Below are 144179 nucleotides of genomic sequence, written 5' to 3'. Positions count from 1 at the left end.
CTTTATTGTATGGGATATTAAGGCAATAGTTCAATAATTACTGCATTCCCTGGGATCCCCTTTCTTTGGAATTGGGATGTATATGGAACGCTTCCAGTCTGTGGGCCATTGTTTTGTTTTCCATATTTATTGACAAATTTTTGTCAAAATTTGGGCAGATTCCACCTCGCACTCTAAGATTTCTGGTTCTTCATGTGAATGAATCTGTCATCCTTGCATCTCTTTTATATAGTCCTTCACTGTATTGCTTCCTTCTTCCTTTCATTTTATCTCAGTCAGTCAATGTATTCCCCTGTTGATTTTTCAATATCCCTACTCTTGGTTTAAATTTTCCTTTAATTTCTCCAATCTTCTGGAATAAAGCTCTTGTTCTACCTTTTTATTATCCTCTTCTATTTCTATCCAATAGTTGTAATAGTTCTCTTTCTCCCTACATACTAGTATTGCATTTAGGGTTCTAACCGTGTTTCTGTCTCCTTTTGCTTTTGCTGTCCTTCTAACTTTAACGATTTTAAGAGTTTCGTCCATCATCTATTGAGGTCTTTCTCTCCTTTTAGCTAGACGTATTGTTTTTTTACATTCTTGCCTGATAATGGCTCTTGCTTCAATCCATAGTTCTTCTGGTTCTCTATCAACTAAGTTTAAAGCCTCAGATTTGTTCCTTGTTTGCTCTTTATATTCTTCTGGGATGTTCTTTAAATTGTATCTTGGTGTTATGATTGTTTTGTTGTTGTTCTTTAGCTTTACTCTGATTTTCAATATTACCAGTTTGTGATCAGTAACGCAGTCTGCTCCTGGTCTTGTTTTTGCAGAAAGTAAGAAACCTCCATCTTCTACTTCCAATTATATAATCAATTTGATTCCTATATTAACAATTTGGTGATGTCCATGTGTACAGTCGTCTTTTCAGTTGTTCACAAAATGTGTTTGTGAGAAACAAATTATTGGCTTCACAGAATTCGATAAGTCTTTCTCCTGCTTCATTCTATCTCCTAAGCCCCATTTCCCTACAATTTCTAGTTCTTCTCTGTTCCCTACTCTTGCATTCCAGTCCCCCATAATTATTAGCACATCTTGTTTTGGTGTGTGATCAATTTCTTCCTGTACTTCTGCATAAAATCTCTCCAATTTCTCTTCTGTGTTTGCCATTGGAGCATAGACTTGGATGATGGTTATTTTAATAGGTTTCCCGTTTAATCTCATTGATATCACTTGCGCAGACCTTGCGTTATAGCTCTTAATTGCTTTTGCTACACTTCTCACTATTAAAGAAACCCCATTTCTTCTTAATTTCTCATTTCCTGCATAAAATATTTTGTAGTTGCCTGATTGAAAATGTCCCATTCCTGCCCATTTTAATTTACTCACACCAAGTTCTAATGTTGATACGTTCCATTTCTTGTTTGACGATTTCTACGTTTCCCAGGTTCATGGTTCAATTGCATAGAACCATGTATTTAAAGATACAAAATAACCTGTATTTAAACATACAAAATAAGTGACATGCTTGCAGCTGCTACTATTGCTACAACCATTGTGTCAAAGAAACCTGTTTTGGAATTAATTACTCCTCAAACAAAGCAGAGGATATCTGATTTGTTTGTTTGTTTGTTTTAAAAAAGAGGACAAACCACTTTCCTCACCCTCAACAAGAATTAAAATCCTAGCATGAGAAGTTAGATATACCAAAAAATGGCCAGTGATGCTGTATAAAAGAGGCAACCAATGAAAAGGAAGTCTGTTGTTATCGAAGTACAGTATAAGGCTTGATGTGAGTTTTTTTTAAAAAAAAATTAAAATCTTAATTCAATTCTAGAATTTTATTTTATTTTTATGTGAGACTGTTAAGAATTGGGGAGGGGGGCGGAATTGTCTATGTTGCCCATAAGCTGTGGTAAGAATACAGAAGAAGCAAAAAAAGGGGAGGGGACTCTTCCAGTTTCTAGAAGTGCAAGAGCTGAACAAACTGTTCAAAACAACTTAAAAATACAAATCATTGTTTAAAAGGGAAATTATATTCAAGATAATAAAATCAGCAGACAAGTAGCAACATCAGAATGAAAGACTGAAGGTTTTTTTTAAAAGCCTGGTAAATTAAAAGGTCTCCCTCCTGCATTATATTTGGTGCCAGGTCAGCCTCCCTGGGGGAACGAGTCAGTTTGGTGTGATTCTTAGAGTGCTGACTAGGGGGAGACCTGAGTTCAAATTCTCACTTAGTCACAAAAGTCACTTTGTGATATTAGATCGGTCACTGTTGCTAAGTGTAACCTGGGGGTGCCAACCCATTGTCTGTGGGCACCATGGCACCCATGAAGGAATTCATTGATGCCCCCAGAAGGTTGCCCAGAATCTGAGCTTTCATTTTTTTAAAAAAAGTAAGTCTCTAGCCTTCCTAGAAAGTTATGGAGCAAAATATGCAGGTACCTTCTAAATTATTTACATAAAATGAGTCAGCCTGGCTGCTCCTGTCCATCAGTCTTATCAGCCAGTGAGTGAAGTCAGAGCTGGAAGTTGTTTGGATGGTGGACAATAGGAATCCCTGGGGTCCTAAAGAGCTGCTGTTTTACCCTCCCTTTTAGTGCACTTTTCCTGCTTTGGTCTTTTTCTAGTCCTTGGCATCTCCATAGTTTGCCCTTACTTTTTCATAGCATCCAAGATGCATCTTTACTGTGCTGGGTTTACCTAAGATTAGGTACTGCCTAGAAATCATTTTCTGAAAATACTGCTACGCAGTAAGTATGGGTGAATGTTAAAGAATCCTCCTTGCTCCAAAAGGCAAATGTGAAAACTTTGCAAAGAGGCTTATGCATGTCTCATTAAGAACTCACTGTATAATTAATTTACATTACAATGGTATACATGTCTACTCAGAAGTAAGTCTCTGTTTAATAGGGCTTACTTCCAGGTAAAAGGGTACAAGAGTGCAGTTTAGGGTTGGCTTTGGGGAAAAACAGAGTTCTTGTGCCTTTAGTTGGTGTATGGCTGGCAGAAATTCAACAGGTCAAGCTTTTCTAGCATGGAAATACAATTATAGCAAAAGCTTCACTGTGACTACTATTGAATTTTGTGTTGTGTTGCAACCATTTTGTGGTACCCCCAGTGTTCTCTCAAAATTTGAAATGAGCCCTTTGGTCCAAAAAGGTTGTTGACCCTTGGTGTAACCTATTTTAGAGAGTTGTTATGAGGATAAAACATATACTGCCTTGAGCTCCTTGGAGAAAAGATGGGATATATATGTAATTTTTTTAATAGGATATCTCTGTTGCAGAAACAAAATTGTGTTGAGCTGCTTAGTTCTTGTTTTAAAATCCCTAAGGTAAACTTGTATCGCTGCTGTTCCACATAGGCCTTTCCCAGTGGTGCTAGCATCAACAAGTTATATAAGTCCCAGTCACCCAATTTTCATCAGCTTTGTTTTACAATTGGTGCTTTTAGGATCCACTTTTGATCTCAGCAGGTAGGGAGAGGGGCAAACAAGAAGAGATGAAGCAAACAGAACAACAATTGATTAGGAACAGCAAATAGCAAATTATGCTCCATTCCACATTGTTACATGTATTGTCAGAAAATTAAAATGAGTGGAGTTGCATCTGTTGGTAGCAATTTGCCATTACATATCACAGTCTTTCAGTTAGCATGAACAGCATGAACTGAGCATTTTGCCCCTGTGTACTGATTCTCCACATGGCTCTGCCACAGTCTGCACATGTCCATCTAGCAAATGGGTAAAGAACCTCTGACCTGCCAGACCCCATTTCACCTGACAGGCCATTTTTGGGAAGCCACATGCACCCATCCTACCCCTGACATCATACATGGCATCAGGTGTGGGGTGGGTAAGGGTGAGGTTTCAAAGAAACAATCAGGAGCTGAAAATAACATTCCCACCTGCCTGTGTGCGGGGAAGTGGTTTCCATTTAATGTAAGCCACTTCTCCCTCCTAGTGCTGCACTTTACACGTCTGATTTTTGAAAGCTCGAAGAGCAGCATGGGGCTTTCAAAAAGTCCTTTGTCAACAGCTCTCCCTGCTGCTCTTTAAGCCTCTGGTTTTTCAGGGCTCAAGAGCAGTGCAGGGATGTTTGAAAGCCCTTTCTAAACATCCCCATGCTGCTCTTTGAATTTCTAGAAATCCATGGCTTAAAGAGCAATGCAGGGATATTTACAAAGGGCTGCTTGAAATTCCTGTGCTGCACTTTCAAGTTCCAACAATTGGGGCTTCAAAGCTCAGCATCACCAGATGTCACAATGACATCAGGTGACTGTCACATTTGGCCTGCCAGAGCTCAGGGTAATTGAGATTTGGTCCACTGGCCAGAAAAGGTTCCCTCCCCATATCTAATATTAATCACCCCTGTGTGGTGGTGCCCACTGTCAGGAATGGTCCCCCCCCCCCGAAATAAGGCATGCACCATCTGCATCTGGCCTGACAGGCCATTTGGGGGAATTCTGGTGCATGTTGAAAACTTTTAAAATATATCATGAGATTTGCTGGCTACTGATACCAGCTACAATAGGATTTAAAGGACATTTTTACTGATTGCTTATTTTACTGTTTTTTAAATGTGTATTTCTGTTATATTTATAAGATTGTTGTACACCACCTTGAGATGACTGCATGTAAATATTTAAATAAATAAATAGAATGGTGGATTAATTGTTCTCCACTTTGGAGGAAAGCTCTTCCACACTGTCCCATTACTAAGGAGCCGACTGCCATATGAGTTTTCACAGAACACAGAAAATGGAAGAAAGGCGCGTTAACATAACATAAAATCCCATACCTCATTGGTCATCCAATCCATGGCCAGGTAGCCAGAAGTGCTTAACCTGGTGACACAGCAAGTCTCATGTGGCTCTCCTACAGTTATTTATCTCCTAAAGTACATGGCCTTTTCTTTTCAAATGTACAGTGCTCTCTGTATACATTTTCTTTTCTTCCCCCACTCACCTCACAAGCATGCCACTTCACATACTTCCCGAGCATACCATTGTACACGTCCTGTCCCCCGCCAGAGACAGCTAGTGATGCGGTTGCAAATGCACAGTGTTGTGATGTGAGGATATGGGTACATTTTACTTTCAAGTTGCAGAGGAGGGCTGTGGGGGAGGGTGGGATTAAACAAACATATGGCTGCTGGTTTTCTCTGCAGCCCCCATTTAGGCTGCAATGCTATAAGCACTTACCTGCTGGGAACAAACCCTACTAAATGCAGTGGAAATTAGTTTAGAATAAACATACATACAATTGTATAATTAATGTAACATCTAGTTCTGTCTTTCAGAGTGCTGAAAGCTTTGCAGAGTATTACCTGTATGTGTTCTAGAGAGGGGTACTATTCGTCAAAAGAATCTGATTTTTTATTTTCAACCAGGGGATTTTTTTTTAAGAAAAAGAGACTCTTACAGTAAATGAAATTGTTTTGAAAACCCTGTTATAGTTTCCTATCAAACTGTTCAAATAAAAAATAAGATTTTTTAAAACTTGCTTTTTATCCACCCTATTTCCTTATATGTCTCACACTAGTGTGCTCAGTTTCTCCAATTCTTTTCTTTGCAGTGAGTTGAAGAAGCGATACAACATCACAGCCATTCCGAAACTTGTGATTGTTAAACAAACTGGAGAAGTCATCACTGATAAAGGAAGGAAACAGATACGGGAAAGGGGACTCAACTGCTTCCGAAACTGGCTTGAAGGGGCAGATATCTTTCAGAATTTCTGCAGCTGAATCAGCAGCAGGACTTTGCTACATCTTTTGTATATCCAGAGTTTTCACTGTCACACAACTAGACCAAGAGGAGAAATTAAATTATCTTTGGATGGTATCCAATTTAAGTGCTACTCAGAGTAGACCTATTGAAATTAATGGGCATGACTAACTTAGGCCCAGTACTTTTAATGGGTATAATTCTTCATTTTAATGCTGTTTTGCTTTATTTCAAATTCTGTGTTACTGGAAAAGTTCAGCATAGCTAGTCTCGATGTACTTGTCCTTCTGTTCTGTATTATTATATTATTATTATTATTATTGTTGTTGTTGTTGTTGTTGTTTATGCTTTTATTACATAGAAGGTAACCAAATCAGTCCTAACTGAAGGATTTGATAAAGTTCCGCTTTGTATATTAGGGCTGTCGTTGGCACTGAGAAAGAGTGCCCTCTCAAATCTATGCAAGTACATTATTTTTGCAAAGATAAAAACTATACAGGGAACACTTTATATGTCTTCACAAGAAGACTTTTTTTTGGAGTATTGATCTATAATTTATATTACTAAACTGAGAGAATTTGCTTTAATAAATCTGTTTACAGCTTACCTGTCTTTCCATGACTCTATCATTGCATGTTAAATTGAAAAGGAAAAATTGATAGCTTATCTATTGCTTCTCTTGCTAGCAATGTTAACTGCTTCACTTGTACAGGCTTGGTGTATGCAAATGTGATCCACCAAGCCAATCTCAGTCCACCAGTCCTGTATGGCAGCTTCTCATGGACTTGAGAAGCTTCATGCAAAGTCTTGGCTAGAGCCATTAACTTAACAAATAGACTAGTTGGATCACTTCAGCAGGCTCTCTTCCCATTTGAGTTATTATTTTTATTGTATTTATATATTGTGCCTGCTTTTACCTTTTATGTACACCGCCCAGAGAGCCTTAGGGCAGTATATAAATAAAATAAAATAAATAAAATAAAATAAATAAACCCACAGGCTTGGAGAGGATCCAAAGATGACATCCAGACCAACCCCTGGTTCCTATAACAATAAATACATTTGCATCCCCTCTTTATTTATATAAGTTATTTCTAAACCATTCTTCATCCAATGGATCTCAGGGTGGTGTATAATTATTCAGAGTACAAATGCAATACAACAACATTTTCCATAGCAATGTGCAGAGTGAGAGACAGCAAAAGTCTGCAAAACTAAAAAGCAGACTAAACAACCCTTTAAAATACCAAGCGGCATAGTCGGGCATCTGCCAAAGTGCTACACCCCAGCAGGAGGCCCACTGACAAGAGTCCCTTGGACCTGCTCCTCTTCTTCACCATGGTATCCTGCTAGTTGACCCACAGTGGTGACTGTAAGAAGTGAGTGCAACAGATGCTCTGCCTACTTGCTCATTCGCTCTCTGCTGGCACGGAGCAGCTGGCAGCAATGATGAGGAAGAGGAGCAGCATGAGCAGCTGGTGATAATGACAGTGAGGGTTTCAGAAAGGGGACATTCCCAGCCCTACCTGGAGATGCCAGGGACTGAGCCTGGGACCTTCTGTATGCAAGGCAGATGCTCTACCACTGAGCTATGGCCCTTCCCCTAATTCCCTTAAAGTAGACTCACTGAGGGAGGGAGGGCATGAAGAGAGTCTTCCCCAAGGGTCTTCCAAAACCTGGAACCAGCACTGATGCTGGAACAATAAAAATGTCTTGTGCTGCATGTCAGGACCCCTCTCATGGTGACTACCCTGTCATGGTCCCACCTCAGGGTCCTGGTCTCAAAATGGTTCTCTCACCGGCCTTAGCCTCGATCTCTCAAGATCCCACTGCTAGTCACCACCACCTGACACTCTCTGTAAACAATATTGCCTTAGACTGTGCCTTAGTCTCCTCCTGGCCTATTGCTACGTTTTGTCTGGGTGCACTTACAGGCCTCTTTGTACCTATAAAGAATACAGCCCTGGGTTGTTTTGGATACCTGGTGATGTTACGCTATCTCTTCACTGCTGCCACCATTGATACTGTTTCCCAACCTTGGTATATGCCCTGCCCACCCTTCTGGTCTGTGAAACCCAGCCAAGGATCAGGTGTTTTAGTAAACCAAGAACTATTTATTTATTTACATAGGGAATAACAAGATTACTTAAAGGTTCAGTCAACATACATGTGGTTTCATAAGATGTGTTACTCTTTATATTTCTTAGTCATAAGTAACCTGCCTCACTACCCACCTAAATCCAACCCACCCCTCCAAAACTCAGAACCAACCACCACCCCATCCAAAAATTCCTCTCAGCACTTGAACCCTCTCACAACTGTCATCCTCTCATTTATACCTTCAGACACCCAGATGCTCAGCCAATCATATGACAACTCAACATTCCAACCCATGTACTCCCCCCTCTCACTCAGTCTACTTACCACATATACTCTAATAAACCCGCACTTACCATATTTACAATAATTACATTTACAGGGGCATCACACTGCACTACCTAGGAGTAAACATCACTGAATTCAGTGAAACCTAGGAGCAGGCATGGACAGGGTTGCACTGTTAAGCTGGCACCATTCTCCATCCTGTACATTTTTTTCCAGATCCCACACAAAAGATTTAAAAAAAGTAGAAGGCTACTATAAATCAACTGTGAAATTGTTTCCCTACATGTACACTTGGAGCTCCCTATTAGAACTGACTTATCTCACATGCAAACTTTATACCCTTATTTCACAAAATTTTTACGAGGCATTATAGCAAATCTTGCTGGAATAAAAATGCATGAAGAGCTGTCTCATATTTTAGGGCCTGCTTAACATAACATTACGCAGCTGAAAGGAAGGTGAACTAATATTTTATCACATTCAAGTCTAAGTTTGCTAGAATATCTCTTGGGATCTCTGACCATATCTTTTGAGAAGTCGTAAAACCCAGAAGACAAAAATGAAATAAAAATGGTAGGTTAAAAGAAACAGTATAAAAGCTAATAATTCTGGCATTGAAGACATATATTAAGTCATATTTTATTGAATGAATTTGATTGTTCCTTTTGCGTTTGCTCTTGCATCTGTTTTAACCCATTGAGCTTTACTTCAGTATGAGAACTTATTGTGAGAATGCTGTTATTAAAGTCACAATGCTGTTTTTACTCAGCCATGTTCACAGAGTATCTGTAATTCTATTACTGACCTTGCCCCCTACTCTGACTTTCATCTTCTGCAGTTTAAAAGTTAAAAAAATGCCTGGCTGTTTTTTAATTAATCTAAGAAATTTCACATGGCGCCAACACTGTTATCTTTTCGGCGCCAGGTCAAGACTTTCCTCTTCTCCCAGGCATTTTAGCATGTGTTTTATACTGTTTAAAATTTTAAATTGTGTTTTAAATTGTTTTTATAAGATCTGTTTTAAATTGTATTTATTTTAATGTTTTTAGTTACTGTAAACCACCCAGAGAGCTTCGGCTATGGGGCGGTATAAAAGTATAATAAAATAAATGAATAAATAATACATGGAACTCAATAATAATGTCAGACATGCCCAGTAAGAACCAACTGTCAGTGTTCTAAAAGCCAGACTCACAGCTGCTGGGCTTGCCTAATCGGGACCACACCCAGGGCAGACATTTATTCTGCTTTAGACAGTCATGGCTTCCCCCAAAGAATTCTGGCAAGTGCAGTTTGTGAAGGGTGCTAAGAAGAGACCTGTTCCCCTGACAGAGCTCCAGTAGCCAAAGTGGTTTAACAGTCAGCTGCTCTGATTGAAGCTCTGTGAGGGGAACAGGGGCTCTCCTAGCAATTTTCAACACCCTTCACTAACAACACTTCCCAGGATTCTTTGGGAGAAGCCATGACTGTCTAAAGTGAAATAAAGGCCTGATGTGGATGTGGCCAGGGCCAGCTTTGGATTAAATTTGAGTGGGAGGCTGCATGTGCCTCCTGTAGAACAAAAAGGTGAGGGAAACAATGAAAAGCAGTGATACTGTTCACAATGCTTTCCTTTTGGAAAGGAAAGGGGCTTTCCCTCTGCCCACCCACCCAATCTCCGCCCCCTCCTCCTCCTCCCTTGCTTGCCCAAGCATGATTGCAGAGAAATATATCCCATTGAACTCAAAAAGTATGCAAATGATCAAACCCACCCTCCCGTCTCCCTCCTTCCCCCTCCCTCTTGTCCCTTCCCTTCTCTTTCCCCCCCCCATGGTCAGTTTTACCTATCTTAAGCATTATTGCTACCCTCTTGGATGCACACCTTAACATGGTGAGGGGGTTTGAGAGTGTTGAAGAAACGGAGAGCAATGCCGTCAGGAGTCTAGACCAAGAGGCTAGACTCCAAGCAAGGGCACACAAGGCAAAAAGGTCAAAGCTGAGACACTATACTAAGATGCATCCAAACTCAGAGGAAGCCAATAGTAAACCACCTCAATACCTCTTACCATGAAAACTCTGTGAACAAAGTATCCAAAATGCAACATGAGATAGTGCTGGAAGATGAGAACCCGGGGTCAGAAGGCACTCAACGAGCTACTGAGGAAGAACAAAGGACAAGTAGCACTGTGACTAATGATGCAGCTGGGTCAAAACAGAAGGAAGCCCAGAGGCTGATGTGCACAGATGTGAAAGGAGAGTCCGGAGTTGTACAGCATGCACAATAGGAACATGGAATGTGAGAAGCATGAACCAGGGAAAGTTAGACATTATCAAGCAAGAAATGGAACGTATCAACATTACGATACTTGGCATGAATGAATTAAAATGGACGGGAATGGGACATTTTCAATCAAACTACAAAATATTTTATGCAGGAAATGAGAAATTAAGAAGAAATGGGGTTGCTTTAATAGCGAGAAGTGATGTAGCAAAAGCAATTAAGGGCTATAACGCAAGGTCTGAGCCAGTGATATCAATGAGATTAAATGGGAAACCTATTAACATAACCATCATCCAAGTGGGGTACAGCTGCAGCACTAGGGGACTAAAGAAGACCTGCCAGGGAAGTGAGTGTCTGAGCATCTGGGTGCTTGCTGCTCGCTCCTTTGGGTTGCTGTCTCTCAAGACAACTGAAGTCCCTGGTAAGTGCTGCAAGGACTGGGACCCCCTGCCTGACCCTTGCTCCAGAGAGAGGCTACAGTTAATCTTGCAGCCTCTTGCATCAGCTGCTGGCTGGGTCAGGAGGCATAAAAGCCCAGCTGCCCTTGGGCAGCAAGTCTTCCACCAGCGGGGTTGCTACCAAAGGGGATTGCCCCTTGGGGAGCCCCTTAGGGAGTCCCGAGGGCAAGGGCACTAAGCCCCCTTCTATTACCTTTTCTTTTTTTAATTTGTTTTCTGTTAAACCAATCTAGAGGAGATTGGTGGTGGGGAGGGCATGTGGTGCATGTGTAGTTCCTGCACAGGGTGGGAGCCTGTGCAGTGAACTGAATGAGAGGAGAAAGTCACCAGATGCCTTCAGAGTTAGAGTCTGTAACTGGCAGAAGGCTGGCCCTCCCTGGGTGTGAGACAGGAGGGGGGGTAGATGGGCCCTGTGTGAAAAAGTTTGAATGGGTATCTGTTCCCAATCCTCACAGAGGCCTACTAGGATAATTCGCTCCGGCAGGTTTTATTGGTGGGCTCGTGTTGGGTCCATATCAGATGTTTAGGAGGAGTCACTGTATGGAGGAACATGGGTGATGCCACCCCAATATCAGTGATTATGGGCGGAGGGAAATATAGCCTTGGCGATGTGGTGAATTACCATAGAAGACGAGGGCAAGGCTATCTGCGCCTTGTTCTTTGCTGCCACTCCTCTCATGGGTTCCTCATTGCTCATCAGCTGTGCCCACTGCCTGGTGGTGTTTAATGCCAGATTGGTACACAATAAGACCACTCTCATCCATGATTTGATTATGGATGAAACCGCCAATTTGGTGTGCATTACAGAGAGCTTGGTGGGTGAGCTTGGAGGAGTTGATGTGACCCAACTTTGCCCACCTGGATACTCAGTGCAACACCAGTACAGGCTGCAGGGATGGGGGGAAAGAGTTGCTTCCATATCTGTCACCAGTAAACCACTCTGTCTTGGAGCTGGCTGTGTGGGCCTGCACCTGGTGTCGGGCCAAGGAGACAATATACTAGGGTTGCTGCTGTTGTATTGTCCACCCTGCTGCGAAGCAGCTTCTCTGACCGTGTTGGCAAAGGCTGTCTCGGCTGTGGTGTTGGAGGAGCCCAGAAGGATAGTGCTGGGTGATTTCAATGTCCATGCTGAGGCTGCCTCTAGTGTTCCGGCTCGGGACTTCATGACCATGGGGCTGTCTCAAGTTGTTACTGGCCCAACACATAGGGCAGGGCACACCCTCGACTTGGTTTTGGCTCCAGATGGAGGAACGGGTGGTCTGGAGATAGCAGGGTGGATGTCACCCCATTGTCATGGTGAGATCACTTTCTGGTGAAGTTTAGACTTATGGCTTTGATCCTTCCCTGTAGGGTGGTGGACAGATTAAGATTCCTGAATGCCCTGGAGGAGTTCCCAGAAGATGGAGCAGGTGACCCTGTTGAAGCCCTTGTCATGCTGTGGAACAGCAAGGCGCGTTGGGCTCTTGACACAGTTGCCCCTGAGCAGCCTCTCCAGCATAGTGGAGCCTGGCTTGCACCTTGGTACACCAATGAGCTTCACTATAGCTGCCCATTCACTATAGCTACCCAATTTTCCTGCTTTTTAATGTTTGATAGGAATATCTGTGGGCTATAGGTACGTTCTTAAACCGCTAGGGTTTTGCCTATTAGTGAATCATTTAACTTAGTTTAAATGAACTTTGTAGATTTTCACTACCTTTACAACTTGCCTAGTAATCTTTGCTTCACAATTGGATTGTTGCCTGTGACAAGAATGAAAATTATTTTATTTACTCATATTAAGCTTAATGTAGTTGACCTCTTGTTTTTGCCTTTTATTTCCTGTCATTTTCATCTAGTTGTTTCCTCTTAGCTCAGTGTTTTCTTATCAGTATTTGTCAACATGATTAGATCTTTGTTCATTTGCATTTCACCTGTTGCACTCCTTTCCAGGGGCATCTGGCAAGTGGAAGTTCACTTGCGTGACCCGCTGTAAAAGAATTATACAGCCACAAGAGTGGCTGTATACTATAGCCAGTGTGGGTTTTTCACATTCCACAATGTTAAATTGAAAATACCACCATGCCATTCAGATGCTTCCCATAAGCTCATTTCAAAACAAAACCTTACAAAACTTATAGTTCTGAACTTAGAAACGCTTGCTTAACAACCCTCTCAGTTTTCATGGCGATACACAAAACAGTCAGAGAGAATAGAGAGTTCAAAGTCTAAAAAGAGAGAGAGAAAACCCAGAGCCCTTTTGGACTTTTTTCTGTCACAGTTCTCATAATCTGTTGAAATTCATTACAAATCAGCCATATTTACAGAGTACCTGTAATCCTAATACTGACCTTGCCCCATACTCAGACCTTCATCTTCTGCAGTTTAAAAGTTAAAAAAATGCCTGGCTGATTTTTAATTAATTTAATAGATTTTGGCTGGCAGCCTATGATAACGCGGGGCATGCTCAGTAAGAACAAACTGTCAGAATTCTAAAAGCCAGACTCACAGCTGCTGGGTTTGCCTAATCAGGGGGCCACACCCACACCAGACTTTGATTTCACTTGAGACAGTCATGGCTTCCCTTGGAGAATCCTGGGAAGTGTAGTTTGTGAAGAGTGCTGAGAGGAGACTCCTGTTCCACTGAGAGAGCTCCAGCGGCCAGACTGGTTTAACAGCCACTCTGATTGAAGGTCTGTGAGGGGAACAGGATGTCTCCTAGCAACTCTCAGCACCCTTCACTAACTACACTTCCTGGGATTCTTTGAGAGAAGCCATGACTGCCCAAAGTGAAATAAAGGCCTGGTGTGGATGTGGCCAGGGAAAGCTTTGGTTTAAATTTTGGTAGGAGACTACATGTACCTGCTGTAGAATAAAAAGATGGGGGAAAGGCTGAAAAAGAATGATACTGTTCACAATGTTTTCCTTTTGGAAAGGAAAGGGGCTTCCATTCTGCCCAGTGCCCACCCACCCAATCTCCTCCACCTCCCCTCCCTGCCCCTTCCCTGGGACAGTGTTGGACTATGACCTGGGAGACCAGGGTTCCAATCCACACACAGCCATGAAGCTCACTGGGTGACCTTGGGCCAGTCACTGCCTCTCAGCCTCAGAGGAAGACAATGGTGAAACCACCTCTGAATACCATTTACCATGAAAACCCTGTTCAAAGGGTTGCCATAGGTGGGGATCCACTTAAAGGCAGTCCATTTCCATTGTCAAACATGATTGCATAGAAATAAATCCCATTGAACTCAAAAAGTATGCAAATGATCAAACCCTCCCTCCCTTCTCCTCCCTCATATCCCCTCCCTCTTGTCCCTTCCCTCCCCCTTCCTTTTCCCCTCCCTCCCCATTCCCATCACCTTCCAATCCCCCCCTTCCCCCTCCTCTTCCTCCTCCCCATGGTCAGTTTTACCTATCTTAAGCATGATTGCACAGAAGTAAATACTATTGAACTCTATAAACATGCAAATAATCAAACCTGCCCTCCCCTCCCCCTTCCTTTGCCCCCCTCCAATACGCTTCCCCTTTCCACTCCTCCTCCCCCATGGTCAGTTTTTCCTATCCTAACCAAGATTGCATAGGAGTAAATCCCATTGAACTGAATAAGCATGCAAATGATCAGACCTGCTTTCCCCCTCCTTCCCCTCTCCTCTCCCTTCCTCCTCCTCTCCCCTCTTCCTTCTTCCTTCTCCCGTGCCCACTGCAGCCCTCCCTCCCTCCCCCCCTGGTCAATTTTACCTATCCTAAGCATGATCGCACGGAAGTAAATCGCACTGAATTCAATAAACATGCAAATGATCAAAGCTGTCCTCCCCCCCTCCCCTCCTGCCTGCTCCCCTCCCAGTACTCCCCTCTGCGGTTCCTCCCCTCCCTCCTCCCCTCCTCTCTTCCCCATCCTCTGTGGTCAGTTTCACCTATCCTAAGCATGATAGCAGGGGAGTAGATCCCATTGAACTCAATAAGCATGCAAATGATCAATCCATTCTCAGCAAACTTGCACAGGATCCCATTTCTTACCTCCCAGATTAAAAAGAAGGGAAATTCACTAATAAGCAAAAACCTTGCGGTTTAAGAACGTACCTATAGCCCACAGCTTCCTGTGTAGCTTGGAAGAATTTGGTAGAACGCATGCACGCGCGCCCATGCCCCCACCTACCTTTCTGCTGTCTTTTACCATTGCCCTTAACGAAGATGGCGGCCGCGGTTTCCCTAACGGGATGATGCCTCCACCGCCATCTTTGTTGATGGCACGCGTGTGTACTGCCCTACAAAGTTGTCAAAATGCAAACACCATTTGGGTTGGTCTTTCACAGTCCAATCCATTTCCTGTGTAGCTTGGAAGAATTTGGTAACATGTGTCTCTGAGCATATGGTGAGTGGTGGCAACACCTGCCATCTCCAAAGATAGAGAATTACATTTTTGTATGATTGTTGGTGTTCTTCCTTTGCTTCTTTCCTGTGTTACTAATGTTTCACTATAGCTGCCCAATTTCCCTGCTTTTTAAAGTTTGATAGAAATAGCTGTGGGCTACAGGTACGTTCTTAAACCGCAAGGTTTTTTTGCCTATTAGTGAATTTTATATATATTTTAAAGGAAACAACATTTTTATTATGACCTTTCTCTCAATAAATTTGTGTCATATTTAAGCATACAATACCTGTGAGGATCCACATGAAAAACAGTTGTTCGTTCTGTAATGGGGAATTTCATACATTCTGGTCACAGAAACAACTCAGAAGCTTAGCCATTAGGGTGTGAGAAGTTATTGCTGGGGTAATATGTGTCACAGAGCTGTAGAACCACTCCTACTGCTTCCGGGAGCCATTAACTTGATTGCATGTTAATGTCACTTTGTCACTTGCGGTCGATGGGTGAAATAATACGCAGACAGCAGCTATGGTTGAACAAAGGGCTACTTTATTAAATTTTAACCAAAATTTTTAAAGCGACCTGTAGAGGTAAAACCTAAGTGCGGGAACTAACTATAGGCAAGCAGCTTGCCCTACAGTATTGAGCTACCAGCTCCTGCTGGGGCAAAGGGTAAGCCCCTTTTGCTTACCCCCTGCCCTGGGCACACCTTGTAGGTGAGTAGGGAGGCCTTCCCACATCACCAACCCCCCGGGGCCATAGAACCCTTGGGTGGATGAGGTTAGTTGGCCCCAAAAGCAGCCCATATCTTGCCCTCGGGCTGTAAAACCCTGAGAGACAGGCCTCCGGAACCACCAATCACCTCCAAAGGTGCCTAAGGGGGCCACCTAGCTGTCCTTACCTATTTCCCTTCCCGCACTTTAAAATAAATAATAATAATAAATTTAATTTTTGTGTCGCCTATCTGGCCGAAACCACTCTAGGCGACGTACAACATTAAATTCAACAATACATAATAATACAATACATAATAAAATACAATGCAGTCAACAATAACCATTTTAAAAAGCGGCAGTACAGGGCCATCAATAGACAATTTTAAAACAATATAAAGAAATTAGCCCATCCCGGGGACCCCAAAGGCCTGTCCAAAGAGCCATGTTTTTAAGGCTCGGCGAAATGTATCTAGGGAAGGGGCATGGCGAAGATCGAACGGGAGGGAGTTCCAGAGAGTGGGGGCCGCCACTGAGAATGCACTCTCTCTAGTCCCCACCAACCTAGCTGTTTTCGTTGGTGGGACGGAGAGAAGGCCCTGTGTGGCTGATCTGGATACTTTACCATATCCGTGTCCCCAAACATGCCCACACTAGGAGTGATTTAAAACCAAATTAGCCAAATTAGCCAAAATAACCTACTAATCATGACACCCCGTAACCCAATTATCTCCATCCCCTAGAGTGTGGAGTAGGCAAAAAACCTGCCCGCTAACGAGGGTGGGCAGGATAAAAATTCCTACTCGGCAATAAAGTGACCCTGGACACACTATAAAAGAGGGAGGGTGGGACGGGCGTCACAAGCCGAGAGGAAGGTGGAGGGGCAGCACAGGTTTAAATAGCCCCTTGGCGCTCTACTCCCTCCATGCAGCATGTCGCGCATCAGAATGAGCGTGATGTGCGATGTTGCCCTTAACCTCGATGGCTTCTGCGGCTTCACCCCCGGCCGCAATTGCACTCCACTCGCCCAGGCTTTGCTCAGGTAAGCGGAGCGGGACTTCCTCTTCCTGCTCATTGGAATTGTCACATGAATGGCATCACCAAGAAGCAATTTGCAGCTCATATTAGACTTTATGTGCCACATTCTCTGCCATAAAGCAATGTCATCCAAAGTAGTGTCAAAAGAGTCCCCAAAATATCAACACATCATAACGATAATAGAATAGATTAAACATAAAATAGCCATATTTAAGTTCAAGCAACAGAATGAAATCACAGCTAGGTAAAATTCCACCCAAACTTATCCCTCAGGGAATGTGACCCTTGACAGAAAAAAGGTTGCCTGCCCCCAGGTGTACACAGAATGACATGCAATGTGAATGGAAGGAGCCCACTTGGAACCAAGGCCTATTTTAGAGCCCTGTGTGCTGGTGTTTCCAAAGCATAAGATTCGTCTATAGCAGTCTAGCAACATGGATTCAATACAGAGGAGTAAGGAATGGTCAGCCCATTTTCACATTCTTATTTTCTTTATTGCTGATTGTCCAACAAGCCATTTGCTTTTTACAACCTGCAAGCTGTGCATTTTACAAATAAACAACATGTAAGAGGCTCCCTCTTTCTCCCAGACACTAACCTCTGGAGGTTTAATTGATATGGATGTGGCTTCTGGTTAGCAACAGCCAACTGTGCTGTGGGAACAAAAAGCTCATATTTCTCTTGTAAAGTTCAAGTCTGATATTGTTGTTGATCAGAGGCATTACCAGATATTAAATGTAACCAAATAATTCTTCTGCATAGAAAGATGTGCCTAGTTATTTAGTGCCCCTCCAGAGTGGATGGATTTTTTGTGTGGGTTAGGGATGGGTGAGAATTTTGATTCAGTTCACATTTCAAGCAGAATTTATTAAATCTGCACTTTCCAAATCAATATGAGAACTGAAATACAGCCATCCTTAAATTTGCTGTTTATTAGAATTTTGTGATGCAATTCACCAACTAAACAACATTGACAAAAATGCATATATTAGAAACTGTGCATAAAAATGAATATATAAGAATAACATGCAAAAATGCTTTAGATAAATGTATGCCTTTTTAAAAAATTGCAGATTGCTGCAGAAATGGGGAGAACTGAATTTAAGACTGGAAAACTGAGAACTGAAACTGACAGATCTTTCCATCTCTAGTGTGGGTGTAGTCTGCACTAGATAACTGATGTAATAATAGTGCACCAGTGATATACTGAACTGTTCAGACATCATTTCACTTTATTAGTTGTTCTGCTGTGCTTCCCCAATGTTACTGCATTATTGCCATCTGAAGGGCCACTCTTGTGTTATAGTGCAACAAAAACAGGACAGACAGACGCACGCACACACACGCACACAGAACAATGACAACTCCAGGTTTGCATAAGGGGCCATCACTGGGCATTCACTCCTCTCCAAGTCACTGCTGCCCATTCGCTTGCTCTCTTTCTAAAGACCCAGTCCAAACAACTGGCCAAAGGGAGTTGCTGCTCCATCTCCTCCCTCTTCTTATTGCTTCCATAATTGGAGAGGGCAGGTGAACTGGCAGTGATAGCAAAGAGGAGGAAATAGAGGACCAGGAGACACCCAAGTAAATGGCAGTGGCAGAATAAATCAGGACATCAGAAGAGAATGCACTTGACTACACGTTATGGAGGGGCTCCTGCATACAGCACCTTCCCTGTGTTTACAACACTGTGCAGTTCTAACCCCCTCCCCCTGCTTTCTGAAGAACAGTTTTCTAAGTTTATATTAGTAGCGGTAGGAGTAATAGCAGTAGTGATGATGACTACAAAAAACATAAATAAGGTATGCTTTCTATATTTGACTCCTCTCAAGATACTCAAACTGAGAAGAAAACGCTGTTGGGTTTCTACTGCCTTTTACAGAAAAGAAAATCTACATTTTTGTTGTCAGTGTAGCTTCAAAGTGTACCTGTTGCTTTTATTATTTGCAGAATGGAATTAAATCCAGCTGGATATTTGTACCACGCATAGGTTCAAGTTGAGGCTTTCCCCTAGTATGTGCATATGTGGGTGGCTGCAGATTCTCTGCTGTCAACTGCTATGAAGACAAATATACAGATCACTGAATCCTAAGCACAGAAGGATATATTGTAGTCTTCTCCTATTTGTTTTACTATGCAGTATATTTAATATACATGCCTCAGAGATAAAACATGTTTATGATTGTTTTCTTTGGCTTTAGGAAATAGTGGGTAACTTTCTGATCAGAAGGTAAACACCAGAGTGGAGAGGTTGCTATGGTAAATGCCCGCCTCCCAGAAGCTGAAGCACAGCAGGCCGTTCCTATGTCATGGAAATGCGAAATTATTCCAGAGGGGTAGCCGTGCTAGTCTGTTGAAGTAAAGCCAAAAGAGAGTCCTAGAGCGCCTTAAGAGATGAATGTTTTAATTGTGGCTTATAAAAAAACCAAATTGCTAGTCTTGAAAGTGCCACTGGTCTCTTTATTTTTATTCTTACATTATGAAACTTGTGGATGCTTGTGGTGTCATGCAATAGAAATAATGTACAGTAGGGCCCCGCTCATACGGCGGGTTACATTCCGGACCCCCGCTGTAAAGCAAAAACCTGAGTAAAGCAGAACCCATTGAATAGAATGTCGTGCGATGCCCCAAAACCGCTGTAAAAGCGGAACAAGCGCCGTATGAGTGGGGCTTTAGTCTAATTGCAACCAATTGAGACCGCTGTATTAGCGAAGCGCTGTAAAGCGGGGCCCTACTGTATCTAGAAAGGCCTTATTATACCCTATTATCCAGTCTTTCCCTGGTCATTCTAGCGAATCTCTTATGATTATATTACTTCAAGGAACTAACAAGTCAATTACGGAGCAAGTTGCCAAATTCTTGAACTTGGCTATTTGTATTAGACCATTAATGATTCTTTGATAGTCTCCAAACCAACTGTGTGTTATTTGGTCCTTTGTAAATTTGTAAAAGTATTATTTAACTTATTTATATATATTCCATTTATATATATATATTTTTAATGAGGTTGTAATAATATCTGTTTTTAACTGATGATTCAATGGTCTATTGACTGTAATAAAATTTGATTTGATTTATGGATGCTTGTGGTGTCATGCAGTAGAAAGAATCCCGATGTGAACCCTTCAAGATGTCATAAACAAAGTTTGGTAAGTACAGCATAAGGTAGTATTATAGCTGTTGCCATTGAACCTTGCAAGGTAGTTGCAAATATTGTTTAAGTATTAGATGACCTATCAAGACAATAAGAGACTACCTTGATTGGTCAGTAAAAATGAACATCCAGAATCATGAACAAGACAGCCACAAATAGGGAGGACTAAGCAGCTAATTCCATTCCACTTTGATCTTGCTGGCACTCAGTTCTCGGTCTGTCCTCCTCTTTGGTCCCATTGTGTCTCGCTCCATACTGTTCCATCCCGTTGCATGCATTTTGTGTGCACTTTTAATGTAAAAACAACATTTTACATAACATACCCACTTTTCAATGCATTGACCAGTAAAATACACATTATTTATTTATTTATTTATTTATTATTAGATTTATATCCCACCCTTCCTCCCAGTAGGATTTTGTATGCATCTTTTATGTCAAACAGCATTTTTGTGAGAACTTTTTGCACATCATAAATGCACTGCAAGATACAGAGAAGCGCATAATCTGACTGGGAGTTACAGTCTGATCCTCAAGCAAGTTTGGGAGCATCAGATGTGAAAAGATGTCCAAATGAATTCCTTCCCCATCCCTAACTACGAGCATTTCTGTTGTCAGTTTATGGCTTTATGATTCATTATTATGAACGTCATACATTGCTGCAAATTGGTAGAGTGGAGTATGATAGCAACAAGAAGGACTAGAGATTACTGACTGCACCAGTGAACATTTTGGCCATCATGGGGACAGCTATGTCAGTACAAGCCTATAAGGCAGCAGTGATCTTAACTGATGAGATACAGGCAACCATAGGAACAGAATCCAGATCCTTTTAGTCTAGGGGTCAGCATAGAAGGGAAGCAGCAGATGAGTAGAGCCATACTTCATTTATCCAGGAATCTCTAGTAATGTGATTGGCTCCAGCTCAGTCTTCTGATTGGCTTCGGCATTATATAAACTTCCTGGGTCAGCTCCTCCCTTGACTTTGACCTGTTGCAGTGCAGAAGGTAAGGCTGGAGAAGATAAGAGAGATCAACAGTAGAGATGCATGAAAAATGGAAATGGACTGCCTTTAAGTCGATCTCATCTTATGGTGACCCTATGAATAGGGTTTTCATGGAAAGTGGTTTTCAGAGAGGGTTTACCATTGCCTCCCTCTGAGGCTATCTCTCCAGCCAGCTAGGACCTGCTCAGCTTGCCACAGCTGCACAAGTCAGCCCCTTCCTTGTCCGCAACTGCAAGCTGGGGGGCAGCTGGGCTCTTTGGGACTATGCAGCTTGCCCATGGCTGCACAGGTGGCAGAGCACGTAACCCCTACACCACTCACTGTGGGGTGATCTTTAGCTGGCCCTTGACACCCAGGAGACTCGAGCTGGAATTTGAACTCATGGACTCTGGACTCCCAGCCAGGCTCTCCTCCCCACTGTGCTATACTACCAATAATGTGTTCACAATAATGCTGCCTGTCTGATTTCTGCATTTCCTGTTCACCCTAGAACATTGTGTATGAATACTTCATGAACCTACACAGAGTAGTATTGGGGTCACTGCAGGTAATGAAGAGACTAGAAATCAGCATTTTTTAAAGAAGTGAGCTTTTTATGAATTGTAACAATAACATGCAAACTGTAAATTATCACAGAGAGAATTCAGGCTTGAGGACTATTCTCTCTTGTTGTGTGAGACCAATCTGACTGTTGAGGGATTACACAGGGCTCTGTTTGTTAGTTATTGAGGAGTATTCACCTGAGACACTGTTACTTCAAGGATCACAAAACAGATTATTTTAATCCCAGTAGGTATGATCTTTAAACAGCAAATGCTTGTTTTCAGCTAATGTAAAGATTTTCACTAGGACAGCAATCATCAACAAGTATTTATTTTTCTTGTTACTTCTAAGTATACGTTTTTTCCCATTTATCCTTGTCATGGTGCCATCCCCTTAGAGCTGTACCATCTTTGCCAACACAAAGGCTTCTTTTAGATTCCTAAACTAAGGGTTAGGGTGTTACCATGGTAGGCAGTTTTCTTCACAACTCTGTGCAAGTAGACCTGCAGGATTTAGCACCCTGAGAATCCCCACCACTGCACGTACCCTAACAGAGGGAGGGGTGGGGACCCCATTCTGCTGCAACTGCCCACAGAGCAAACAGTGGTGGCTGCTACTATGTGTGGGTGAGAGGTTAATGATAGGCCTGCCTATGGGTTTGGGACCTTGGTGTACAACAATGCCAGCCCTTGGTGCCAACTCTTCAAATCACAACTGTCTGCTAATCCTGAGATTACCTGTAGGATGGCATATTATTTTAAAATCCATCAAAAGACACTTCCCTCCCCCCCAGAAAAACCCAACTCTGCTTTCCAGATAGGACAAGCAAATGAGGGACAGCTGTCACAGCCAGGACTGTGAGTCCCAAGAGAGCCAATCAATGGGTACAACTGAAATAGTCCACATACTCTTTGAAGTTCAAAGTGGGCATTGTTTCATTCCTTCTTTGAAGATAAATGGTCTAGGGGTAATGGATTATTCTTTCCAGATGTCCTATTAATTAACCTGGTTAAAATTGTGGGGCTATATAATTTTAGCATGCAGAATTTTCCAGCTGGAGACTTTAATTGGATATGTATATTCGTTACCTAGAAACATAAATAATGAATTCATATACATCTGCATCTGTAGAAAAACATGCTCAGAAGCAAACAGGGAAAGAGATCTAATGTTGTTGACGATGCCTCTTAACAGCATACACTCTCATGCACACACAAACCCTCCTGTTTTCATTCAATGTTGAGCTGCTGGTTCACTGTTTTTAATCTGCTGTTTTAGTCTGTTGTTTCTATTGTTAGCGAGTTCTTTTGAGCAAGTGAGTTCTATTTAGGTCCTATCAGAATTAATGTGAAAAACTAAGCCTTCTCCAGGGCTTCCATGGGAATATTAAATAAACACATGGTGGGCGGGGGAAAGGGGGGAATGCGTGCGCTGCCTCCACCCTCTGTCACTGTTTCATTCACCTTCGAACTTGTGGAAGGCAACTTATAAGGCAAGTGCAACAAAAACTCTACTCTTCCAATTGCACATAAGGATGAGAGCAAAGGTAAGCAGACACAGTCCGTTCATAATCCCAAAGCTTTCCCCAGTTCTCAAGAATACTGTTGCGTGCCTCCCCCAATCTCCAAGCGGTGAGATTTCTGGGGTCCCTGCGCTCATCCAGGGTTTGGTTTCCTTTGGGAAGAAGGTCAGCAGAAACTGCGGTGTCTTTATGAAATATGGTTTATTTATTTACACACGTTCCAACCTGAGCTCAGGGATGGAGGGGGTTCAATGCATCAGCTGTCCAATATCCAGCTTTTCCATCTGGGTTGCAGGAGGCACCCCAAATGCCATGGTGCAGAGAGCCAGTCTCTCTGCCTGCCTTCAGTTTCCAGCAAATCTCTAGACACCCTAAAACTGTAAGCACAACTTCTGCTAGCTGCCAGGAGTGGGGGGCAGGCTCTCCTGCAGAGTTTAAATGACAAAAGGGGTCTTCCTGGCCCATTCTCTGTTGCTGGGCAACTGATAGAGCCCATTATCTTACCTAGCCACTCTATTTGATTAACAAAGGAGATTCATCTGGCTAGCACAGCCAGCCCCCAGGGCATAGGATTCCAAATCAGAGGCTGGAAAGGGGATCCACAGGAATCATCCATCCCAGCCCCCATGCTCATAACAATACATTTTTTACAGACTTTGATGGGGGAGACAAGACAGATCAGGTGGGCATTCAGCACCTAGGCCTGCCAACATGTCCTAATTCAGCATCCAAGTTCTCCAAAAGTGTCAAGAAACTTTCTTCTGCCTGGTGACTCTTTCTTGCTGTGTCAGGGCATGAGCTTCAGTTGGCATGTCAGGTTCTGGCCTCGCAGTCTGCATATCTTATGCTCCTGGCCCAATTGCAGGGGATGATGGTATCCTCCCAAGAAAGTGAGATGAATGGCCTGTACTTCTGTTTGGTTTCAAGTTATTTGTTCTTTACTTAACCATTTTCTTTTTATACTTCCTGTACGTGCAAATATGACTGATAATGTATAAGCTTTTTATTGTACAGTTTTTGTGATTTACATTACTCTTGTTGTTACCCAAAATTTCCTGAAAATAATTTTAAAAAAAAGTAAGGTAAAGGCAACAAAAAATCTGCTCTCCTGTCCATGTGAATTTCACCAAAATGTTGTCTCTCCTTTGATAGTTTTTAAATACACATTTTTCTCACGAAAGGATTCTAAATGGCAGAAAAAAACACAGGAGAAATTTTCTCAGCACAGCACTAGAAGCAACCTCAGTTTAGATTTCCTATATTGGCTTGAATGGAAATCAAGCAAGGAAAAAGCAAACTCCTTATACAGGAGGTCCCAAAGATTTAAATTGAGTTCTCCCATATTAGCTTCGTTAGCTGTCAGTAGCTCTTCTGTTGCTTCCAAGTACCACTTGCTGCATTATTTTAGCGCTTTGTTTGCCTCCCTGGGCTCCTGCTGAGAGGAAGGGTGGGATACAAGTTAAATAATAAATAAATAAATAAATAAATAAATAATATGCCTAGTCTTCTATAAATCCATTTTTTCACACAAGTAGAAATTGCCTTTCAACTCTCGCTTTTCTGTTACATTAAAAGAGAAATGTACTTTCAGTGAATGTGATTTCTTTGTGCAAAAGTGCCAAAGAGTCTGCATCATTCCCACTTTGTCATTTTCTGTCCAAACAGTGACATCTTCCAAACTTTATTATTTTAGGGGGATGCTGCAATAAAAAAAAAAGATGGTTTTGAAACACATCCATTTCCTCAATATTTCTCTTTTTGGAGCTGTTCTTCCTCAATTTAATATAACAGATACAAATATAAGGAAAGAAATGCTAGTGTTTGAATGGTTATTGTTCACCCATATATTTCAAAGATGTTTAGAAAATGCAGAGTCCATTCACTTTCTGAACTAAATCTTTAATATGTGTGACCAGAAAGCACTATTGTGCCACCTTTTTGTGTTCCCTATAGTGTGCATTGCCTTTCATTTTGTCTGGAAAGGAAGACTGGAGAAATCTAGAAAATTAGGACAAAATGCACATGAAAGTTCTTAGTAAAACTCTCTATTAAAATGTTAACAGAAATCATTCTATACCAGGGATGGAGAACCTATAGCCCTCCAGATGTTGCTGGACTGAAACTCCTCTTCTTTGGGCCATCGGTCATGCTAGATGGCACTGATGGAAGTTGGAGGTCATGCTGGATGGCACCGATGGAAGTTGGAGGTCTAACAACATCTGGAGGACCATAGGTTTCCCACTACTGCTCTCTACACTGGTGTGGACCTTAGTCTTTCTCTAGCTCCTAAGCAACACCATATCATCTTTCAATTGGCTGTGAAGAGCTCTGAGATTTTGAGCATCCTTTACAAGAACTTTAAACTTTACTTAAACCTAGACAAACACACTCTCAGTTGTGAAGCTGCTAAGTAAGAAAAAATCTTCTTTTTTTGGAAATTGCCATTCTTGGGCCACCCTACTCTCTGGTACTTTCTATGGCTATAACTTGCTTAGAAGCCTGAGACTCAGTTTTCCAAATGAGATTCCAAGGGCCATGGTGTTGGTAGACACAATGGTTCTAACTTTCTCGTATTCTCAGTCATGAGCCTGTTCTTGCATCTCTGAATTTCTGAATTCCAGGGGACTCCAAGAAACATCATCTCCATTCTCTTTGCTAGCATATTTAACCCAAAAGGTGAATGGTTGAATAAGGCTTAAATAACACATAAGAACTCTAGAAGCCACAGCATGTCTTCCTGTATAGTAGTGGCATAAAACTGATGACCCAGTTCATACTTCTGTATGAGCGTTCTCTCCATCCCAAGACAGGAAAGAAGTTTCTGTGTGACACAATTTAGTATTTTCTGACATCTCTTGATTATAGCTTTGTGCTAGCAGCTGGTAGCTGCATCTCATAGGTCTCCTCTCAATACAGTATTCATTTTATGTAGTCCTTATGATATATTTCCACATATTTTCAGTCAATGTGTGACACGCAGCAGTCAGACAAAACCCTCAAACTGGGGAAGAGATCCTCCTGATGGCAATTTGATATTCAGTCGTGACCAGGTTTTCCAATCCCAGACAATCCAGAGGGTTAACAATTTTTCAGTCCTTTTTCTCTGTCAAGACTGTCATGCAGCTGCTCAGAATCCAAATATCCAGCGTATGTGTTTATGAATTAGCATGTCTTGAACTTCAGCAAAGTTTAACTTTTTGGAGCTTCAGTTCAAATCTTATATTCCACATAATCATTGCCATAAGTTACAGATTGGTTCTGCTGTTCTGTTGTACCTTGTTCAGCGTTGTTGTTTAAATAGCTTTTCTTAAAAGCACACACAAGTTTAGGGAGGGGTCTGTTTGATCCTTTGTGGGAAGGGAAACTGGTTTGTGTCCTGGCTAAATAAATAAATAAATAAATAAATAAATAAATTCATATAGGCTGTACAAGGCCAAAAAGGAACTTGTGAATGTTTTTCTCTCCCCAGTTATTCCAGTATCCTCCTTACTTTTCTTTTGGATATCCTCTCATCAGTGAAAATATGTTTTCTTTTAGTAGAGTTTCAGCTTGTTCTCATAAGAATTATAGTTATTTGCTATTCAAATTTAATGTAAACATTAACAACAAAAGGCATTCAACAAGCCTTTTAAGTTGAGACCTTATCCCAGTCTGCTTTTATGTTGGAATTGCTTTTTAATATGTTTCTAACCCTTTTAATTAAAAAAAAAAACCAATATGTTTTTATCCTTTTTTAAAAAGATGTCTTCAAAGTTTTTAAAAAATGTTTTTAAAGTTATTTTGTTTTAATGTATTTTAAAGTCTATTTTTATGATATTTTAAAGTGTTTTTAGTGCTTTTGTTTGCCACCCTGGGCTCTTGCTGGGAGGAAGGGCAGGCTATAAATCAAATAATAAATAAATAAATAAACAAATGCAGGGAGAATGAACCTAGAAGATGCCAAGATGCCACATATTTTATAAGAATTGCAAAAGCCAAAACCATTCAGGCAGGTCTTTTGATGTCTTACAAGATTGGATTGAATTGTAATTGGCCACTCTTCAACAGTGAAGGAAAGGCTCATTGCAATGTTATACACTGCTTTAAAATTTCCACTTCACTGCTTATCCACAAGAGGGCAATGTTATTCTTAAATTTAGTATTTGTTGTGGCATGAAGCATGAAACACTCCACAAATCTCTAGTATCTTTCAAATTGCAACACTTTTACTTGTACTGTGACCAAAAGATAACAAATACTATATTTCAGTATTATTAGTGGTATTTTAATAAATGCCTGGGAGAACATTCAATTTTGCTTAGGAAGGACGAACAAAAATTCTTGAAGATCTATTACCAGAAGTTATTTGACTTGCTGAAAACCTGCTGTAATTCATTTAAATAATCTGAAAAGAAATGATGGTTTAAGTTGCCATGAAAAATAGCTTGCAGCTAAAATACCCCATAAGTTACAACTCACTTCTTTTGTGATTATCTTCCTTCAGCACATTTAGGAATTAGTGGAAAGGCTGAGAGATCTTTTTGATGTATGTACAGAAGTAGTAACTTCTAAGTAAGGCAAAGAATCCCTTCTATAATATGTGCACCCAGTTGTGAGTTTGGCTGTTTGGGAATTGCAGCATGTACTAAAAATGTTCATTTTACATCTCTTAGGCCTTTGTGAACCAGTTTTATTACAGTGAGCAATTTAGGGTAGAGACACACGGTTGTGCCAGTTCCAGTGGGCTTCATCCTCCACCTCTCTTTTCTGAAAATGGGGGCACATGATGCTAGTCAAACTCTACCCCTTTTTACTCTAAAACCTGGTCGGATCAGCTCAGGTGCATTTTTTTTAAAAAAAATCAGCTTCAGACAGATTTTGCAACTGATAGGTAAATCAATCCGTTGCCCCTCCAGGTGTGGCCAATGGAAACACTTTGCTGTAAGATCAGGCAGAGACAGCAATTGGCCGAAAGCTTTGCTGTGGGCATCCCTGAAAGATCTGAAGTCAGCAGTGGGAAAAGGAGGTATGTCCAGCCAAGGGCACAATCGCTTCAGAACGCAGCCAGAAAAACTATTCTCGCTGCTTTTGAAGCAACTAGTGTGCCCACAGCCTTAGTATTAACAGGAAAGGCTAAATTTAAAAACCATCTTTGTTTCCAGAGATGAGGGGAGTTACTTTGGGGCTATAATAAAATCAAATCACAATGTAAGAAAACCATGCCATGGCCTTTTATTCTTACCAACATGTTAACACCCATTTCTTTTATATACCTTTATAAGACCAATGAGCTCACCCTTTTGTGCTTGCTGCTCAGAGCACGGCCGAGCATGTGACACTCACAGCTGTTTCCTGCAAGAATCATTAGCATCCATTCATGAAAGAGCTACAACACTTTGAAATGTCATTGCTAAACTAGAGCACAGGTATGGCATAGCTAGGTGTGGGCCAGATGTGATGGCACAATGCTGGCTCAAACTGAACATCCTGAACAAAGGATGGAGTTGGCCTTTACTTGTTTCCTTTCACCCAAAAGCATTTGCTAGTGAAAACCATGAAGTAGTGGCTTAGCTGACACAAAGATATCACTTGAGGGAAAAATCAGAACAACTGTTCAGAACTGGGCTGGCTGTGAATACTTTTGTTTGTGAAGGGATGAGTACTTTCAGATGAAGGGTGTTGAGCATCTGCTGAGGACCCACACCCTAGCAGAACCTGACTGGATGACACAGGGCCAGTCACTATCTGTCATCCCAACCTAACTCACAGGGTAGTTGTGAAGAACAAAATGGCATAGCTCCCTGCAAGGCACCTTGAGCACTTTGGGTTTAAACAAATATCTTTAAACAAATAAACAAACATTAAAAGATATTTAACCCTTTTTATGTAGCTAATAAATAACATTTCTGAAGGAAGCAGCAGTGAACATATGGCTTCCTGGATGAGAACTTGTGAAAGTTAAGCAAACAGTCAACTAATTAGCTAAGTAATTCAACATTTTTAATATATATATATAACGGATATGATAGTTCATTATTTTTGTTATTAGTGCCTTTGATGCTTATAGTTAACTAGCAGAGAAGTGTATTAAAGCCATTCTGTGCAGACATGATAATTTCATAAAGAGACTACACAACTATCATATATTTAAGTCTTTCTATTGACTCTCACTTCCTATCTGTCTAAATAGGCCCATGATATTTTTCTTTCCTGTGCCCTCTCCTCCCTTGTCTCTTTAGTTTATTCTGCAAAGCCACAGAAGTGTTAGTATTTAATCAGATATCCTTTTACAAACAATCTGGCAACTGATGCCATATCAAAAGAAAACATACTCTTGGCTCATAATTGCTTCCCATGGGACGTCTGTATGTGCATAGATACTTGAGTACAAAATACAGGTGCTGTCCATCAAGGATGAAGAATGAATGCCTGCAATCTTTGCTGTGTTCCCCTTTAAAAAAATTGTCAACAGGAATTTGATCTGGGTCTGTGCAGATTTGTGTACTGTAAGGAATGACTGGACATGTTTGACTTGATCCAGTATTCTGACACGTTACACTGGAAGAACTGTAGGTGTAAAAGAATGGGTCAGTCTGTCATGTTTAGAATTGACCCATTTTAAATCAATGAGTTAAACTAACTTAATCATTACTATCTGGAAAACCCCATGAATGTTTACTGGAAAATAAGTCCCTTTTGTTTAATGGGGCTTACTCCCCATTAAGGGTGTTTTAGATTGTAGGCTAAGTCTGGATCCAACCCAATATGTTCAGCCTCAGATTTATAACTCATAGAAAGGAGAGCTGTTTCTATAAACCCATAGGTCACTAGTATATGGGAAATGTTATTTAGATTCCTCAAAGACAATAGCAAGGCATTTATTTTGTGAATGTAAATAACATGCACTTCAAGTCAAGGACATAAAAAACAGATTAGATAGAATTTGTCTGCATGTGTTTGAAAGAGAAGGAGAATAAGAAGGGCAGAGAAAAAGGTTCATAGTACACTACTTTGTAATCTCTTCCACTGAACTGAAATATAACCCTGCCAAATCTTTGCAGCCAGAGCAGTCTTGTACTAGAAAGGGTGTTCGATTTGGTTGCAACAAAAAGATCTGTGCCCATTCATCATTAGGTCATAACATTAAACACACTGAAGGCCTTGAGTAAACTCACTAGCTCTTAGTCCAAGGATACCTAAAGTGGAGCCCTCCAGATTTTGTTGGATTCAACTTCTGTGAGCCGTAGCCAACATGACCAATGGTCAGGGATGACAGGAGTTGTAGTATAGCAACTTCCAGAGGGCACCACGCTGGCTCCCCATGTCTATTCTACCTCACAGGGTTGCTGCAAGGATAAAATAGGAAGAAATCTCATATATACTGCCCTGGGCTCTTTGGAGGAAGAGGGGAGGGATACTACTAGTCATGATAGCTATGTGCTACCTCCAGCATCAGAGACAGCATGCTTCTGAACTACCAGTTCCTAGGGAACAACCGTGAGAAAGGGCTATTGCTCTCATGTCCTGCTTGTGGCTTCCCATAGGCATCTTACTGGTCAATGTGGGAAACAGGAGGATGGACTAGATGAGCCGTTGGTGTGAACCAGTATGGCTCTACTGATGTTCTTATGACTAACCAATAGTTGCCCCTCAGGATGTGAGAGAAATGTGATTCAGTTTGCATTTAAAGGAAAATACTTTCTGTGTGATTCCAACTTGTCATGGCTCAGTGGCAGAGCACCTGCTTTGCATACAGAAGGTCCCAGGTTCAATCCCCAGTATCTCCAGATAGACTTGGGAGAGACTCCTGTCTGAACCCCTAGAGAACTGCTGCTGGTCAGTGTAGACCGTACTGACCTGGATGGACCAATATTCTGACTCAGTATACGGCAGCTTCCTATGTTCCAATGAAACACACACAGGGCTCGTTCACATGGCGACTTACTGTGAGATTGGTGCTACTTGCATCCCTGTTTAATTCGCATGATTCACATGTCATTGCAAGCAAGGAGAATCTATAATGAAGTTTTCCCCTTTAAATCTCAACAGATTGTAGGCTTATACTGCAAACTGTGACATTCTGGGAAACTGTCCAAAGTGTGCAAATGGTGTGATGGTGTGTCCTCCCCCCAAACACTTTTACAGTTGAAAGCCAGATAGGATCCCAAAGAAAGAAAGAAATTTACTGTGAAGGCACAGTGTGGGAGACCTTCAGAATCAAACTAGGGGTCATGGAAATTAAGCACCCATATATTACTCACTGTGACACCAGAACAGTTGACCAGAAAGGGGGAACTGTTGACCCTTCAGACTAGCAGGCAGACATTTCTGCATTGAATCCTGCATGTGATCAGAAAGAACAAAGGCTGTTGCCAAACATCCACATTTTCTCAACCCATTCTAAGGCTGTCAAAATGGAAGGACCATTGCAGTGATTTTTCTGGAGGAGGTTTAGATTGGATTGGGGGATTATTATGGCTGGCATCCCCCTTCTCCTCCAAATGCCCCTGGAACGGTGCTATATCATTATATAATATCATTCAGAGATATTCTAAGGGGAAACAGTTGTGGCTAGCAGACCTGCCTCCATATAAAAAAAAGGCTGTGCTGTGTTACCACTGATAAGTATCTCCTTGTGTACTTTTAGTCTTCTCTTTCTCTCTCTCTGGGCCCATCCATAACCAACTGCAAAATTTGTGTTTTTCATATTCGGTTGGTGGCCTCGAGATCCATACATATCCTGTTTGTGGTCAGATTATTGTGAAAACTCGATTATCAAGCGTCTATATGTGTGGGCTTTTTTTTTTTTTTGCTTTACCATTGGCCGCTCCCTTAAGTCCACCCTTTTCAGTGATTGGTCCATAACAGTCATTGGCTTTTCGTGCGCTTTTTTTGATGAGTGCAGAAATGTATTTTTTTTTAATTCCCACGCATGTGAAGGTTTGTGAATGTGCTATTGGGTGGGAAGGAGACAAGGGCCTTGGCATACAATGGAGGAATGCCTATGGACCGCCTATGGCAGGAAAGTCTCCAGCATTGCATCTGAGGTCATGGATGTGAATGCCATTGATCATCAGTTTAGGAAAGCATATTGGTTTTTCGGTGGTATTTCTAATGCAGATTTGTGAATGCGAAAATCCATACTAGCTTGCAACGTCATATGGACGATGGTGAACATTGCAGATTATACAGTCGTATGGACAGGGGCCCCCCCAACATCCCTGGTCCTGTGAGGTGCCCATTTTTGCTTCCTGAATTTTAAGCTACATGTTCATGACTGTGAATTTTTGCCTCAGCACTAGGAAGACTGAATCACCCCGCTTCCTCCTTTATAAAGTCCAGGGGCCTGTTGTTGTTATTTAGACTGCCTTCTGATGGGTCTTTTAATGCCTATTCAATATCATTTGTGCTCTAGAAGGTATTGGGGATGTTATATGTGCTCCCGCATTCACAATGATTTGTACCATCAGAACGTTTAGGGTGGTTATATAGCAATGTTAGCAATCACATACCTTCCTGCTGAAATCCAATAACTTTTCATACCACAATGTTCCATTGTTTTTGGCCTCTTTTGTTGCATTTTAGCACGAGGGTGCCCTGGCAATGAGCAGAATTAAATTTGCTTCTTTGTGAGAGTAGCCACTTCTTGTTGACGCTGTTTTTGTGGAATGAGTGAAGGGTTATTACAGCAATCACAGCCTGAACACTAAATGGTTTCATACCACAAATAACTTATGCTTGGGGGGGGGAAAGGGGGAGAGGCTTGCACTAGGTCACCCTGGCAATTTGCAGGCTTAAAATCACTGCCCTGCTGCTAGGAGAGACGGCCCACTCACATTTGCTGTTGGATTGGCCAGCGCTGCAGAGCTGGCGAGAGGGAGGGAAGAGGATAAGGAAGGGTCCTGCTGCTTTTCAAGGATCTCTGAAGCTACTTGCTTCTTTGAATCTTACCTTTCAGTTTTATTTGTCTAAAGCCTCCCTAAGATTGCCCTTGACAAAGGGTTTTGTGATAACCTGAAATGCATTAGGCCGCAATAAATCCTCTACAAATATTCAACGACTCTGTTGTGTCATCTGGTCTTGGCACCTTGAGGACTCTCCTCTCCCTGGTTTGTGTCTTCGAGGAAGGTGCAAGGAGGGCTGTCTGCGTGTAGAGAAAGAGGGTTGGGGGCTGTCAGTGGAGTAAGGAGGTGAGTGTGTAGCAGGACCGGGTAGCTTTTCCCTCTCCCTCCTTTCCTCCTCCTGGGGATGGATCTGCATCTTTGCCTGGCTGTGGGGCACAGGGAGGAAGGGGGGAAGAGACTGGACTACCAGGGCCAAGTGCAACCATGCTGTTGCTACTGCTCCCAGTGCTGGCAAGAACATCATCATCACCTGGTGCAAGAGGTGGCTGCAAGGGCTGGAGTGGAGGGAAAGGGAAGGGCAGGGAGGGGCAGCAGGGCAGTTGTTTACCTGCCTAAGAGGCACAGCATGTTGTGTTGCATTATCTAGAGCGTGCTTCTGCTGTAAAAAAGGGGAGGTGATGCTAGTGTGAAGTCAATGATGTGGGAGCATAGCAGAATAATTTATGAAGCAGGAAGAGACAGAAATGGTCCACTTCAAAGCCACAGACAAACACACTTTATCATGTCAGTTGGTTGTTGCTGCATACACCTGCAGTGAAAGGCCCATTGGATGCTCTTTGCGTCTGAAGCCGCTTTCAGACTGTTGGGATACGGTCACACTTACTGTTCTGCCGGTTCCAGTGCTTCTCCACCTCTCTCTTCTGAAAACGGAGGCACACAATGCTGGTCAAACCCTGCCTCTTTTTATTGTGAATCCTGGTGGGAGCAGCTTGAGTTGGTGTTTTTTTTAAAAAAAAATAATGGTTTTAAAGAGATGTCACAACTCATTGGCAGATCAACCTATCCCCCCCTCCAGGTGTGGCCAATGGAAACACTTTGCTGTAGGTGACTAGTGTGCTGACAGCTTTGCTTTTTTGCCGATAGGATTCAATGGCATATCACCAAATTAAGGTTGCACAATTAAAATGGATTTTGTGCTCTTGCATGACAAACCCATTTCCTCCTGGGATAGTGAAATGCAGTGGAAAGTGTGGGATAACAATTGCACGGTGTGATTCCCCATAAACAAATCAGGATGCTCAGCAGCTAGGTGATGTTGAAGTGAATAGACTTCTAGAATGGTGGAAGGAAGCTATTTGGTTGCTGCTCAGTGCCTGTCATGCACTGCCAGCCTCCTTTCCACCCACTCGCCTGTGTTCATCTGAGCAATCTTTATTGCTCTGTCTGGCCCTGCCTTGCTACACTACCACAGTGAGCACCTGACAAGCAGAAATACTTAGGGAGCCAAACCAAATGCCTCATTGTGTTTGCTGCCTGTGGATCCAGAACTTAGCTATGCTGGGAGAAACCATGCAACTCAGTGTGGTGTAGTGGTTAGAGCAGTGGGCTAGGACTGGAGAGACCTAAGTTCAAATCCCCACTAAGCCATGAAGCTTACTGGGAGACCCTAGGTCAGCCACCTAGGTCAGCCTAACCTGCTTCACAGGATTGTTGTGCCTTAAGATCCTTGGAGGAGAGGTTCATAAGGGTAACAGATAAACGAATCTATCAGATTGGGAGGCATTGTGTTTACTAAATTTGTTAGTGTGGCAAACAATTGACAAGGAAAAGAACACATTGACACAGCACGCTGCCTATTATATTTACAGCAAACAAGCCATTCACACTGGCACAAATACATTTAGGAACACAGGAAGCTGCCTTACACTGAGTCCGATTGCGTGAAGCACTAGTTCCCCTCTATTCAGCACTGGTTAGGCCTCATCTTGAATACTGCGTCCAGTTCTGGTCTCTGCACTTCAAGAAGGATGCAGACAAACTGGAACAGGTTCAGAGGAGGGCAACAAAGATGATCAGGGGACTGGAAGCAAAGCCCTATGAAGAGAGACTGAAAGAACTGGGCATGTTGAGCCTGGAGAAGAGAAGACTGAGGGGAGATATGATAGCATTCTTCAAGTACATGGAAGGTTGCCACATAGAGGAGGGCCAGGATCTCTTCTCGTTCGTCCCAGAGTGCAGGACACGGAATAATGGACTCAAGTTGCAGGAAGCCAGATTTCGACTGGACATCAGGAAAAACTTCCTGTTAGAGCCATACGACAAGGGAACCAATTACCTAGAGAGGTAGTGGGCTCTCCAACACTGGAGGCATTCAAGAGGCAGCTGGACAGCCATCTGTTGGGAATGCTTTGATTTGGATTCCTGCATTGAGCAGGGGGTTGGACTCGATGGCCTTGTAGGCCCCTTCCAACTGTACTGTTCTATGATTCTATGACCCACTGGTCCATCTAGCTCAGTATTGTCTACACTGACTGGCAGCAGCTCTCCAGGATTTCAGGCTGGGGTCTCTCCCTGCTCTACCTAGAGATGCCAGGGATTCAACCCGAGACTTTCTGCATGCAGAGCACATGCTCTACCACTGAGCTATGGCCTCTTGGTTCCAAAATCACTAGATCAGGATGCTTGATGCCTACAATCCTTAACAGTGTATTAGCAAATGGGGTTAATTTAAAGCAAATGGCAGTAGATAGACATTATTAGAATTAAAAAAAACTATTGAATTGCTCAAAAGCCAATTCTAAGGAATGACAGAATTAAATTACATATTTTGAACCCAGCAGGATAAAAGATGACTGAATATTGGATAAACATCCAACATTAGTAGCTTAGCACAGGCAATGCATCTGTTTGCTATTAACTTTTCTTGAGATAAGTAAAGGTCAGGGGTTTTCCTGTGGTTTAATTTGAGAAGCAATTTGGATTTCCTGCCCTCAGCTGGAGACATTGTTGGTATGAGACCAAAAAAGGTCTCAACTGTCCAAAAAAGGCTTATATTTCACAAAGGAAAATACCTACACAAATTTCTGTGGGCTATCAAATGAATGACATAAGAAATGCTTTTAGGGGGGGAAGAAACGTTTGCCACTCCTTTTGATATATTTTTTTAAATGGGGTTCAAATACAACCAAGGACTTATACATTCTTTCCCTTCTCCATAAAAGACTCTTAACACTAGAGAGACAGTATTTTTACAATGTTTTCTAAAAGTTCAATTTACGTTATATGATCAGTGATGCTATTTGTACAGGTGTTAAATGTTTTTTCAGTCAGGCTCAGCTTTATTTTTTTAAGTATCTGCATTTTTGTTATCAAAATATGTAGTTAAGGTAGCCCCAGTAACTGAGGACTCACTTCCTAAGGCCTGGTCTCATTTAGTGAAAAAGCCAACAGGAGGTTCTTGTTGCCAATAATTAAAATACTGGTTGTTTGCCAGCAAATTCAGGACAGACAAAAGAAAATACTTATTCACACAATGCATAATTAATTGATGAAATTCAATGAGATGTGATTATGGCCACTGGTTAGGGCAAGAGTGGGGAACCTCTGGCCCACCCAGCCTCCCCGTTTAACCTGAATGGCAATTTTGACCAAACATACCCACTTGCTCTATACCAGGAATATGACATCAGGTGTGGGGCCAGTAGAGACCTGTCTTAGCCAAAAGGGCTCACAAGCACTGACAATCAGCTGATTGGTGGAACCTTCTAAACCCTGTGCAAGGGGTTTCACAAGACTTGATGATCAGCTGATTTTCAGGTCTCACAAAGCACCTTGCACGCAGCTCTGCAAGGGTTCCACATAAGACCCAACAATCAGCTAATGGTTGAGTCTTGCAGAACACTTTGAGAGGTCCCTTTGAGGCTGGGCATTTGCCTGCATGGTTTGACTTCAAACTGTCAGGGCAAAAAAGGGTCACCTGACAACACTATGACATCAGGTGATTGACAAGTGGGCACCCCCATCCACCTGCCAAACTTGGCCTGCAAATGGGGGGGCATGTTCTGGCCTAAAGGCCAAATCCAATTCCCCAGCCTTGGATTAGGGTCCAGGAGAGATGATCACATGGCAAACATACTGTCTAGACTCTAGACAGAGTATTCTGTAGTTTTAAAAAAGGAAAATCATGGCGGATGTATCCATCAGTGGCTATTAGCCATGATGGTAACATGTAGCCTGGTCTCAGGCTATGGTCTGAAGGTACATAAGGCCAGCTCCCAGCTGAAGCTAAGCAGGGTCAGGTCTGGTCTGTGCCTGGATGGGAGATCGCCTGGGAACCATGTGTAAGCCGCCTTGGGTTTCAATCATGAAAAGAAAGGCAGGGTATAAATGTAATAAATAAATAAATAAATAATGTAACTTCCAATTTAGAGGCACTAAATGCCAGTTTCTGGGGGACAGCAGGAGAGAGCTATTTTCAAACACTGCTTGTGGACCTCCTGGAGGCATCTACACGGCTACTGTGGGAAACTAGATGCTAAACTAGATAGTCCTTTGATATGGCCCAGCAGGGCTCATCTTCTGTGATATTAAATGGAAACAATTGGTTCTTTGATCTTCTTTCCAGAGACCTATGATCTTTACACACTGCTTATAAATAGCCACATACCTGGTCACCTGTAATGAATAAGAATAAGCTCCAGATAACTAGGCAAAGAATCTTATTTAAAGTGGAAGAAAGTGGATTCTCTTCTCCCTGACCCTTCTTGCCCCCAGGCTATTCATGTGTATCAAATGCCTGTACATGAAGGCAGAATTTCTTTAGATTAGAAATTTGCATGGATTTATTTACAAGGCTATCTCATACTACCAGATATGCATTACTGATTTCAAGGGAGGTGAGGTGATTTTTCTCCATAAGTTGTGTGTCCTTTTTTGACACAGGAAAGTAAGAACATAAGAACATAAGAAGAGCCTGCTGGATCAGGCCAGTGGCCCATCTAGTCCAGCATCCTGTTCTCACAGTGGCCAACCAGGTGCCTGGGGGAAGCCCGCAAGCAGGACCTGAGTGCAAGAACACTCTCCCCTCCTGAGGCTTCCGGCAACTGGTTTTCAGAAACATACTGCCTCTGACTAGGGTGGCAGAGCACAGCCGTCATGGCTAGTAGCCACTGATAGCCCTGTCCTCCATGAATTTGTCTAATCTTCTTTTCAAGCCATCCAAGCTGGTGGCCATTACTGCGTCTTGTGGGAGCAAATTCCATAGTTTAACTATGCGCTGAGTAAAGAAGTACTTCCTTTTGTCTGTCCTGAATCTTCCAACATTCAGCTTCTTTGAATGTCCACGAGTTCTAGTATTATGAGAGAGGGAGAAGAACTTTTCTCTATCCACTTTCTCAATGCCAATCAAAGTGTACTGATATTTCCTAGAATTAGACTTTGAATTTAGTGACCTGTCTAAGAAGCTCCAACATTCAAGTCTTTGACCACGGGTAGCCTTGACCTTGTGTATGCATCACTGATGTGTAAAAGTGACCAACACTAACAAATCTATCTATCTATCTATCATCTATCTATCTATCTGTCTGTCTGTCTGTCAAAAAATGTTTGAAATGGATCATAATATACTCGTTGTCCAAGCTTCTGCATTTAAAACAAACATATTCCATGGTGTGCAATATTATTTTATTTACTTTGCTAAATCTTAAGGCCAGCTGTGGCTTTAATAGGCCAACATGAATATCCAGTTTAAAAAAGGAGAATTTCTGTATTGCTCTTCACAGACGTTTCATAGCATCAAAATCCAGCAGTTGCTTAGTTCACGAATCAAATATGTCTTTGATGTCTGATTCTGTCCCTAAGACTTGAGACAGCAGCTATTGAGTTCTAGTACGGACACGCTGAAAAAGCAACTGGTTCCCTGTCACTGGGTGGGACCAGACTGGCCCCACTGCAATAAGTGATTTTCCAATCCCTATAAGCACTGCTGTGTGAAACCAGGATCATTGCACTCCACTGCTGGTGTTGGGAAAAGAGAAGCACAACACTCCGTAAGGCCTTTCCGGCCTTTATCATTATTTATTTCTGCTATTTATATACTCGGATAATCACCAAAGTTTTTAAGCAGTGTATAATAAGATTACAAAAAGCATACAGTGGATAAAATAAATTAAAATTGATCAATTAAAATTAGGAACTGTGGAGGACAATTAATGGGAGCACTGTGTTTTCTGGGGAAATTAGGCAAAGCCAGTTGTTGAAAGATTGTTCTGAATCATATAGCTACTGTTGAACGATTAATGATATATCATTCCTTCAGTTCCAGCTATTTTGAGAGTCATCATCCAGTACAACAGTGAGATGCAGGAGGCACAACCTTAAAAAAAAAGCCCTCTGAAGATGGATTCAGCAACTTAAGGAAGGAAGGAAGGAAGGAAGGAAGGATGCTAGCAAATGTGAAGAAAAAAGAAGATAAAACAGACCTTGTGCCAACAGAGCACTTTGAGCAATATGATGGAAGGCCATTAAGTCTGAATATCATCATGCAGAATAGACAAACATTATAAACAAATGATCTTCTAAAGAAGATCCACCACACCAACAAAAGATGCTGTTTTATCCTGTCCATCGTGTCAGTTCCACTTCACAGACTTAAGGGTAGGGATAGAAATTGGTTTCCGTTCATGTTTAAAGGCAAACCTACCTAATTGGCACTTTCTAAAACAATATTCGAACCAAAGCAAAGTCATCCTTCAAAATTCACACTTCTCCGAATTTTGCAGTGCAGTTCTCCAGTTACTAAAGTATGGATAAAAATGCATATATTAGTGAAAAGATACAAAAATATGCTATATTAAGAGAAATTGTTCTGCAAAAATGTGTATGTTAGGAGAAATTCACACAAAAATGCTGATGAATTTTCATGAAAGGGCGTATATTTAAACTGCAAACTTTAGTAGAAGTATGGAGAATGGAACTTACGACTAGAAAGACGTAAGAGTTATCAAACATTCTCATTTGCTGAGTAGTCCTGTAGATCCACATTCAAATGCAATAACACAATAGCCATATCCAGGTGTTGAAAATCAAAGGATTGCTGTTGAATGAAAGGGAGATTGGGGCCATGCTTACTTGTCCCACCCCCACGCTGACCATGTAGTGAGGAAATGGAAAGGTCTTCCAGAGACTTATGGGTGGCCCTCCCCATGATCTGGAACTCTGATTATGCGGAGTTCAACTTCTAGACCACAGTGAGAGCCTATACATGTTTGGCAGGCTTTCCCATTGCAGACATTTCCCCAATGCATGGTCAGCGTAGGAAGAAAGCCAGTAGGAAGAAAGAGATGTGGGTTTGGGGGGTCAGCAAGTGCAGCCCTGGTTTCCCACTCATTTGAAGAATATCATGTGCTTTTTAATGCCTGAATAGGGCTACTGTCTAGTACACAAGTAATGGAAGGGAGGGAAGCCTACCTGGGTGTAGTGGTAACAGAGCAGAGGTGCTGCCACTGCTTCCTTTAAAAACCAATTGGATGATGAGCTTCGCCTTCCAAGTGGGAACTGGCATGGGATCTGAAACTGACTGGTCTGAAGCAGCCACTTTCCCCATTGTTATCATTGGCCCACAGCATGTCTTCAGACTGTTTCTCCGTACTTTTCCCGAAAGGGATGCTGAGATGAAACTAAGATGGCACTTCTCCAGATTTTGCCTGGAGGCTATTCATTTTCAACACTGTGCAAGTTTCCTCTTCATAGGAACCACACTGTGGGCCAAATTGTGAGGCCAGGCAGGTCTAATTAGGCCTGTGGGCTGGAGGTTCCCCACAGTTGTTCAAAACAATAAAATCTGTTTTATTGGTTGTTTTGTTTGTATTGTATTATTATATTTTAACTTGGAATAATTTGTTTAGTTATGCCCTTTGTATACTGTACTGGTATCTGTAAGGATGAAGGGCATTTTAAAATAGTAGTAGTTCTAGTAGTAGTAATGAGGATATAAATAAATAGTATATGTTTGTTTGTTTGTTTACTTATTTATTTATTTATTAAATTTCTATCCTTCCCTTTCACCCAAAAGGAGCCCAGGGTGGCAAACAAGGGACAAAACACTAAGAAAAATCTTAAAACATCTCAAAAACAAAACATCTGAAAACATCTGAAAAATAAAACACATTTAAAATAAATAAAATTCTTAAAAACATCTTTAAAAACAATTCCAATACAGACGCAGGCTGGGATAAGGTCTCAAAAGGCTTGTTGAAAGAGGAAGGTCTTTAGTAGCCGTCGAAAAGATAACAGAGATGGTGCCTGTCTAATATATAGGGGGAGGGAATTCCAAAGGGTAGATGCCACTAAACTAAAGGTCCGCTTCCTATGTTGTGCAGAACAGACCTCATGATATGATTGTATCTGCAGGAAGCCCTCACCTGCAGAGTGTAGTGATCAACTGGACATATAAGGAGTAAGATGATCTTTCAGGTATGCTGGTCCCAAGCTTTATACACCAAAACCAGCAATAAAATATGATTTAATAAAATAATCATACTCTATCCCATCTGCCCGTTCGGACACATCTCTAAAAAAATCTGTTTATGCCAATAATTCATGAAGGGGTGAAAAAATAATGTTATTAAGATTGTTGACTGTCTTCTCTCCACAAGAATCTAATGGTGATGTTACTGAATTCCTCTGATGGCCAAACAATCCCATTTATCTGTTTCCCTTTTGTTACATTTTTAGATGCTAATGAATCTCAAACCGATAGGTCAACAAAATATTTTATATGCATTGATGTGACTGTATTTCATTTGCCTTTGCCATTATATCTCATTCTCCTCCAACAATGGATTCATCTGACTTGAATCCTTCATTAACTTCATTAACTTAATATGGTGCAGATGTTGCAAATGTAGGAAACCATTTTCTCTTTGTATAAGTTCCTTGTATAAGTTTCATGTTCATATTTCACCATTTATTGCATTACATAGCTTTAAAATGTTTTTTTGTAGAAAACTATTAAAATGTGAGTACATAAAAGTGAAGGCGATCTTGTTCTATAGCAAGCTGCTTGGAGAAAATTGGACTTCCATTTCAAACAAAGCATGGATTGGATATGTTATTGTTATTTGAGTTTTGCTTGTCTTGCCTGATTTATCCATCTCTTTTTCTCTCTCTAAAGATGTGTAAACCACACACTGGTGAAATTCATCACACTACCCCAGTGTTTACAATTGTTTATTTTATATGCAATTGTTTATTTTATAAGTCCAAACATCTTTGTCCTATTGGGACTGGGGGTGGTGGTAAAATATTCTCAAAATACAGAAAATAATCTGAAATGAAAATAAATATGAACAACCCTGAAGAGCACCAATGAGAAGAAAATTAGGCCATGTCTACCCTTAAAGAAAATATGCACACATTTATCAGCTGCTCTTACACACACACACACACACACACACAGAGGGAGGGAGGGAGGGAGGGAGAGAGAGAGAGAGAGAGGCTGAAGGAATGGGTCTAAAACAGGGACAAAACTGCAACAGTGATGTCAACCAAAGTGCATTATTTGTGCAAGGTTGCCCACTACCAAATCAAAAGGGTTTCCATCTTGAAGTCAATTTGTCCATTCATTGCATTTGAACCCTGCAGCCCCCATGATATCTATGCATAACTCCTCATTAATACACCACCAGTCTGCATTGTAAAAGAGGGGAAACCATCTACATTCACATTTATGGACAAATTCCAAGTAAGCACAGACTGCACAGGAGACGTTTTCAGATCTATAGCTTAGTTAGGAGATTCCTCAGCTATTACAGAACCATTGAGGTGACACAACCTTAGTAAGAGCTCCCATTGCATAGGAACCTCTGCTTACCAGCCCAAAAAGCATTCATTGCCATTGCTGGTAAACTGTGATTCTTGTGTCACACCATTCATTCATTCATCATTTTGCAGAGTTCACAGCCAAAAACTACTAAAGCAGTATACAATACGATAAGCATGATAAAATACAAACAATATAGACTCAATAACTACAAACAACAAAACAACTGCTACAACTGTACAATTCATATTCCGTAAAATGTCTGAGTCGCACTTCAGGAAAAGCCTTCTTAAATAAAAATGTATTTAGTAATATCTCAGCACTCAGCACCTGTCTAATTTCAGTTGGCAACTGATTCCAGAGGGCTGAAACTTCAATACTAAAAGCCCATTTTCTAGTATAAACTAAGCACACCTCTGTAGCACCCTCAGGGACAACCTTTCTGGTGTTGTGAGCATCAACTGGTGTCCAAGCAGACATGGGAAGCAAAATTGTATCCACTAAAATGGCGTTAGTATCAGTAAGGGAAATTCCTCAGTTTAAGCATATGATTTAAATGGGCTGCTTTTAAAGGCATTATATCTGCTGCTTTGGCATTTTCTTAGTTTCTCATGACTGTTGTCCAGTAATTTTATTGGTTGTTTGTTTTTATTCCTTTTAATTTTATGCACTACTTTCTATGATTTTCATCAAGAAAATTGGTATGTAAATAACATCATCATCATCATCAATCTGCAGGAACAATGATGCCCCTCTGAAATGTCACTTAAAATAAGCTACCTATGGTCACATATGGTAACTCCAGCTGTGCTTTAATTGTAAATTCCACAAGAGATGTGCAAGACGGTATTACTTATGTGGAATGCTTAAAGCCACAGAAGACATTCAGAGCATTGCATTTTAGTTGTGGGGATTCTCTTACACTTGTGAGCCCAAAGCTCAGCTAGTGCAGTCAAACAAAACATACTTAGTCTGGCCTTCTCATTTCATTTTACGTCATCTCATCACAACTTTGGCATCCATTAGAGTCTCTGATTCAGGTGAAAGAAGAGACGGATGAAGGTTCCACTAAAGTGGACAACATGAACCTATTCAACTTATTATCTCTTGGCCATGTTACATTGATCAAATGCTTCTGCCTCGCTGAATACCAAGACACCAAGGCCGGGACCAAGAAGCTATTATTCAGGCTGACATTTCAAACATTCTGTTGATCAGCAGGGGCCCCTGAAACGAACATGGTGACATTTTAATGTGTGCATAACAAAATTGAAGTCCTGGATTTATATAAACATACTGTAGTAATTTACTTGTGTGTTTTACAGGATGACAATATTTATATTGGATTTAGTGTTGTAGTAAAAAGACAGCTCAGAAATGAGTCTTCATAAATAAAGGGCTACTCAGCTATGTACTGCAGCACGTATATTTCTTAGATCAGAAATTGCACTCTCTTATAACCCTGTGTGAATGCTCCTTCAAGCCAGTATAAATTTCCCAAGTTAGACTTCTTTTTCAGAAACAACACCATGCACTTCAAGACAGATTTGGAAGTAGTCGCATTGGCATCAAGGTTGTAAGTTGACAGTAAGTGGGTGGAGCCTCACAGAATTAATGCAGTATACAAATGCAGTTGAGGTCATGTCCTCATTGGGGTTTCTTCCCTCTGGGTTAGTGTTGTTGTTTTAATTATTTTTTAATAGGAAATTTAACAAAGAAGAGAAGAAAAAAAGGAAAAGTGGAGGAAAGAAAAAAGTGAAGAACACCTCCCCACATTAAGTTTATAATAAACATCAAAACATTAATCTTGATTTAACCACATAGGTTGATATAAGTCATACAAATGTCTGGATAGGTATCCAAATGATATTGACATTTATAGGAAATATGTTCAAATGTAGCAGGTGAGGTCCTCTGACCATTGCTTAATAGATGGTGTTTATTTTTCCAGGCTCAAAGTATAAATCTTTGTGCTAGCATAATTTCACCCATCTTCTCCCTCCATGTGTACCCCACATCATCCCCAAATCTGATATGGAGGGTTGGAGGGAAACCTAGAACATATTTGGGGGGGGAGAGAAGAAGGAGAAATCCTTGCACTGATGGAACGTTCACCTTAGCACTATGTTGAATACTACCCTAAGACTCTTAGCAACCATAAGGGCTTGCAAAAGCCAGTGTTTCAGCAAAAAACTGGGCGTGTAGAAATCAATACCCCTCCCCAAAAGTTTCAGAACATTTGCAAGGCCAGTAAGTCTTTGTATGGTGGTGAGTCTGACCCTTCATCTCCAGTTACCATTGTTAGCTGAAAAAGTTTCTGTTTCGGTAGACATATCCAGCTATATGACTGAGTTAAATCCATTCTTAAATCTGTTTTAGATGTTTTATGGTGTTTTAATGTTTTTAGATATTTTAACAGTTTTTTAATTTTTTATTTTTTTAATTTTAATTGCATTTTTTATCACAGAAGTGTTTGCTATCCTGAGCTCCTTTGGGAGGAAGAGTGGAATATACCTCTAATTAAATAAACAAATAAATAAATTGTGTATGCTAGTGCTTCTCATGTACATTTAACCATGTAGCTGCTAATGTGGTGTGGTGAACAGAGTGTTGGACTTAGTTGGACTACAGATTAGAGAGATCTAGATTCAGATCCCAACTCAGCCATGAAGCTTGTTGGATGAGAAGCTTATTGCCACTGCCTGTCAGCCTTAGAGACAGTTGAGGGGCCCACCACTTATCCCAAAGCCCTGCCATCTTCTCTGTAGTGCAGATTTATTTGCTTGCAGTAAGAATTGTGGTGCAATCTACTCTCTTGATGCTGAAGTGCCCATGTTTGTCTTTTTGTGCAACTGGGATTTGCCCAGAACACTTTAATATTTGAACTGTGAGGTGTGGCGGTCACGTCTGCCAGGACTTTGCTCTCAAAACTTCCTCCTGCCATCACAGATATTTTCAGGTTGGCCTCATTTGTACAGTGGTAGGTAAGAGAAAACACTTCACACTTTCTCGAGGGCACTCTCTTCTTCCCTCACACGTTACAGAGGCAACATAGGCCTAAGCGATTAGCCCTTTGATAAGGCCCTTTGGTAGCCTCTTACCCACAGGTTCACCCAGATCCTGCAGCCAGCTCTGCAAGACTGAATGAATCTAGTCATTTGACTTTTCAAATCCTCTTTGATTTGAAAATTAAAGTAGAATGTAAAGATGGGGTGGACTAAGATTGGACTAATAATGAGCTTCACAAGGATCTGTGCAGCAAAACACAACCACCTTCCTTTGGTCATCTAAACTTCAAGGCATTTAATCCTTTTGCAGAAAATGTAGTTTTCCAGAGTAGTTTTTCTTCCATTTACAAATCTATGAAATGCCTGACATTTGATATAGTTTTGCATTATCTTCTGCCTTTCTCTGTCCATCCTTATCTTACCCCTCCTCCCCTCTCCCAAATAATTACTGCAGTGGCTCCATCCTCCTACAAGGAATCTTTTCTCTTTCTCTCCTTTTGTATGTTTTTTTTCTAAATATTGCATGGCCCCTTATACCATGGTGCCTAACAGAGCCTCTCTAAACATTTCTTTTCCCTCATTGTACAAATGAACAATTGCGTTCCAAATGAATTAGGGCAATGCTACTTCAGGATTCCTGAGGCATGGACAGCATGCTGTTTCATTCAGCATGATAACAGGAATGTGGCCCCTGGGGCAACTTATTTGCTTCACTCATTGTGTCCTCCCTAATGGATATGAAAGAGTTGTGGCAAGCCTTGACTTGGTTTGCCACTTCAGAGTATCACATCGGACATTTTTGCTAGAAAACAAAAAAGGGAAGGGGGGGAAATCAACTGTCCAAAAATTGCCATGTCACCATTCTCAGTATGAATAGATAAAGGACCAATTCTCTGTAGGCCAAAGAGCTGCCACTGGAGTGTGTTCTGAGTGAGAAATTGCTCTATGTATTCAGCCCAAATACAATCTCTTTCCTACCTTCAAACTAGGGTTGCCAGGTTCCTGGCCTGAGACTGATCCTGTATCTTTAGGAGAAGAGAAAGTCAGCCAAGTGCAGGTGTTCTTGCATCACTGTAATGAGAAAAACCACAAGGTGGGATTCTCCCTTCCCCCTGCACAACTTTTAAAGATATAGAAGACCTCTTGGAGGCCAGGCCTGGCAACCAAGAGGTCTTTTGTATCTTTAAAAGTTGTGCAGGGGGAAGAAAGAATTCCACCTTGTGGTTTTTCTCATTACAGTGTTGCAAGAACACCTGCACTTGGCTGACCTTCTCTTCTCCTAAAGATACAGGATCAGTCTCAGGCCAAGAACCTGGCAACCCTAGTTGGAAGACAAATTCTACCAAACATGGCCCCTTCAAGAAATTCCTGACTTGTGTTAGAGATAACTTTCTCCTGCAGAAAGAGAAGGAAGCAACTAGAAGATCACCTATCCTTGATTTGATTCTAACCAATAGAGATGACTTAGGTAGCAATCCAATACATGTTTACCTGGGGGTAAGTCCCATTGAACCCAATGGAGGTTACTTCTGAGCAGACAAGTATTTGATTGCAGCCTTAGTAGATGAAGTGGCAGTTACGGGAACTCTGGGGGAAAGTGACCATGTTATACTTGAGTTCTTTATTTTAAAGAAAACAAAAGCTGAGAATAGTCATATGCATACCTTGGACTTCCGGAAAGTCAATTTTAATAAACTCAGAACAATGGTAAGTAAGGTTCCATGGCAAGCAACACCAGTGAGAAAAGGGTCCAAGATGGGTGGGAGTTTCTAAAAAAGGAAATGCTAAAGACACAGTGGCAAACAATTTCAACAAGGATAAAAGATGGAAGATCAGGTATGAGGAATCTGTGGTCCTCCAGACATTGTTGGACTCCAAATCCAAGGATAGCCAGTGGTCTGGGATGATAGGACTTAAAGTCCAACAGTGTTTGGAGGGCCATAGAATCCCCATACCTGCATCAGAGTGTCCTCATTGGTCTTGTAGGATCAAGGCAGGGATTTTTCACTTTTCTGTCTGCTGCTGGATGTTGAGATTTGAGCCTGGCAAAGATGAAATGGTTTAGAAGAATGACTCTAGCCAACTTAATGGTCTTTGCACCATAAGATGCACTAAGGCCAAAGCCATTATGAATCTTATACCAGAGAGGTTGCAATTATTTATTTAGTTTCCAAACTATTTTCAAAGGCAGCTCCAGGTATAATCTAACCTAGAGGTAGACATTTGAAGCTATGTTATCCCTGTCCACATAGTGTCACAGCTGGGCCACCAGCTGAAGCTGTTGGAAACACTCCATATCACTGGGGCCACTTGTACCTTCAGCAACAACACTGGCTCTCATCCAGTCCATTACCGAAGGCTGACACTGATTCAGCACATCCACTGCCAACCTGCAGATGTAAAGGAGAATTTGAACTGTGTGTGACCAGTATATTGATGGCAACACATTCCATATCTCAGTGGTTTTATATAGATGTTGCAGCCCCTTGTGGGAACTTACATCAAAGGCTCCATGGGGCCAAGTAGCATCCCCCAAGTACCACTTTCTAGAGGCAGCTATCTAAATATGAATAAAAAGGAAATGTATGAATGTAAGGGGAAAGATCATGGTTAGCAAACAGAATGCTTAATCCAGATTTTGCTACAATCTCTTTAGCTAAGGTAGGTTTGGGCACATTTATACTCACTCCTGATGGAGCCAAATGTAGCAACAGTGTGAAAATTTCACACAAGTTGAAATCTCTTCTACATCGTGCTCTTGGAGTTGTATTCTTGTAAAACATATGCTGTCTTATTATACTATTTGTCTTTATGTTATCTCCAGTAGTGTAGTGGCAAATTCAGAAGTTCAGAGTCCATTCATGATGGTCACGCTATGCCCCCCCACAGCCATGCCCCGTTTTCCACTTTGCTTCATCTCCCCTTCTACAATGGATGTTCCTAGGAGCCAATCAGCATGAAAGGGAAGGCTTGTGTTAGCTACTGAGAAGAGTCTTCTCAGTGGCTGACTTACCTCCTTTCACTCTGGTTGGCTCCAATCAGCATGAAAGGACAAGGACTCTTCTCAGCGACTAACATGTTCCCCTTTAACACGGATTGACTTATACATAGGGACCTGGCTAGGACCCTACTCCCCAAAAAGTGAGGGTTCTACAACCCCCCTGCGACCTTGGATAACTAAACCCCTTGTTATCTGTGCCTACACATCTCCATATGGTGAAACACTCATGCTTAGGGTCCTAGGCCATTATCTAACGGCAAATGATGCAGTAACTTTGCCAAAGCTAAGCAGGTCTAGATCTGATCAGTGCCTGGATAGGAGATAGACCTCCTGGGAACCCCATACACACATTGCCTTGAAAGAAAGATGGGGTGTAAATGTAACTAATACATGAAATGGGGGATTTGTGAGTGTTTCACAGTGAGAACAAATTACAAAAAAGTACAGAGGACAGGAATTGCAAGTCACTTTCTGTTCCTTTCACATCTCCTTTTACAGAAGAGAAATTGAAATAATGTATAATCAGCAAAGGACAGTTGATGGGCCCATTCAAACCCTGTTGCTCACACTGTAAATCTTGCAATGTAATGGCAGATAGCTGGATTTTGCTTTTAATCACAGCTTGAATACATTTTTTTAAAAGTTTGAACTATCTGAACACAATGAAATCATAAACTAGAAGTGACTGGTAGTAGAAAGGAATGGCCAACTATAAAGCAGGCTCACTTGCACTGGCTGTCACTGTCTAAATACTTTTCCCATAGATACATGCCAGAGATATGAATGCACAAGTCTAGCTACAGCTCCTTTTGACTGGCAATGTGCAACAGATACTTGACATAATCCAAGTAAAACAATAGAATATCATCTTAACATAGTTTTTAATCTTCCAGATTTTGTTTAAATTAATGTATTAATTTTTGAACTCATATCAAAACGTCATTCCTAAAATAATGATCCTTTTATAACTCAAGAGGATTTTTCATAGAATCAAATCACAACAGTGAGAAAAGACTAAAGGGTCTTGTTCAACATCCTAGTGCAAAGCAAGACCATCCAGTGATCCACCAGTTCCCCTTCTCTGCCAGACTGCATAATCTAGACCAGCCTTCCTCAAGCTTAGCTCTCCAGGTGTTGCTGGACTACAACTCCCATCATCCTTAACCATCGGCCATGCTGGCTTGGGATGGGGCTTATCGTTCAACAACATCTGGGAACCCATGGACAGGGAAGGCTGGTCTCATCCTAAGTTTGCCACAGACAGCACAATGAGGTCTTCACAAAGCAACTAAACAGCAATATATATCACTCATGCATGCCAAACCATGTTGACGCTTTCCATCTCCAGGTCAACATCCAGTCTAATCAAGGAAGAAAATCCTGTCCACCTCTAAATATGGTGAGCAGTCAGACACTGTGCCACACCTTTCCACTGAATTTTCTTAGAGGCAATTCTGTTGAAGATCAACTCCATGCCACCTATCTCTAGAAGTGGAGTCTGACATGAATGGCCTCCATCTTTAACCTACCCACCCCTTTTAGAACATCTTTGAACATTCGGGAGAAATGCTGCCTGATGAATGTATGATTGTTCACACAGTTGATGCTTCTCCATAACATATGACACCGGCCTTCACAGGGTAATGGTAAAGGTCAACTGCTTAAAGGAGTTGAGGGTTAATGTATTCATGTAGGCAGATGAGGGATAAAGAGCCCCTGTCCCACTGTATAAATTATTATACTCAATTCTCATCCATTGCAGAATAAGCAGTAGCTTGCCCATTGCAATCTATGACAAATGGCTACTAGCCATATTTAACAAATTATATTAGTAGAGCTGATTGTAAAGTGAAATTATTTACCTATAAGGTTATCCTGAATAAATCAATGAAACCTAAGCCCTCTTCAGGCATTTCTTTATCGATGCAATTAACATCACATAGAGAAGGAAGCGGGAATGAGTTTGCCATCCCATTCCCTCTGTTGCCCTCCATGAGTTGTCTGGAGTGGGGAGTCTGCTCTAGTTGTGTAGGTCCTCTCCTCACACATATCTGAATCCTGCAACCTATGGAGGATGATGTCGGGGACTATAGGCGTAAGCAGTTTGGGGAATGTAGTGGAAAGACACTCAGTTGAAACCAGTGGGAAAGCTCCACTGAAGTAAAGGGAACAAATATCTTCATCCAGTGTATATACTGTGCCTTCAAAATGGCATGTATAATGATAAGGGATTTAAAGCTGGTCTCAGTCATTTAATGGCTTTTGCTGTCATAGCCAGGCCCGGATTTAGTCAGTTTATTTAACTGAGACCATGATTCTGAACTCAAACTGACACTTTTATCCATTTTTCATCTCACTTGGATTAAAGATATAGTAAGTAGGTGTGTGTGTGTGTGTGTGCATGCATAATTTATATTCCTATGTTTTATGACTAATCTAGCCAAAGATCTGGCTAGATTGGATTAGAATGTCAGCCTCTCCCACATCACAACTAGACTTCTATTATTGTGATGGTACTACAAGGCTGTGGGTTGTAAAAATAATCACCCAAACTGGGATTATTTTCCCTCCTACATTATTATAAACATTTATTAAAAGGGAATGCTGGGTTTTTTCATTGAAATTATTTCTGTTCCTTCAGAGATTTTACGATCCAAAGTATATACCTAGTCTCCCCAATCAGCAAGTTTGCCTGGTTATCCTATACAGGTTGAGTGTAAAGGCTTTATTTGCATCTTTCCACCCACCCCCTCTGCATGGACTGAACTACATTAACCAGGTGGTTTGTCCTCGAGTACAAGATTTTTTTTTCATAGCCAGGGCAGAGCACACAATCTGAAATGGTACCTTGGGGGGGGGGAGAGGCAGGCTGTAAACCTTTGTCTTCTGCTTCGTTCCAATCTGGATCAGGCTCCCACACTGGCTATTTGAAACAGGGAGGAGGGAGGAGGGAGCTCCCATTGGATTATGATCCCTTATGAGATTTTCTGGTATAACAGTATGTATTTGCTGTATGTGTAGGGCAAAAAGGCATAAGATCATAGAATTGAAAATGACCTCAAAAGTCATCTAGTCCAACCTCCTGCTACTGTAAGGATAAACTCCACTTTCCATAACTGCAGGGACACAGCAACCCTTCTAGATGGCCATCCAGCCTCTCATGAAAAAAACAAAACCCTCTAACCTCTACAAACCTCTCAGTCTGCCACCTTCCAAGGCAGTCTTTTCTACTGTTGACCAGGGTCACACCCTCAGGAAATTCTTTCTAGCCTTTAGTCTAAATCCTTTTTCTTGTAATTTGTTAACCTTTGGTTCAGGTCCTACCCTCTGAAGCAAGAGAAAATAAATATGGTCCATTAGAGAGAGAAAAATATGGTCCATTATCTAGTCACAACCCTTCGAAGGTATGTTTGCATAAATGCACTATGTGAAGTCACAGGCGGATTTGGGTTAGAAAATGTCATCACAACAGTTTTAGGATGGAATAAGCGATCTAGAGAAGCTGGAGAATCTCATTCATTGAACATTTTCAAAGAAAGCTTGTGCAACTGGGAATGTTTTGAGTTTTTTTTAAGGGGGGTGCCTCTTAGCAGGAGATTGGATTATATCTAATAGCCAGCATGGATTTTTCACATTCCGCCGTGTTAAATTGAAAATACTCCCCATGCCATTCTGCGGCTTCCCATAAGCTCATTTCAAAATAGAACTTTACAAAACATGTAGTCTGCACTCAGAAATGCTTGCTTAACAGCCTCTAGGTTTTCATGACAATACACAAAACACTCAGAGAGATTCTAGAGTTCAAAGTGTAAAACAAGAGAGAAAAATTGAGACCTCTGCTGGACTTTTTTCTGTCAGTGGTCTCACAATTTGTTGAAATTAATTAACAATCAGCCATGTTCACAGAGTACCTGTAATCCTATTACTGACCTTGCCCTATACTCTGACCTTCATTATCTGCACTTTAAAAGTTTTTAAAAAATGCAAGGCTGATTTTTAATTAATTTTAAGAACTTTAACATTGACCTCTATGCAGGTATGCTCAGTAAGAATGGTCAGTGTTCTAAAAGCCAGACTCACAGCTGTTTGGCTTGGCTAATCAGGGGGCCACACCCACGCCAGACATTTATTTCACTTTAGACAGTCATGGCTTCCCTCAAAGAATCCTGGGAAATGTAGTTTTTGAAGGGTGCTGAGAGCTGTTAGGAGACTTCTATTCCCCTGACAGAGCTCCAGTGGCCAGAGTGGTTTAATAGTCATCCCCTCTTCTGGGGATGTAGTTCTGTAAGGGGAATACGGCGTCTCCTAGCAACTCTCAGCACCCTTCACAAACTACACTTCCCAGGATTCTTTGGGGGAAGCCATGACTGTTTAAAATGGAATAAATGTCTGATGTGGATTTGGCCAGGGACAGTTTTGTTTTAAATTTTGGTGGGAGACTACACATGTCTGCTGTAGAATAAAATGGTGGGGGAAACCCTGAAACCCAGTTTTGTTCCTTTCTCTTATGTTACATCAGCAACAGGAACTTTCTTTGACAATGTTGAATAAAAATAAAATGAAATTAGGATGCTCAAGTTTTAATATTTAAACATATTTTCTTCAACTCTTTCCTCTCTCTCTCTCTTTTTTTTTTTTTTTGAAGTCTCTTTTGGCATTGTTTCCGGAAACCTTGGATTTTGAAGGAAGTCTTTGTGTGATCTATTACCATTGCCAATATCAGTTTGTTTCCTACCCTGAAGCATTCTTGGCTGGCCACCATAATAAAAGACCATAAGAAATTCCCATGTTATAATCTGATCTCTTTTTAAACATCTTCTTTTACCCAAATGTACTCTTCTGAGAATTTGTACTGCTAATACAACATCCAGGACCCTGATTAGTCTCAAATGTCAATTCTCCAGTCGCTAAGGGTTCAGCCAAGACTAGCTGGGTCCATCACAGAATTTATTAGAAAGCCAGAAATCAGTGTTACAATATATCTTCCCATAACAAGAAATGTTTGAGGATCCAGCTATTAAATTTTCAGGCTCCAGTGTAACACCTTTTGAAGTCAAAGCAGAGATACCTATTAGTATTTATACTGGCCTAGTTTGCATGTCACATTAAACTATAGTTATAGCTACTGCATGCTGCTCAAAAGTCCCTACTTTGCTTCTTCCCTGTTCCTGACTTGTGCCAGGAGCACCAAACCACAAGTCTTGGCTTGTTATGTCATTCAGACCTGGGCTTGTGGTTTGGTTCTCTCCAAACAAACCATGAGTGAAAGCCAAAGTTTGTTAACTATGGTTTGTTAACATGAATGTGACTATGTTTGAAAATGATGCATGAACCAGGGCACTGTAAATGCACCCACAAGTTTAATTGTTTAATTGTTTCTAATAGTGTTTTATTAGTATTGATGTTTTATTGATGGTTGTTAGCTGCCTTGAGTGGCCAATTGGGGATCATAGAATCATAGAATAGTAGAGTTGGAAGGGGCCTACAATGCCATCGAGTCCAACCCCCTGCTCAATGCAGGAATCCAAATCAAAGCATTCCCGACAGATGGCTGTCCAGCTGCCTCTTGAATGCCTCCAGTGTTGGAGAGCCCACTACCTCTCTAGGTAATTGGTTCCATTGTCATATGGCTCTAACAGTTAGGAAGTTTTTCCTGATGTCCAGTTGAAATCTGGCTTCCTGCAACTTGAGCCCATTATTCCATGTCCTGCACTCTGGGACGATCGAGAAAAGATCCCGTCCCTCCTCTATGTGACAACCTTTTATGTACTTGAAGAGTGCTATCATATATCCCCTCAGTCTTCTCTTCTCCAGGCTCAACATGCCCAGTTCTTTCAGTCTCTCTTTATAGGGCTTTGCTTCCAGTCCCCTGATCATCTTTGTTGCCCTCCTCTGAACCCGTTCCAGTTTGTCTGCATCTTTCTTGAAGTGTGGAGACCAGAACTGGACACAGTATTCAAAATGAGGCCTAACCAGTGCTGAATAGAGGAGAACTAGTACTTCACACGATTTGGAAACGGAATGGAAATGGGATGGAAAGATGGACTGTCAATATTTTAATTGACCAATTAATTCAGTGCTAGAAATCTCTGCATAGTATTATAGTACAATATTTTACTATATTCTTTGCATTTCCATAACTTTAATCTTCAGTCACAGGGTTCTCATGAAGAAGCCCTATATGTACCATATTCAAATGTCTGATTGTACCAATGCATGTTCAGCTGAATCCCAATATGTTACAAATGTTTTTTGTAAAGTGTTTAGAGGGTTTTTTTTACAATCAAGTGGTATATAAATTTTGTTAAATAAATTATTAAGGAGGGAAATTGTTAAATAGAAGAACATGAAGAAGAGGAGGAGGAAGAGAATGGAGGTCTTCAAGAATGCTGGTCGCCCCTTACGTCTGCCCTGCTGGCAAGAGAACAGCAGGGGGTTGGCTGAAGCACTTTAACCAACTTTGTTCCTCTCTCCCCTGGCCTTAAGGATTGCACCATGACTGCAGAATGATTTCCAGCATCTTCTCTATCCAATTTTAGTCGTAGCCAAGAGATCTTCTAAACTACTTAATCTTGGATTGCACTCGATGAAGACAAATTCCTGAAGAGTAGCCATTTAAGCATGAAGCTGTGAAGCTGGAAAAGCCCTTGTTAGTTTTATTTATTTATTTATTTATAAATATATTTGCATACTGCTATTTCATTTAAAAACATCAAAGTGATCTACAAGTTTTTTTTTAAAACCATAAAGTAAAAACCATTAAAAATACAGTAAAAATAAAGGCCTACTATTGCAAAAAGACATCTTAATTGTCTGCATAAGCCAGGCAGAACAGAAAGGTTTTCAGCAGGCATTTAAAAGTTAAAACAGAAGATGCCTGCTGAATCTCTTTTGGCAGAGCACTCCAGAGAACTGTGTATGCATAATGCATTTTATATATTTTAATATTATTTTATGTATTTTAATTTACTGTAATGTTTTGTGTTTTTATTGTGTATTTTATTATATATTTGTGCGATTTTATTGTAGCCACCCCGAGTGCCCTATTGTAGGGTGGAAGGGCGGGATAGACATATTTTAAATAAATAAATATGACACTGAAGGCTCAATTTCGTGTCGATGTTAAATGAGCCTTGCCAACTTGGGGGGACTGTCATGAAAACCTGCATTCAAGATGGTTGTGTAGCAGGGAATTGTGGGATCTTCACAGGTTAACATTTGGTTGTTGCAGTGAGGCCATGAGTGGCAGTTGTCTGCCCAGCTTCAGGAAGAATGTACAATCAGAGGCCCAACCTAATACCTTCTTATCAGCAGAGACCTGGTTCCAACAAGATCTAAAGTCTGGGAAACTTTAGGGAAGATGTGCAATCAGAGGCCCGACTTAACACCTTCTTGTCAGCAGAGGACTGGCTCCATGGAAGACATGATGTCTGGCAGGCTGCAGGTAGCATGTACGATTTGGCCCCTGGTTGGTTAATTGTCTCTGGCCTGTGGCTGGGGGATTTTGCCACAAGTATGGACAGTAAACTCTGTTTGTTCCTCTTCTGGGTCCCATCATGCCTACCTGATGTTGCCTGGTGAGGTTCCATTTTGCCATTAACTATCCTGACTGTTATCTCTCTGAGGAGAGGTGGCTAACCAACTGAAAGCCTTTATGTAAGTACTTGGCTAGGCTAGGCTAGTCTGTCTTTGTTGTTTTCTTCATTGTGATTGAACTCTCTAAGTTTTACCTTGCCCCTCTTGCATGTGGATATTAAGAAACCATTTTGCTGCTGTAACTGTGCACCTCTTTTATTCTTTCATAAACTTACTTCTATTTACCAGTGTGTGTTCATTTCAGGAGAAGGTTAGTTTTAAACCTGGTATCTTGACCATTGACCATGATTACTGTGTAACTGGGTGTGTGCCTAAGGCTCCAGGGCAAGGAGTATCTCCTTGGCTCTTGCCCTTTGGAATTTTTGGCAAGTTTCTGGGCTCCAAGTTTTCCCTTGGCTCAGAGTGGTTAACCAGTATAAGGGGTGGTGGCAGCTACCTATACTGCAGGACTGTTGTGAGCGTGCACAGCCTTGGCAGCGAAGGATATTTGCCAGGATCAATTGCCCAAGGTGGGGAATTGGCTCCTGGGACGGGGAAGGGCGGGGGGAGGACACCCATCGGTCATCACAGGGATGACTGAAGCTGCTCCTGCAGATGATCTCAGTGGTCGAGCTGGGATATACGGGTGTGTTAATAGTGGCATGTTAATAATTACCACACTCAGAGTTCTGCCTCTGGTGTTGGCCTGCACAAAACAGCATCTGCATGGTGCAAGTGGCAAGAGGTCATTGTGAGCTAGGCAGTGCTTGAGTTATAGAGGTACCAGGAAGCACCCCCTGCTTTCTGCCTTAGCTACTGTTTTAGAAACCCCCCTCCCAATCCCACTGCTTGGATCTTTTCCACCATGTTTCTCTATGTTTGATTGGGGATGCCAGTCTGGTCTCTTCACAGCCACCCATGTTCAGTGCTTGAATTATAGGTTGGGGGACATAGGGGACCCCTTAGCTATTATTTTTAGAAGGCTGGAGGGGGCTTGATTCAGCTAAAACTGGGGAGGATTCAATGATGGGGCTTGTGGATTTGTATAAGGGTCTCCCTATCTCCACCACCACCAGAATTAACATGCTAGAGCAGAAGCTGCTATGCCAAAGGCAATCATGTCCTCCTGCTCTCTGGATTAAAGCAATGAGAAAGTCATGATAGCTAAGCTGACTCATAGTTGCCTAGTAATGGATGTACTGGGTATTTCCAGAACTGCTGAACTAGCACCTCACAACCCACGGCACTGCCCTGGCCCTCTTATCATTTTCTGTCAGTGCATCAACATAAGCCCCCATATGGCATTTCTAGATTTTGCTCAGGCAGATCAAGATAGGTCTAAGTTTACAGATTCACCCATAACATATATGTATATAACTTTGCCAAGCTTCCTGCCCGCATATACAAATGGGTTCTCTGTTCCTAAAAATTATTTTGTTTATAGGCAATTTATTTCTGTGGTTAAATTTCCATCTGCCCCATTGGCTTTTCATTAACAAGCTTGTTAGACTAAAGGCAATTACCTCACTCCAGCTGGGATAAAGTAAGTCAGGATATTTCTGCATTCAAGATGGTTGTGTAGCAGGGAATTGTGGGATCTTCACAGGTTATTAAGGCTTATTAAGTACAGCAGCCCCCTTCCAATGTGTAGAATATAAAAATGCATTTGGATATTTAGCTAAAGGGTGCAATCTACCAGTAATTTCTCAGCCCCACTGTAATGAGTGGGGGTGAACTATGGAATTCACTGCCACAGGAAGAATTTACGACCGTCCACTTGGATTGACAGAAGTTTTTCTCCACCTCTGATAATGCTAGAACCTGGGTGATCCATTGAAGCTGAAGTGTGGGAGATTCTGGACAAACAGAGGTACTTCTTCACACAGACACATTTAAACTATGGCATTCACTGTCACAAGATGTGGTGATGTCCACCAACTTGGACTAGATAAATTAATGGAGGATGAGGCTATTGAAGGCTGGTAGTCAGGCTGGCTGCTGTGGGAAACAGAATGTTGGACTAGATAGGCCTTTGGTCGGATCCAACAGGGCTCTTCCTATGTTCATTCTTTCTACTTGGATGTGTTACAAAAACAAACAAAATTCCTTTTGGCTTTGGCAGGGCCACCACGTTCTCCCAAACCATGTCCATGTGTCACAGGCAACATGCATTTTTGCAGCAGGCAGGGTTATGATTATGGTATTTTCCAAATATATTTGACAAAAACAAGCCATCAAATATTTTGGCCCATTGGACATATTACCACAACAGTAATTATATGCATGGTAAGGTTGGGAGCAATTACATTTGGTGTATACCCAGCTCTTCTAGAATAGGGAGCCTGGTTTTAAGCTAGAGTATAATTTCTTTGCAGGGAAAGGAGTTTTATTTCTCTGAACTGGGCTACCTGTTTCCTTGCTATCCTTCAGTCTGCATCAACTGCTGAGCCTTGAGGGAAACGTCTCTGTGAGTACACTGACCATAAAGCACTTTTTACCAGGCAGGCAATGACATTGCTAGGGACATTGAGGACTTGGGGTATAGGCCTATGGCATAAATTTGCACAGCTCTGCAATATGTCTATAAGCAAAGAAATAAACATTAAGTTGACACAATGAGATGGCTCTCTGCAAGAGATCTGGGGTTCAGGTCCCCTCCTAACAATGTCCCTGGCTTCTGCTTCAGCAACATCCTTTTTGCGATTGGAAATCACATCTGTTCAACACAAGATGATGAGTTTATGCAATATTACTAATAATCCCTAGGGATATAAGCATTCACTCTTCTGAATATGGAGAGCAAATTGCCATAGGTCATAGAAAAATTATTGGTGCTTCTCATCAGCTACACAGAAGAAAAGAGTTCTTCAAACAGAAAACTTTCCCACATGGCATTTCTCATACTGTATAACAACTGCCATTCTTTCATGGTCATCAGGATGCTATAAAGCTTGAACCACAGGCTCCACAATGTTTTGTGTGCATGCACACACAGAAACACATACAAGACTTGTTTTGTTGCTGCAATAACAAAAATTTGTTTGGATTTTTTTGTGGGTTTTCTATAGCTATATCAATTAGTGATGTGAAAATATCCTCAGGGACCAGGTACAAATGTGTAAATTAGGTAATTTCACATTGAAATGCAAAGAACATAGAATTTCTTACCCACCCCTAGTTGCTAGACACAAACACCCCAGGTTACTCATACCTGATTTGGAACCTGCTCTGAGACTTGTTCCATGCATTGACAATTCAAGAAAATTCAGAGTGGGTAATTTGGGGAAGTGGGGAGAAGCATTAATAAAATAAGGTACCCTGCCATTCAGATCTTTATGTATGATGAAATTCTATGATTCCATTGGGCATTGGTAAGAATCATTCAAAACTCTGGGAAAATAATGATTCATCCTGAATCTAGCACATCTATTTAAGATCCCCACAGTGAATTCACCCACAGTCTCTGTGAGAACTCGTTTATGGGCTTTAAAATGAGACAGAACTTGTTGAGAAAATAAATTGCACAAGGGGGAGGGGGGTGGAGGAAAGCAACTGAACCTGGCCTGCTGGAAACAGCATTACTAAAATTATTCCCTACTAGAGCACTCACTCGAAACAGCTGTCATCAGAATTCTGAGGAGCCATGTGTCTGCTTTCACACCAGCACAAGAAAAAGAATTCCCCAATGCACTCAGAGGAATTCATCATGTGTTTTCTTACTTCACCTCTGAGCAATATCCCTGTGGCTGATGCAATACTGAAATGCAAACAGATGTGCGACTGAGACTCCATCCTGGATCTCAGTTGGTCTTCACCCTCTTTAATACTCCACCAATTTGAAAAGGATGCTGCCTGTTTGTGGAATCAGCATAGCTGTCCTCCTAGGTAAAATCAGCAGAAAAGGAGAATGGATCAAGTACCTATCTCAAATGGATGTGCTCGCCAGATAAAAGGGACACCATGCAAAAATTGGCAATCAGTATCCTATCTACTGAAGAGTTTCTGTTGTTTCTATAGCAGATGGCGTGAAACGATGAAACATCTGTAACTGATATAGATGAAATATGTTGGGAAGGCCTGGAGTCAAGAGTAAAGGTCATGAATGCTATACCTATTATGTCATAAAAATGCACCCCTAAAACATAAACAAACCACTGCACTGATATGTTAAGAACACCCCTCCATCTGTAGTGAAATGTTTGCCTACAATGATCCCTGATTCTTGAGAGACAAAATCTCATTCTGAATTAATTTTATTAATACACTGACTTTCCACACGTATTTAAAGTTTCAAGAGCCCATTGTCATGCCTCACAAACCTGTGACTTAAGCCTGTTGTGATTTGTGGGAAGGAGAAGTACATGTTGGCTGGGGCTGATGGGAGCTGCAGTCCAATGCTTCTGGAGGGCATCCAGTTAGCAAAGACTATTCCAGGGAAAGGGACACAGGACAACAGCTGACCATACACAGCATATAATAAAAAGTCCCACTAAGCCAGGGGTTCCCAAACTGTGGTCCACATGGGCTTCATTCAGGTGGTCCACAGTTTCTCCATATTAAACATACATGTGGTTTTTTAATTGGATTTTTACTGCTTCTTTTGTATATATATTGTATTTCATTGTGTTAAAGTTTGAATTCCATGAAGTGCAAATTGTAATACAATGAAGTACAAGAAAGAAAAGAAGCACCAAAAATACAATTAAAAATCATGCAGCATCGAGCACAGCCCATTACAAGTGCTACAACAGGCAGAAACATCATTAAGTGGTCCACTGAGGCCCTTGCCGATTTTCAAGTGGTCAGTGAGGCGGGGAGCTGGGAACCACTGCTCTCAGCTACCTTCACTTAAGTTTAAATGTGCCTCTTCCTGCTCAGTCCTAATACAATACTTTGCAGCAGCACTAAGACTTTGATTCCCCCATCACCCCCAGGGTTGTAGACTGATCCAGTGCTCAGATGATGGGGAAAGGAGTATGAAGGAGGCCATAACCCAATTTTTCCTTGTGGGTCCTTGCCATGGGGAGTGGGGGTCACACTGCTTTCATAGTGAAGAGCAGGTTCTCCCACCCGTGTGATTCTTTATGGAAAAACAAACAAGATACGTAGCTGCCTGCCTGCTATGCGTTTAGTGCACAACTAGTTTGGCCTGAAATATTTTAGCATATTCACTAAACATGGCAGGGAGTTCGTAGAAAGGGCAAATACCCAAGGTACGTGCTGCAAATAAAATAAAATAAAACTCATAGTCTATAGCTGTGCTGACAAAGCTTGTGGAGAAACCAGATGTTATTGTAGAGTCTTACTAGAGTGTGCCCAATTTATGAGGTGCCACAAGACATGTCCCTTACTCTGTTGTGAAAAGAATTGGCAATAAATATGTCGCAAAACTTTCCTGGGCTGATTTTAAATGAAAAAAAGGAAAAGGAGGAGGGGAAAAACCCCTAATAGGGTATGAGAAAAGAGATTTCATAAACTGTTATTTGCCTTCAGACATTGCAGCTGCAATCTGAAAAAACAAGCTGATGTGAGACCGTAACTCAGTGGACAAGCCCATACTTTACCGATTCAGTCTCTGACATCTCTAGCTAAAAGAATATGGTAGCAACTGATGGGAAGGACCTCAGCTTGACAACCTGGAGAGCCACTAACAGTCAGAGTTGGCTACATTGGACTACAGGGACCAATGCTCAGTATAAGGAAACTTGTTATTGTGTGGGTGGTTCACTGTGTGTTCACTATCAAGAAGAATACACACCGGCTTTGCATGTCCTATTGATTCAAATTCCTTAAGTGTGCCATGTGAAAAATCGCAGGAAGATGCCCTATCCCACATCAGCCTATTTGTTCTTCTGGCCCAGTATTGTCTACTCTGACTGGCAGTGATTCTCCAGGGTCTTAAAACTATGCTCTTTCTCATCTTTCTTTTAGAAGATACCTAGAAGACTTCCCACCCCACCCCATCTGCTTTTGGTTAAGATAAGTTGGGGCTGCTGATATTCTGTTTGAGGGCTTTGGCTACTATTTGCTGTTTTTTGTCTTATATTTTCTGAGCTATATATTGTATTGGTTTTAATTGTATAGTTAATAATGTTATATCATTGTATGACTTTGACTTTCATTGTAGGCTGCTTTGGGATGATCAATAATCCTGAAATAAATAATAAAATAATAAATGACAGATAACGAACAAAGGACAGGATAAGAAGCCAGATGCAGACATACATCAAAGGGCACTTCCAGGCTGGCTGTTTCTTATGTGTCAAAGGCTGTTTCCAGACAGGATATTTATTCACACAAAATTTGGTTGCTGTCCTGCACTTTATGGTGCAATTATGCCATCACTTTTCTAACTGCAAAAAGTGATGGAAAATTGTGCTGGAAAATGTGGGATACCCACTAGCTGGTAATATCGTATATCTTCATGTGAATATATCAGTCAAGATAAATGCTCAATAAACAGGCAATGTTGTATAACCTCCATGTAAGTTTTGTATTACTATGAATGCTCAATAAACAACCAGTCTGGAAGTCCCCTAAATGAAAATAAAGATATGGATATGAGGATTCACTCTTATATTCTTTTTAAGTCAGAGACTTTCTCATAAGTAGACCTGATTCATGTCTCAGCCTCTGTTCCATTTTGTGCACAGGATTCATTTAAATAAATTTTAGCCCCCTGATACATGATTCTTTTAACTAGAGATGCCAGGGATAGCAGTTATGTATGTCAAGCATGTGTTCTGCTACCCCATTTCAGAGTAAGAGCATCTCCTAACTTAGTGGTTCCCAATATTTTTGGTATGGCAACCCACAAATCCAAATTTACTTGGAATGGTAACCCATCAGTTTATTGTCACATGATTTTTGGACCATAGGTCTTTGGCAGCCATTGGTTCCCAGCATTTTAACTGCAAGTTTGCCTATTTTATAATCATTACTTGAGGCATCCAAGCAAAAATTTACTTAACATCCCTATTAATGTGGAAATTGTTGAAATATTTATAGTGCTTACAAAGTTATTCACAGATATTTTTTATGTGAATGTAAGAACACCAGTCATCTGATTGTCCCTTCGGCACCTGTGCATCAGAGTGTAATAGTCACTCAAAACAACTCCCTGTGTGAGGACCTTGTGGTGAAGTGACTCTGGATCTGCTTCCAGAGAGCAGTTTCCAAGTGTTAAAATGTAATACTTGAGAGTCTTTCTGATGTTGGGTTACAAGTGCATTACAATATGCCAACAAAACAAAAAGTTGTAAGAAGTATTCATCATAGCCGTTAAGGATTAAAAGCAATAATTATTTGGGCTTTACTTATAAAGCCTGCAACACACTTGCACAGGCTTTACATCCGTCTTGCAGGTTGCAACCGACAGGTTGCGAAATGCTGTCCTAACTGAACATGATCAGAAGATGTAGATTTATGTCAGTGAGGTGGAAGCCAGTTCCACTAAACTGGCAGAACACATGAAGATAGTACACAAATTCCCAGACAAAAGGTGAAGGAATGAAGAGCAACAAGCTTAAAACACTCAAGTTCTGAAAATCTTGGTGACACACATGTGAATTTGCCTATTCTCTGGGTATTAGATCAGTAGCTCTCATTTCACATCTGTTGTTGCTGTTGTAATTTAATACGGTGTAGCACAATTTTAAAACTCAAAACCCAAAGGGTATCTAGCCTTTCTGGGAATCTAAGAGTGTGACTAAACAATTCATTGAGGCTATCTTATCATTCTGTTCTTCCACACTAAACGTTTTTCTGTTAAGTAACTGTGTAAAGTCTGCAGTGTATCTAAGAGCAATCCAATCCATCTCTTCTAGAACTGAACGTTAGTCCCTCACTTTTAGTTTAGCATATTCACAAAAAAACCTCAGGCATTCCAAATCAGGAATGTTTGTGGAGAGCTTTCTATCACATCTGGCTGCTTTGCTTTAAGTGGAATACCTTGGAGTTAAAACTGATAACCTCTCTGAAACATCAGTCAGAGGGCAAGGCTCTTTGGGATTACAGGGACCCTGGCAAGTTAAATTCCAACCGTTGACATTCTGCTTAGCGAAACCTAGGCTTCTTTTACTTTGTTGCTGCCTAAAGCTGGTCTCTGCAACTAGGATGTAAACTACTGCTGACCACTTCTCAGTTTCATGAGAAACTCCAATGAACAATATAAGGTAAAACAAGTTTGATGTGTGCTCCATTGCCTTAAAGCCTATGGCCACTTTGGACGACCCCCAATCCATTCCATCACATGTACTATAAAAACATAAGCAGAGCCTTGCTGAGTCAGACCAAAGGCCTATCTAGTCCATCACCCTGTTTCCCAACCAGATGCTTCTGGAGAACCCACAAAAGGCACAAGGCTAATAGCCATCTACCACTATTGTTCCTCAGTCACTGGTCATTAAGGCAGGGGTTCCCAAACTGTGGTTCATGACCACCAATAGTCCACAAGCTTCATGCAGGTGGTCTGTGGCATGTCTGTATTAAATATTCATAGTAATTTTTAATTGTATTTTTATTGCTTCTTTTATTTTCTATATTGTATTTGATATTACAATTAGAATTCTTTGGAATGCAAATTGTAATACAATAAGATAAAAGAATCTATACCAATACAATTAAAAATTATACAGCATCTAGCACAGTACATTACAATCATTATGGAGAAATCAGTAAGTGTTCCGCCAAGAGGATCAGCAATTTTCAACTGATCAGTGGAGAATAAAAGTTGGGGAACCACTGGTTTAAGAGGAAAGCACCAGCACCCTGAACTAGGCCTGGAAGAAAAGAGGCAGCCAGTGATATTCTTTAAGAATTGATATATTATGGCTTCACTTATCCACACCAGATAGAATTATTGCCTATGCAATGTGAATCCAATACATGGGCTTATCTCAGAAATAATCTCACAATTCTGCTATCAAAGAAATGGAAATTTCCACAGACCACTACAGAGAATTCTAGGCCCTCCAATTTGCATCATTTTAAGGAAGAAAAACAGAGGAGGGGTGTTAATAGAGTTGGACTGAGTTGGATGCCACAGTTAGAGCAAGTCCAGTAGAGGCATCCAGAGCATGGGGCTTAATGCATCTACCCTCAATTTTAATGCAGGTGTGGGTGTATCATACAAACAGCTACCTGCCTGTCCAGCAGGTTTCTCTAAACCTCAATGTAGACTTGACAGAAGAGAAAGATACACTTGGTGAAATTTTCTCTGCCACATGGCTGTAAAAGATCAGAAGCTGTTTGGAGCATAAGAGCCAATTGCTTCAAATGGACACTACTAACAAGATATGTGTTGACAAAATTATTTGCTAAGGAAGAATATTAATAGTTGTATATTTCTTTCTAATGTGATTTTCTATTCTTCCTGTTCTTTCTGGAAATGTGTTCATCCGCTTCTCCAAATCTCAGGAGAATCATGGGGACTGGAAACCTCAGCAGGGACATTTTCTCTGGAATTGTAGACCAAGACAGTGTATATAACCCCTGCTGAACCTGTGGGGGGTCAGTAATACCCCTGCCTGCTGGACTGTTGTGGCACCCAGACTCTGACATTACCCTCTGACCCATTAATTGTCAAGATGAGGGAAATGGAACAAATGCTAACCCATGAAAGTTAAAAGAGTGCCGCTAGATGGATCTCTATTGAGGACGACACAAACTGTGTTGCCCAGATGTACAAACTGAAATGAAGCAGAGAGCCCTCAAATTCAATTTTGCCAAAATGAAATCTTTGATTCCTTTACAAGTAAGCTGCATTATCTCCAGTAAAGCAGCCCAATGCAGGGTGCTGGCTTGGGAACTGGGTACATTATTCTGTATGTGGTCCTGCAAAGCCTCCATTCTGTAGGGTGTGGGGCAAGAGCAACTCCTGTTTTGTTCTTTTTTTAATGTTCCAGAAGGGAGATAGAGTTAGGGTCCTCCAGATGGCTAGGCTTGACTGCCTTTACCTGTGATGCTCTGACTGACTTCCTTCCGTGGTTAGACTGATATACTTAGGGAAGCTTCTCTGCCCCTCCTCCTTCCACCCTTCCTCTCTTCTCTTCTCTTCTTCAACTGTCCGAGAGAGAGGAGACACCTTTGTCTCTGCTCTCTCTCTCCTGAGCCATCAGGGCAACTCCCAAACCTGGGCATTGCACCTCCAACTTAGTTAGCTAGAACTAGGTAGGCCTTTCCTATCTACTATGTATTTCTATAAATAAAGTAGCTTTTCTCATTTTACTAAATCTTAAGTCTCAGTGATCTCAGTGCAGGGTAAAAGCCTGCTTTCTTAGGTAAATGCACACACTGGCACTCAGCATCTCAGACCATTGACAATCTCTGCTAATATCTATACAAATTTACATAACACATTCAACCCCTGAGACCCTGCTCTAGTTACCATTGTAAAATGATATTTTTAAATTTATTTATTATATTGATATCCCACCTTTTCCCCGAAGACCTTGAAGTGGCATACATGGTTTTCTCCCTCCCATTTTATCCTCACAACGACCCTGTGAGGTAGGTTAGGCTGAGAGCCTTTGACTGGCCCAAGACCACCCAGTGAACTTCATGGCTCAGTGGTGATTTAAACCCATGTCTCCCACGTCCTAGTCTGACATTCTAACCACTATGTCACACTGGTTCTCAAATGATGTGTCAGCAGTGGGATTCAATGAGTATTACTAGGAACAGGACTTCTTGATGGCACTGACTTTGTGATACTTCCTTCCTATTGTTGGCCATGGCCCGACCCTACTTTCCATAAAGTGGTTGACTGAGAGATCTAGTTTTTTCCAGAAAGCTTTGTCAATAGAGCTTTGTTTTTAGACTTCACCATAACTGCTACTATTGTATTCAGAGTTGCTGCTATAAGCTGCTGATGTGGGAGTGATTTTTATTCTAATGTGATTTTGCTATTTTATATTATCAATTGTATATTCTGTATTTGTTGTCTGTTCTATGATTTTATGTTGTGAGCCATTTGGGGTTTATTTTGATAAAGAAAAAAATGGGATACTTAAAAACACTTCTGAATATTCAGATTGCTTTGAATATTCATATTAACTCTCATATCATGTCAGCCATAGTGCTTGCTATTGTTGATATTTCATTTGCAGCCAGATGCAGGCCATTTGTTGAGGGTCAGGATTTATTTGCAACAGGACATGGCATACATATTTGATGTAGCTTTGATTTCCTGTGTGTTAAAATGTTTTGTTTTCTCAGCATGCTAAACATAATACAGAACTGGAATAAGTCCAAGAAATGTTTCTTGTTCTTTGAAAGGCGCTCACACATTAAACGGATCTTACTATCTTTTTTGGAAGCCTTTATTAACTGTCCTAGAAGGTAAAAATATGTGCTTCATTTTCCTCACAGTTCTGCTGGAACCACTTCCAAGACAGTGCTTTTGAAGATGCATTCTAAGAGAACTTTTACAATGGCACAAATTTCATGTACCAAATTAGATAAAGAATCTAAAGGATAAATAATCTATTGCACTTTTTCAAATTTCTGTTCAAAAATTATTTGAAAGATAAAATGCATAATATGCTATTTTTGCAAGTAATTAAAAAAACCCTGCATGTATACTTTTATTATAATCATAACTGAAATTGTTTACTGTGCATGCCTACCAAGAACCTGGTGTGATCTTCAGTTCTAGATTTCCTGCTATATTATTGTAGAAAGGCAATCTTGCTACTATTGAAAGTTATACACTCACTCAACTTCTAATGTGCAGACAAGCAAGAAAAGAAAACTATGTTTAGGTTTTGCAGTTGGTTCTAGCTATTGCCTGGAGGTCAGCAAATCCCTTGTCAATGACAACTCTGACTTGTCTTATTGGCTAAAAACCTGAAAGGGTAGGGATTGGAGCAGCCGACTTCTAACAGAAGTTGTGGGGGAGCTGCCATTTTGGTGTATTTCTCTTGAACCAGACCACCTATAAACTTAATTTTTTAAAAAATGAAAGCTGGGAGTCTGGAGATTGGGGTGACTCACCTGGAGACCCAGAGAGGACCCCCCAAAAACCAGAGTCTCCAGGTGAAAACCGAAGACCTGACAACCCTATTCTCCTATGTTTTCAGTATTCTCTCAAAGTACACTAATATGCCCTGACACACAACATTGAATAATGTACTCAAGCTGCATAGGGTTAAGGAATTTACCATAATGGTCACCTCAAAATAAAAATTCCTGGACAATTCACCTCTGGAAATAGGACATGGGTTGTCGCTATTTTGTGGGTAGGATTCAATCACATACTGGCAAATACACATTGTGCATTGAAGGTGAAGTCTCATGCACAACACTCACTTTGAAAAAAAGCAGACTTTATTACAGGAAGTAATGAGAAAATGCACTGGAAAGTGTGGGGTAACAATTGCTCAATGTGATGTCACATAACCTCTCCACAAGCAAACCAAAATGAATGCTTAAACAGAAGGCATTATTCCCATAGTTCCCAGCTGACTTTCTTTTGGCTCGGAAAGAGAATCCCAGCAAAATTGTATGGTGTGGGCACAATCCATTGCTTTCAAGAGCTGTAGCTGTGTGACTAACTTTTTTCTGAAGCATGGCCAGTTATTTTCTCAATAGGAGAAAAATAGTTCATTACTGGGATGTAAACAAAGCCATGCCATTTTCATAAACAAAGCTGAACATCTTCCACTGCCTCTGCTGATTCATTCTAAGCTAGTGATTATTTCTAAAAAAATTAACCTTTCTTAATCAGAAAGAATCCAGTTGAAAGGACATGGGGAAATGTAGTGAAGCAAACTTCTGAAAATGGTCATAGAAATGAACAGCCATCGCCATATAGAGCAGTTAGCAGGGAAGAAGATGAATTATCATTTTGTGACTATATCTGGTTGCTATTGGGTTTTTTTTTGGCTCAATGTATATCATATCTTCTCATTTTTAAACAGCTGTGTATCTTGCAATTTCTGAGATGGCTTGGCTTGCAAGTGAAATGAAGTGCCGAAACTCTGTTTACTTTAAAGAAATATTAATTTATTATGAGTTTAAGTAAAGGAAAGCAGGTACAAAAAAAGCATAGTTAAGATTCCCATTTATAGTTAATTCCCCTCGCTGGATCATCCTGAACGCAGGACAGCCATCGTTGCGAGGGAGTTGAGACTTTTTAATATTGACATAGCAGCACTCCAAAAAACTCGAAGAGCAGGAGAAGGACAAATGAAGGAAGAAAAAGGAGGTTATACCTTCTTCTGGAAAGGACTGCCTGAACAAGAACGACAAATATGTGGAGTAGGCTTTGCTATTAAAAATAACATTGTGAAGCTCTTGTCAGAAGTTCCTATTGGCATTAATGAAGGCCTCTCAAATCTCTGGTTAAAACTCACCAAAAACCAGCAGGCAACTATTCTAAGTGCTTATGCACCAACATTAGATGCTGATGAAGACATCAAGGAAATTTTTTATAACCAGCTGGACACCATCTTATCAGAGATACCTAAGGAGGATAAAATTATCCTCCTGGGTGATTTCAATGCAAGAGTTGGGCGTGATTTTGATTTATGGCCAGAAACCATTGAGAAAGAAGGAGTTGGCAATAGCAACCTGAATGGCATTCTATTTCTGACTAAATATGCAGAGCATAATCTTGTTATTACAAACACAGTCTTTAGCCAGAAAGATAAATTTAAAACATCATGGAAGCACCCTCGGTCAACGCACTGGCATCTCCTGGATTATGTAATTGTCTGTGCCAGAGATTGTCATGATGTACTCCTCTCTAGAGCCATGATGAGTGCCGATGACTGCTGGACAGATCACTGATTAATTCGATCCACTATGGCCATTAATATTGTTCCTCAACGTAGGCTCCAAGGAAGAAAACCAAGGTGTAAAATAAACATCCATGCCCTTCAAGATCCTATTAAGTGAGCTTGCTTTCAAACAACTCTCAAGAAACATCTACCTATGGAACTCCCTGAAAACGTTGAGGAACACTGGACTAAACTGAAGACTTCCATTATTGCAGCATGTGAACAAACTACTGGATCCCAAACTAAGAAACATCAGGACTGGTTTGATGAGAATGATAGTGAGATTGAACATATCATTGACAAGAAAAGGAAAGCCTTCCAGATATGGCAAAAAGACATTAACTGTGCTGCTAAGAAAAAAATCTATGCCAGTGCAAAGGCTGAGCCCCAAAGAAGAACTAGAGAACTTAAGAATGCCTGGTGGATAAAGAAAGCTCAAGAAATCCAGCATTTTGCAGATGCTTATGATGCACAGGGCTATTTTAATGCCACAAAGGCCATCTACGGGCCAACAAATTATGGTACAAATCCCTTACGTTCAATAGATGGTACCAAACTTCTAAAGGATAAAGAATCTATTGCACTGCATTGGAAAGAGCATTACCACGACCTCCTTAATCGTAACTCCTATGTGGCTGGTGAGATCTTCTCGCAAATCCCACAACAACAAATTAGAGATGAGCTTGCAACATCCCCTAATTTGGATGAAGTCAGTAAAGCCATCAATCAAATGAAGAATAACAAAGCTAGTGGACCTGATGGGATTCCTGCTGAAAACTTTAAAGAAAGTGGGCCTGAACTTACACAACAACTTCATAAGCTCATCGAAAAAATCTGGATGAGGAAGGACATCCCGGAAGACTTTAGGGATGCCATAATTATCACTCTTTTCAAGAAGGGTGATAGAACAGATTGTGGGAACTACCGAGGCATCTTTCTTCTAGCTACCGCAGGTAAAATCCTTGCAAGGATCCTCACAAATCGCCTCCCACCTATCTCAGAAGACATCCTCCCTGAATCCCAAAATGGTTTCCACCCTTCCAGGGGGACAGTGGACATGATTTTCACTGCACAACAGCTTCAAGAAAAATGCAGGGAGCAAAACCGACCTCTGTACATGGCATTTATAGATCTGACTAAGGCCTTTGATACTGTAAATCAAACTGCTCTCTGGACCATCCTTCTGATAATTGGATGCCCTGATAAATTTGTGAATATTTTGCGACTCCTCCATGACAACATGACTGCGACAATTTTGGATAACAATGGCTCTCAAAGTCATCCATTCAAAGTGGGATCAGGCATCAAACAGGGATGTGTCATTGCTCCAACCATATTTGCTATTTTCAGTGCCATGATTCTACACCTTGTTGAGGGAAAACTTCCCACTGGCGTGGAAATCACATATCGAACAGATGGAAAGCTTTTTAATCTCAGTGGGCTGAAAGCAAAAAGTAAGGTAATGTCAACCTCTGTTTTAGAACTTCAATATGCGAATGATAATGTACTCTCCGCACATTCAGAGGAAGATCTTCAAACTATCCTAAATGTCTTTGCAGAAGCATATGAAAAGCTTGGCCTCTCGCTTAACATCAAAAAAAACCAAAGTGCTTCATCAGCAAGTGCGAACCAATCCCTCTGTTGCACCATCAATCCAGCTTAATGGTGTGATGCTGGAGAATGTCAATCACTTTTCTTATCTTGGCAGCCATCTCTCTGTAAAAGCTGACATCGACACTGAAATTCAGCACCGTCTGAGCTCTGCGCCACATTCTCCCAAATGAAGTGTAGAAAATTCGAGGATCGGGATATTCGCAGGGAGACCAAAATGCTTATTTACAAAGCCATTGTACTACCAACCTTACTCTACGCCTGTAAAACATGGACCATCTATAAACGCCATCCCCAACTTCTTGAAAGATTCCACCAATGCTGCCTCCGGAAAATTCGGAAAATTACCTGGGAAGATAGACTGAATAATGTTAGTGTTTTGGAAGAAGCAAAGACCACCAGTGTTGAAACCATGAGCCTCCAACATCAACTTCGCTGGACCAGCCATGTTGTTCAAATGCCTGATCACCGTCTTCCAAAGCAGCTACTTTACTCCCAACTTAAGGACGGAAAATGGAATATCGGTGGACAGCAAAAGAGGTTTAAAGATGTTCTTAAAGCTAATCTAAAAAAATGTAACATGAGCATCGAGAACTGGGAAGCTTTGGCCCATGAGCGTCCCAATCGGAGGTTGGCCATTATTAAAGGTGCTATGGAAAGGGCGAAAGGGACAAACGAGCTAAGCGGAAGGCACATCAAGCAAATCCTCATCGTGACCATCTTCCATCTGGAAACCTATGTCCTCACTGTGGGAGGCTGTGTGGATCCAGAATTGGCCTCCACAGTCATTTACAGACCCGCTGTTAAAGACCTTATCCTGGAAGACAATCTTACTCGGCCACGAGTGATTGCCAATGATGATAGTTAATTATATTGTATTGTTATTTTTAATGTTACAAGCAACAATTCATGGGCCAGTTGACAGACAGAAACACACACACACCATCCTCTTAAAGTCAGTGGACTAATAATTATGAGGGGTGTAGACTAACTAGCACCTAACTCCTGGAAGCTCCCTTAAAAGGGCTATGGTGTCATGGAAAGTTCATGTGTATTCTTACTGCTCAGGTGAATGTGGCAGCCCTAGAATACAAAAATCAGTGCAGTTTCCCTGAGGGAAGTATAAGCTGAGTAGAGGATATTTTTTTATTTCTGGGGTGAGACCCTGCACACAACTTAGGTATGTGGATCAATTTCAACCAATTGCCAGGTAACTGCTTGTTTGTGTGCAATAGTCTTAACATTATTATTAATTATTACAGACTTTCTCAGTTCAAGGCTGGCATGACAAAGCAAAAGATCTAAAAATAGCATGTGTGTCTAAACAAAAACTGACAACTCATTTCTCCAGATCTGACCATGACAGGAAATGAGACCACAAAGTTTACTGTGCACCAGTTCTTGTGTAACATTCTCTTCCATGAGAGTGCATTTGGAATTATTCCTGTGGGAAACATATGTGAAAAATATTATGTCTGAACTGAAAGTCCACAAGATACTTATAGATTCAGAGTTACATCTCATGAATGTGCCAGAGGAGAAGTGTTGTACACAGTTGTAGGTAGTATCTATCTGGTACTTATAGCAGGGGTGTACATTGACCACAAGATTTGCTTCTGACCCTGATGCAGCACTTCAAATAAGAGTCTGCCCTAGTCTGAGACACTTTGTGCAATTTGGCTTGGGGTCCATCTGAGTTTGCTTCATCCCCCATCCCCCCAGTTGACTATAGGGAAATGTTATCAATGACTATAACTTTTCCCCTTTTGATGGAAGTGGGTGAAATTTGCAGACATACTAGCCCCGCCAAATAAAGCCTGCCAAATTGCAGGCAAATGGATCCAGAGGTGTTTTTATGCTGATCACTTTTAAGGTGGGTGGGTGGGTGGACAGTTGAAAAGAAAACATCTATACTTTTGTTTGTTTGTTTGGGGCAGAACTGGATGAAATTTGCAGGCATGATTGCCCCTTCTGGAGACATGAATCCTGGCAATTTTCAGAAAGATAGCTGCAATGTCTTTCCTGCAACACCATCCGTTACCATTTTAGGGTAGGTAAAAAAGGAATCACTATTTCCCTTCTATTTTGCAAGCACTTGGTCTGAATACTGCAGATGTGAGTGAGGTGCCCCTGAGTAAGAAACCTGCCAAATTTCAGACAAATAGGCACTGGGATTTTTGTTTTTTGTTTTTTGTTTTGCTAGGCACTTTAAAATTGTCTAGATTTTTGAGTGAAAAGAACTGAAAGGGATTCATTTTCCAAATAATTCCCTTTGATTACAAGATTGACCTGTCAGTCATAATGGAGCTCTCTCTTTGCCGCCGCCTCTTCCCATTAGGCATGCTTAGGCAACTTTCCTAAGCTTAAAGACATAGGTTTCACTCTTGCAAAGCTCCTTCCTCCTCTAAAGCTCTGAGTCAAGAGCACTGGGAATTCCCTCTGATTACCAGCTAGATCTGTCAATGACACAAAAACTCCTCTACACTTCTCTTGATTCTGAGACATACACTTTGATTAGGCAAAGCTGCTCCCACCCTCACCGTCACCCCACATCCTCTTGTTTTCTTGCTATGATAAGCTTATAGACCTAGTTTCACTTTTAGTAGACACTTGCCTGCAGCATGTTTGTTTGTTTTATGTCTGGGCATTTCAAAGTGCTTCAAGAGCCCCTGCTTCATCTTATAGCCACCTCACAGAGATCCTGCTTCACCTCAGGCAATTCCTAAATTCCACCGAGGCAGCCCTCCTCGGCTCATGATTGCACACCCCTAGCTTATACTTTTTCATGGTGGCAAAGATAAGAACTGAGGTTTAAGAGCACTAACAGGAACTTGTCTGTGACTGACAACATGAGTCACATTGCCAAGAAGTCCATTCTAGTAGTGAGAGTTAAAAATGAGGTCAAGACCAACTGCTTGAAATCCATTCAGAACATAGAGACTGGAAGATAGTGAGGGATGAGTCTTGCTCTAATACCAAAGAGTCAATCCAGATGCAAGAATGAGAAAAAGGGGGAGAAAGTAAAAACATACAGACCAAGAAGGAAGTTAGATTTGAGCGAATGCAGGCGGATGAAGAACAGCTGTTGCTAGACACAGATCACAGGGAGGAAGTAACACTACACTCAAGAACCAGAAAAAATATCCTTCTTTGCTCAAGACAGGAGATGTAGGCAGGTCTGGATGAATTTGTACCCAGCAAGAGTCATTTTTGAGCAATCACCTATCTCAGGGGGAGGAGTCATGCAAAATAGCAGCATAGCTATTAACCACATTACAGCCCCCTACTGATATAAGCCTACCAGCAGAGTGAAACCATTTTATTTCATTTATAGTATTTGTATGCCACCCCATAATACAAATGTGGGTGTCTTACAACAAATCAGTAAAAAAAAACCCAAACACTTTAGCCATAAAATCAAAATCTGCATAAATACAACAAAACAAAACTCACCAGACTCCCAACTTTTATTTATTTATAGTACTTGAAGCGGCAAGACAAAACATGTATAGTCATTGGCAACAGATTTTCTTTAAAAAAAATTTTTCCCCAGATTTTCCACAGAAAGAATACACATGGATTAAATGGGGTGCGGAGGGGTGATATATGAGCTAGCAAACTTGCATGCGTGAGCAGCACTGAATCCACAATAGACACTTGCTGGGATGCACCCTCAGCCAAGTTATCACTGTGTCTGGATGGGAGATTGCTTGGGACCTCCATGTCAGCTTCTCTGTGGGCCAAACTGCAGATTAAATGTTGTGTGGAAGCCTACAACTACCCCAAGATGAGCCCATCCTGCCCAGTCCCTTCTGTGACCATCATGGTGGCCTTCTTTCTGCTGTTGGCCAAGAGCATTTTGCAGACCCAGGGTGCTCCTATGACTGGGGAGATTCACTGCCAGTGCATCTGGATTGCTTACGTAAATCTCATTCTAGAGGGACCTCACTGTGCCATTTCTGAAGTCATAGCCACAGTGAAAAATGGGGAGGAAAGTTCCATATACACCATACATTTAAAATTCAATCAAAGCACATCGCCCCTCAAGAATCCTGGAAACTGTAGTTTATCCGTCACAGAGATACAGTTCCCAGCACCCTTAACATATAGTTCCCAGGATTCTTGGTGTGTGTGCTTTGAATGCACTTCAAATGTATGGCGTCTACACAGCCAAAGTCTTCCTGGATTCCACATTGCGCTAGATCAAGCTAGTTGTCAACAAGTTTCTTAAAGAGTACCTTGACAAGCTGTGATGGAAGCAATGGCAATAAATATGGAGTAGTAACAGAAGATGTGTATGCAACTAAAAACGTAATTGGAAAACCTCTGGGTAGAAAAGCTAGGTGCAAATTCTGATTACCTTAAAAACTGGAATACCAGCTACCACCTTGCTACTTTCTACTCATATTTATTAATGAAACTTATTTTAATATATTTATTACTATCTCTGTATATAGCCATCTGATTCAGTATGCTAGATGCCACTGTTATGTATTCTGTGAAACCAAAGGACACTGAATGGTACATCACAATACTTGGATCCATTTTGGATTATTTTTAATATGTCATAACCTGCCCTGAGCATTGTTTTTACAATGGAATTGGGGAGGGATATAAACAATCTTAAATAAAATAAAATGCATCAGGGCTGGGAATCATGTGGCCCTCCAGATGTTTTGGACTTTAAAGTCCTATCAACTCCCAATGGTCAGGGATGATGTGAGCTGTAGTCCAGCAATGTCTGGAGAGCCACAAGTTCCGCATCGCTGCATTATGTTAAAATACTTTTTCAAAAAAGAGGATGCTCAATTCCAAGAAAAAGCAGTTGTGGGCAGGGTCACAATTCAGACTGGGAATGTGGGTATACCAGGAAGAGGGTTTTAACCCTTTGTTTTCTACAGCAGCATCCAGCTGAAAATCTACCACTCCACAGTTGTTATTTGCCCCTATAGGTACCATTTGCAGTAAACAGAATCTTGGGGGGGGGATAGCAACTGGGGGTGGGGTTAATCTGTAAACTGGTGTGAGGAAAGGGTTAGCCACACACCTCCATTTTTACCAAGATTCTGGTCTGTGACATTTAATTTGGCCCCGAGTTTCCTGAAGGAGAGAATGTGTAGTAAATAAATAGGCTGATATTTTGAGGAAACAATTAATTCCATTTGTTTTAAAACATTTGTGAAAATGTATGAATTATGGCATTTGGGGTCAGAGCATACTTTATACATCCAACATCTTGGGGGGGTTCTGCTTGTTTCCTCTGGGTCTTTGGGACTTTCCATTACTTAAGACAAAGAGTGGGCTTTGCTTCACACAGTGACCAAATGTTCTTTGGAGTCATAATACCCACTGGTATTATTTGTCTCTGGGCTGTAAGACGCCTTCACATAACCCATGGCTTGATCTACGTGCAGTGCAATCTCAACCACATCTATCCAGAAGTAAGTCCTATTTAAATCAGTGGAGTTTATTCCCAGGAAAGTGGGGTTAGGATGGATTGCAGCCTTGGTAAAGTCTTCTGCAGTTCACAGATGATCCTAGTGGTTTTTGGATAAAGTAAGTTAAACTGCAGGGGTTCTTACATGCAAAACGCCCTGCTTGGTGACAGAGGGAAGGACTTGATGGCCTTCTGATCCTTTGAGATCAGTGATAATTTTATCTTGACCCAGAAAAAACTGAAGGCCTTGGGCCAGCTTGGACATGGAGGGGAGACCACCCAGGAACCTCGTGCTCCAAGTTTCTAAGAGCAAGGATGGGGGGAAAAACATAATTAATTGACGAAATTACGTAGTGCAGCCATTTCTGGAGTATCTTCAATGTTTTGTCTGACAAAAGAGATGTGAAAGGGCTTACTGTTTATACAAATTTCCATCATCTTATTTAAAATCCAATATGAGCAGTCGGTTGATGCTTCCAGTTCCCTTATAGCAGCTTTATTCTACTTTTAAATTTAAACAACCAAGAGACTCAGCAGCAGTTTCTGGAAGATATCAGCATGATGAGTCAATGTTTGGCATTCTCCAAGCCTAGCCAGCATTTGTAGCCCCTCAGAGAAAAGGGGAGTAGAGGGCAGAACAGAGACAGAAGTCTCAAGGAAGAGAGATGGATTTCTGACCTTTACAAGGAATACTGAGTACAATATTGTGTATTCTCTCCCAGAGTAAGTCAAAGTTGAGGAATGTTACTCTTAGGAAAGACAGTCACTGTGTCACTTCAGGGAACTGCAGTAAAGAGGTGCATAGAGAGAAGAAATTTAGTAGTAGAAGGCAAAGAAAGATCGTTATTGTTAATGGGTGAGTGATTAACGTCAATCTGGACTTGGTCTACAATCAGGTACTTTTGTCCTGTTTTCTGGTGGCATGCCATGTAATGGAACATTTCAATTATGGTGTCTTTGGTCCTGCTAATATAGGTTTGGCAAACTCCATTCCTAGAAGTGTTTGAATGAGATTATTTCACAAAGAGGTGGGGAGGAAAACCCTTCTGCCTCCACATTCCTCTCCCTCCACTGTCCTCCTCTCAGCTGCATGTCTGTCGTGACCCTGCAGTCTTGCTAAGGACCAAGATGGAGCCTGGGAAACAAACAAAACAGCCGGTCGTGACTAGTGAGTAGTCCTTTAAATTAAACATCTTAGCTATAGCAGTTCAGCCAAGGAACAAACTGCTTTTTCATACAATTTGGTTGCCAATAAATAAAAGGAGGACTGGCCCACATGGGTTTTCTTTCCTGCTGATGGCCAGAAAAACAGGGGGCGTGTGGCCAGTTCTGTCCACCCCTGGTGTGGAAACTGCAGGGCAGGGCCTAAAGCAATTGCATCTTTTACACACACACACAGAGGGGGGGGGCTCATCCATACATCTGTATACTTGGTAATATAAGCTTGTGCCTCCATTAATTCACCCTCATCCATATGATGTTCTCCTCCTCTCACTGCTTTCACACCCTATCCCCTCCCATGATCTGGAGTTTCCTATACAAAAAAAACTCTAAAAAGGAGAGAAACAGACAGCTGTGAGGAGGGATGTCAGTTCTGTTGGGTTCCCATTGGTTCCCTCCCCTCTCGCTGATCTGAGCCAATCAGCAACACAAAATGAGAAGAAGAGAGGGGAGGTTTGTAAACAAAAAAGGACATGCCTACAAGTATGGTTGAGGGAAAAGTTTGATTTGAGTACAAAGGGAGTGCAACTCAATCAGGCTTGGACTACCAGCATACAATTCCGATAAGGAAAATGTGGGTTTTGGTACAGTCTGGAGGAGCTGGAAGAAGGAGGGCGAGAGAGTGTACTTCAAGTGTATCCCATTGTCTTCCTTGTGAAGTATGTGCAGTATTTGGTTTAATATTTATTCTATGTATTACATTTATATCCCACTTTTCCTCCAAGAAGGTGAAGTTATCTTCCTTCACCTGGTGTTATTCTATGTCTGATAAAATACAGATAATGACTGGCCCAAGGTCACCCAGGCAAGTTCATGACTGAGTAGGAACATGGATCAGCCCAATCCTAGTTGCACACTCTAACCACTACACTATGCTGGCTCATTTGCAGAAGGTGAACACTTCAACTGGTCTCTCTAATTTATGTATCTCCTATAGAACAGATTTCTACAATTACATTTAATTACTTCATTCAATTTTGTGGGGTAAAAACCTACCCTGGAAGCAGTTTTCATTGTGTGATTTACACATAAGTAGACCTACAGGGTAGTCTTTCTATAACATTGTCACAAATTGTCACCCATCCAACATCCCCAAATTTCAGCCACTTACCACTTACCATTTTCCTTCTGGAAACAAAATGTCACCTGAGATATAAAATGTCCCAGAAATTCGCTGAATTTTGCTATTAGGGTATATTTATATACCTCTGCCAATTCAGTGGATTGGGGCACTAAAATACCCCATGGTGTTTTCATACAAAAATGGTTGGGAACAGGTCAACAAACAACACTGGAGTCAAATTTCCCCTCCCAAGCAATCACATGACAAAGCAATAAACAAACTTGCAATCATGTCTCCAAGGTCCCATTGTTGCAGAAGGACACACCCTTGGCTCTTGGAAGTAAAAAACATGGCTTCTACAAGCAAAGTAAGTTTTATTTTACGAATGATGGGAAATATAAATGCCAGGGAAGTGTTACGAACACCCCTCCCACCCCCTTTATGGCATTCAAAGGAGATATACCATTTTATCTGCCCAGGCAATCCCCACCCCATTTTCTGGGAGAAGGTGGGGTGGGATGGGATGGGATGGGAAAATGGAAATGAACTGCCTTCAAGTCAATTCCAACTTATGGCGACCCTATGAATAGGGTTTTCATGGTAAAGTGGTATCCAGAGGGGGTTTACCATTGTTTTCCTCTGAGGCTGAGAGGCAGTGACTGGCTCAAAGTCACCCAGTGAGCTTCATCGCTGTGTGGAAATTCGAACCCTGGTCTCCCAGAGCTTGGAAAAGTTACTTTTTTGAACTACAACTCCCCTCAGCCCAATCCAGTGGCCATGCTGGCTGGGGCTGATGGGAGTTGTAGTTCAAAAAAGTAACTTTTCCAAGCTCTGCGTCTCCCAGGTCATAGTCCAACTCCTTAACCACTACACCACACTGGCTCTCAAGGGAAGTAGCTAATCTGCATCCACCCAAAGCTGATTCCAAGAACCCCCTTTATGGCATTTAAAGGAGAAAAATACCTGTCTTTGCCTAGGCTATTCCCTCCCTCCAAACCCCATTTTCTGGAATAAGCTGGGATAGGAAGGAACTAATCTGCATCCATCCAGACCTGATTCCAAGCATCCCTCATGGGTTGGGTGGGTGTGCTTTGAAATGCCCTGGGCATTCCCTTTAAAGGGCAACATCTACCTTGGCAAGCAGCCTGGAGGGACACAGTTACAATGTGGTTACCGAGGTGGAAGAACCATTGCACAACAGTGGTAGGAATGTAGTTGGAGACAACTTCTTCACCAGCATTGAGTTGGCTGAACATTTTTCAGAAAGATTTTACTCTTCTGGAACAACTGGATGCTGTTATAGGGTACAGGATAAGAAAACCAGCAGATGGTGCAGCAGCTGTGGGAAGTTCTGTTGCGGGGTGCACAGCAGGGTGCAAATTAAGTGTGGGGGTGTCAATAGATTGGCACAAACCATATAATGTTGTTTGGGGACATTTCTCTAACAAGGACAGTTTTCTTACCAGTTTCTTAATGAGGTTAAAAAACACCCCCCAGAAAGGTTAACGTTAGTTCTCAGTTGTAATAAAGTGTTTTCTAGACGGTTTACAAATTTTATCTGGAGTCAAGTTATCCCTTACACTGGAAATCCCATTAGGGTAGAAAAACACTCCAAAAAATCATTTTTGTGATTTTTTTCTCAACACTGGATGAAGGTATTAGTGCTTCATCTTGACTTTTAAAATATTAAAAAAATGATTACTGTATTGAGATTTCTTTTTTAAAATAATACCAATGTTGTTTCTGCTTCGTCAGAAAAAAAAGTATCCCTGTTATGGCTTTGGTAACAGTTCTGGTCCATACACTGGTGTGACCTTCAAGGATTAGTCAGAGCTTCCGTCCTTGACTTTGTGCACCAGCCAAACCACAGAGAACCAGTCTTGGATTTTCTGTGAGTGGGCAGTTAAGGCAAAAAGGCTAAGGCCCCTGTGAGTCTTTTCTAAGATGGTGCTGTCCTAAAGTACCCAGCTTGGATACACAGGCGGGCCCCGCTTTACGGCGCTTCGGCTTTTGGCGTTCTGCTAATGCTGCGACTTTCAATTAGGGAAAGTCCCCGCTTTAAGGCGCTTGTTCCACTTTTACAGCGGTTTTTGCTCGTCGCATGCCATTTTTGCGTCATTTTTGCGTGACACACACCATTATCGTCAATGTGTTCCGCTTTTCGGTGGGTTCCGCTTTTCAGCGGCAGTCCAGAACGGAACCTGCCATATAAGCGGGGCCTGCCTGTACTTGCATTTTACCTAATCCCACCATTGCTGTTACCTCGTCCACTTGGAAATACCCCAAAATCCACAGCAAGAGGAAGTTGCCTTGTTTTGCCTTATAAGGCAGCTCTGTATGAACACTCTGTATGAACCCTCTGACTGCTCCCAATATCTTTCCATATTTGATCATGACATTTTGGAGAAAACTCAGCTTACTTGATGCTCTGCTTGTGACCTGGCTGCCAGCTCCCCATGGGCATCTGACTGACCCTTCTAGGAAAAGACTGCTAGACTAGATAAGCCGATCTAGCAGGGTTCTTCTTATGTTATCTCATAAGAACCTAAGAAGATATCTCATACTAGGGGCTTTGTTCCCTGTGTGCCAACCCCATCCCCTAACCCCAGGAATGAGAGCCCCAGATACCCATCCAGGAAACCCCCATCCCCCTGGCCCCCACCCCACGCCCCCCAGGTGTTGCTGCACAGGGTTGGCCACTGCCTCACTCACACTTCAGAGTCAGTCAGCAAACCTCCACCTCTTCCTCAGGCCACCAAGCCTTTTCCTGTCCTCCCCCCCCCGGTCATCACTCCTTCCTCTTCCCCATTAGACCTTTTTCCAGGAGGAGGGCAACAGAGTTGAGCTACACAGGGAGAATCAGGACTGGCCGGGGCAGCACTTCAGCAACTGTGCTGCTCTCCTGCCACTTCCCTCCTCCTCGCCCCCCACCACTGAGATGGGGGGCGGACGGTGGCAGAGCAGGACAGTTGCTGAGGAGGTGCCCTGCCCTGTCTTGTCCTGACAGTTTCTCTGGGGCTCAACTCAACCTCCACACTCAGCCACCTTGCTTGCTTGCTCTTGTCATACCCCCCGTCTCGCTTGCCCCACACCCACCCACCTTACTTGCCTGTCATCCTTGGTTTCCTCAAGCCGCCACTTCCCTTGCCTCACCCTGACACGGCCTGCCTTCATGTCACACCCCCATGTAATGCCATTGTACATGCTGTGTGACAGTATGACTGCTTACAAAGATATTATATGTATAGATAGATATTCATCCATGTTCCTGAAAGGACTGGAAGTAAGTTTTAGCCAGACTCCCCAGCCCAATTGCTTCTTCTGTGCCCTTCTCCAGTAATCAGTCTCCCATAGCTTGTCTTGCATAGTCAGGCTATAGTATAGCAGGATGTGGAGTGCCCTCTTGGGTGGTTGACTCCCTGTGCTCATCATGCATGGAAAAAATGTGCTTATGTTTAACCTTTACTGAGAAGGCTCTGGTGACATTATAAACCCAGAATAAAAAAAACAAGTATGGATCTCTTCATGTCACTACAACCTCAAAGATAAAATCAAAGCTGGATGAAAGCTGCAGTAAGTAGGGAAATAAAAAACAAGCAAACTGCTGTGTCAGAAAATGTGCTGCTTCCAGAACAGATCATCACAGAGGACATTGGGAACATCATAGTATCCCGTATCCACTAATGTGAAACAACAACCACAAAAAATCTAGCATTCTGCATAGGCCTATGCAATGAATGAAGGTGAACATCAAGCCGCAAGCTTTTTGGCCCCATTGGGCTGTTTGCTCATGCAGAGGCACAAACCGTATTTTCAAATGTAGCCATATAGCAGCCCTTTCCAATCTGATGTCTTCCAAATGTTGTTGGGCTGCAATTTCCATCATCCATGACCATGACTATGCTGGCTGGGGCTGATGGGAGTTGGAGTCCAACAACACCTATAGGTCACAGGCTGGGGAAGGCTGGCATATGGCAAGGACATCATGCAATTTAACCTTCTTATACCAGCTGATGTTATAGGGGATATCAAAGGTCAAGTACATAATATGACTTACAGACTTGAAATGACCTCCATGTGGGGTTTGGGTAACCAGATACATACCAACACCTCTGTAATGATTGCATATTGTCACTAATACAGGTTCCACACATCTATCAGAGTCTTAGCCAGTTCAGAAGGCTATATGAGTGTTCCATTACCATCACTGGTATTTTTATAATCAGGTATTTTGGAAACAGAGTTGTAGTAGCGTCTCATAGACCTAGATTGCAACCCTGAGAGTGTTTCACTTCACTACTGATGTGAAGTATTCCTGGGACTGCAGCTGAGGCCACTGCAACCATAAAACACACCCTATTTTCTACCTTGATGGTCTACTATCAAGATGAACACGAGATCAAATTGTACCCTCCTTCATACAAATGATGCCTTCTGTTTGCAACTCCTATTTGTGATTACTAAGAGAATGGTGTATAAATCCCTTACTGCCTGGTCTTGATGCGTCAGTGCCCATCTCCTTCTCTCCTGCAGAATTATATGACCCTGTGGACACTGATAAATGATAGCTGCTATTGTTTTATACTATGCTATTTTGTGTAATCGATGCTGGGACCATTTAATGAAAGGTGGACTATATGTATAAACAATAAATTAATTAATAATGGCCTCTTCATAGGGTGGGTGCCATTGCACTGCCAAAGTCTTCAAGGATGCCTCCAATTAGTAGCCCAGTATCTGAGCTTTTATTTTAAATGTAAGTCTCTAGCTCTTTTAGAAAGAAACTTATGGAGCAAAATGTGCTGGTACCTTCTAAGAGATTTCTGTGAAGTGAGCCAGCCTGGCTGCTCCCACCTTTTAGTGTTTTTAATTAATGACTGAAGTCAGAGCTGTGACTTAAGGGGGGATGTTTAGACACTAGGCAATAGGAATCCCTGGGGTCCTAAAGACCTTATGTTTTTCCCTCTCCTTTAATGCACTTTTCTTACTCCTGTCTCACTTTCTAGTCCTTGGAAACTCTATAATTTGCCCCAGCTTTTTTTCCTAACAGCTAGGATGCATTGCCTGAGAAAAGGTAGTGTCTAGAAATTATTTTCTGAAAATACTACTACAAAATAAGTGTGGGTGACTGTTAAAGACATTCAAATGTGAAAATGTTGCAAAGAGGCTTAGGCATGTCTTCTGCTTTGCAGGAGCTAAAGACCAGGGACTTAAGAATTCACTGTATAGATAACTTACAATATAATGAAATACTTGTCTACTCAGAAGTAGGTCTATTTGTGTTTAATGGGGCTTATTTCCAGGTAAGTGGGTGCAGGATGGTATAGGATTGACATTGGGAGGAAAACAGGATTCTTGTGCCTTTAACAGCTATATGCTAGGCAGAATTTCAATAGGTCAAGCCTTTTCTATTATGAAAATACAATTATAGGAAAAGCTTCACCATGACTTCTCTCTAATTTTGTGTAATGCCATGCCTCCATGGCAGCCATTTTGTGACTGGTGACCCCAGCACTCTCAAAATTTGAAATCTGCTCTAGTCCAAAAAGGTTGGCAACCTCTGCCCTAGGGAAAGAAGGTGTCACTTAGAAGCCTCCCCAAACAACTACCTACTATGGATGTTAATGAAACACTGATCCCATAGTAGTAGTAATTAACAACAACAATAAGATCACTTATAATAATATCCTGCCCTTGATTCCAAATGAACCCAGGGGGTACATACTGATTGTGCCAGGTAGGTACATAGCATAGTGATAATTTGTGAATGAGGGTTTTTACACACACACACACACACTGCTGCCACCACCCACAACTGCTTTTTATGCACCCTAAAAGCCTGCTTTGTGAAACTTGTTTCCACACTTAGATTGAAACATGTGTGTGCCTTTTTCATGTGAGAGAGTGTGCACACGTGTGATCTTGGGTGTAGCCATTAGGCCAGTTCTATGGGACTGAATTAGGGTTGCCAGGTTCATGGCCTGAGACTGATCCTGTAGCTTTAGGAGCAGTGAAAGTCAGCCAAGTGCAGGTGTTCTTGGAACCCTGTAATGAGAAAAACCACAAGGTGGAATTCTTTCTTCTCCCTGCACAACTTTGAAAGATACAGAAGACTTCTTGGAGGCTGGACCTGGCAACCAAGAGGTCTTCTGTATCTTTAAAAGTTGTGTAGAGGGAAGAAAGAATTCCACCTTGTGGTTTTTCCCATTACAGAGTTGCAAGAACACCTGCACTTGGCTGACTTTCTCTTCTCCTAAAGATACAGGATCAGTCGCAGGCCAAGAACCTGGCAATCCTAGACTGAATAAATATGGCCCTCCATCCTGTTCCAGCCAGGAGAAAGCACTGAATTCTCTCAGAGAGAGAAGAGAACAGAATTCTCCAACAGTTATTGGGAGTGGGGAGGCAGGAAGAAAAAACAAGAAAAATTCTCAGAAAATTATATTCTGATAAATATTGGGTTTTCTTCTGAGACAGTTTGAAACTATATTGTTACTGCATATTGGTGGGCAAAGTAAGCAGTGAGCTAACAGTGGAGGAGTGGAAGGTGTAAGAGCCAAGTCCATTGATTCCTTCAACAGTATTAAAATAATATTAAACAATATTAAAATTTAACTCATGTTGTGCCTAAAATTCTCCACCCTGTTCACAGGAAGTGTATGCAGGATTTCACTGAATATCCGGGGGGGGGGTCGGTGTGTGAAATTCTGAGCTGTTATTTTCTGAGGAGTTTTGGCCCTACTCTAATTTATTATACAGTGTGACCTTCCTAACAAAAAGCAAAAAACAAAACCCTCCATTCTAAAGTACAGTATGATGGTGTGGGAATATTTCATTCATTCCTTTTTGCCCAGTAGTGGATCATTTATCTTTCTCAGAATTTCAGATGTTGATGTAATATGATTATGGAGATTCTACCTTTGCCATAATGTCACATTGTCAGAGGGAGTATGCTGTTGAATAACACTTGCTGGGGATCACAAGTGGAGAGAGCACTGTTGCATTCAGGTCCCACTTGCAGGCTTCCAATATTCGTGTGGTTGGCCACTATGAGAACAGGAAGTTGGATTAGCTGGGCCCAGTAGAGTGCTGACCTTAGGTCCTTATGTTCCAGATGTGGGGCTCTACTGGACCAATTAATACAAACTTTTCTTTATCTACTTCTAAAAAGAAAATTGTATTTCCACATTAGTCTAAATTCTAAATAAATAAAATTTGCTATAAGTATAGGGGTATCATTAGAATAATGAAAAAGATGCAGATAAGTACATTAAATAGGATTAATAGAAATCCGTCAAACTTTGCTTTGTAAATTGTATTTAGTCAGTGTTGGCAATGCCTAAATAGCATTTTTTCATGACACAGAGTGGCTAGGAACTCATTAAATTGGCATGTTAGTCATGCAGGTTAAGAGGACCTATGCAGACTACATATGTTAAAGTATCCATGTGATTACTTCAGTATGTATCCAGCTCACAAATCCTCAACCTCTGTTTGCTTCTCCCAACACTGAACCATCTTGGCAGTTTTGTGGTGTCAATAAATATGGCTTGAGATTCAAGTTGTATGCATAGTAAAACTTAAACTTGGAGCCAATCCACTCACCCCAGTTCTTTCAATGCTAATTTGCCTTTAGCAGGGCAAAAATTGGGAAGCCCTGTACTCATTGCTTTGCAGCATTACTTTGTTAACCTTCAGCAATAAACCCTGATTCTAAAGATAAGCTGCAGTGAAATTCAATCTCCTTTTTGTTTTTGTTTTTTTAAAGTTACCCTTCTGCGATAGAATTATTGTAAAACTAGACTTCCTATCATGTCCTTTGGTTTTCTGAATATATATCAAATGTAGTATGGAAATTGTTTTCTCTGGAATTCTCATTGTATCGGTGAAAAACCGATGAAGTGTTTCAGAATGCCTTTTGCTGTGGCCCCCCCGCTGTATGGTCTGACATGGTTTAGTGCTGAACTTTATTCAATTTCTCGTTATGTAGAAACCCAGATGCTAAGCAGATGTGCTCATAAAAAAAAGAATTCAACAATTTCCTATGAGAGCAGATCAACTCACACAGTAAATGTGGTTGTTTCCAAGAGTTAATTGAAAGAGCATTGCCATGATAGTTTTTACTGGTCTGTTTAGGATATGTTACAATGCATTTGTCTGTGTCATCAACAAATAATCTTGTTAGACGTGCCAGGGGAAATTATGAATGTGTACCCATCATCTGAACATTTTGCTGGAGGAGACATAAGCACTGATCACCTACAACAGCAAATCACAGACAGATTGTTTTTGATTATAACTGAATACAAAATGTGTAATTTCCACACTTAAGAGAATTCGTGAGAGCAGAAGTCTGCTGGACTGCCTAAGCACTGTCCTTGGTTCTTTAGTGCCTCTGTAGTTCCCACCAGCTGCTTTAGGGGAGCAATGAGAAATACGACATCTTTTCAGTTCTGTTCATCCTGCCTCCATTCTTTCTGCTATCCAGTCCCTGGAGGATGAAGTAGAACACAAATGCCTATTATGATGTTCTCTTCTCTTTAAAAATATGAAGGTGCCTGATCATGAGTCTGACCATTGGTCCCTCTAGCTCGGTATGGTCTAAACTGACTGCCATAAGCTCCCCAGGATTTCAGGCCGGAGTCTGTCCCAGCCCCACTTGGAGATGCCAGAGATCAAATCCAGACCATATGCATTGAAGATGCTCTTCCACTGAGCTGCAGCCCCTTGTGCTAAGCTATGGATCCTTATCCCAATTATGTTAATATTTAAAGATGATGCAGTATTTAAAGAGGAGTGTAATATTTAGAATCTTAATTCTTTGTGTCTTTTCTTTACACTTGTTAGTCCTTGGGTGCTTCCAGAGGTGGATGATTTAGCAGCATCCGATTACTGCTGTTCTGCTTTGAGCTGAAAGTGGAATAGTACCTCTCCTTCCGGACTTCTATAATCCAAATAACATCCTGTAGCCAGGTGGGCAGCTCCAACTATTGGGGTGGGGTGATTTTCATTTGGACCAGTGCATGGGGAAAGGGTTAAATCTTCCTTCACTCCTCCCCCCAAACCCGCTATACTCCCAGTCATGATTTCTTCCACATCTGCAATTTAGAGTGGAAAAAGGAAAAGAACAGGGGGGGAAGTTGAGGGGGTTCTAAGCATTGCCAATTTCAACTTCAGTAAAATGTTTTGTGGTGCCCACAACAGTTTTTTAAATTTCCAAATGTGCACCAGGCCCCAAAAAGCTAGATCTGAAACAGTAGGCTCAAATTGTAAGAAATGAAAGTTTGACTAAACATTAGGAAGGACTTCCTGACATTACAAGGTGTTCAAACAGTGGAGCAGACCCTGCCTTGGAAGGTAATGGACTGTCCTTGGTTATAAGTTCTTAAGCAGTGTCTGGATGCTACAGCAGCAGATTTCCTGTATCTGCAGCATGGGGTAGGACTACAAGAACTTTGAGCATCCTTCCAGATATCAAAATATGCTTTATTTTGTGAACGGCAACTGCTAAAATGCCTGTCACATTATGGTAGGGAAACTTTTAACCCAAGAAATCATTATTTTGGTCATTTAAACTCAACCTAGCACCTGATTTCTCACTGTGTACGCGACATAGATTTAAAGCACATGTAAAGCACATGACTTTCCCCAAAGAATCCTAGGAACTGTTATTTACGCTCAGAGAGCTACAGTTTCCAGCACACTTAACAAACTACAGTTCCCAGGATTCTCTGGGGGAGGTCATGTGCTTTAAATGTATGATGTGTACATAGCTTTGTTGATTTTCTATGTGTAGCATATTTTACATTTCAAACCAGTGAAGCTATTTCATTTCAATATTTTAGTTGATATATCCACTTACCTGGGATTCAGTGGGTACTTACCTTTGAGGAGAGATGTATAGGAACCCACCATTAATAGGCTTCCTTTAAACTGGTTTTCCCCCATCCATTCTTTCACGACATCAGAAATCATTTTTCAACCAAGAAAAAATATAATCATGTGCAGCTGGCTGTTATTATGAAGAACTGGCACATGTGCTAATGGGGAAGTTCTGCTATTGAAATGTCACCACTATAGTTCAGTTCAGTCATTAAGCAAGTGTATGATAATAGCAAGAATGAAAATGAGGAAGAAAATTTGCATACCTACATCCAGTCTGTTTCTGATGTTCCTGGCTATTTAACTCAGTATGGCCAAACTGGACATTACATTATTTACACAATTAGCAACTGCACAAATGTATTTTTCTGAAGTCAGTAGCAGGTGCATGGGTTCTGACCCAGATCAGAACCCTGGAGTGGGTTAAGAGGTCTTAACCCTTTGTCCCCTGCTGTGGTCCCTATCCAGATCAGGGAGCTCACACCTGATAGAAGAAAACAGGAATCTAAACCGGAAGAGACCATAGCTCAGTCGTAGAGCACATGCCTTGCTTACAGGAGTCCCAGGTTCAATCTCTGGCATCTCCAGTTAGGAGGGTGGTAAAGCTCTCTGCCTGTGCTTCTGGAGAGCCACTGCCAGTTAGAATAGACAAACCTTGACTAGATGGACAAAACATTTCACCCAATATAAAATACCCCTCTCAGTTTAAGGGAAGGGATGTAGCTCAGTGGCAGAGCACCTGCTTTGCATGTAAAAGCAACCAAGTTTAATTCTTGGTGTCTCCAGTAGGACTGGGAAAGCCTAAAATCCTGGGGAACTACTGACAGTCAGTGAAGACAATACTGAGCTGGATGGACCAGTTGTCTGACTTAATATAAAGCCACTTCCTATGTGGAAGCTGTTTCCATGCGTGCATCATCCTTGATGTAACTGGTTGAATGAGTTTAATTTATTTGACCTCTAGGGGAATTCATGAGAAAACATATTAATGGCCAAACTAGACATTACACCATTTACACAATTAGCAATTGCATTAATGTATTTTTCTAAAGTCAATATAGCAGGTGCATGGGATCTGACCCAAATCAGAACCCTGGAGAGGGTTAGGGGGCTTTAACCCTTTGTCCCCTCCTATGGTTCCCATCCAGATAAGGGAGCCCATACCTGGTAGAAGAAAAAAGGCATAGCCTTCATCAGTATAATTTTGACAAGACCCGTCAGCCAATAGGAACCTAGAACACCTCAGCCAATAGGAAGTGAAAACAGCCCTCTATGTCCTGCCTCCTAGCCGTGCCCCCTTTTGATATCAAATTAATATGAAATATAGGCACCGCCCCTTTTAATATAAAATCACAGCCCCTTCCCTTTTTAAATCAAACTAATATTAATTTAATATCCACTTATAGGCACCTCCCTTTTATGTCAACCTAGAGCCAGTGTGGTGTAGTGGTTAGGGCAGCCTTTCCCAACCAGTGTGCCTCCAGATGTTGTTGGACCACAACTCCCATCAGCCTCAGCCAGCATTGCCAATGGTCAGGAAAGATGGGAATTGTGGCCCAACAACATCTGGAGGCACACTGATTGGGAAAGGCTGGGTTAAGGTGTTGGATTATGACCTGGGAGACCAGGGTTCGAATCCCCACACAGCCATGAAGCTCGCTGGGTGACCTTGAACTAGTCACTGGCTCTCAGCCTCATAAAAACCCTATTCATAGGGTCGCCATAAGTCGGAATCGACTTGAAGGCAGTACGTTTAATATTGATTTATAGGCCAGCCCCACTTTTGATAGGATTTTGATTTTTTTATTTATTTATTTTTATTTATTTCATTCCATTTCTATACCGCCCCTAGCCTATGGCTCTCTGGGCGGTTCACAGCAAGGAATAAAATACAATACAGTAAAAAAGAAATCAGATAAAATCCCTAAAACAGACACCTTAAGCATTTAACAACTTGATATAAAATTAACTTAACATTAAGCAATTAAAATGCCTGGGAGAATAAAAAGGTTTTAACCTGGCGCCGAAAAGATAGAAGAGTAGGCGCCAGGCGCACCTCATCGGCAGGACTGTTCCATAATTCGGGGGCCACTACTGAAAAGGCGCTGGATCTAGTAACAGCCCTCCGAGCTTCCCTATGGGACGGGACTCAGAGGAGGGCCTTAGATGTTGAACATAGTGAGCGGGTAGGTTCATAGCGGGAGAGGCGTTCCGCAAGGTATTGTGGTCCCGCACCGTGTAAGGCTTTATCAGTCAGAACTAGCACTTTGAATCTGGCCTGGAAACAAATAGGTAGCCTGTGCAAACGCGCCAGAACAGGTGTTATATGTGCGGACCATCTGGTCCTCGTCAGCAGTCTGGCTGCTGTGTTTTGCACTAGCTGTAGTTTCCGAATTGTCTTCAAAGGCAGCCCCACGTAGAGTGCATTGCAGTAGTCCAATCTCGAGGTTACCAGAGCATGGACGACTGAGGCGAGGTCAACATTATCCAGATAGGGGCGCAGCTGGGCTACCAACCGAAGATGGTAGAACGCATTCCGTGCCACCGAGGCCACTTGAGCCTCAAGAGACAGGAATGGATCGAAAATGACCCCCAAGCTACGAACCTGTCCTTCAGGGGGAGTGTAACCCCATCCAGAACAGGTTGAACATCCACCACCTGGGTTGAGAAGGCACCCACCGACAGCGTCTCAGTCTTGTCAGGATTGAGCCTCAGTTTGTTAGCTCTCATCCAGTCCATTATCGCGGCTAGGCAACGGTTCAGCACGTTAACAGCCTCACCTGAAGAAGATGAAAAGGAGAAATAGAGTTGCGTGTCATCAGCATACTGGTGACAACGCACTCCAAAGCTCCTGATGACTGCTCCCAGCAGCTTCATATAGATGTTAAAGAGCATAGGGGACAGGACCGATCCCTGCGGGACTCCACAATGGAGAGTCCAGGGCATCGAGTAATGTTCCCCAAGCCCTACCTTCTGGAGACGATCCACCAAGTAGAAGCGGAGCCACTGCCAAGCGGTACCTCCAACTCCCAATTCCGTGAGTCTCTCCAGAAGGATACCATGGTCGATGGTATCAAAAGCAGCTGAGAGGTCAAGCAGAATCAACAGGGTTATACTCCCCCCGTCTATCTCCCGACATAGGTCATCATACAGGGCGACCAACGCTGTTTCGGTGCCGAAACCGAGTCTAAAACCGGATTGAAATGGATCCAGATAATCGGTTTCATCCAAGAGTACCTGGAGCTGGTTGGCAACCACACGCTCTAGAACTTCCTGTTGGCTGAGGCATATTTACTTCCAAATGGCTGACAGAACCTGCCGAAATGAGATTGATGAAGGGCTATGCCCTTTTTCTTCTCCTGGTATTTGTATTGGAAAGAAATCTCCCATTCATGCCAATGGAAACTTTCCTTCCAATAGAAATAGCAGGTGTGAGGGACTCAGTCTAGATTGGGACCACAGCAGGAGGACTGCCAAGTTCTGAGCTAGATTCTCTCTCTCTCTCTCTCTCTCTCTCTCTCTCTCATTTTCTCTCTCTCTCTTACACACACACACACTTTGAAAAACTCACTCAATTGCTAATTGCATGAATTGCATCATGTCCAATTTGGCCCTGTGGCATCAAATCAAGCCTATACAGATGGCTTGTGCTTTTTCCTTAATAGTTTGATATGTTCAGCAAAAAATATTTTTGTGCATCCATTCCCCACATGGCAGTACATCAAAAGCGACTGATAAAATGCAGATGTACACATGTTGTTTTAATCCAGACCACTTGAACCGCTCTCAAACAGCACCTAACTATTTAGAAGTGTATGATTTGTAAGCAGCTTTAAAGACAATGTACACCAGATTGCAATATATGCTTGGCCACTTTCCTTTCACTAAATGACACACTACTGAATTCATGCTCTGTACTTAAACTGAGAATTATAGTGCTGTCATACTGGCTGGTGCAGGCAGAGAAGGGAACAAGGCCAGATAACTTCAATTGTTCCATTCATGTTCTTTCTGCAACAAAGATCATGTCGCTTGTAGTAATTCATTTTTCTGATATATTTTTAAACTGACACTTTCTTAGAGAGCAAAGTAGTTTGGAACAATATTAAACTGTCTCACTCTAAACCAGAAAAGAGCTGGAGCAGCAGAACACTGTGGCATTCATAAGATCCTGCACTGTGCTTGATGTACATGAGCCATACAGGGATGCAGCTTGGCAAAACTTCAGCCCTAACCCCACATGTGACAAAGATGGGGGCAATGGGATAAGTGCAAGTGTGGGATTTAGAGTAGGGATGGAAGAATCTGATTAGTTCATTTTCTCTCTGTTCTCATTTTTCAAAATCTTAAGTTCAGGTGTCCACATTTCCACATCAGTTCATGATGTGTGTGTGCGTGCGTGCGTGCATGTGCGTGTGCATGTATGTGTGATGAAAATTCATCAGCAGATTGGTGTGAATTTCTCTTGATGCAAGTTTGCCTAATATGCACATTTTTGCAAAGCAATTTCCCCTAATATAATGCATTTTGTATTCTCACTAATACAGTATATGCATTTCTTTGCAGACTTTACCCAAGAATATGCATTATTGCACATGTTGCTTGGCTGGAGAATTGCACTGCTTCATTCAGAGAATTTCAAAGGATGGTTGTGTTTCAGTTTGTGTACTATTTCAGAAACTGCAAATTATGTAAGTTCCCTTTTAAATGCAAACTGAATCAAATTTCTCCCCCATCACTACATTAGAATATCTCAGTGGCTCTCCTGTTGCATTCTCTTTGGATCAATGACAATCTTGAGATCTGCCTCATGTGCTGAGAGAACTCTTGGCCTTGGCCTCTGGTAACAAAAATGGGGAGCAGGGATGGACAGATCTGTCAATTTCAGGTTTTGCATTTTCTCATTTTCCCAATCTTAAATTCAGTTCTCCATATTTCTATAGCAATTAGCAATTTAAAAAAAACAAACATAAAAATTCTTCAGCATTTTATTGCAAATTTCTCCTAATAAACACATTTTGGATGCAGTTTTGACTAATGCATTTTTATATGTTATTTTCATAAATATAGTCATTTTTACGCTCACCTCCCCTAACACATGCATTTTTGTAAACATTTTTGGTTGGAAAACTACATTGCAAAATTCAGATAAGTGTGGATTTCTAAAGATGGCTATATTTTGGTTCTCATGTTGTTTCTGAAAATGCCTTTAAATGCAAACTAAATTGAATTCCCCCCCCTTCCCTAATGAGGAGTCTGTGGGATTTTGTAGCAAATTCTTTATAACAATGAATAGTGGAAGAAGCCAGGGGAAAAAATAGTGCCTTCCACAGCCCCATTAGTCCATGCAACAAGCCAGACATTTTCTATTAAATGGCTATCTCTGATATTGTGTGTCAGGATTCACAAAGCCAGCCATGTTGGTCTGCAAGACCACATGCTCCCATCTTCCCAGTGTTAAGCAATAACTTGCTCTGGTGTATTCTTTTCAGGAAATTTCATTCTAATAGCTGTACGCCAGTCTGACATAAAGGAGATTTTCAAATCAGTGCCTAATGCTGCTGGATGTGTAAGCTGCTGGCACCAAAAACTGTCCACATCACTATGGTATGTTGCTATGTGGCAAGTGCTGCTGCATATTACTTTCCTGGCATGAAGACTCATCATGTCAGAAATGATAGCAGTACCAATAACACCACAAGGGGACTGGACTTCAGTGCAAGAATTAGGTCAGTTATTTCTGTCGAAGAGGCAGGTCAGCATTTCCCACAATGCCAACAGCCATGGGTGTTGTTCACTGTGATCATCGGCAGATAATGCAGACATGAGGTAAATTCTGTCCCAGCAGCTGAATGCCACATTCCATTTGATGCACACTTCCTGTGAAGCTCCCACTGCCTCATAGGGACTTTGTAGAGAGAAATCAGTCAGTGAAAGAGAGAAACCATCCATAAAAACCATCCATATAAATAGGGCTGCTACCACATGCTTTACACACTGGGACAGAGAAAACATCTGCAGAGCATTTCCTGTTTGTCAGCATTGCAAAGTCTGCAATTTTTCAATCACTCGTCACACACAAAAAAATATTCAATTCTCTTGGGACTTCTTTGGCTGGCCATTTCCATTAACAACTTTTAAGGAAGCATGGAGCATTTCATTGACAAAGGCTGCATTCCCATAGAGTGTTCCAACTTCTATGAAAGCAATTAATGAAAATATATCTGGCACCAGTTCCCAAAATAGAAATAGTCTGTTGACTACTGGACAACTACAGTAAGATGAGGAGCCTTTTATAAAGATTCTGAACAAGTGTTTATAATAATGGTAATAAGAACCAGAAATCTGTAGTTCAAATCAATATGGGAAGTTCTGTTTCATTGTACTTGGTCCTCATTGCCCCTAAGGATTACTTAGTCACTACTGTAGTAATAGCAGAAGCGTCAACTGACAGAATTCCCAGTCAGATTCTAGACTGTGTATCTACCAGTCTCTTGCTCCTTGACCAGTAGTCCACAGCCTCCAAATCTCCCTTGCCTGCCCAATTCCTTCCTGCCAGTAACACACAGTTCCTCCTACCTCCGGGCGTGATGTACACTTGCTCTTGTCCTACTTTCTTCTTGTCTCCTCCTTTCATCAACTCCAAATTCTCCATCAGCTATTGTTTCCTCAGATCTCTGCTTTTAATCACTGCCTACTTTAACCCACTTCATTTGGGCACATTCTTGACTAGCCTCCTCTTTCTCTTCCCACTACTACACAGCCCCCCTCCTGCTCTTAAACTCCCTCTTGTACTCCAGCCGCATTGACCTTGGTCTCTGTGGCAGCTTCCTTACCTGCTCTTTCCTGTCCTCAGCCATTCCCTGTGTGAGATTTTAATCCCACCCAAGCTAATAACTTTAGCTTCTTTCACTGAAATTGAACTGTAATGTTCTGAACCATCACATTAGTTAATCCAGTCATCAGAGGCTTCACTGCCATACATATAGTACAATACAAATGATAACAACAAAAGTAATGAATTTGTAATTTATTATTTGAATTAAATTGCAGAAGAGGTGGGAAGTGTTATCTGTTGCATCTCTAGATGTAAAACTGACATGTGAGGATGGGATTTGTAAATGATAAAAGGAAGTTCTTTTGCCTTGGATTTCAATCAAAATCGTAAGAAGTCTTGCCCTTCGTGCTGTTGATCAGGTAGACAATTTCCATTCCTGTACAACCGCATTTTGTTGGCAACATTAAAACCATTGTTTACAGGACACACTTTTTTGTATGTGTAAAAGTATTTCTGAAACCACCAATGCTTTCAAAATATCATGGTGGTGTACATTAAACCATCAAAACATCATAAAACACTGAAACAAATTAATTCTCTGTATAAGGCCTCATCCACACTATACGTTTATACCTAGGTAGGATGCTGAAAGCCAGGACCTCCAAGGTGGCTTTCTCTGAAATGCTACCAGTTCCACGCGTAGGACCAGCCAGACAGGCCCAGCTTCGCAGTCTCAATGCGTGGATGAGACGATGGTGTCGGGTGGAAGGGTTCGGATTTGTTAGGCACTGGGGAACATTCTGGGACAAGCCGGGCCTGTACAAAAGGGACGGGCTCCACTTGAACCAGAATGGAACCAGACTGCTGGCACTTAAAATTAAAAAGGTAGCAGAGCAGCTTTTAAACTGACTGAGGGGGGAAACCCGACAGGAGCTGAGAAAGGTCCGGTTCGGAATAAACCTCCCCCCTGGGATAAAAACCAAAGAAATGATGAAATTTTAAAAGGGGTAGGCCTAGAAGTAGGCATTGTGAGAGCAGGGGCACAGGATATAAATTCAGAAGAGCAAAATTACCACAGGCCTAACCACAAGTGCCAAAGACACTTGAAGAGAGACACTGCTTACAAGTGCCTGTACGCTAATGCTAGGAGCCTGCGAACCAAGATGGGAGAACTGGAGTGCTTGGTCTTAGAGAAGAGCATTGATATAGTGAGCATAACCGGACTTCCGGGAAGGGTGACTTAGCCTGTGCCTGCTTTTGAGACGGGCTCCTGCCTCAAAAGAAGCTTATTCAGATATATCAGTCAGATTTTTTTTTTTTTGACTGATTAAACTTCTCCCGGGTAGGGAGAAACGAAGAGATTAACCTCAAAGCCTATTTTTGTTGGGACGACCAGATCTCATTAATTTATGGGACGAGGTCCAGCCGACGAAGGTGGGACGGATTTTCAACAACAAGCTCTATCTGATAAAGCGAACGTTCATCTTATCTTCTAAGAGAGAACGCACTAACAGGCAAGCACCCTTCTTTCTATATTTTTCTTTTACTTGACTTAAATTGTTGCTGTTTAAAAGAGATTTGCCAGATTGATCGGTTTTTGACATCTCACTGGGGAGCCATAACTTCTCTCTGCTACTCACTAATTAATAGCTTATCTCTGTTTTTGTTGCAAAAAGCTGTCCTGGATTTGCATTCTAAAGATATACACAGAAGAGGGATTTCTATTCCAGATTTTTATTTTGAAGAATATTATATTGTTTGAGACTACTCTCTTTTTGGTCTATTTTATTTTGACGAATCTGTTTCCTGACGACCGCCATTAATTGTTTCGATCCTGGGAACTGCATTTTGTTTACTTAAGCATGGAGAGATAAGGCTGTCTGCTCTGTTTATACTGTGATGTCACCAAGTTTGGAGTATTAACCCAATTGTTGCTGAAATAAGAAGTGGTTTTCCTATATTTTTCTTTTAAAATGGCAATTAAGAAAGTGGCTGAGAATCTGGAAATAACTATGTTTCAGAAAATAATGGATGAGATTGAGATAACGAAACAAAACCTGCGACAGGGTTGTAAGGAGCTGAAAATTGAATTGAGTAAAATGAAGCAGGAGATTAAAGATATAGGGGTCCCTGTGAGAGAGGTGACCCTGGAAGGGGTCCCTGTGAGAGAGGAGACCCCGGAGATTGGAACAAACGTGGAACAGGAAAAAGATTTGGAGTCTATGGACTTTAGAAACAAAATCTATTGTTTGGAGACACAGGAGATTAAAGACATAGGGGTCCTTGTGAGAGAGGAGACCCTGGAGACTGGAACAGGGGTCCCTGTGAGAGAGGAGACCCTGGAGACTGGAACAGGGGTCCCTGTGAGAGAGGAGATCCCGGAGATTGGAACAAACGTGGAACAGGAACAAGATTTGGAGTCTATGGACTTTAGAAATAAAATCTATTGTTTGGAACTCAATGTTATCTCTGAAGAAATTAATGAAGATTCTAGAGATAAAGTTATCAATGGCATGGATAATCTTCTGGACTGGATTGATGTGATGGAGCCCAATATAGAGAAAATCTATGGAATTAACTGCAGCCATGTGACAATGGAAAAACTTTCAAGAGATGACCCAGTGTATTTTGAAAAAAAGAACAGAGATATGATTTTACAGCAGTATTTCAGCAACCTATTCAGAATGGATGGCAAGAAAATATTTGGGATAGAGGTAATTCCCATCAGACTCTTACTATATGACTATGGCTTTGACAGCAAGATTATTATGGAATACTGATAATGGAAGATTGGATACTGAAATTACTGGACTTAACAAGACTACTGAAGATGGAAGATGGAAAATGGAACTAATAGGGATAATAGAACAATGGCTACTGAAATTACTGAACCTAACAGATTCTGATGTGATGGATTAATTGAAATGTTTATTTTGACTATGGTTATGACAATAAGATTATCATAATTAGTAATGAGATGGATTAATCGATATGCTTATCTGGAAAAAAAATTGATAGATATATTTCTTAAAGAATTGAAACCTCTCTTTGACTTTTTGTGGAAAGAATAAAGTAATGTTTATGAGATTTGATGATTAAGTAAGATAACTACTGGAGGAAAGTGATTTTATAATATGACTTAAGAGACAGGATTGTTATATATTATAGACTTATAACTGATTTGATCTTTGACAAATGGGAAGTCAATATTTTACTCTTTATTTTTTATTTTTGTTTTTTTTTTCCTTTTTTTTTTTTTTGTTTAACTATTTTTGATTTTGTTTTTTGTCTTTGAATGTTTTATGACTTCGTCTTGTATGTTTTATGAAAATCTGAATAAAAATTTAAAAAAAAAAAAAAAAAGATATAGTGAGCATAACCGAGACCTGGTGGAATGGAGAAAACCAGTGGGATACGGTTATCTCTGGATATAAACTATATCGGAAGGACAGGGAAGGACGTATTGGTGGCGGAGTCGCTCTATACGTGAAAGAAAGCATTGAATCCAGCAAGCTCGAAACCCCAAAAGAGGCAGACTCCTCCACAGAATCGTTGTGGGTGGTGATACCGTGCCCCAGGAGGGACTTAATACTGGGAACGATCTATCGTCCCCCTGATCAAAATGCTCAGGGAGACCTTGAGATGAGATATGAAATTGAGGAAGCATCCAAACTAGGAAATGTGGTAGTAATGGGTGACTTCAACTACCCGGACATAGACTGGCTGCATATGTGTTCCAGTCATGACAAAGAAGCAAAGTTTCTAGATATTCTAAATGACTATTCCCTAGACCAGTTGGTCATGGAACCGACCAGAGGGACGGCAACCCTGGACTTAATCCTCAGTGGGGACCGGGACCTGGTGCGAGATGTAAGTGTTGTTGAACCGATTGGGAGCAGTGACCACAGTGCTATTAAATTAAACATACATGTAACTGGCCAATTGCCAAGAAAATCCAACACGGTCACATTTGACTTCAAAAGAGGAAACTTCACAAAAATGAGGGGATTGGTAAAAAGAAAGCTGAAAAACAAAGTCCAGAGGGTCACATCACTCGAAAATGCTTGGAAGTTGTTTAAAAACACTATATTAGAAGCTCAACTGGAGTGCATACCGCAGATCAGAAAAGGTACCGCCAGGGCCAAGAAGATGCCAGCATGGTTAACGAGCAAAGTCAAGGAAGCTCTTAGAGGCAAAAAGTCTTCCTTCAGAAAATGGAAGTCTTGTCCAAATGAAGAAAATAAAAAGAACACAAACTCTGGCAAAAGAAATGCAAGAAGACAATAAGGGATGCTAAAAAAGAATTTGAGGAGCACATTGCTAAGAACATAAAAACCAACAACAAAAAATTCTATAAATACATTCAAAGCAGGAGACCATCTAGGGAGACAATTGGACCCGTGGATGATAAGGGAGTCAAAGGTGTACTAAAGAACGATAAGGAGATTGCAGAGAAGCTAAATGAATTCTTTGCATCTGTCTTCACAGTGGAAGATATAGGGCAGATCCCTGAACCTGAACTAACATTTGCAGGAAGGGATTCTGAGGAACTAAGACAAATAGTGGTAACGAGAGAGGAAGTTCTAAGCTTAATGGACAATATAAAAACTGACAAATCACCGGGCCCGGATGGCATCCACCCGAGAGTTCTCAAAGAACTCAAATGTGAAATTGCTGATCTGCTAACTAAAATATGTAACTTGTCCCTCGGGTCCTCCTCCGTGCCTGAGGACTGGAAAGTGGCAAATGTAACACCAATCTTCAAAAAGGGATCCAGAGGGGATCCCGGAAATTACAGGCCAGTTAGCTTAACTTCTGTCCCTGGAAAACTGGTAGAAAATATTATTAAAGCTAGATTAACCAAGCACATAGAAGAACAAGCCTTGCTGAAGCAGAGCCAGCATGGCTTCTGCAAGGGAAAGTCCTGTCTCAGTAACCTATTAGAATTCTTTGAGAGTGTCAACAAGCATATAGATAGAGGTGATCCAGTGGACATAGTGTACTTAGACTTTCAAAAAGCGTTTGACAAGGTACCTCACCAAAGACTTCTGAGGAAGCTTAGCAGTCATGGAATAAGAGGAGAGGTCCTCTTGTGGATAAGGAATTGGTTAAGAAGCAGAAAGCAGAGAGTAGGAATAAACGGACAGTTCTCCCAATGGAGGGCTGTAGAAAGTGGAGTCCCTCAAGGATCGGTATTGGGACCTGTACTTTTCAACTTGTTCATTAATGACCTAGAATTAGGAGTGAGCAGTGAAGTGGCCAAGTTTGCTGACGACACTAAATTGTTCAGGGTTGTTAAAACAAAAAGGGATCGCGAAGAGCTCCAAAAAGACCTCTCCAAACTGAGTGAATGGGCAGAAAAATGGCAAATGCAATTCAATATAAACAAGTGTAAAATTATGCATATTGGAGCAAACAATCTTAATTTCACATATACGCTCATAGGGTCTGAACTGGCGGTGACCGACCAGGAGAGAGACCTCGGGGTTGTAGTGGACAGCACGATGAAAATGTCGACCCAGTGTGCGGCAGCTGTGAAAAAGGCAAATTCCATGCTAGCAATAATTAGGAAAGGTATTGAAAATAAAACAGCCGATATCATAATGCCGTTGTATAAATCTATGGTGCGGCCCCATTTGGAATACTGTGTACAGTTCTGGTCGCCTCATCTCAAAAAGGATATTCTAGAGTTGGAAAAGGTTCAGAAGAGGGCAACCAGAATGATCAAGGGGATGGAGCGACTCCCTTACGAGGAAAGGTTGCAGCATTTGGGGCTTTTTAGTTTAGAGAAAAGGCGGGTCAGAGGAGACATGATAGAAGTGTATAAAATTATGCATGGCATGGAGAAAGTGGATAGAGAAAAGTTCTTCTCCCTCTCTCATAATACTAGAACTCGTGGACATTCAAAGAAGCTGAATGTTGGAAGATTCAGGACAGACAAAAGGAAGTACTTCTTTACTCAGCGCATAGTTAAACTATGGAATTTGCTCCCACAAGATGCAGTAATGGCCACCAGCTTGGATGGCTTTAAAAGAAGATTAGACAAATTCATGGAGGACAGGGCTATCAATGGCTACTAGCCATGATGGCTGTGCTCTGCCACCCTAGTCAGAGGCAGCATGCTTCTGAAAACCAGTTGCCGGAAGCCTCAGGAGGGGAGAGTGTTCTTGCACTCGGGTCCTGCTTGCGGGCTTCCCCCAGGCACCTGGTTGGCCACTGTGAGAACAGGATGCTGGACTAGATGGGCCACTGGCCAGATCCAGCAGGCTCTTCTTATGTTCTTATGTTCTTAATTTTATACCACTTTAACAATTATGGTTTCCCCCAAAGAATCCTGGAAACTGTAGGTTGTTAAGGGTGCTGGGAATTATTAGGAGATTCTAATTCTCCTCTCAGAACTACAGTTCTCAGAATTCGCTGAGCAGAGGGAGTGATTGTTAAACCAGTTGAAATCTGTGGTATGTGTTCTGAGCCCATGGTTCTGAAACACACTTTGTCAGACAGTCAACTCAATCTCTCTCTTTAATCGGGAACTATTTTATTAAACCAAATAAATAAGTGGTGTACAGAATCTCCAAGAAAATTTACTGTCTTTGGGGATAGTGAACTGAGGATGGTGATATCTATTTATTTATTATTTGATTTATATCCCACCCTTCCTCCCAGCAGGAGCCCACAATGGTAGAGAAGATGGATGATTCTATTGTTGACTATAGAATTGTTGAGATGGTAGGTTCAATGGGAGAAATTGTTCTTTGAGAAAGATGGATTTTCAGAGAGACAGCTTTGAAGATTGCTTGGTGGGTGAGAGAGCTTCTGGCATAGAGATAAGTAAAAAAGGAGTGTTTTCCTCTGGACCTAAAAGGCCTACCGCCAGCTTCGCCGATGGATGAAACAAACTGAGGCAGGTGTCCTGCCCGAACTCGAAGAAATCAGACTCAGTAGCTTTTCCTTTTATTGTAGTAAGAGACAGTTTCAATTCAGTGTGCTTCATGAATTTACCTACGGCTTACTCAGAACTCAGCATCTCTCTAGGACTAACTAGGCACAACTTAGCAGCACTAAGACATTAACTCAGCAACTACTTCCCCCCTCACTCGGCTTAAGTAAGGCTGGGCAGGCACCCTGCTTGCTTGTGCCAACTGACATTGCTGGGAGTGTGTACGCAGATGAAGACTCCACCTCAACTGTGTCTGTTGAATCTCCCACCTCATTAATCTCCTGGCATGAGGCGAAGGTGGAGTCTCTGTCACCATCCCATCTTCCCCCTCTGAGGAAGGAGGGCTGCCTGCTGGCAATATAGGCACAGGGAGAGGGGAACTGTCAGGCTGGGAAACAACCAGCTGGTCAGGTTGACTCTCCATAGGGGTGTCTGGAGATGCTGGAGTTGAACTGTCAAAGTCCAGAGCTGTGACACCTTCTGAGTCCCACTCCCCACTCAGCCCTTCACCGGCTTGAACATCCCACTTGAAGTCCTCCTCCTCCACTTTGTTCTCATCCATCCATCCCCCTCCAGCAGGGCTCACAACATCATCCCCCCTCCATGCCGAGCCTCCCCCCACCCTGGAGGCTTGGGTTTGCCCGTGTATCCTTCATGGAACTCTCTCACCAACTCTGGCACATGGACATCCGACTGCCTCCCAGGATCTTTCCTCCAGTCCACAACCCCCTCAGTGGTTCAAATACTGCAACTTTCCTCAGCACTTACAGGAGTTGAGGATCTGCTCCACCTCATATTCCTCTTGCCTGTCAACAATGACTGGTGGTGTTGGGCACCCAGTAGGGATTCAGTGGCTCTTCTGGGGTTAGCAATGAACACTGGGTGAATTTTCATGGAGGCAGGCAAGAGTAGACGGAACGCTATGGGGTTAATCTGTGCCTCTACTTTGAAGGGCCCCACCCTCCTAGCCTCTAGTTTGTGACAAGGTGCATTCATTGGCAAATAATGCGTAGATAGCCATACTCTATCTCCCACTGTATCTCGGGGCCAGGCTGACAGTGCTGGTTGGCAACTCTCTTATAGGTGGCATTAGCTCTTGCCAATTGCTCTTGTAACAGCTGCTGCATCACATGCAACTCTTGCACAAACTCTGCCACCACAGGTACTGCCAGGGTGGAGTTAGGAGTGGGGAAATGCAAGGGTAGTAGCCAAAGTTGGCGAAAAAGGAAGTCTGCTGGGTAGAGGCATGCACAGAATTATTGTAGGCAAACTCAGCCAGGGGCAATAAAGACACCCAATTGTCCTGCTGATAATTGACATAACAGTGGAGATACAGCTCCAGGGTGGTGTTCATTTTCTCTGTCTGCCCATCCATCTGGGGGTGGTGTGATGAAGACAGTTGTAATTCAATCTGTAGCAGCTGCAACAGGGTGCTCCAGAACCGGGCTATGAACTGGGCCCCCCAATCCAAGACCAGGCTGGTTGGGAGCCCTTGCAAGCAGAAAATGTGCTGAATAATCAACTGTGCAGTCTCTCAGGCTGTCAGTATGCCAGCACATGGAATGCAATGGACCATCTTGCTGAAGGCATCCACAGCCACCAGAACAGTATTTTTTCCCTGAGAGGCAGGTAAGTCCATGACAACGTCCAGGGTTACCATCCACCAGGGTCTCTCAGGCTTGGGGAGTGGCTCTAGTAGCCTGGCCAGTTGCCCAGGGGTGTGCTTGGCTCTCATGAACATGGGGCAGGATTGAACATATCTCTTGACATCATGCTTTATTCTTGGCCACCAGAAATCGCAAGTGATGGCCTGCAGTGTTTTGAACACCCCTAAATGCTCCATGGTCAGGGCATTGTGACATTGCCATAGGACTTTGGCTCGGATCTCCCCAGGGGGCACATACACCGCCTCATAATGGTAGAGCAACCCTGAGCCGCATGCAGCTCCTCAATCCATGGAGCCGCCACCAACTTGTCTAGGGGTATAATGTGGCATAATGGGGACTCAGGCCGAGTTTCATGGTATTCAGGTTTGCAGGACAGTGCAACGGCCCTGCGGTTTTGAGCCTGGGGAACGTAGTTGATGTGGAAATGAAACCTCACGAAGAACTGGGCCCAGCGCACTTGATGTTGGTTCAGCTTCCAGGCTGTTTGTAGATTTTTGAGGTTCTGATGGTTGGTGCGGACCTCCACCTCATGATGGGCTCCTTCCAAGAGGTGTCACCAGGTCTCAAACATGTCTCAGATGGCTAGTAGCTCCTTCTCTCTTTTCAGTTGGTTTTTTCGGCAACAACTTTAGTTACTCAAAAGCCTGTTGGGCAACTTTGGTCCAATGAAAGGGGCCTGTCCCTTTTAAGCAGTCTGTTAGTGGGGCAGTCATGTTGGAGAAGGCAGCAATGAAGCATCTGTAGTAGCTCCTCCAGCAGGGCTCACAGCAGCAAATTTGGGAAGGAAAAACTAACTGCAGGAACCTAGTTAGTATTGGCCAATAAAAAAGAGGTGATATCACCTTATAGGAAGTTACTTTATTGTTAAGGGAGAATAGCATCAGGCCTCTAGAGTACCATAATAAATAGCCTGGCCTAATAAATACATTGTTTAACACAACTACTAGAGGGAGTCTCCCTATGTACAATTCTAAACCCTGCCCTAAATTAATCTATGGAACTCCTTTCCTTTTTTTTTTTTTTTTTCCAATAATTTTTATTCAGATTTTCATAAAACATACAAGACGAAATCATAAAACATTCAAAGACAAAAAACAAAATCAAAAATAGTTAAACAAAAAAAAAAAAAAGAAAAAAAAAACAAAAAAAAAAATAAAGAGTAAAATATTGACTTCCCATTTGTCAAAGATCAAATCAGTTATAAGTCTATAATATATAACAATCCTGTCTCTTAAGTCATATTATAAAATCACTTTCCTCCAGTAGTTATCTTACTTAATCATCAAATCTCATAAACATTACTTTATTCTTTCCACAAAAAGTCAAAGAGAGGTTTCAATTCTTTAAGAAATATATCTATCAATTTTTTTTTCCAGATAAGCATATCGATTAATCCATCTCATTACTAATTATGATAATCTTATTGTCATAACCATAGTCAAAATAAACATTTCAATTAATCCATCACATCAGAATCTGTTAGATTCAGTAATTTCAGTAGCCATTGTTCTATTATCCCTATTAGTTCCATTTTCCATCTTCCATCTTCAGTAGTCTTGTTAAGTCCAGTAATTTCAGTATCCAATCTTCCATTATCAGTATTCCATAATAATCTTGCTGTCAAAGCCATAGTCATATAGTAAGAGTCTGATGGGAATTACCTCTATCCCAAATATTTTCTTGCCATCCATTCTGAATAGGTTGCTGAAATACTGCTGTAAAATCATATCTCTGTTCTTTTTTTCAAAATACACTGGGTCATCTCTTGAAAGTTTTTCCATTGTCACATGGCTGCAGTTAATTCCATAGATTTTCTCTATATTGGGCTCCATCACATCATTCCAGTCCAGAAGATTATCCATGCCATTGATAACTTTATCTCTAGAATCTTCATTAATTTCTTCAGAGATAACATTGAGTTCCAAACAATAGATTTTATTTCTAAAGTCCATAGACTCCAAATCTTGTTCCTGTTCCACGTTTGTTCCAATCTCCGGGATCTCCTCTCTCACAGGGACCCCTGTTCCAGTCTCCAGGGTCTCCTCTCTCACAGGGACCCCTGTTCCAGTCTCCAGGGTCTCCTCTCTCACAAGGACCCCTATGTCTTTAATCTCCTGTGTCTCCAAACAATAGATTTTGTTTCTAAAGTCCATAGACTCCAAATCTTTTTCCTGTTCCACGTTTGTTCCAATCTCCGGGGTCTCCTCTCTCACAGGGACCCCTTCCAGGGTCACCTCTCTCACAGGGACCCCTATATCTTTAATCTCCTGCTTCATTTTACTCAATTCAATTTTCAGCTCCTTACAACCCTGTCGCAGGTTTTGTTTCGTTATCTCAATCTCATCCATTATTTTCTGAAACATAGTTATTTCCAGATTCTCAGCCACTTTCTTAATTGCCATTTTAAAAGAAAAATATAGGAAAACCACTTCTTATTTCAGCAACAATTGGGTTAATACTCCAAACTTGGTGACATCACAGTATAAACAGAGCAGACAGCCTTATCTCTCCATGCTTAAGTAAACAAAATGCAGTTCCCAGGATCGAAACAATTAATGGCGGTCGTCAGGAAACAGATTCGTCAAAATAAAATAGACCAAAAAGAGAGTAGTCTCAGACAATATAATATTCTTCAAAATAAAAATCTGGAATAGAAATCCCTCTTCTGTGTATATCTTTAGAATGCAAATCCAGGACAGCTTTTTGCAACAAAAACAGAGATAAGCTATTAATTAGTGAGTAGCAGAGAGAAGTTATGGCTCCCCAGTGAGATGTCAAAAACCGATCAATCTGGCAAATCTCTTTTAAACAGCAACAATTTAAGTCAAGTAAAAGAAAAATATAGAAAGAAGGGTGCTTGCCTGTTAGTGCGTTCTCTCTTAGAAGATAAGATGAACGTTCGCTTTATCAGATAGAGCTTGTTGTTGAAAATCCGTCCCACCTTCGTCGGCTGGACCTCGTCCCATAAATTAATGAGATCTGGTCGTCCCAACAAAAATAGGCTTTGAGGTTAATCTCTTCGTTTCTCCCTACCCGGGAGAAATTTAATCAGTCAAAAAAAAAAAAATCTGACTGATATATCTGAATAAGCTTCTTTTGAGGCAGGAGCCCGTCTCAAAAGCAGGCACAGGCTAAGTCACCCTTCCCGGAAGTCCCTATGGAACTCCTTTCCGATAGAAATCAGACAGGCACCGGACCTGCAAAGTTTCAGACATCAGGTAAAAACTATTTTATTTCAGGAAAACTTTACATCAAGAATGTTGCTCCAATGTTCTTATTTTCTAATGTTATAAAGTAAATTTTAAATTTTGTGCATTGTATGTTTTATTCATTTTTCTTTGTGACCTTCTTTAAAACACATGTGAAAAGTGGAGTATAAATGGATTCCTTAAATAAATAAATAATATTTTTAAAAAACACAGTCACATTTAGGGTTTCAGCTGGCGCTTATGGATTAAGGTGAAAAAGATTTTTAAATAACATGCACCAAATATGTTTCAATGGCTATAGTCATTTAAGGGTTCTTTAATTGGGACACTAGTCCAACATTACTATTAATAGAGGATGAGAACTGGGCATCTCAAATTCCATCCTAAAACTAGCCAGCCAGAAAAGGCAGGAGGTGGAATTGGTATTCCTTGCCAATCAGAAGCTTCTAGGTTAGCAGGGCACTTGAGGGGGGTTGTGCTGCCACTTTAATTTTTTGCAATAGAAACAAATGCCTCTGGTACTGCCTGCTACAGAACCCTCTCTTTCCTGGTGCGTCCTGATCCCCTTAATAGGTATGGGGGAAGTCACACTCACCCCTTTTGGAGAATTTGGATTAGGATTGCCAGGTTCTTGGCCTGAGACTGATCCTGTATCTTTAAGAGAAGAGAAAGTCAGCCAAGTGCAGGTGTTCTTGCAACCCTGTAATGGGGAAAACCGCAAGGTGGAATTCTTTCTTCCCCCTACAAAACTTTTAAAGATACAGAAGACCTCTTGGTTGCCAGGCCCAGCCTCCAACACGTCTTCTGTATCTTTAAAAGTTGTGCAGGGAGAAAGGAGAATCCCACCTTGTGGTTTTTCTCATCACAGGGTTCCAAGAACACCTGCACTTGGCTGACTTTCTCTTCTCCTAAAGGTACAGGATCAGTCTCAGGCCATGAACCTGCTGTTATTTTTGATGGGAAAAAAATGATGCCAGGTGAGTGACTGAGAATTCACATCATATTCACAAGTTCAGAAATAGTAACAGAATATATTCTTTAAAACTCCCCCCCCCCATCATTATTATAGCCAAATGTCTGGTTTGAATGCTTCCTTCATGTTGCTTGTTTTGAATTTCCATTCCAAAAGCCTTAGAAGCCACAGCAATTAGTTTACATTGGCTTTAAATGGGTTTGCATGGATATTTCTGCTTGTTTGTATATTTTCTTACAAATTGTTGTTTTTCCAAATGAAAGAAAAAATGCATTTTGTCTGGGAAATGAAAGATAGTCAACTTTCCAAAATCAAACTCAATGTGATATCTGAATGTCAATGTTTTATCTTATTTGGAACACCTATGTTCTGCTTTTCCAGCCATGCAGATCTCCAAAGAGACTCACAAAAAATAATTAAACAATTACATGAATTAGCCCTTCTTCTTGCAGATGGCTCATCAAAATATGAGTGCCAGCTTTCATCTAGTATCCTCCTTCCAGGGCTGGCCCTAGGATAAATAGAGCCCTAGGTGAGGAGTGCTTTCAGCACCCCTCCCCCGTGGTCAGCTTTGCAGGGTCACCCAAAGAGTTTATGGTGCCCTGTACAGGTGTGATGTTGGTGTCCTGCCTGAACCAGTCAAAGTCAGATGCAGACACGACGATGTGCTTTTCTTTAATAGATTTAATGAAAAATTTCAGTTCAGAGCACTTCATGAATCAGCATACAGGTTACACAGGATTCGGCATCTTTACTTGGAATAGCTAGGCACAACTACACTGCACTAAGATGTTGTTGGAGTAATTAGACACACCTCCTTAAGTAAGGATGAGTGGGCTCCCTACTTGCGTGAGAAAGTGTCACAGCTGGGAGCATGTGGGCTTGTGTGCGCTGCTCCTCAGAGAGACAGTGGGAACCCTTTGAGCCTGCTGGTGCCACAGCCTATGTGTTTGAGGTGAGGGTGGCAGGACCACTTCAGTAAGGTCCTCCTCAGGAGGGCTGTGCGGTGACAATGGTGGAGTGAGTGAAGGAGGGGTGTGAAGGGAAGGTGGAGAGACTTCCTGATCAGGTGGTGCCTCATCAGAGGTAAATGGATCTATGGCAGAGCTTGGAAAAGTTACTTTTTTGAACTACAGCTCCCATCAGCCTAATCCAGTGGCCATGTTGCCTAGGGCTGATGGGAGTTGTAGTTCAAAAAAGTAACTTTTCCAAGCTCTGCGAGCTGTCACTGTCAGAGGCATGGAAGCCTTCAAACTCAGCCATGTCTGCAGCACATCATTAGAGCCTCCCCCCTCCCAGTCCAAGTCTGTCTCCTCATCGTCCTCATCTCTCCATGCCCTTTCCACAGGGCTCATGACAGTTGGGGGCCCTACTTCTGCCCCCTTACAAGGACCCATGCACATGCGTACAAAGCTGGGAGCCACAGGCGACAATTATTGCATGCACAGACTACATGTGAGAATTCTTGCCTGCATCTCCTCCTTGCCCTGGGATCAAGCAGACTGATTGATGTGCTTATTTTTTTCTTACATGGGGATAAGGGAATAGGTATCAGGCTGTGCTTCTCCTAAGTACCTCCTCCAAATTTCAAATCCCTTCTGATAGAGCTTCTTTCTGCTTCCTAGGGCTCAGTCTCACAGGTTTTCTGGTGGCCTGCTGCTGGCGTTCTTTACTACTCATTCACTCAGGATTCCTTTCTTAAGGCCTGGTCTCACATCACTCCTGCATCTTTCCCTGTGGTAACTGCCTATTCATCAAGAACAATATTGCTCAAAACCTTGATCTCTCAGTCACTGTGCTACACTTTGCACAAGCCAAAGCTCAAAAAGCCACATTCTGAGCAGCATCAGAACACTTTGCAACATAGCAGAACTATCACAGGGTTGTTGTTTTTCCTTTTGTAGTAGTTTAGGAACTAACCTATCACCTATCTTTTGGTGAGCATTCTTTATTGTAGAATATCCATTATTTTAATCTTTAGAATAATAAAGAAAAGTTATAAATAAAAAGGTGTCCAGCTGACCTCTTCCAGCTTACAGTTCTATTTTATTACTCTTTATATAGTGCTTATAGTGTTTATTGTATATAAAGTGCTAAGTTCTTGGTAGCGTTGCCTCAAAGTAAAACTGTGTGCCACTGTTTTTTACCTAGCACAAATGACATCAATGTGAAAATTGAAAAAGAAACATATTTTAAAGCTAATTGAAGATCATTTTTGTTGTTAGTACCCAACAACCTGTAGAATCTTGAAAAAAAGGTTACAGACTCTTGCTTTTTGCCACCATAGCTCACTGCAGACAGTTCATTCAAAAAACAGAGCCACTGAGCACAGCTTGGAGCCCCCTCCGCTTGGTGCCCTGAGTGACCACTTAGCTCGCCCACCCCTAATGCTAGCCCTGCCTCCTCCACCCCAATAGTCCCATCAGCAGTAGCCTTCAGGAAAGCCTTGCATCAAATCACAGTGACAAGGAAGGTAGGCCTTCTCCATTGACCTACAGGTATAGGCATGGCCAGGGCTGACCTCTCATCTTGTCCCTCGTGGCTCCAAAACAGCAGAGACAGCTGGATAGATGAGATGCAATGGTCCTCATCCCAGCCCACATATTCCAGCTGTTGACCCTTCACTTTGTTTTCAAAATAGAGGATAAATCTATAATAGTAGACATGAGATTCCCTGCCTTGAGATAATGGCTCAAAGATGAGCTGTTCATGAATCATGCATCTTTGTCCCTTTTCATCTTTTTAAAGATATATTTATTTCTGTGAAGATGTATTATGCATAAGAACATAAGAAAAGCCTGCTGGATCAGGCCAGTGGCCCATCTAGTCCAGCATCCTGTTCTCACAGTGGCCAACCAGGTGCCTGGGGGAAGCCCGCAAGCAGGACCCGAGTGCAAGAACACTCTCCCCTCCTGAGGCTTCCAGCAACTGGTTTTCAGAAGCATGCTGCCTCTGACTAGGGTGCCAGAGCACAGCCATCACAGCTAGTAGCCATTGATAGCCCTGTCCTCCATGAATTTGTCTAATCTTCTTTTAAAGCCGTCCAAGCTGGTGGCCATTACTGCATCTTGTGGGAGCAAATTCCATAGTTTAACTATGCGCTGAGTAAGAAGTACTTCCTTTTGTCTGTCCTGAATCTTCCAACATTCAGCTTCTTTGAATGTCCACGAGTTCTCCTGACTTGTCCACTTGTCTGTTTCCTATTATGTTCAATGCACCTTCATTACAAACAGCCCTGGGATTGTTTGAAGAAGGGCAACATAAAAATATTCTGAATTAATGAAATAAACAATAAATAAACATGATCTACACAGTTTCATGTAAAGGTCAGGATGTGGTCAATGTACAGTTCCATTCTGCACGATCAAATGACTGTATGAATGGAAAGGATGTGAGTATGGACTGATAAAATTAGAGACGTCATGAGGTTATCCTTTAAAGGTTAATATTTCCATAAGTACATTCCGAAGAAAATTTGGTTGGTTTTCCCTCTGAGAAATAAGATAGTTTGGAGTAGATAAATATTTATTGGCATCAGCCACTGTCCTTTGCAATTTAAGTAAAATATATACACTTATAAACACAAGCCGATAAACTTACCAAACTAAATTAAAATTTAAAATTAGTTGTGTTACAATTTGTGCACAAAATATAAACTTAAGAAACATAAACATTAACCACTAAGCAGATAAAATTACCAAACTCAATTAGAGTTTTATAATTATACAATTTAAAACTCAAGAGAAAAGGCGGGTCAGAGGAGACATGATAGAAGTGTATAAAATTATGCATGGCATTGAGAAAGTGGGTAGAGAAAAGTTCTTCTCCCTCATAATACTAGAACTCGTGGACATTCAAAGAAGCTGAATGTTGGAAGATTCAGGACAGACAAAAGGAAGTACTTCTTTACTCAGCGCATAGTTAAACTATGGAATTTGCTCCCACAAGACGCAGTAATGGCCACCAGCTTGGATGGCTTGAAAAGAAGATTAGATAAATTCATGGAGGACAGGGCTATCAATGGCTACTAGCCATGATGGCTGTGCTCTGCCACCCTAGTCAGAGGCAGCATGCTTCTGAAAACCAGTTGCCGGAAGCCTCAGGAGGGGAGAGTGTTCTTGCACTCGGGTCCTGCTTGCGGGCTTCCCCCAGGCACCTGGTTGGCCACTGTGAGAACAGGATGCTGGACTAGATGGGCCACTGGCCTGATCCAGCAGGCTCTTCTTATGTTCTTATGTTCTTAAGGCGTTGTTGTGGCCTTTATTTTAATAGCTGTTGCTAAGAATTTTGCAGTCTTTGCTGTCACCAGCTTGCCTTGATCCTCAAGAAGAAAAGTCATATAATAATTGGCTGAATGCCCTGGGTGAGATAGTAATGATGGGGTAATTTAACTCTTTGCATGAATCTCTTGTACAAAGAGCAAAACAGTACATGACCCACAGTTTCAGTACTACGGTCTCTACATTGACATATATGATTTTGTAATGAGATTCTCCTACAACAGCCCTCAAGTAGTGCCAAAGAAAACACATTCAGCCGCGCACTCAAGAAGACTCCTATATATTTTGGGAATGTTAGATCCTGAAGATAAGATGCCACCATGTCAAGAGGGCTAGTTGGAAAACAGTCATACCATCGACTCAGTTTTCTCATTGCAGACAGATTGTTTTGATGTTCAGAATCAAAAAGGTATTGCCTCAATATGTCTTTTGCTTTGTTAAGACCTAAACTTAGTAACTGCTGTGATGAAAAGCCAAAAAAAGCATAACCTTAAATTAATAGCTTCCATCCCACTTCTTTCATGTGAATCAAGCAGAACTAAAGAAAGCAAGCCAGCAGGACAATGGTTCCCAAACATTTTCCCCTATGGGTAGGGTTGCCATATTGCCTGGCTGGCCAGGTTTTACCTGGATTATAGCCCTGCTACCCCTGCTTAGCCCATTAGATGGTCCGGATTTTCCGGGCAGGTGCAAGCCGCAGAGAGGGAGCTATTGTGCCTTTAAATCTGTAATGCGAAAAGCATATGAGGGTGTCCAGTCCATTACACCCCCAGGCTCTCCCTTCTGCCAGAGAGGCATGCAATTGACAAGAAAAAATGAAACTGACAAAAACAACTCCATCCCCTTCTCCCTTAGTTCTAGCAATACTCTGGAGGGAGTAAACATCCCTCTGCCTGTCTGTCTGTCTGTCTGTGTGTGTGCGTGTGTGCGTGCGTGCGTGTGTGTGTATGGACATGGACATGTGCACTGAGCTCCCTGCCTTGGCAGACCGCAGCTGCCACTTTCACGGTGAGGAACCAACCATCACTTCCTGTCACCATGTACTAAATGTATTGTATTATCAACAATTAAGGCCAAACAAATATTTCAATTTAAGAATCACAACTCTTGCTTTTACTGAGAAGTAAAGCAACTAGTGAGGAGTTTATGTTATTTTTAAAAATACATCTCATGAATGAGCTGTTTACAAAAATGTTTCCAGATTCCAAGCATTCCCAACCCTTACTAGAATGGACAACCATTTTCACTTATTCACATATTATACTGAACACAGGTACAAGTTGTCTCTACACATGTACAAGTATTTATTTTTTAATATATATTTTCAAAATGTACAAGCATTTATGTGAAAGAATGTACTTGATTTGTGCAACCCAACTATTTGTACACAGATACAGACTGTACACTTTGTTGAACATTACATGTGAATAACTATGAGTGTACAGCTCACCTGTTGAGTACATATTTTACACTGGTTGAATCTAATGTGGGAACACCCCTGACAGGTGTTGACTGTGCAGCGCAAGGGGGCTGCATGGCATGATGGGAATAGCGGCAGCAGAGGGAAACTCTTACATATTCCCCTGTATCACATGACATCACTATGATCCTGTGAATGACGATGAGGGGCTATGCCTTGACTGAATAGGATCCTGTTCATGGAGGGGATTGCATTCTATACTCAGAGCACAAGACCAAGACTGAGAAGGCAGTCTTGATGGGCAGAAGGAAAGAGAGCCGTTAGGCAGAATGAGGCAGCCGCCTCCGACAGGCCCGGTGCTAGCGGTCGTCCAGGTCGGGCACTGAGGGCCCAGGACTTCACAGGAGCAACTCACCAGGCTGAGCCCAACCCTGACACACCAGCTGCATGAAGGTGCCAACCATCTGCTGCCATCCTCGGAGCCTCCTGCTCTATGAGCCACCTGCAGAACTCCACTTTCCCAACCTTGCGCCTTGGAACAATCCAGTTGGAGGGGGCAGTGGCACTTCTGACTCCCTCTTCTGCTGCTGCTGTTGCCACAGCCTGGTGCCTCGCTCACCTAAGAAGCCGAACAACTTTGTGTGCCTCCCTCTCTGGATGGATGCGTGTGGGGAAAGTGGTGCAGCAGCAACCTTGGGCTGGTGGTGGCGGGGGGAAGCAAGGGGTACCAAGGTACACACGATCCTTTGCGCATGCAAGTGAGAAGTCAGCCCAGAAAAAGCAATGCAGTTACTGAGGCATATCAGCTGACACGTGCGTAGTAGTAGGAGGCAGCAGCAGCAGCCGACGTCTCATTATCAAGCAGTGATTGTTTCAGCATGAGCTAAATGGCCCCCTCGGATGATGTCTCTGTACTTGCTGCCTTGGCGACTCCAGCAATCCCCCAAAGAGAAAAGCTGAAGCACAGGAAGCCAAGCGAGTGCTTCTCTGTGGCCGTGAAACTTGGGTGAACACAAATCACCACTGTCCTCGCCTCCCTCGCATGCTTTGCGTTTATTTTATTTATTTACAACACATCAGCATGTGTTGAAGTTTTCTTTTAAAAGATTCCACCACCACCACTCCATCACTGTCCAACCAAGCTCAGGAACTATAAGAATTTCATCATCTTTCCTCAAATCTTCTTTGGAGTTCATTTCTTAGTGAGCAGAATTGTGGGGTGGGGTGGGGTGGAGATGATGGAGAATTTTTCTCCTATGGGATCTTTTGCTGGGGAGTCCTTGAAGAAATTTGAAGACACAGGCTTGGAGCAAAAAGGTAGACCTTTATTCTTTACAAGCATATGCAGGGTCAGCTCTCCAGAAACATCCAGGAGAGACTGCACTGTGTGCAAGCTCTTTTAAGCAGTACAGATGCAGCATGCGACATTAGTTCACCAATCCCACAAGTTCCTTCCCACATAACATCACAGTTCCTCCTCTCTGCAATATTTCCAAACCAATCAGAAAGTATTAGGTAATATACTTCTTATTCCAATTTTCTGTCTGTCTTACTAATATCACCATTGTTCTGTTGTCCACCTTGACTAATGCTCTTTCAGGCCAGTTGAAACCAGTTACTATTGTGAATGTGCCTTCAAGCAAACCCGGTACACCCATTGTTTCATTGTTTTTGATCGGTCAGGCTGACTCAGGTACACCTGCTTGGGTTTTACCTCAACTCAGGGTAGCTGAAATTTCATGAGATAACAGTTTTTAATAGCTATAGCGGTCTTATATCTTCTTAGAAATCCCACTCCTAGCTTATAAAATACATAATTTATGAGAGAGGATTATGTCTAAAACACTGATCTATGTTTGAAAACCACACAGTCTAGGGAAAAGGACTGGGTGACTCTGGCTAACTAATGTCTCTCAGCCTCAGAGAAACAGAAGAGGCAGGCCACCTCACAGTACCTATTTCTCAATAAAAACACATAAAGTTATATTACAATTTAACATACTTGGTTATTTTAGAAATCATTGTTAAATCTCAGCATCTCTCTCCTTAAAACTCTGATTCTTGTTACAGAATTTTCCCCCTAGTCGGCGTCCTTGCTCTACACAAGAAACCATTTCTCAAGATCAAAACAATATAATATATCAATCACAGCTTACACTGGTTAAATGCTGATTTGGTTTAAACAATACACCAATTAATATATGTCAGTCACGCACCGGCTGAGTTCTGGCAAGAACTGCAATTCAAACTGAGTTTACTTTGCCTGCTTCCATAGGCCCTACTCACAGGTCTGATCCTGAGGCCTATGGATTTTTAGGGTTCTCTGTGAGACTGGATCTTAGGGTCTCAACAGGCCTGCGGGCCTATGCTTAATTCCTTGTGATTTTAAAACATATACCTTCTAATATTTATGATTGTATGTGTGGATATATAAAATTCCCCATTAGAGAGAGAGAGAGTAATGCACTCTTTGAGAATTCAGATGACAGGATTAGAACAAAGAGAAGTAAATAATCCCAATAAATGACATACCTACTCAGAAGTAAGGCCCAGTGAGATCAATGGGACTTACCCCCAGGTAAGTATGTTGTTGTGGTTATATGCCTTCAAGTTGATTATGACGTATGGTGACGCTATGAATCAGAGACCTCCAATAGCATCTGTCATGAACCACTCTGTACAGATCTTGTAAATTCAGTCTGTGGCTTCCTTGATGGAATCAATCCATCTGTTGCTTGGCCTTCCTCTTTTTCTACTCCCTTCTGTTTTTCACAGCATTATTGTCTTTTCTAGTGAATCATGTCTTCTCATGATGTGTCCAAAGTATGATAACCTCAGTTTCATCATTTTAGCTTCTAGTGGTAGTTCTGGTTTAACTTGTTCTAATACCCAATTATTTGTCTTTTTTGTAGTCCATGGTATGCGCAAAGCTCTCCTCCAACACCACATTTCAAATGAGTTGATTTTTCTCTTATCCACTTTTTTCACTGTCCAACTTTCACATCCATACATAGAGATTGGGAATACCACAGTCTGAATGATCCTGACTTTGGTGTTCAGTGATACATCTTTGCATTTGAGGACCTTTTCTAGTTCTCTCATAGCTGCCCTCACCAGTCCTATCCTTCTTCCGATTCTTCACTATTGTCTCCATTTTGGTTAATGACTGTGCCAAGGTATTGATAATCCTTGATTGTCAATAATAATCCTTCCCAGTGTGTGTGTGTGCATGCACATGCACTTTGAGCTCTGTGCCTTGGCAGACCGCAGTCCCCAACCAAGCAACCAGGGATGGGGGAGTCACCTCCAGAGCAAAGCATCGGCAGTAGCAACAACCTTTGCTTTAAAGTGTCTGCAGCTTCTACCCACTTTCCTCCTCCTCCTCTGGCCTGCCAAGCAAGTTAGAGGCATGGTGTCCCTTCTTCTCCTCTTCCCCCCTCTCCGCCTGATTTGAGCTCCTCACTCTTCCCAGGAGGCTGCTGATGGTAATAAAGTGTCTCTTTGTGTCTTTGATGAAGGCAGAGTTTGGAAGCGCGGGGGGGGGAACTTGGCCAGCTCAGACCTGTAAACGGATCACCTGTTGTCTGCAGCTCTTGCTTTCTTTGAAATCTCATGTGTGTTGTGGGGTGGGTGTTTGTGTGTGTGTGTGTGTGTGTGTGTGTGTGTGTGTGTGTGTGTGTGTGTGTGTGAGAGAGAGAGAGAGAGAGAGAGAGAGAGAGAGAGTTTTCAAAGTTGAGAGCCAGTCTGACATCATAGTTAGAGTGTTAGGAGACTAGGGTTGAATCCCTACTCAGCCTTGAAGCTTGCTGGGTGATCCTGGGCCAGTCACTGCCCTTCTGCCTACCCTATATCACAGGGTTGTTGTTGCGATTAAATGAGAAGGGCCAGAACTGTGTACTCCACCTTGAGCTCGTTGGAGAAAAGGTGGGATTTAAATGCTAATGCTAATGCTAATAATAATAATAATACTTCCCAAGGAAGAACTTCCTCCTCAGAAAACAAAAACACTTTTTGTTTTGAGTGCCCTGTTGTCTGTGTCTTGGTTAAGGTGTGTATCCAACCCTGATGTGCTTATGGAAGGGGTGTGCAAGTAGTGCCCCCCCAAGTGTGAAGGTTTGGACAAACACTGTGTTATAGAAAACCAAAGTCTGTGTGAAAGTACATATTTGGAAATGCCATTGGTGCAATCCCAAGCACATTTACTAAATGATGTCATATAGAGCTTGAACTTCACAAAATATTTTACAGTCATGCCCATAAATACCTATGCAACTTTGTTTCTGGAGTCCTAGAGCAGATAACACGTTATTAAGTATCACTTTCCATAACTGTAAAGAGATATGTCCACATGCATGCATCCCAGGCACCTAGAGAGGGATGAGAGCAGCATAGGAACATTTGTAAGCTGCCCTAAGCTCTGTTTTTAACAGTGGAAGGGCAGGATATAAATGTTCTTGATACATAAATATTCCATAGTGTTGGAAACTAGAGCCTAGGCTTTTAAGGCTGAAAATGTACATTTTTTAAAGAAAAGATTTCTCATATATTCCTTCGGGTTTTGTTGGTAATTACTAGGTACAAAAACAAAACAACTGGATAATGCAACAATATGCTTAATTTGCATAATTAGCGAATTAGCCTGCCCGGATTTGTGGGACCCTACCTATGGCAACCCTACCTATCGGCCACTTGAAAATTGCTGAGAGTCTTAGTGGACTGCTTAATTATTTTCTGCCTGTTGTAGCAATTGCAATATGTAGTATGATTTTTAATTGTATTGGTATAGCTTCTTTTATTTTATTGTATTACAATTTGCATTGCATAGAATTCAAACTGTAATACCATAAAATATAATACAAGAAATAAAAGAAACAATAAAATACACTAAAAATCTTGAGTTTGAATTGCTCCATAACTCATGATTGCCTTTCAGAATTCTTTTATCTGTTTATTGTATATCAATTTTCCTTATTATCATCCATCTTGGAATCTGTTGTCAGGCAAAAATGCAGAATATAATTATTTTAAATAAACAATGTTTGAACTTGATTACTTTTTAACAAATCATTTTGCAGATCACTTCTCAGTGGATTGCCATTGGTTTGTTTTTATTTAGTGGGCCATTTTTTCTGAACATGATTACTAGTTGGTTATTGGTTAATTTAACTTTTGAGTATTTTATTGAAATGGGAATTGAGTGGATGGAGTGATGTGATGGGACTTTGCTAAGTGTATGTGGAGCTTGTGTGTTTGGATTAGTTTTGTGTAATGTCAATATGTAGGTGAAGATTTTGGTGATTCTATTCTTATGCATTTTTGTAACATGAGATTTTTATGATGTGATTAATTTGCATTTTAATATATCAATGTATTTTGATGATTTGTATATTGTTTGCTTTTGTGGTTCTTAGTTGCTTTACTTATGCACATTGTTTAGAGACATTTAATTGTAGTTCTTAAAATGTGGAATTATGAGTAGGAATAGTAGCAGTAGTGGTAGTATCATTTGGTTCTGAAATAATAAATAAATTGCTTTTTCTCATATTGATTCCTTTTTGTTGGGATTTATAAACCACATAGAGATTTTTGCTGAAATATGAAGCAGTGTGTTAATTCAGACACCAGTGAAAAGGCATTATTCTTGTTTGCTATCCACCTACAGTTCAATCCTAACCATTCCTACTCAGAAGTCTTATTGAATTTAGTGTGGCTTACTCCCAGGTGAGCTGAGTTAGGATTGCAGTCCTAATCTCTTACAGTGAACACCCAAAGCAGATCTCAAATTTCAGAGAGGTTCATATTGGGGAAGCTTATTCTTCAATATACCTGGGCTCCAAGGTAGACCTGCATTGGGTTGGTGTATTGACTCAGGGTATAGTTTTGTTGCTGTTGTTGTTTTATTGCATTTCTTACCCAGCCTTCACCATAAGGTTCCAGAGTGGGTTACAACAATATAAAAAATACAATATTAAAATCAGTTAAAATAATTTGCAATCAGAATAGATTGGATCCTATACCTATACCTATATCTCAGGTGTCAAAGGCCAAGATAAAGAAGTGCATCTTCAGAATACCATGAAAGCTATACAATGAAGATGTCAGGTGCACCTCAGTAGTGAGGGGATTCTAAACCTTAGGGGCTTATAGGGAGAATTCCCTCTCCCAGTCTGTCTCATACACACACACACACACACACACACACAAATCTGAGGGTGGAAGAACTGCCAAGACAGCCCCTTATGCCAATCTTTGCACCCTTAGAAGGAGATGGTCTTTCATATATTTGGATCCTAAGTTGTTTAGGCTTTAAACACTCATGTGAGCACCTTGAATTGGGCCCAGAAATGAACAGGCAACCAGCGCAGCTGTTTCAGAACTAGTTCTGAATGGAACCCCAGCCACTAATCTGGCTGCTGCATTTTGGACCAGTTGAAGTTTTCGAGTTGTCTTCAAGGGTAGCCCCACATAAAATGCACTGCAATTATCCACTATGGAAATTACCACAGCATGGGGTACTGTGGTCAAGTAATCTCTGTCCAAAAGGGGCCATAGCTGGCAAACCAACCAGAGCTGGAAAGAGGCACTATAAGCCATTAAGCTCACCTGAGCCTCCAGTGACAATGTTGGATCCAGGAGTACTCCCAAGCTACAGACCTGCTCCTTCAAGCAGAGTGAAACCCTTTCTAAAACAGGCTGTCTACCCACCTCTCAGACCCAAGAGCTCAGAATATATAACACCTCTGCCTTATTCAAATTCAGTTTATTGGCCCACATTCAAGATCTTATGCTTATGAAACTATAGCACCCAAGAAAATAGGGACAGAAAAAAATGAGCCCACACTGAAGAGATCAAGGGCTGCATCACACATGACCTTTTCTCAACATATAGATACACCTGTGAGCACCATCATGTACACTGAATTCTGAGATACCATTGCTTGTGTGTGTGTGTGTGTGTGTGTGTGTGTGTGTGTGTGTGTGTGTGTTTTGCACTGCATGAGGGCTGGACAAATCGATTTGTCACATAGAAGCTTTTATGCAATCCTTGTGTAGATCTGTAGGCTGGGCAATATGCCATGTCTACATTGGTTTCCCAAGGATTATAATGAATGGTAATCACATCACTAAAATAATTGTATGGATAATTTATGTAACATATAAGAACATAAGAACATAAGAAGAGCCTGCTGGATCAGGCCAGTGGCCCATCTAGTCCAGCATCCTGTTCTCACAGTGGCCAACCAGGTGCCTGGGGGAAGCCCGCAAGCAGGACCCAAGTGTAAGAACACTCTCCCCTCCTGAGGTTTCCGGCAACTGGTTTTCAGAAACACACTGCCTCTGACTAGGGTGGCAGAGCACAGCCATCACGGCTAGTAGCCATTATAGCCCTGTCCTCCATGAATTTGTCTAATCTTCTTTTCAAGCCATCCAAGCTGGTGGCCATTACTGCATCTTGTGGGAGCAAATTCCATAGTTTAACTATGCGCTGAGTAAAGAAGTACTTCCTTTTGTCTGTCCTGAATCTTCCAACATTCAGCTTCTTTGAATGTCCACGAGTTCTAGTATTATGAGAGAGGGAGAAGAACTTTTCTCTACCCACTTTCTCAATGCCATGCATAATTTTATACACTTCTATCATGTCTCCTCTGACCCGCCTTTTCTCTAAACTAAAAAGCCCCAAATACTGCAACCTTTCCTCGTAAGGGAGTCGCTCCATCCCCTTGATCATTCTGGTTGCCCTCTTCTGAACCTTTTCCAACTCTAGAATATCCTTTTTGAGATGAGGCGACCAGAACTGTACACAGTATTCCAAATGGGGCCGCACCATAGATTTATACAACGGCATTATGATATCGGCTGTTTTATTTTCAATACCTTTCCTAATTATCGCTAGCATGGAATTTGCCTTTTTCACAGCTGCCGCACACTGGGTCGACATTTTCATCGTGCTGTCCACTACAACCCCGAGGTCTCTCTCCTGGTCGGTCACCGCCAGTTCAGACCCTATGAGCGTATATGTGAAATTAAGATTTTTTGCTCCAATATGCATAATTTTACACTTGTTTATATTGAATTGCATTTGCCATTTTTCCGCCCATTCACTCAGTTTGGAGAGATCTTTTTGGAGCTCTTCACAATCCCTTTTTGTTTTAACAACCCTGAACAATTTAGTGTCGTCAGCAAACTTGGCCACTTCACTGCTCACTCCTAATTCTAGGTCATTAATGAACAAGTTGAAAAGTACAGGTCCCAATACCGATCCTTGAGGGACTCCACTTTCTACAGCCCTCCATTGGGAGAACTGTCCGTTTATTCCTACTCTCTGCTTTCTGCTTCTTAACCAATTCCTTATCCACAAGAGGACCTCTCCTCTTATTCCATGACTGCTAAGCTTCCTCAGAAGTCTTTGGTGAGGTACCTTGTCAAACGCTTTTTGAAAGTCTAAGTACACTATGTCCACTGGATCACCTCTATCTATATGCTTGTTGACACTCTCAAAGAATTCTAGTAGGTTACTGAGACAGGACTTTCCCTTGCAGAAGCCATGCTGGCTCTGCTTCAGCAAGGCTTGTTCTTCTATGTGCTTAGTTAATCTAGCTTTAATAATACTTTCTACCAGTTTTCCAGGGACAGAAGTTAAGCTAACTGGCCTGTAATTTCCGGGATCCCCTCTGGATCCCTTTTTGAAGATTGGTGTTACATTTGCCACTTTCCAGTCCTCAGGCACGGAGGAGGACCCGAGGGACAAGTTACATATTTTAGTTAGCAGATCAGCAATTTCACATTTGAGTTTTTGAGAACTCTCGGGTGGATGCCATCCGGACCCGGTGATTTGTCAGTTTCTATATTGTCCATTAAGCTTAGAACTTCCTCTCTCGTTACCACTATTTGTCTCAGTTCCTCAGAATCCCTTCCTGCAAATGTTAGTTCAGGTTCAGGGATCTGCCCTATATCTTCCACTGTGAAGACAGATGCAAAGAATTCATTTAGCTTCTCTGCAATCTCCTTATCGTTCTTTAGTACATCTTTGACTCCCTTATCATCCAAGGGTCCAATCGCCTCCCTAGATGGTCTCCTGCTTTGAATGTATTTATAGAATTTTTTGTTGTTGGTTTTTATGTTCTTAGCAATGTGCTCCTCAAATTCTTTTTTAGCATCCCTTATTGTCTTCTTGCATTTCTTTTGCCAGAGTTTGTGTTCTTTTTATTTTCTTCATTCGGACAAGACTTCCATTTTCTGAAGGAAGACTTTTTGCCTCTAAGAGCTTCCTTGACTTTGCTGGCATCTTCTTGGCCCTGGCGGTACCTTTTCTGATCTGCGGTATGCACTCCAGTTGAGCTTCTAATATAGTGTTTTTAAACAACTTCCAAGCATTTTCGAGTGATGTGACCCTCTGGACTTTGTTTTTCAGCTTTCTTTTTACCAATCCCCTCATTTTTGTGAAGTTTCCTCTTTTGAAGTCAAATGTGACCGTGTTGGATTTTCTTGGCAATTGGCCAGTTACATGTATGTTTAATTTAATAGCACTGTGGTCACTGCTCCCAATCGGTTCAACAACACTTACATCTCGCACCAGGTCCCGGTCCCCACTGAGGATATGACCACTGAGGATATGACCCATCATAATTTATGCTTGAACAAGTCAGACTATCTATTCCAAGATGCAGCTGAAAACCCATGGCCCTTGGGTTACTGAGTAAATTTATTGCTTTGCTTTATGGGTTAGTTGAGAAAAACACACTGTATACTAAACAACTGCATGTGGAACTGGAATACCAGTCCTACATTATAGGAAGACTTAAGACACTGAGAAGGCATTAAGGATGATGATAGCACAAGTTGTTCCTTTTTGTTTTAGAGGGCTTTGAACTGTTTTGGCTGCAGTAGATGTTCCATTGAAAGCTTCATCATAAACACAACAGAGAGAATTATGTTTCCCAATAAAGATGAAAAGAAAGGAACATAAACAGAATCTAAGCGAACCAGCAAAAGATTGTTGGAAGTGGGGTGAGTAGAGGGAGTCTATGGAAGACGAATTACAAAACTGAGAAATTAAAGACACTCTCTTCAGGTGTTCTGGCACCATGTACCATAATCACACAAGGGAGGAGGCTAAAGGGATGAGTGAGCAAGCAAGCTCCACCCACCCCTCAGTGTCATTCTCTTTGCCTCCATAAGTTGGAGGGTGAGTATGTATAACCGGGATCCTCCTGTATCTTGCACATTTGTTGTTATAACCTTCAAGTCAATTACGACTTATGGCGACCTTATGAATCAGTGACCTCCAATAGCATCTGTTATAAACCACCCTGTTCAGATCTTGTAAGATCAGGTCTGTGGCTTCCTTTATGGAATCAATCCTCTTGTTTGGTCTTCCTCTTTTTCTACTCCCTTCCATTTCCCCCAACATTATTGTCTTTTCTACTGAATGATGCCTTCTCATTATGTGTCCAAAGAATGATAACCTCAGTTTCATCATTTTAGCTTCTAGTGAATCATATGTGAAACTTATATGTGAATCATATAATGAAACTCATGCACACAGTCACCCTCTAATTCATGGAGGACAACAAGTATTGTTGGATCTAGTATGGTTATCCTTACAAACACACCCCCCCCCGTTTGTGCTTCTGATGTCAGAATGCCTGGCTAAAAAAAGTTAGAGTTAAGTAAGAACAGAGGGCCAGAAAAGATGGTGTTATTTTGAGGAAGAGTGAGATCTAAAACATATAACCTTATCTGAATGAATGTATCTATCATAGTCAAGACAACACAAACTATATAGCCAGTGATAAAACTGGGATTCTGTCTTAGTAGTATGGGGCAGAGTGTTGCTTGTCATACTGTCCCCTCCCTGCTGCCAATATTTACCATATGAAATGGATCATCAGAAGTCTGTGCCAAACTCTGTGTCTCCTGGAAGCCAACAAGGTGGGGAACCTCTGGCCCTCCAGAGACTGCTAGACTACAACTCCCGTCATTCTTGATCACTGCTCATGCTGGCTGTGGCTGATGGGAGTTGGGAATCCAATAACCTTTGGGGAGCCACAGGTTCCTCAGTCCTGTCATAGACATAGCACAGAAGGATCAGAAGGGGCCTTGCCATAGTCCACACTGCAAAAGGTAGGCAATGCGACTTGTGCAGTGCATGTATGCAATGGCAAGGGCAGGAGGCAGCCACTAGTGAAATGGCATGGATTATGCCATAGGAAGCCTTGACCCAAATTCCTTAAAAAAAAAAACTTACTAGTGAGTTTGTCTCATTGAAATGAATTTAATCATGGAATCATTGACCATTGGAATGATCATAGTTGATGGCAACCAGGCAAAAGGGGAGGAGGATTGGAGCCGACACTCCGTTTCTTGGAGCCTCATCTTTCCTGTCATAAGATTTAGGAGTTTATAGTCAATTATTCAAGAAATACGCACCAAGACATCAGTTCTACTCTGTGAAATATGTTGGAACCAGGAAGCAGGATATTGTAAACTTCACCTCTGGGGGTTTGTGGTTGCTGTTCTTCAAACTGTATCACACACACATGAAAAGTACACAGTCATTTTACGGAGCCCAGTAGGAGTTATTGCAATGAAACTGCTCAGTGAAGTGAAGTACATTGTACCATTGTTGCTTGTGATTTAAACTATACTGAAATGTGTTATCAGACTGAGCTATTAAGGGATACAGTGTGTGCATGAACTATATAAACCCTACATTTTTATTAAAGCTATAATATACAGTATCTATTATTGCTCTCTGGCATTTTGACTGCATACACACCATACATTTAAAGAATATGGCTTTCCCCACAGAATCCTGGGGATTATCAGGAGTGTTGGGAATTGTCATTTTGTGAGGGGTAAACTACAGTTCCCAGGATTCTTTGGGGGAAGAATGAAGTGAATCTTCTTCCAATATATTATCAGATATATTATCACTATCTAAAAAGGGTTGCAGGGTTCAACCCAGCTTTGTAAGAGTATTACTTACCATATATTTTGTCCTAGACTGATAACCTATGGGATCCTGTGTTATGAACCATGAACAGCTACCCAGAGTCAGTTTTGTGCGGCTTCCATAGTAGCTAGGTCAGCAGAAGGTAGGTAGGTAGAGTCACCTACTTCTCTAGAAACAGATAATAGACACCAGAAGTGGAATAATATTCTCACATCTTCCAAGGAAACTTTAGTCCTCCAGATTTGCTGGACCACAGTTCCCATCATTCCTGACCATGCTGTTTGGGACTGATGGGATTTGTAGTCCAGCGTTATCTATATGGCCACAGGTCCCCATCCCTGCAGTCAAGGCTGCAGTGTTATTGATATTTGATGGGTACCATCACTGTACTCCAGATTTGGGGAACCTCTGGCCCTCCAGATGTTGCTGAACTACAATTCCCATCATCCCTGACCATTGACCATGCTTGCTGGGGCTGATGGGAGGTGTAGTTCAGCAACATATGGAGGGGCAAAGGTTCCCAACTCCTGCTGTACTCTTTTAGATGCCTGCTGAAAACTTTTCTGGTTCAGTGGGCCTATCCAGACACATTATTTGGTTACATCTGTTTTTAAATTTGTTTCAAATGTTTTATTGTATTTAGATTTTAACAGTTTTTAAATGTTTAACATATTTTAAGCATAGTTTTTATTATAGATGTGTTTGCTGCCCTGGGCTCCTTTGGGAGGAATGTCAGGAAATTAATTAATTAATTAATTGCACTGAATCAATATCAAGAGATTAGTGGTCTACATGTGTTATCTCTCCTCAGGCTATGCTTGTTTGCCTGGTAAGTAGCAATTGTAGAAATTCGCAAGTCACATTTTCTGAAGAAATAATATAACTATGATGAAGTTTACAGAATTCCTGGGTTCCCTCTTTGTCACAGGAAATAATGCATTTCCCATGGATAGTGTATGGATGGTGTGGAACTGCTCTGGGCTGCACTTTATTTCTAACAGTCTTGATGACTTCATTAAGTCCTTTGACATTTCAGTATTTCTATTACCCATTATGTATGAGCCAGAGAACTCACTAGGGTGGATAGCCAAAGAGCTGTTTCTCACAGTGATCTAATGGTCTGGTTGCAAATCCACCTCCCACTGATATGTAAATTTTGAACTAAATACAGCCAGTTAAATTTACAGCCAGGCCATTAATCCTGTTATTTCCTTGGACACACTTTTGCCAACAACAAATATGCTAACTCTCCTGCTGCTGAAATGAGAGATAGACTCCACTCGTTTCAGAATGAAAGGAGTCCTACTGACTTACTCAAAAAGAACTGGATTTTAGTGAGAGTATTGCTTAAGATTGAAAAATGGAAATGGACTGCCTTCAAGTCGATCCTGATTTATGGCTATCCTATGAATAGGGTTTTCATGGTAAGTGGTATTCAGAGTGGGTTTACCATTGCCTCCCAAGTCTGATGCTAGTTCTCCCCAGCTGGCTAGGGCCTGCTCAGCTTGCCACAGCTGCACAAGCCAGCCCCTTCCTTGTCCGCAATTGCCAGCTAGGGGGCAACTGGGCTCCTTGGGACAATGCAGCTTGCCCATGGCTGCAGGGCACTGTGGGGGTAATCTTTAGCTGGCCCTTTACTCCCAGGAGACACGAGTGGGGATTTGAACTCACACTCTGGACTCCCAGCCAGGCTCTCCTCCACTGTGCTATACCAGCTTATTTGCCTAAGATTACATGGTAGTTTAAAGAATTACATCCCAAGAGTGGGAACACACACACAAATAGAATGATACTGTAGTTCAGATTTAAAATTTTGGTTCATTCTGGAATTAACATTATTTCTTTTCATTAACTCAGTGGTAGGAGACAGGTCAGGACAGGCTCTTAGTGGTAGAGCAGATGCTTTGCATACACAAAGCCTCAAATTCGGTCCCCAATATTTCCAGCTAAAAAGTTCACAAGTAGCAAAGAGACCTCTGCTGGTGATCTTGTCAGTCAGTAGACAGTAGGGTTGCCAGGTCAAAAGCATCCCAAAACCTGAGATTTCAGGAGCAGGCCCTAGTGATGTCATGGGGTGGGCCCTAGTGATGTCATGGGGTGGGCCCTAGTGATGTCACAGGGCGGGCCCAAGTGATGTTACAGGGGCGGGCCCAAGTGAAGTCATTAAGCATGATACATTAAGCATCAACCACAGTTGCTTGGAGCATACAATTTAAAAAAAATCTGATTGGAAATTAAGATAGAAATCTTAGCTAAAAGATGGAGCCTGGATAGGGAACATTTAATCTAGCCTACTTGCTTTCGGCAAGAAGGGTTTAAGTGTCACCAGGCCAGACAAGTCACCAGACAGCCATTGTAGGAAGAAAGGAGCCTAGTGTTGTGGAGATGTTAGATGGGAGCATTTGGGAGTAAAGATGGATGCTCCTGAAGGCTGTAATTCTAAACACACTTACTAAGGGACTAAGCCCCACAGAACTCAACAGGACTTACTTCTGAGTAGATACAGTTTGGATTGTGGTGTTGGTAAAGCTTGACTAGGGATCCTCTGCAAAGACGTCCATATCCAAGCAGGGTTGGCAACTCCCTGCCTGCAATACCCTGCCCTTATCTTTTAATGTGGCTGCTCCAAACTTCTTTACATATTTGACCAGAGCTTGGAAAAGTTACTTTTTTAAACTACAACTCCCATCAGCCCCAGCTAGCATGGCCACTGGATTGGGCTGATGGGAGTTGTAGTTTAAAAAAGTAACTTTTCCAAGCTCTGTATTTGACCCTTCACTTCAGAAAGAGGTCTGAGAAATGAGTAAGAGAAAGAAGATTCTCTACCCTTTCTGTCTACCCTGTGGGCTGCTATAAACTCACTTTGACAGCCAACCCAATTCCAGTGAGTAATAATTGAAAGAGAGAAAACACACGTGGTTTGATCTACCTTCACAGGCAGCAGCTTGGGAACAACAACAATTGCAGCCACACTTTCAAATATGTGAATTCTCTTTTACCACTATTGGGCAAGAAACAAACTGCCATGCAACCAACAAGGTGCATCATCAATGGGTTTTTGAGGATTGAACATGCAACCACTGCTGTTGCTTCTGTGGATGTAAGGGAGTGAGGTTAAAGATAAATGAAATACAAACAGAAAATGAAAAACAAAAGACAGTGATGCTTTCCTAAATGCAATACCATACCAACCACAAGAAGATTCTTATGAGTAAGGCAGACAACTTAACATCCCACAACCAGTCAGGATTCATAACCGAAAACCAAAACTAAAAAAATCCTGGCAGCCAGTCAGTTAATCCAGGGCTTATCCAAACGGAGCGGGATAATCCACGATTTCCATATTCGGTTTGTCATCTGATAGTCCTCACTTTGCCTTTTAGTTCACTCTTTCCCAATTAAAAAAAACGCTTGTTTGCACCCGCACACACAGCGGTAAGACCCCTACATTATTTTCGCTTTTTCCAAGCTCCGCCTCTAAAACCTCCCCCTATCAACCAATTGGTCAGCAAAAAAATTACGTATGCTTCTCTCCCCCTTTGCAACGAAGCACAATATGGCTGTAAAGGAGTTCTCACCTTGGAAGGAAAGGCTGCTGGTCGGTTTCACGCCTGCCTTGTTTGTATTTGCGATATTATGCTTAAATGAATGTATGCTTTTCTGCCTTTATGGATATTTAAGGAGATACACATGCTGGCAATTGCACTTATTTCTAAAAAAAGCAAGAAAGGTATCAACCCCCCCCCTCCTTCTCCCTTTCCTTCCCATGGAGAATGAAATTGACAAAGCTTTCAGGAGCAGGCTTGAAACCGACCAGAAGCCCGTTTCTAAGTTTGTATTTGGGATATTACACTTAAACAAATGTATGCTTTTCTGATTTGAAGCAAAACCCCCAGCAAGTACAATGAAATTGACAAAGCTTTCCCAAGGCAGGCTGAAACCGACCACCACCCCTTTCTCGCTTGCTGTGCATTGCAGATCTCACCCAGAGCAGCTGCCTAGTTTGCAGGCTGGCAAAAAATAAAATGCATCTGCGCAGTAGTTGCAGACCCCCCCCCCCCAACACCTCACCATTGCGATGATTGGTTCAATTTTCCTGGGCTTATTCTCGCACATGTGCAAAAGTGCAGATACATGATTGGCTGGAATGAGAAGGGGCAAGGGGAAACGCCCAAGAACCGCCCATCAGCTGTAAAGTTCGCGGTATTGCATCCTAACTCCTGAAGGCACAGCGGATTATTCCCGATTTTAAACAGCAAATCGCATTTTTGCCGGTATTGCAAGGAGCAGATTTAACCCGCGAAAATGCGTAACAGCGAGAGATGTCATTTGGACGACTGAAAAATAATGAACACACATAGCGGGCGTGTCACACATTTTGCAGTCATCTGGATGAGCCCGCAGAATGCTTCGGCATGATTGCTGACATGAGTGAGATCCTATCAGCACATAATACCTCTGCTCTGAAATCTGCATTGGTTGCTGATTTGCTACCAGGCCAAGTTCAAGCTCTGCTTTCCATGTTATGGGTGCCACATAGTACTTGTTCTGCTGTTGTAAGAAATCAGTCCTGTAAACTGGCAGCATTTTGGATACTCTGTTCATAGGGTTTTCGTGGTAAGAGGTATTCAGAGGTGGTTTACCATTGCCTTCCTCTGACTTTGGACACATATCATACTTTGGACACATAATGAGAAGACATGATTCATTAGAAAAGACAATAATGCTGGGAAAAACAGAAGGGAGTAGAAAAAGAGGAAGACCAAACAAGAGATCGACTGATTCCATAAAGGAAGCCACAGACCTGAACAGGGTGGTTCATGACAGATGCTGTTGGACATCACTCATTCATAGGGTTGCCTTAAGTTGAAATCGACTTGAAGGCACATAACAACACCAATGAAGTGGCAGCACCTACGCTTTGGAACTCCTTGCCTATTGACATTAGGCAGACGCCTCTTTTCAGCACCTGCTAAAATCATTTTTGTTTAGGCAAGCCTATCCACGCATGTAGAAGCTATAGTGTTTTTAAATCTGTTTTTAACTCATTGTTGGTTTTATTATTTTGAATGTTTTTAAATACGTCTTTGTTTTTGCCAATACTTTTATTGTTTTAATTCTTTCTGTAAACCACTTTGAGATTTTTTTACAATAAAGCAGTATATAACTGTTGTAAATAAAATACATAAATAAATTTTGGAGTCACTGTGGCCCTTGAGTCACTTTCATTTTGTAGAAACAAACGAATCTGCCTTTTACTGACTCAGGCCATTTGGTACCACATAGGTCAGTACTGATGACATGGACTAGCATTGGCTGTCCAGGATTCCAGGCAATTCTCTTTTCCAGAAATTGAATTTTGAACCTTTCCATGCAAAGAATATGCCCTACCAATGAGCTACAACCCTTCCCCTGTTTCAAAAAGTAATACATAAAATTGTTCTTTTCAATTCAATCTTGAATGCACATCATACCTAGGGTAGATCTACACCATTCAATTAAAGCACATTCAACACCCATTTGAAGCACATGAATCCCACGACAGAATCATGGGAACTGCAGTTTGTTAAGAGTGGTGAGAACTATGAGGGGGAAATGACACTTCCCAGGATTCTTTAGGGGAAGTCATGCACTTTAAATGTGAGTTGGATGTGCTTTAAATGTATTGTGTGGATCCACTTAATAAATTTTGCCTGCATGTAAATTGTTTTAATTAATTTTTCAAAATGGAAATGAGCTATGAAGTATAGTGGGTGACCATGGGCTATTCACCATCTTTCAGCCTATCTGCCCCTCAGGAAAAAAACAATGGAGAACCATGACCACTCCAAGGAAGAAGGGCATACTTAAAATGTAGAGGGAATATTGTACAACCGTAGGGTGAAATTGGATACTTATTGGGACACAATATGAAGAAATATTTATATAAGCATGACTATCAAATAAGTTTATTATTTACACAACCTGTAAAGATATTTATACGGTAGGGCCCCACTCATACAGTGGGTTATGTTCCGGACCCCCGCTATAAAGCGAAAACCGCTGTAAAGCGGAACTCATTGAATAGAATGGCGTGTGATGCCCCAAAACCGCCGTAAAAGCAGAACAAGCGCCGTATGAGTGGGGCTTTAGTCTAATTGCATCTAACTGAGACCACTGTATTAGCGAATCGCTGTAAAGCCGAATCGCTATAAAGCGGGGCCCTACTGTAGTGCAATCCTATGTTTGTTTACTCAGAAGCAAGTCCCAGAGTATTCAATGGGGCTTACTCAACCAGGGAAAACTGCAGCCTCAAGTGATAAGGAACTTGTTCTTTTAACAAGCTTTTTAAGTTGAGACCTTATCCCAGTCCGTGTCTGTGTTGGAATTGCTTTTTTTTAAAAAACCTTTTCTTTTTTAAAAAAAATGTTTTTGAAGCTTTAAAATGTTTTTAAAGATCTTTTAATATATTTTAAAGTCTGTTTTTATGATTTTTAAAGTGTTTTTAGTGCTTTGTTTGCTGCCCTGGGCTCCTGCTGGGAGGAAGGGTGGGATATAAATCAAATAATAAATAAATAAATAAACTTCATTCAACCAACCCAAAATTCAGAATCATGCCACTTTAAGCTGTTCTGCAACTGTTTATACTTGTTTCGTGGTTATTGGTTTTTAAAGGGATTTATTTCTTATTGTGAACTGCCTTGGTTTCCAATCACCAACCCTACCTCACAGGGTTCTTGGAAAGACTCCATACACACACACACACACACTTGCAGGTGTAAAAATACACCCCATGTAATAGTTTATTGCCAAACCAGTTGGTCATTGCAGAAAAATCAGTATTAGTTTCCTACATAATAAAAAGTGTGATACCTAGGTAAACCCTGCCTAATTGATTAAAAAAAATCTTTACTATGTTTACTCAAAAGTCCCATTAATTTACATCATAATCCTAACCATGTCTACTCAAAAGTAAGTCCTAATGAATTCAATGGGGTTTACTCCAGGTACATGGGATAGCATTGCTTTACTCCCAAAAAAGCAAGTATTGGATTAAATATTTTCATATTGCGAAGGTTTTCAAAGCACTGCCCTCTTCAACAGCCCAGGGTCTGACTCTTGCACACAAGAGAAAAAAAACTTTAAGCCATATTCTTACTTACTCAAACAAACTGAAAATCTCAAAACCACAATTTTCTGACATTGCAATTAAGTCTAGGCACTGCCTGGGTCAACAAATCACAACCCTGGCTTCACTCTTGGCTACAATCTTGAAAGGGCAGAGTTAGAGCTAGGAGCTGCTATAACAGATCTGTTAAAGAGATTTAGCAGTTGCGGGAGTGGTTGATGTTTTGATGTATATCTCGGGAACCAGACCACCTAGAAACTAAATCTTTTTTTTTAATTGAAGCTGAGAGTCCAGAGATTAAGGTGAGTTACCCGGAGACCTAGAGGGGACCCCCAGAAACCAGAGAATCTGTCCAAAAACCAGACACCTGGTAACCCTACAGACAGTTGATGGACCAATGATCTGAAGCAGTTTCCTGTGATCCTAAACCAAGACCATCCCATGAATTCTGGATGGGCAATTGCATTCTGCAAGTATAACATTTCCTATCCCAAAGGCTTCTCACCTCAAAGAGTCTATATATCTCCTATACCATATTTGCTTAAGAATGTCATAATCACACTGGAGTGGCAAGCTTCATCTCCATGGAAACATGGAAGAGGAGGAGCAAAAGGGAAACATGCCCTCTGAACTAGAAACATGCCCTCTTCATGCAATGCATTGCTATGGAACTTGTTCCCAGAGGAGGCAGTGATGGCCACCATCTTGGAAGGCCTTAAAAGATTAGACAAATTAATGGAGAATAAAGCTATCAATGGCTACTAGCCATGATGTCTGTGGTCTGCCTCCACAGTCAGAGGCTGTGTGCTTCTGAATACTCGTTGCTGGAACCCGCAGGAGGGCCCTAGTGCTCAGGACCTGCTTTCGGGCTTCCCACAGGCATCTGGCTGGCCACTGTGAGAATAGGATGCTGGACTAGATAGGCCATTGGCCTAATCCAGTAGGCTCTTCTTATGTTCTTTTGTTCTTAGTTCTGTGCATATCGTAACAATGCTGAGATCATCTTCTGCCCTGTCACAGCAGTGAAGACAGATGGTGAGAGGGGGAAAGTGGCGGTTTAAAACAACAGGAGAGGTCTGAATAGATTGGGAGGGGAGGAACCCTGAGGGCCCCTCCAGAAACCCTTTGTATTGTGCATGCATAATTATTTGAGCTCCCTAAGTGTATCAGAACAGTTGCATGGGATCCTTTCAATACTGTTTGCGCTTGCAAAAGTCTCAGGGAAGACATACTGCTTCATTTCCAGCCAGTGATTGTCACATAATTGCTGCTAAAATCCTGTAACTTTATATACCACAAATGTTTCAGGGTTGTTGATTCCTGAGCTACACTCTCTCTCTCTCTCTCTCTCTCTCTCTCTCTCTTGTTGTGCTAATAGTGCAAGACCCCCCTCCAGATAGCAATAATGCAATAACAGTGGGGAAGCATTGAAGAATAAAGCAGGATGATGTGTGGACAATCCAGTATAAATCCACTATTATTGTGCCAATGATGTTACAGAATACACCTGCAAAAAAACAAAATCTAGAATCTATATATTCAAGCTAAGGCAGCAGCAAATCTCATGGGAGTAGTTTCACAGCTGTGAGTAGGCACCGCAGCTACTGAGAATACCTCTGTGTGTGGCCTTCTTGTTCAGATCTGTTGCACGATGTGCATATTCCAGAAACTATTCTCTTGAGAAGTGACCATGGGCATAGTTGTGCTCTAAGATATGTGGGAATTTGACAATGACTTAAAACATGTAAGAATCGCAAAGCAAGAATCAAGGTGTGCAGCAAATGAAATAATTTCTCTTATCTTTTGTTGGGAAAAAGAAACAAAACAGGTATACTAGAGGAGCACAATTCATACTTAGAGTTTTTCCTGAGCTAACATAAATCAAAGATCAATTCTCAGTGCATGAATATTTCACAGACCGCTAAGTAGAGTCCTAGTAAGAAATTAATGCAGCCTTCTGCCTTCTCCCGTAATTCCTTTCTGCCTCCAGGCAACTGGGTGACACACAGGGGAAATATAAACTGCCAGAGACTGCCAACAGCAGATGTGTCAGCAACATTCTGAAATGTTAACTTTTATAGGCTGTAAAATTGGTTATTGTTCTTTTATGGAATTATAGTATTAAAGACTCCCCCAGTTCTTGAAAACTAACAGTCTTGTAAACTATATAATGAAAAATATTGCATTGAGAAAACAGCCTCATTGCTTAAAAAAACACACATTGTTTCTCACACAGTGTAGGAGACTGACAGGTTGCCTCCCTGTCAATCACCTATCCACATACTCCAAGAGGAAATGTGCCATCTACTACAATGTATACAGTAGTAAAGCTTTATTACACTGTTCTCAAATCCTTCATTGATCATGTGCAAATGTAGCAGTCAGTTCTCCAGAAGGCATGGGTAGGGATAGGTCCAGCCCTACCATTAGGCAGAGTGAGGTGACTGCCTCAAATAGCTGGTTTTGGGTGTCACGAAAGAGCAGCAAATTGGTATTTAATCATTGTATTTTTGCAATGGGGAGGTGATTTGTGGGATTTCATACCACAGATCCCCAGATAACTTGACCAGCCTTGGATACTATGTTCTTCAGCTGGGGGTGGGGTGCATATGCAGCAGAGGCTGCTCCATTAGGGTGAATGGGGCACTACCCTACCAATTGCCATCTGCTCTCAGCCAGTCCCCACCGACCTGCCTTCTTACATCCAGTTCAGGGGGTTGCACTTGCTTATGTTTTCCTCCTCCTTAGTCTCAGTGTTTCCTTTGTAGAACTCAGAAGGGAAGAGGATGGAAACAAAACTAGAATTAGTGGGGTCTGTCTGGCCTTGGCTCTGGCTCTACCTACTGTTGGCCTTCCTGCCTTCCGCCCTATCATTCCCAATAGGCAGCAGCCACCACTGGACACCTTTCACTGCTCCACTGCAGGCAGCAACATGTCTTGGTCTGGCTCTGGGTAGGAGGTTTCAATAAAAGGCTGGATGGCCATGAATTGTGGGTGATTTATTAGACAGAAGAGTTCCTATCTTAAAGCATGTAGTTTTGAGTAGGTAATGAACTGAGTCCCTTCCCAATCATTTTTATCATCAAGATTTTTACCTTCTTTCACATGGCTAAAATAATTCACACAGCAATACTACACAGAAAGCAGCCACGTCATTTGGTTGACCCACATGGTTCTTTTACAGGTGACACTGGAGTATTTTGGGATCAGTCTCGTGAGAAATCAGTTCCCACCCTGCGCTAGTCATTGTCAGTGAGGCCTAAGATTCTCAGTAGTAATTCAAGGTCACATGAATGATTAAGTTGTATAGTTGCAGCAATTCTTGTAAGACAGCCTTGTTTGAGCAAAATACATTTAAGAGACTTAAGCAACCCATTTTGGAGATATATTGTTAAAATTACTTTTTCCCAAACAGAAAAGGCTTACATCATTATCAGAAAATGCTCAGTTTTAGATACTGGCAAACTTTTAAGTGGACAAAAGTTTTAGAACTAGGAAGCAAACTCTGAGACCACCACTTTGATGCTCAGACTTGTGTGGATAACACACTTAAGAGAACACTCTGCATTTCCTTTTTTTTTTTTTACAATAATTTGTATTCAAATTTTCATAAAACATACAAAACAAAATCATAAAACATTCAAAGACAAAAAACAAAACAAAACAAAAATAATTAAACAAAAAAAATAAAATATTGACTTCCCATTTGTCACAGATCAAATCAGTTATAGGTCTACAATATATAACAATCCTGTCTCTTAAATCATATTATAAAATCACTTTCCTCCAGTAGTTATCTTAATTAATCATCAAATCTCATAAACATTACTTTATTCTTTCCACAAAAAGTCAAAGAGAGGTTTCAATTCTTTAAGAAATATATCTATCAATTTTTCTCCAAATAAACATGTCAATTAATCCATCTCGTTAATAATTATAATAATCTTATTGTCATAACCATAGTCCAAATAAACATTTCGATTAATCCATCTCATCAGAATCTGTTAGGTCCAATAATTTCAATAGCCAATATTCCATTATCCCTATTAGTTCCATCTTCCATCTTCAATAGTCCTGTTAAGTCCAGTAATTTCAGTGTCCAATCTTCCATTATCAGTATTCCATAATAATCTTGCTGTTGTAGCCATAGTCATATAATAAGAGTCTGATGGGAATTTCCTCTATCCCAAATATTTTCTTGCCATCCATTCTGAATAAGTTGCTGAAATACTGTTGTAAAGTCATATCTGTGTTCTTCTTTTTTACAAAATGCACTGGCTCATCTCTTAAGAGTTTTTCCATTGTCACATGGCTGCAGTTAATTCCATAGATTTTCTCTATATCAAGCTCCATCACATCATTCCAGTCCAGAAGATTATCCAAGCCATTGATAACTTTATCTCTAATATCTTCATTAATTTCTTCAAAGATAACGTTAAATTCCAAACAGTAGATTTTATTTCTAAAATCCATAAACTCCAGATCTTTTTCCAATTCCACATTTGTTCCAATCTCCAGGGCTTGTATCTTCCCTTTATTTTTTCTTTTCTCATCTCTGATCTCATTCTCCTCTCTCACAGGATCCCCTATTTCTTTAAGCTCCTGCGTCATTTTACTCAGTTCAATTTTCAGCTCCTTACTACCCTGTCGCAGGGTTTGTTTCGTTATCTCAATCTCATCCATTATTTTCTGAAACATAGTTACTTCCAGATTCTCAGCCACTTTGATTGCCATTTTTAAAACCACGAAAACAAAGCAAAACAAAAATAAAGAAGAACCACTTCTTATTTCAGCAACAATTGGGTTAATATTCCAGGCTTGATGACATCACAGTATAAACAGAGCAACCTGCCTTATCTCTCTATGTTCAAGAATGCAAAACAAATTTAGTTCCCAGCATCAAAACAGTTAGTGGCGTCGTGAAGAAGCAGATTCGTCAAAATAAAATAGACCAAAAAGAGAATAGTCCCAGACAATATAATATTCCTCGGAATAGAAATCAGGAATAGAAATCCCTCTTCTGTTTATATCTTTAGAATGCACTTCCAGGACAGCTTTTTGCGACAGAAACAGAGATAAGCTGTTAATTTCGTGAATAACAGAGAAGAGTTATAGCTCACCCAGAAGTTGTCCAAAGCCGATCAATCTGACAAATCTCCTTTTGCTGCAACAATTTAAACCAAGTAAAAAAAATAATAGAAAGAAGGGTGCTTGCCTGTTAGTCCGTTCTCTCTTTAAAGAAAAGATAAACGTATCGCTTAAACAGATAGAGCTTGTTCGGAAGTCCGTCCGGCATTGTTGGCTGGACCTTATCTCATAAATTAATGAAATCCAGTCCTCCCAACAAAAACAGGCTTTTGAGGTTGATCTCTACGTTTCTCCCTGCCCGGGAGAAATTTCATCAGTCAAAAAAAAAAATGTTCTGACTGATTTATATCTGAATAAGCTTCTTTTGAGGCGGGAGCCCGTCCCAAAAGCAGGCACAAGCGAAGTCACCCTTCCCGGAAGTCGAGAACACTCTGCATTTCCTGAGGCACTTCATAAAACTGAACCTTATGATTTCTGGAACAATACAAAACACTGTAGACTTTGCAAAATGCTAAAGGGACAGAACAGTGCTGAAAGTGGATGGCATCCCACTTCATTTCTTGTGGACCTATAGTAAATGCATCCCAATTCTTTTCAGTGGATGTAAGGGTGCTTCCAAGCTGGTGCTTATATGAGATCCATGCTTCTCTTCCATGCAGCATAATTTCACACAGTGTCCACACAACATCATTGGCATCAGAACAGCAGCCTATGTATCCTCATCCCTCCATTTAATACAGATTTACTATTTCCATAGAAAGTCTGATCATTTAAAAAAAAATTTTTTTTGATATCTGAAGGACTCGTCTGCAGTATTACGTCCATATCTGGAAGCATCCTAAAACCATCCTTGGATGCTGCACAAAACAGATTTACACTGGGTGAGCAATCTGGGGGGTGTTAATCTCTCGCAGCTGTGCCCACCTGGGTACTCGGTTCAGCATCTGGGTAGATCCGAGGGTCGGGGAGGGGGAATCGCTGTGGTCTATAGGAGTTCCATCCCTCTTGTTAGGCACCCTATCCAGGTGGCTAATGGTCTGGAGTGTGTGCACATTACGTTGGGTCAGCGAGACAGACTGGGAATACTGTTGGTGTACCGGCCACCCTGCTGCCCAACAGCCTCCCTAACTGAGCTGACAGAGGTGGTCTCGGACTTGCTGTTGCGATCCCCCAAACTTTTGGTGTTGGGGGATCTCAACATTCATGCTGAGACCGCTATGTCTGGAGCAGCTCAGGACTTCATGACCTCCATGACAGCCATGGGGCTGTCTCAATTTGCTACTGGCCCCACGCATGTGTCGGGTCACACTCTAGACTTGATTTTTGCCACGGGAATAGGGGATGGTGATCTGGGAGTGAGGAATTTTACATCTATTCCTTTGTCATGGACAGATCACCGCCTACTGAGGTTTAGACTCACACTGTTTTCTCCCCTCTGCAAGGGTGGAGGACCAATTAAGATGGTCCGCCCCCGGAGACTAATGAATCCTGAGGGTTTTCAAAGGGCTCTATGGAGTTTTCCGACTGATAAAACTGACGATCCTGTTGAAACCCTGGTCAATCTGTGGAACACGGAGATGACTCGGGCAGTTAACGCGATCGCCCCAATGCGCCCTGTCCTGTGCAGAGTTCAGTTGGCTCCTTGGTTTACCTCGGAGCTAAGAGTGATGAAGCAAGAACGGAGATGGCTTGAGTGCAAATGGAGGCGAACTCCCGACGTTTATAATCATGCACTTGTGAGGGTCTCTACCAAGCTCTATATGAAGGCGGGGAGGGCAGCAAAGAAACAGTACTTTGCTGCCTCTATCCAGTCATCTGTTAATCGCCCAGCGGAACTTTATAAAGTTGTCCGGGGACTTTTACATTCTGGTCCCCAGGACGTAATAATACCATCAATAGCCCGTTGTAATGAGTTTGTGAGACACTTTCAGGACAAGATCATGAACATTCACTGGAACCTTGACTCCAGTATTGTAACAGTTGAACCTAACGAGGTGTCCAGAACACAGTCTTGTTCTGTTTTATTGGATGAGTTTCAGTTGGTACAGCTTGAGGATGTGGACAAGGTCCTTGGACAGGTGCGGGCGACCACTTCTGCTCTGGATCCTTGCCCTTCATGGCTAATAAAAGCTAGCAGGAATGGGACAGCCGGTTGGGCCAAGGAGGTGATCAATGCCTCTTTATGAGAGGGAGTGGTCCCACTCCGCCTGAAACAGGCGGTGGTGAGACCTCTCCTAAAAAAACCATCCTTGGACCCTGATAATCTTGACAACTATAGGCCGGTAGCAAATGTCCCATTCTTGGGCAAGGTTCTAGAGCGTGTGGTCGCTCGCCAACTCCAGGCTCTCTTGGATGAAACTGATTATCTGGATCCATTTCAATCGGGCTTTCGGCCGGGGTTTGGTACAGAAACGGCCTTGGTCGCCCTGTATGATGACCTCTGTCGGGAGAAAGACAGAGGGAGTGTAACTCTGTTGGTTCTCCTTGATCTCTCAGCGGCTTTTGATACCATCAACCATGGTATTCTTTTGGAGCGACTCTCGGATTTGGGAGTTGGAGGCACTGCCTGGCAGTGGCTGTGCTCCTATCTTGAGGGTCGTCTCCAGAAGGTGGTGCTTGGGGAGCATTGCTCGAGTCCCTGGGTACTCCAGTATGGGGTTCTGCAGGGCTCAGTTCTGTCCCCCATGCTCTTTAATATCTATATGAAGCCGCTGGGCGAGGTCATTAGGAGATTTGGAGTGCGTTTCCAGCAATATGCTGATGATACGCAACTCTACTTCTCCTTTTCATCTTCTTCAGGTGAGGCTGTTGATGTATTAAACCGCTGCCTGGCCGCGATAACGGACTGGATGAGAGCCAATAAACTGAAGCTCAATCCTGACAAGACTGAGATGCCATTGGTTGGGGGGCTCTCTGCCCAGATGGCTGATGTCCGACCTGCCCTAGATGGGGTTACACTCCCCCTAAAGGAGCAGGTCCATAGTTTGGGGATTTTATTAGATCCGCTCCTGTCACTTGAGGCTCAGGTAGCCTCGGTGGCACGGAATGCGTTCTACCAGCTTCGGCTGGTAGCTCAACTACGACCCTATCTGGACAGGGAGAATCTCGCCTCAGTTATCCATGCTCTGGCAACCTCTAGATTGGACTACTGTAATGCACTCTACGTAGGGCTACCTTTGAAGACGGTTCGGAAACTTCAGCTAGTGCAGAATGCTGCGGCCAGAGTTCTTACTGGGACAAAGAAATTTGACCATATAACACCTATTCTGGCCCAACTGCACTGGCTACCAATATGTTTCCGGGCCAGATTCAAAGTGTTGGTTCTTACCTATAAAGCCTTAAACGGCATCGGACCGCAATACCTGGTGGAACGCCTCTCCCGCTATGTGCCTACCCGTTCGCTTCGCTCGACCTCGAAGGCTCTTCTCTGGGTCCCGACTCATAAGGAGGCCCGGAGAACGACAACTAGATCTAGAGCCTTCTCAGTGGTAGCCCCCGAATTATGGAATGCCCTCCCTGACGAGATACGCCTGGCGCCTTCTCTTCTATCTTTTCGGTGCCAGGTAAAAACCTACCTCTTCGCCCAGGCATTTTAAATGCATTTTAAGCTTAAACTTTGTAATTGATATTCTTATTTTAATCTTTTAATCTTGTGCTTAACATGTTTTATAACTGTATAATGAAGTTCACACTTGCTCGTATTTTAAACGTATTTTATTCTGTTGTACACCGCCCTGAGAGCTCAATGCTATAGGGCGGTCTAAAAATGTAATTAAATAAATAAATAAATAAATAAACACTAAAGCTGTTTGTGGAGCTGGGACAAGCAGGCCGTTGCAAAGACAGTGACCTCTTCCTCCAATAACTGAAACCCCCTTAGGCATTGGAGGAAGATGACTACCCAAGTGTCTGCCAGCTGCTTCTCTCAGTTCTAGAAACAGTTCTGGCCTGTGCATAGCTAAAAGATGGAACTAGGACCTATTCCAACTTTTATTCCATTGAAAAAGAAGCAGGAGAGTTTTGTGTCCACCTGAAAAGAGTTGGGATGATGGCATCCATCCCACTTCAAGCACTGTGATTTAGACTTAATTTATAGTAACTCTATTCTTTTCTTGATTAATAACTCACTATTAACTATTTCAGAATATGAATATACTTATTTAAACTTATTAAAAAGTAGTCTACATCATTATATAAAGACTGCAAGTGGACCTCAGGCTAAACCAAGTCTGGCCTAGTTTCAAATGAAACCATCCCATTTCCTTCTTTCCTCCTTCCACTAACCCCAAATTTCAAGCCCTGCATCAGAAGAAACTCAGAGGACTCCCAACACCTAAGCTTTCCTGGTTGTTGGGGTGAATCTGAACAAGTGGCAAAACTATTATTTAATGGAGAAGATAAGACTCTTTTCTTTTGAAGGGATTTCAAACGCATGTGCATGCCAAGCTTCACCCTGTTCACCCCAAAGGCCTGCTGAAACAAAACAATATTCACTTGCCTTCTGAAAATAAAACCTGAGCTGGGTTGGTAAAAGTCTTTCTGGGGAGAGAGCCACTACTGAAAAGGCCCTCCTGTATGCCAGAGGTTAGACTAATTTTAACAAAGATGATAATCAGACCAGCAGTAGTGTTGTGGCAAATTCAGAAGTTCAGGATCCCTTCATGATAGTCATAGCCATGCCCTTCCCATCCTTAGTTTGTTTGTTTGATTGTTTTTGTTTTTGGCTGCTGGGTTGAGAATGAGATCCTTGTTAATGCCTTCTGCCACAATAACAGACATCCCAAGGAGCCAATCAGCATGATAGGGGAGAGTGTTAGCTACTGAGAAGAGGATTTTCAGTGGCTGACTCACCTCTTTTCACACTGTTGGTTCCAATCAGCAGGAAAGGACAAGGATGCATGTTAGAAGACTCTTCTTAGTGGCTAACACACTCTGCATTCGTGCTAATTGCCTTATAGGATGCTGGAGACAAAGGGACCCTGCTGGAATCCTGCTCCCAAAAAAGTAAAGGGTCTAAGACCCTCTGAGACCCTGGACAATAATACCCCTGCGAGCAGAGAGCCCTCTGATGCCTTCAGTTCATGTGAGGTTTTATTTATTTATTTATTATTTGATTTATATCCCACCCTTTCTCCCAGCAGGAGCACAGGGGAATCTATTCTTTCAGATAAGCTGGACCAAGGCCTTTTAGAGTTCTCAAGGTTAAGACCAGCAGAAGCAATTGTAAACTACAGTTCCATCTTCCACCATTCATTTAACACTGAACTGCCACTAGTTCAGAACAAGCCCAAAACTAAAAAGGTCACAATCAAACAGCATGGAGACTTGCACATCGCCAAAAGAGGAGGAAATACATCAACAAAAGAACACTTATTTGCATAACATTTGCACATGAAAGAGA

General features: G+C 41.7%; 1 protein-coding gene across 1 annotated transcript in view; it reads left to right on the top strand.

Moving 5' to 3' along the window:
* Positions 1-6458, top strand: part of NXNL2 (nucleoredoxin like 2) — a 12103-nt gene extending 5645 nt beyond the window's left edge. The window contains exon 2 of the mRNA XM_061609879.1: positions 5558-6458. Within this exon, the coding sequence (XP_061465863.1) occupies positions 5558-5726 (169 nt within the window). The 3' untranslated portion in view covers positions 5727-6458. The remainder of the gene's footprint in view (positions 1-5557) is intronic.
* Positions 6459-144179: the final 137721 nt, after the last annotated feature.

This window comes from Rhineura floridana, chromosome 1 (genome assembly GCF_030035675.1).
Source record: "Rhineura floridana isolate rRhiFlo1 chromosome 1, rRhiFlo1.hap2, whole genome shotgun sequence".
Taxonomy (NCBI): Eukaryota; Metazoa; Chordata; class Lepidosauria; order Squamata; family Rhineuridae; genus Rhineura; species Rhineura floridana.
The sequence above is the reverse complement of the archived record's forward strand: the minus strand, read 5'-3'. Positions and strand labels throughout refer to the sequence as shown.